This window comes from Salmo trutta, chromosome 34 (genome assembly GCF_901001165.1).
Source record: "Salmo trutta chromosome 34, fSalTru1.1, whole genome shotgun sequence".
Classification (NCBI taxonomy): Eukaryota; Metazoa; Chordata; class Actinopteri; order Salmoniformes; family Salmonidae; genus Salmo; species Salmo trutta.
Genome location: NC_042990.1, coordinates 24,221,819 through 24,365,997, shown reverse-complemented (window position 1 = coordinate 24,365,997; position 144,179 = coordinate 24,221,819). Strand labels below are relative to the sequence as shown.

The 144,179-nt window shown below is 45.9% G+C and overlaps 3 protein-coding genes across 23 annotated transcripts in view; 2 read left to right on the top strand and 1 right to left on the bottom strand.

Moving 5' to 3' along the window:
• Positions 1-15,716, bottom strand: part of susd5 (sushi domain containing 5) — a 37,617-nt gene extending 21,901 nt beyond the window's left edge. Inside the window, exons 1-2 of the mRNA XM_029731146.1 lie at positions 15,324-15,716; positions 13,084-13,261 (exon numbers count right to left, since the gene is read on the bottom strand). Coding sequence (XP_029587006.1) covers positions 13,084-13,261; positions 15,324-15,417 — 272 coding nt within the window. The 5' untranslated portion in view covers positions 15,418-15,716. The remainder of the gene's footprint in view (positions 1-13,083; positions 13,262-15,323) is intronic.
• Positions 15,717-20,723: 5,007 nt separating this feature from the next.
• On the top strand, positions 20,724-38,877 carry fbxl2 (F-box and leucine-rich repeat protein 2). 2 transcript variants are annotated; one of them, XM_029732349.1, is made up of 14 exons: positions 20,724-21,175; positions 23,686-23,747; positions 24,756-24,810; positions 28,811-28,885; positions 30,629-30,723; positions 30,885-31,049; positions 32,351-32,477; positions 35,958-36,032; positions 37,363-37,490; positions 37,599-37,659; positions 37,758-37,802; positions 37,926-37,982; positions 38,102-38,314; positions 38,607-38,877. In XM_029732349.1, the coding sequence occupies exons 1-14, from the start codon at positions 21,146-21,148 to the stop codon at positions 38,712-38,714; spliced, it is 1,296 nt and encodes a 431-aa protein (XP_029588209.1). In that variant the 5' UTR covers positions 20,724-21,145; the 3' UTR covers positions 38,715-38,877. The 2 variants fall into 2 exon arrangements, with proteins under 2 accessions (XP_029588209.1, XP_029588208.1); XM_029732348.1 differs by having other exon boundaries at positions 20,726-21,175; positions 37,360-37,490.
• Positions 38,878-47,335: 8,458 nt separating this feature from the next.
• clasp2 (cytoplasmic linker associated protein 2) lies at positions 47,336-141,974 on the top strand. 20 transcript variants are annotated; one of them, XM_029732327.1, is made up of 46 exons: positions 47,336-48,247; positions 52,903-52,981; positions 57,129-57,232; positions 58,142-58,233; positions 59,864-59,939; positions 64,222-64,319; positions 68,341-68,411; positions 74,030-74,101; positions 89,051-89,188; positions 92,074-92,150; positions 92,301-92,539; positions 92,834-92,969; positions 93,044-93,114; positions 93,224-93,283; positions 93,522-93,599; positions 93,762-93,929; positions 94,680-94,720; positions 95,508-95,657; positions 96,123-96,146; positions 96,561-96,578; positions 96,774-96,872; positions 97,100-97,126; positions 98,509-98,535; positions 99,705-99,869; positions 100,963-101,007; positions 101,836-101,943; positions 102,376-102,438; positions 104,512-104,618; positions 105,084-105,107; positions 106,935-107,090; positions 107,565-107,656; positions 107,788-107,851; positions 108,893-108,955; positions 111,716-111,718; positions 112,262-112,425; positions 116,325-116,403; positions 119,355-119,498; positions 119,587-119,730; positions 120,195-120,301; positions 121,306-121,447; positions 123,418-123,601; positions 127,362-127,558; positions 127,649-127,777; positions 128,773-128,979; positions 140,078-140,194; positions 140,367-141,974. In XM_029732327.1, the coding sequence occupies exons 1-46, from the start codon at positions 48,050-48,052 to the stop codon at positions 140,442-140,444; spliced, it is 4,725 nt and encodes a 1,574-aa protein (XP_029588187.1). In that variant the 5' UTR covers positions 47,336-48,049; the 3' UTR covers positions 140,445-141,974. The 20 variants fall into 20 exon arrangements, with proteins under 20 accessions (XP_029588187.1, XP_029588189.1, XP_029588192.1 ...); XM_029732329.1 differs by lacking the exon at positions 97,100-97,126; XM_029732332.1 differs by lacking the exon at positions 74,030-74,101 and having other exon boundaries at positions 47,337-48,247.
• Positions 141,975-144,179: the final 2,205 nt, after the last annotated feature.

Below are 144,179 nucleotides of genomic sequence, written 5' to 3'. Positions count from 1 at the left end.
GGTTAAGAAAATGCCAAGAGTGTGCATAGCTGTCATCAAGGCACAGGGTGGGTACTTTGAAGTCTCCCAAATATAAATATACTGCTCAAAAAAATAAAGGGAACACTAAAATAACACATCCTAGATCTGAATGAATGAAATAATCTTATTAAATACTTTTTTCTTTACATAGTTGAATGTGCTGACAACAAAATCACACAAAAATCATCAATGGAAATCTAATTTATCAACCCATGGAGGTCTGGATTTGGAGTCACACTCAAAATTAAAGTGGAAAACCACACTACAGGCTGATCCAACTTTGATGTAATGTCCTTAAAACAAGTCAAAATGAGGCTCAGTAGTGTGTGTGGCCTCCACATGCCTGTATGACCTCCCTACAACGCCTGGGCATGCTCCTGATGAGGTGGCGGATGGTCTCCTGAGGGATCTCCTCCCAGACCTGGACTAAAGCATCCGCCAACTCCTGGACAGTCTGTGGTGCAACGTGGCGTTGGTGGATGGAGCGAGACATGATGTCCCAGATGTGCTCAATTGGATTCAGGTCTGGGGAACGGGCGGGCCAGTCCATAGCATCAATGCCTTCCTCTTGCAGGAACTGCTGACACACTCCAGCCACATGAGGTCTGGCATTGTTTGCATTAGGAGGAACCCAGGGCCAACCGCACCAGCATATGGTCTCACAAGGGGTCTGAGGATCTCATCTCGGTACCTAATGGCAGTCAGGCTACCTCTGGCGAGCACATGGAGGGCTGTGCGGCCCCCCAAAGAAATGCCACCCCACACCATGACTGACCCACCGCCAAACCGGTCATGCTGGAGGATGTTGCAGGCAGCAGAACGTTCTCCACGGCGTCTCCAGACTCTGTCACGTCTGTCACGTGCTCAATGTGAACCTGCTTTCATCTGTGAAGAACACAGGGCGCCAGTGGCGAATTTGCCAATCTTGGTGTTCTCTGGCAAATGCCAAACGTCCTGCACGGTGTTGGGCTGTAAGCACAACCCCCACCTGTGGACGTTGGGCCCTCATACCACCCTCATGGAGTCTGTTTCTGACCGTTTGAGCAGACACATGCACATTTGTGGCCTGCTGGAGGTCATTTTGCAGGGCTCTGGCAGTGCTCCTCCTGCTCCTCCTTGCACAAAGGCGGAGGGAGCGGTCCTGCTGCTGGGTTGATGCCCTCCTATGGCCTCCTCCACGTCTCCTGATGTACTGGCCTGTCTCCTGGTAGCGCCTCCATGCTCTGGACACTACGCTGACAGACACAGCAAACCTTCTTGCCACAGCTCGCATTGATGTGCTATCCTGGATGAGCTGCACTACCTGAGCCACTTGTGTGGGTTGTAGACTCCGTCTCATGCTACCACTAGAGTGAAAGCACCGCCAGCATTCAAAAGTGACCAAAACATCAGCCAGGAAGCATAAGAACTGAGAAGTGGTCTGTGGTCACCACCTGCCGAACCACTCCTTTATTGGGGGATGTCTTGCTAATTGCCTATAATTTCCACCTGTTGTCTATTCCATTTGCACAACAGCATGTGAAATTTATTGTCAATCAGTGTTGCTTCCTAAGTGGACAGTTTGATTTCACAGAAGTGTGATTGACTTGGAGTTACATTGTGTTGTTTAAGTGTTCCCTTTATTTTTTTGAGCAGTGTATATTATGATTTGTTTAACACTTTTTCGGTTACTACATGTTTCCATGTCTATTATTTCATAGTTTTGATGTCTTCACTCTTATCCTACAATGTAGAATATAGTACAAAGAAAGAAAAATCCCAGACTTTTTATTTAACCTTTATTTACTAGGCAAGAACAAATTCTTATTTACAATGATGGCCTACCCTGGCCAAACCCTAACCCGGACGACGCTGGGCCAATTGCGCGCCGCCGTATGCGACTCCCAATCACAGCTGGTTGTGATACAGCATGGAATCGAACCAGGGTCTGTAGTGACTCTGATATGCAGTGCCTTAGACCGCTGCGCCACTCGGGAGCCCCCCGAATGAGTAGGTGTAAAAGATGAACGGAGCAAAGTACAGAGAGATCCTTGATGAAAACCTGCTCCACAGCGCTCAGGACCTCAGACTGGAGAAAAAGGTTCACCTTCCAACAGGACAACGACACTAAGCACACAGCCAAGACAACGCAGGAGTGGCTTCAGGACAAGTCTCTGAATATCCTGTGGCCCAGCCAGAACCCAATTGAACATCTCTGGAGAGACCTGAAAATAGCTGTGCAGCAATACTCCCTATTCAACCTGACAGAGCATGAGAGGATCTGCAGAGAAGAATGGGAGAAACTCCCCAAATACAGGTGTGCCAAGCTTGTAGTGTCATACCCAAGAAGACTTGTAATCGCTACCAAAGGTGCTTCATGAAAGTACTGAGTAAAGGGTCTGAATACTTATGTAAATGTGGCTGTAACATAACAAAATGTGGAAAAAGTCAAGGGGTCTGAATACTTTCTGAATGTACTGTATATCCTGCAATATCAGCAGCCCTGATAGAGGTATGGGACACTACATCTACACTGTATATCCTGCTATATCAGCAGCCCTGATAGAGGTATGGGACACTACATCTACACTGTATATCCTACTATATCAGCAGCCCTGATAGGGGTATGGGACACTACATCTACACTGTATATCCTGCTATATCAGCAGCCCTGATAGAGGTATGGGACACTACATCTACACTGTATATCCTGCTATATCAGCAGCCCTGATAGAGGTATGGGACACTACATCTACACTGTATATCCTGCTATATCAGCAGCCCTGATAGGGGTATGGGACACTACATCTACACTGTATATCCTGCTATATCAGCAGCCCTGATAGGGGTATGGGACACTACATCTACACTGTATATCCTGCTATATCAGCAGCCCTGATAGAGGTATGGGACACTACATCTACACTGTATATCCTGCTATATCAGCAGCCCTGATAGGGGTATGGGACACTACATCTACACTGTATATCCTGCTATATCAGCAGCCCTGATAGAGGTATGGGACACTACATCTACACTGTATATCCTGCTATATCAGCAGCCCTGATAGAGGTATGGGACACTACATCTACAGATGTCAGATCTTTATTTGACACATTCGGTCGCAGGAGTAAAATAATCCTGGAGCAGAAGGATTTGAATAGCTGAGGAAATATTTAGAATCGCCGCCAGAGGGCAGCGTACAGGCTACAGTTCGAATCTCAGCTCAATGAAATCGTCTTTGGATAGGCTCAAATGCATAAACACCTTGACAGCTTTATGAAATGAAATATTAAAGCCACACAATACAAGCATCAAGGCATCAAACTGCAAGTACTGCAGCCGGCCATCCTCACTAAAGGCCACAACTATACTGACAGACCCTAACTATAAAACGTGGGCGAGCATCCACACTGGAGGAAAATGTATCATTCTACAGTAGCCCTACATCTGTCAATCAACTGATGGCCGAACTCAGCCAGGGAAACGCAAACAGTCGCTTTCCACACTTTCCATTATGTGACAATGGATAGGCTAACGGATAGCCTACAGAATGTATTGGAATATAATAAAATAACAAGGAGCCTATTGCAACCATCGATGGCACTAGATTATCCCATCAATACGCGCTAAATTCACCCACACAGCTTATCTCAATTGCAACCATTATTGGTCACCTCATTACCTCATTATCGCTCCGGTGTTACCCTTAGTCCTGCTTGCAACCAAAGTCCTTCAAGTTTCGTTCGCCCTCTGGTTGGTATTGTCATCGGAACAACTTAGTCCTTTTTGAACAGACTGAGGGCGATTTATCTTTTTAACAAGCATAAAATAAATAAGTTTACCATGGCAACTCTACTGTGGCACTTTGTATGAATGGAAACTAATGTTGGTGTAGCCTACTGTTGTTATTTTATTTGTTTCCTATTTATCTCATCCATTAAATAAAACTGTCTTTAAAATAAAAGTAGCATTTCTTATCAGGATCGGGGGTAAACTATCCCTGGAATGTCCATATTTCAAATGTGTAACTAAATCAAGTCAATTGAGGGAATTTTGTTATTGGTGCCAGAAGCGCTTGGGCAATAATCATGTCATGCTGGCACGGTAGGCCTATATGTGGTCAATGTGCTCGCTGAAGTCAGGGGCTAGAACACTTAAGGTGTCCTCTTTCTTGATAATATAAACTGTAGATCGCAAAAATCATGGGCTGCATATTTTGGTTTCAAAATCAGAGTCGGTGTCTTTCATGCGCCATTGTGCTACCTAACTATTCTCAATGTCATCTTGTCTTTATATCTGATATTATAGGCCTGCGTGTGATTCATTTTGAGAGGCTACAGTAGGCTATAATTATGGTGTAGCCTACTGTACGGCTGCATTTCCGATATATTTGACACTTGTATGCGATAGTGGAGACCAATATCTAATTTGTGTTATCAAGCTGTATAAAACCCTGGTTGTTGATGTGTATGGATGCATTTCAGATACATCTTTGTACATTTGAATGTTGCAGTAATATGACCTACAGGCCAACAGTAGCAGTAGGACATTTATTCATATTCTGTCTGGTGCTTTTAGCGAGCGAGAGCTGGCACTAGTCTGGATGACTTGACTGCCCCTTCATGGAGAGAAGGAAAACTGCGGGTTTTCAATCTCATTTTAATTTCCCAAAGTGCAGGAAACATTTCCGCAAAAAAAGAGTGATTAAATAAAGATCCAACATCTGTAGACATAGGATATACATTAGTTGGGTGGGTTGGGATTGGGATTCACATCAGTGTAAAACGTTTCCTCACTGATAGTCAAATATCAACATATAGTTAAACATGAAGTCCTACCCTGCTGATGATACACAACAATCCAAATAGCGCAGAAAACAATATGGCTGCCAATTACCACAGAGACATGTTGGCCCCTCTCACCACATAACAATCACAAAATCAGCAGACGAAAATAATCTGGCGGTGGTGGTGGTGGTGTGTGTGTGTGTGTGTGTGTGTGTGTGTGAGAGAGAGAGAGTGAGAGTGAGAGTGTGTCTGACTCATACTCTACTACCATCTTACTTTGGTCTCTCTATCAGCTTATAAGGACAAATGACCCAAAAGAGAAACACCCAGTCAGACAGACAGAAAACACTGGGAGACTGTTTTCAGACTAAACTCAACAGGGTCTGTGAAAAGACAAGACTCAAGGCTGTGTGTGTGTGCGTGTTTTGTGAATCTGTGGGAGTCTGTGTCCCCTGTTGCTGTGTCTACAGTCCTTCACAAGCCACCTTCACCTTAAATTACATAACATTACTGGGAAGAGCCGCAGGATTGTGTGTGTGCTTTCACTGTTTGTGTGTGTGCAGTCTAAATTTGTCTCTGTGTTTTGGTTGGTCACCGTGGCAGCCAGATGTGTGAGTGACAGGTGGGAAGGAGGTGCAGAGGTAAGTGTGTGTGTGTGTGTGTGTGTGTGTGTGTGTGTGTGTGTGTGTGTGTGTGTGTGTGTGTGTGTGCGTGTGTGTGTGTGTGTGTGTGTGTGTGTGTGTGTGTGTGTGTGTGTGTGTGCGTGTGCGTGTGTGTGTGTGTGTGTGCGTGTGTAAGGAATGAGGTGGAGGAAGGTGATGTCTACCTTCTGATTCTGACACCTTCCTGTTGATGATGACTCACGGCACACACAACGTGTGTCTGAAAGTGACCTGTTTTGTCACCCTGTTGTGAAAAACCTTCTGGACTAAACATAGTAAACTGAGGTACACAGGGGGATTAAGTTCTAAAAGCTAACGTACTGTACATGTAATTTAAGTGATTTAAACAGTTTACAATAAAAAGTATTTTATTTGACCAGTTTGCAGTGTTCTCTTCCATAGTAAACCTTATCAGAAGAGGAGCACAATGAGATGTGTGCATTGGGTTAAACATACATCTAGTCCATAAATACAGTCTATACATCTAGTCCATACATAGTCCATACATCTAGTCCATACATACAGTCTATACATCTAGTCCATACATACAGTCTATACATCTAGCCCATACATACAGTCCATACACCTAGTCCATAAATACAGTCTATACATCTAGTCCATACATACGTCTATACATCTAGTCCATAAATACAGTCTATACATCTAGTCCATCAATACAGTCTATACATCTAGTCCATACATACAGTCTATACATCTAGTCCATACATACAGTCTATACATCTAGTCCATCAATACAGTCTATACATCTAGTCCATACATAGTCCATACATGTAGTCCATACATACAGTCTATACATCTAGCCCATACATACAGTCCATACATACAGTCTATACATCTCGTCCATCAATACAGTCTATACATCTAGTCCATACATACAGTCTATACATCTAGTCCATACATACAGTCTATACATCTAGTCCATAAATACAGTCTATACATCTAGTCCATACATACAGTCTATACATCTAGTCCATCAATACAGTCTATACATCTAGTCCATACATACAGTCCTTACATACAGTCCATCAATACATTCTATACATCTAGTCCATACATACAGTCCATACATCTAGTCCATACATACAGTCCATACATCTAGTCCATACATACAGTCCATACATCTAGTCCGAAAATACAGTCTATACATCTAGTCCATACATGCAGTCCATACATCTAGTCCATACATGCAGTCCATACATCTAGTCCATACATACAGTCCATACATGCAGTCCATACATCTAGTCCATACATACAGTTTGTATATACAGTCCATACATCTAGCCCATACATACAGTCCATACATGTAGTCCATACATACAGTCCATACATCCAGTTCATACATCTAGTCCATACATACAGTCCATACATACAGTTCGTACATACAGTCCATACATCTAGCCCATACATACAGTCCATACATCCAGTTCATACATACAGTCCATACATACAGTCCGTTCATCTAGTCCATACATCTAGTCCATACATACAGTCCGTACATCTAGTCCATAAACACAGTCCATACATACAGTCCATACATACAGTCTATTCATACAGTCTATACATCTAGTTCATACATACAGTCCATACATCCAGTCTGCACATCTAGTCCGTACATCTAGTCCGTACATCTAGTCCATACATCTAGTCCATACAGTCCATACATCTAGTCCATAAACACAGTCCATACATACAGTCCATACATCTAGTCCATACATACAGTCTATACATCTAGTTTATACATACAGTCCGTACATACAGTCTGTACATCTAGTCAATACATCTAGTCCATACATCTAGTCCATACGTAGAGTCTATACATCTAGTCCATACATACAGTCCATGAATCTAATAAATACATCTTGTCTATACATCTAGTCCATACATACAGTCCATACATACAGTCCATACATCTCGTCCATACATCTAGTTCATAATACAGTCATACATCTAGTCCATACATACTTTCCATACATCTAGTCCATACATACAGTCCATACATCTAGTCCATTCATCTAGTCCATACATACAGTCCATACATACAGTCCATACATATAGTCCGTACATACAGTCCATACATCTAGTCCATACATACAGTCTGTACATACAGTCCATTCATCTAGTCCATACATCTAGTCCATACATACAGTCCATAAATCTAGTCCATAAATCTAGTAAATACATCTCGTCCATACATCTAGTTCATAATACAGTCATACATCTAGTCCATACATACAGTCCATACATCTAGTCCATACATACAGTCCATACATACAGTCCATACATCTAGTCCATACATGTAGTCCATACATAGAGTCCATACATCTAGCCCATACACCTAGTCCATACATACAGTCCATACATCTAGTCCATACATACAGTCCATACATCTAGTCCATACATACAGTCCATACATACAGTCTATACATCTAGTCCATACGTACAGTCCATACATCTAGTTCATACATACAGTCCATACGTGCAGTCCATACATCTAGTCCATACATACAGTCCATACATCTAGTCCATACATACAGTCCATACATCTAGTCCATACATACAGTCCATACATCTAGTCCATACATACAGTCCATACATCTAGTCCATACATACAGTCCATACATCTAGTTCATACATACAGTTCGTACATACAGTCCATACATACAGTTTGTACATACAGTCCATACATCTAGCCCATACATACAGTCCATACATGTAGTCCATACATCCAGTCCATACATCCAGTTCATACATACAGTCCATACATCTAGTCCATACATCTAGTCCATACATACAGTCCATACATACAGTCCATACATACAGTTCGTACATACAGTCCATACATCTAGCCCATACATACAGTCCATACATCCAGTTCATACATACAGTCCATACATACAGTCCGTTCATCTAGTCCATACATCTAGTCCATACATACAGTCCGTACATCTAGTCCATAAACACAGTACATACATACAGTCAATACATCTAGTCCATACATACAGTCTATACATCTAGTTCATACATACAGTCCGTACATACAGTCTGTACATCTAGTCCGTACATCTAGTCCGTACATCTAGTCCATACATACAGTCCGAACATCTAGTCCATACATCGAGTCCATACATACAGTCATACATCTAGTCCATACATACAGTCTATACATCTAGTCCATACGTACAGTCCATACATCTAGTCCATACATACAGTCCATACATCTAGTCCATACATATAGTCCATACATCTAGTCCATACATCTAGTCCATACATACAGTCCATACATCTAGTCCGTACATCTAGTCCGTACATCTAGTCTGTACATCTGGTCCATAAATACAGTCCGTACATACAGTCTGTACATACAGTTCATACATCTAGTCCTTACATCTAGTCCATACATCTAGTCCATACATACAGTCCATACATCTAGTCCATACATACAGTCCATACATACAGTCCATACATCTCGTCCATACATAGAGTCCATACATTTTGTCCATACATACAGTCCATACATCTAGTCCATACATACAGTCCATACATACAGTCCATACATCTAGTCCATACATACAGTCCATACATACAGTCCATACATATAGTCCGTACATACAGTCCATACATCTAGTCCATACATACAGTCTGTACATACAGTCCATACATCTAGTCCATACATCTAGTCCATACATACAGTCCATACATCTAGTCCATACATACAGTCCATACATACAGTCTATACATCTAGTCCATACGTACAGTCCATACATCTAGTTCATACATACAGTCCATACGTGCAGTCCATACATCTAGTCCATACATACAGTCCATACATCTAGTCCATACATACAGTCCATACATCTAGTCCATACATACAGTCCATACATCTAGTCCATACATACAGTCCATACATCTAGTCCATACATACAGTCCATACATCTAGTTCATACATACAGTTCGTACATACAGTCCATACATACAGTTTGTACATACAGTCCATACATCTAGCCCATACATACAGTCCATACATGTAGTCCATACATCCAGTCCATACATCCAGTTCATACATACAGTCCATACATACAGTCCATACATCTAGTCCATACATCTAGTCCATACATACAGTCCATACATACAGTCCATACATACAGTTCGTACATACAGTCCATACATCTAGCCCATACATACAGTCCATACATCCAGTTCATACATACAGTCCATACATACAGTCCGTTCATCTAGTCCATACATCTAGTCCATACATACAGTCCGTACATCTAGTCCATAAACACAGTACATACATACAGTCAATACATCTAGTCCATACATACAGTCTATACATCTAGTTCATACATACAGTCCGTACATACAGTCTGTACATCTAGTCCGTACATCTAGTCCGTACATCTAGTCCATACATACAGTCCGAACATCTAGTCCATACATCGAGTCCATACATACAGTCATACATCTAGTCCATACATACAGTCTATACATCTAGTCCATACGTACAGTCCATACATCTAGTCCATACATACAGTCCATACATCTAGTCCATACATATAGTCCATACATCTAGTCCATACATCTAGTCCATACATACAGTCCATACATCTAGTCCGTACATCTAGTCCGTACATCTAGTCTGTACATCTGGTCCATAAATACAGTCCGTACATACAGTCTGTACATACAGTTCATACATCTAGTCCTTACATCTAGTCCATACATCTAGTCCATACATACAGTCCATACATCTAGTCCATACATACAGTCCATACATACAGTCCATACATCTCGTCCATACATAGAGTCCATACATTTAGTCCATACATACAGTCCATACATCTAGTCCATACATACAGTCCATACATACAGTCCATACATCTAGTCCATTCATCTAGTCCATACATACAGTCCATACATACAGTCCATACATATAGTCCGTACATACAGTCCATACATCTAGTCCATACATACAGTCTGTACATACAGTCCATACATCTAGTCCATACATCTAGTCCATACATACAGTCCTTAAATCTAGTCCATAAATCTAGTAAATACATCTTGTCTATACATCTAGTCCATACATACAGTCTATACATCTAGTCTGTACGTACAGTCCATACATCTAGTCCATCCATCCAGTCCATACACCTAGTCCATACATATGGTCCATACATCTAGTCCATACACCTAGTCCATACATACAGTCTATACATCTAGTCCATACATGTAGTCCATACATACAGTCCATACATCTAGTTCATACATACAGTCTATACATCTAGTCCATACGTACAGTCCATACATCTAGTCCATACATCTAGTCCATACATCTAGTCCATGCATACAGTCCATACATCTAGTCCATACACACAGTCTATACATACAGTCCATACGTACAGTCCATACATCTAGTCCATACATGTAGTCCATACATAGAGTCCATACATCTAGTCCATACACCTAGTCCATACATACAGTCCATACATCGTGTCCATACATACAGTCCATACATACAGTCCATACATCTAGTCCATACACCTAGTCCATACATACAGTCTATACATCTAGTCCATACATGTAGTCCATACATACAGTCGATACATCTAGTCCATACATCTAGTCCATACATACAGTCCATACATCTAGTCCATACACCTAGTCCATACATTCAGTCCATACATCTAGTCCATACATACAGTCCATAAATCTTGTCCATACATACAGTCCATACATCTAGTCCATACACCTAGTCCATACATACAGTCTATACATCTAGTCCATACATCTAGTCCATACATACAGACCATACATCTAATCCATACATCTGAGTGGTAGGCTACATTACATGATAGCCTGTACTGTACACTAGAGCTGGGTGGATATATGACATCACACAATGTAAGGGACAGTACATGAGTACTCACACATGCAAGTACATAGGCACACACACACACACACAAACACACACTTGAATTCGTCTCTCAAGACAGGGTGTTTCCCTTTCTGATATAAAGAAAATGTATCAAATTGTTTCCTACCTGCCTAGCTCTGTTGATAACTAGCCTTAGTCCATAGTCTGTATCCAAGTATATAGTCTGGTGTAAAGCGCTGTATTGGTGTGTTAGTGAGGAAAATGGTGGATAACAGTCAGTTCACTCAGGGGGAGAGAGGGATGAGAGAGAGAGGGAGAGGGAGAGGAGGAATAGGAGATGAATCCACATAAAGATGAAGAGAGAGATAGATGAGTGATAGATGATTGATAAGCTGTGAAACCTAGGAAGAGGGTGTGAACTGGTCAACACAGAGAGATAGAAAGAGCGAGAGAGAATTAGACCCAACCAAATCATGAGAAAACAATAAGAGAATTACTTGACTCATTGGATAGAATTTACAAAAAAACTGAGCAAACTAGAATGCTATTTGATGCTAAACAGAGAGTACACAGTGGCAGAATCCCGGACCATTGTGACTGAACCAAAATTAAGGAAATCTTTGACTATGTACAGACTCATTGAGCATAGCCTTGCTATTGAGAAAGGCCGCCAAAGGCAGACCTGGCTCTCAAGAGAAGACAGGCTATGTGCACACTGCCCACAAAATGAGGTGGAAACTGAGCTGCACTTCCTAACCTCCTGCCAAATGCATGACCATATTAGAGACACATATTTCCCTCAGATTACACAGATCCACAAAGAATACGAAAACAAATCCAATTTTGATAAACTCCCATATCTAATGGGTGAAATACCACAGTGTGCAAATCACAGCAGCAAGATTTGTGACCTGTTGCCACAAGAAAAGGGCAACCAGTGAAGAACAAACACCATTCTAAATGCAACCTATATTTATGTTTATTTATTTTCCCTTTTGTACTTTAACTTCTTGCACATCATTAAAACACTGTATATAGACATAATATGACATTTGAAATGTCTTTATTCTTTTGGAACTTTTGTGAGTGTAATGTTTACTGTTAATTTTGTATTGTTTATTTCACTTTAGTTTATTATCTATTTCACTTGCTTTGGCAATGCAAACATATGTTTCCCATGCCAATAAAGCCCCTTAAATTGAAATTGAATTGAGAGAGAGAGAGAGAGAGAGAGAGAGAGAGACGTCTTTCTCTCTCTCTCTAGACATCTCTCTCTCCCTCTCTCTCTCTCCCTCTCTCTCTCTCTCTCTAGACGTCTCTCTCTCTCTCTCCCTCTCTCTCTAGACATCTCTCTCCCTCTCTCTCTCTCCCTCTCTCTCTCTCTCTCGACGTCTCTCTCTCTCTCTCTCTCCCTCTCTCTGGGAGCTGTGTGTCATGTTGCTGTGGAGATAAATGTGTAAATGGAGGTGGCTGTCAGCATGACACCCTGGCTCAGAATTCCCTCCCCCTCTAAAGAACAGAGGAGGCTTTCTCTGCCCTCCCTCCTTCTCTCTCCTTCTTTCCCCTGAATCTTTCTCCTCCGTCGCTTTTTCTTCTCTAAACGTGTGTCGTGTTTCACACACACAACTGTTTAGCCCAACATGCAGCACACATACATATCTAACACGGCCTGACAGTCCGGATACAGGCCACACCCAGACCCACCTAAAACATGTCAGTGTGTGTGTCTTACCCCACGCTGCCCCCGTCCAGCCATCCTCGTGTGCAGGCAGAGAAGGAACACTCCACCACGGCGTGACGCAGCTCCTCGGCTGACGCCAGCCGGGCATCATGGGAAGCACACGCATGTTCAGCCTCAGCCAATCCCCTGGAGTCAGACGTGTTTCTCTGGTCCAATAAGAACACACGACCTGGGGAAAGAACACCTTTACAACAGGAACACAGCAGATACCATGGTAACACTGTCTTTAAAGGTCATTTATGGACTGTTAATCAGTGTAGGAGGTAACGCTGTCTTTAAAGGTCATTTATGGACTGTTAATCAGTGTAGGAGGTAACGATGTCTTTAAAGGTCATTTATGGACTGTTAATCAGTGTAGGAGGTAACGATGTCTTTAAAGGTCATTTATGAACTGTTAATCAGTGTAGGAGGTAACGCTGTCTTTAAAGGTCATTTATGGACTGTTAATCAGTGAAGGAGGTAACATCAAGCGTTACGTAATCAGATTACTTGTAGAGTAACGTGTTCATTATATTTCAGAATCATATCTCTACCAGGCACCTGTTTCCATGATCTGATCTCAAATTGTTTCGTAATTTAGTCTATAGAAATGTATAAAGGCCACACCTCCGATCTTTACAACTGATCGATTCTGTGATAGAATAGCCCATAGAGGGCTTTCCTGTTTAGTGGCAAGTGTGCCCTCTATACATCTCTATGGGTCTGTGTAAGTGTGGTCTATAACCAGAACTGGCTGCTTGAGAAAAATATTTTGAATGAAAAGATAGGAAATCTGTAAGATTACAGTATATATGACTAATTAAGCAGCCCATATGATAGCGTAGCACTTGTAGACTAGCAAAGGAAAGCATCACCACAGATCAAAGTAGATGATCAAACCTGAGTTAGTAAGTAGACTATCTTCGTTAGAGCACACAGGCTAGCATTGCTCCTTCCGACAGATTATTATTTTATCCCATGAAAGCAACACAAAGCAATATAACTAGTGTTATAAACTGGGTGCTGATTGGCTGACAGCCGTGGTATATCAGACCGTATACCACGGGTATGACAAAATATTTATTTTTACTGCTCTAATTACGTTGATAACCAGTTTATAATTGCAATAAGGCACATCAGGGGTTTGTGGTATATGGCCAATATACCACAGCTAAGGGCTGTGTCCAGGCACTCCGCGTTGCGTCGTACATAAAACAGCCCTAAGCCGTGGTATATTGGCCATGTAACACACCCCCTCGGGCCTTATTGCTTAAATATAACGTGTTACTTTCCACACAAAGTAATATTGTAAAGTAACTTTTATTAATTTTGTTCCCCCATCAAGATCTCTCCAAACTAAAGACTGATCATAACTACAGTACAGATTCAGGATCAGTTATCTGATTCCATTCCATTGGGAGGCAAACAGCAGGGCTGATCTTGGATCATACTGTACTATATCAGCAGCATATTAGGATCAGTGCCCCCTAGTGACATTATGGACAATAGAAGGAGGATTCACTATACACACCCTGCAGTGGTCATCCCTACACAGACCATCATCATCATCAACAGCTTCACTATGACAGTTAGGCTATGTTCAGATTTCAAAGAAATGCCATAGTTAAATAAATAGGGCTACTTTGGCATGACACACAAAACATATCAAATAAACTTTACAACTAAAACGTCTTGCGACTTTTTCATTTCATAGAGAAATCTTTACATCTTTACATCATTACATTTCATCTTTTAGAATTCATAAGGCCAAAGAAAGCTGTGTGTGTCTGTACGAGCGAGTGCAGATAGACACACAAATCCTTCATATTTCACTGCAGAGAAGAGAGAGAGAGAGAAACGAGAGAGAGGGAGAAACGAGAGAGAGAAACGAGAGAGAGAGAAACTGACTGCCAGCTCAACACCAAGTCAGAATCCTGTTCACAAATGTTTATCAAAGTAGCGTTCATGCGCAACAGGCTACCATACGTATAAGCTTTTGGTAGCGGCACTGTTCAATATTATGCCCCAGTTTTACTTTGAAAACCAGGTTGGAATAGTAGAATATATTTCTGAATGTTGGTTGAAAAGTTTATCCTTGACCCAAAATCCCAGCCTTAAAGGTAGAGGTTCCACTCCCTCTCTGCTGTCCAGTTGGGCGCAAGACCCCAGATGTTGACAGCTCCGCGCCACAGGTAACCACCCGACACCGTTACAACAGGACAGGGTGTCACAACTTATGTAGAAAAACTTACCGTCAGCGTGAACGACAGAAACCACAGTTAGCCAAACCAAGTATCCAAACATGGACAAGGAAACCAGGTTTCGGTCAATGCGGCGTGCCATCATTCTCTGCGTGCTCCGATTCAGGTTTTCACCGTTGTTTAAAAAAAATCAAAAGTTTAATGGAAATAAATCTCCTTTGGTGAGTTTGTGAAGCAGGAGAGAGCAGCGGTCCCGTTATTTCCCTCCCGGTGACAGACACAGACTGAGAGTCTGGAGGTGAACTTGTTGACGCAAAACGGTAAAACGGAAAGGAACGGGACGGTTGGTTCGGTTTATCTCCCCAAATAGTGCCTTCGCGAGCAAATAGAGCACCGGCGCGAAAACTCGCGTGTCCCTGTCAGTAAATACGTCACGGCTCCCAACCTGAAGGCTGGGCAGTGGCGCGAACTGAGCAACACCAACGGTCAAGGTTTGAGCAACAGCAACGGTCAAGCAAGCCGGCTGTGCGTCTTTACGCACGAATAGAGAGAGGGGGGGAGGAGGAGGAGAAAAACGTTTCTCAGAGGGGGGTGTCTGGTGTGCGTGTCGCGAGGCTATTTGGCATATATTTTTAATGATTCCATCCTCAAACACTCATGCCCAAAAGTGTGCATGTTTTTGTCCCCACATCCTTAGGAAAACCGTTATTTAACGCTCACCCGATAGCCTAACTGTTTTTATATGTTGGCATATAGGCATACTTGTCTTTATATTGACCCGTTTTATATCTACAACTTGAAGAAGTAGCTGCAGTATGCCTACACCGTTATGTTATGATGTGGGGAAATAGTAACCATGACACTGGCCATGTTTTCTTCACCACTGATATCCTCTGGCACTCTGGCACTGTTATAATGGAGGTCCCAGCTCTGGGCCCAGAGCTGTGTGTGTGTGTGTGTGTCCACTTTTACTGTGAGATAAAGATGGACGGCCATTTCCCTGAGAAACCAGCACCCTGCACCCAGAGCATTGTCATGGTCTGGGTAGGCATGGAGATAACAAACACAAGCACACAGTCCCATACAAGCACAAATACTTGTAAAGTTTAAGAAGTACCTAGAATCAAACACCCTGAGCCTAACAGAATGCCTCTAAGCCATACAGAGTGCTGTGAATAGGGGTTTGATATGAGATGGGGTTGTATTCCCCAGTGAAGAGTTTGGGTGTGGGCTGATAATTATATAATTTCTACCAGATTTTAACCTGTTTGTAATGACATGAATTCAACCAGATTTCAACCTGTTTGTAATTACATTATTTCAACTAGAGTTAAATCTTCGGTAATTAAGTTATTTCAACCAGATTGAAAATGTATAAAAATGATGTCTTTAATAGCTCTGGTCTCTCTCTACCGGGTCTCACAGTCACATGTCAGACATTTTGAAGGTTAAGGGTAAGTTCGGCATTAACTCTGAATGGTTAAGGTTAGGCATTAACTCTGAATGGTTAAGGTTCGGCATTAACTCTGAATGGTTAAGGTAAGGCATTAACTCTGAATGGTTAAGGTTCGGCATTAACTCTGAATGGTTAAGGTTCGGCATTAACTCTGAATGGTTAAGGTAAAGGTTAAGGTTTGGGGTAGACTTTAAACAAAAATATCAAAACAACTTGCGATTGCTAAATTCGAACATGCAACCATTGGAATCAGAGGCAGATGGTGAGGGTGGGCTGAGGTCTCTCCTGTTCTCTCTCCACACCTGAAGAAAACTGATCTTACTGCTCCCTAGGGGGGAGAAGAAAGAGAGGGGAGAGGAGGGTAGACAAATATCTCAGAAATTTCAGAGGCAGATGCTTACGTCCATCCTCCATCCCTGTCCACAACTCCCATCCCCGTCCACAACTCCCATCCCCGTCCACAACTCCCAAAATGCAAACTCCTTCCATTTGAGTTATGTTATAATCCCATCCCTGTCCACAACTCCCATCCCAGTCCACAACTCCCATCCCCGTCCACAACTCCCATCCCAGTCCACAACTCCCATCCCCGTCCACAACTCCCATCCCCGTCCACAACTCCCATCCTTGTCCACAACTCCCATCCCTGTCCACAACTCCCATCTCCGTCCACAACTCCCAAAACGCAAACTCCTTCCGTTTGAGTTATGTTATAATGTTATAATCCCATCCCCATCCACAACTCCCATCCCTGTCCACAACTCCCATCCCCGTCCACAACTCCCATCCCAGTCCACAACTCTCATCCCCGTCCACAACTCCCATCCTTGTCCACAACTCCCATCCCCGTCCACAACTCCCAAAATGCAAACTCCTTCCGTTTGAGTTATGTTATAATGTTATAATCCCATCCCTGTCCACAACTCCCATCCCAGTCCACAACTCCCATCCCCGTCCACAACTCCCATCCCCGTCCACAACTCCCATCCCCGTCCACAACTCCCATCCTTGTCCACAACTCCCATCCCCGTCCACAACTCCCATCCTTGTCCACAACTCTCAAAATGCAACCCCCTTCCATTTGAGTTATGTTATAATGTTATAATCCCATCCCCGTCCACAACTCCCATCCTTGTCCACAACTCCCATCCCCGTCCACAACTCCCATCCCCGTCCACAACTCCCAAAATGCAACCCCCTTCCATTTGAGTTATGTTATAATGTTATAATCCCATCCCCATCCACAACTCCCATCCCAGTCCACAACTCCCATCCCCGTCCACAACTCCCATCCTTGTCCACAACTCCCATCCCCGTCCACAACTCCCAAAATGCAAACTCCTTCCGTTTGAGTTAAGTTATAATGTTATAATCCCATCCCTGTCCACAACTCCCATCCCAGTCCACAACTCCCATCCCCGTCCACAACTCCCATCCCCGTCCACAACTCCCATCCCCGTCCACAACTCCCATCCTTGTCCACAACTCCCATCCTTGTCCACAACTCCCATCCCCGTCCACAACTCCCATCCTTGTCCACAACTCCCATCCCCGTCCACAACTCCCAAAATGCAAAATCAAAACTTACTAGAAGGTAACAGAGCTCACTGTTGCCCCTAGTGGCCAGTTTCTACTTCATCGCCCGACGTCCTCAGACATGGATGGATGTTGAGTACTGACTTGTATCATGGGTGACCTGGCTGCCCTCTCTACCTCTCCTGCCGTGAGGAGAATGAGAGGCAGGGAAGGAGGGAGGGGAAGGAGGGAAGGGGAGGGGAGGGGAGGGAGGGAGGGCTGAGGTCTCTCCTGTTCTCTCTCCACACCTGAAGAACTGATCTTGCCCCTCCCTAAGGGGGAGAAGAGAGGGGTGGGGGAGTAGGGAAGACAAATCTCTCTGAAATTTCTCATTGTCCTGAGAAATCACACCTATTCATCTCTCTCTCCCTCTCCCAGTTTCTTGTCCTTTCTCGTCCTCTCCCACACAATGTGGAGAGAAGGGAGGAGGTTAGTAAAACTTGTTACATTAAAATGTATTCCCTCCTGTCTCTCCAGTCAAATTCAAGTTTCTTTCTCTCTTCCCTTTCTCTCTTGTCCTCTCTGATAACTGTTTCTGTGCTATTCCCCACTTTTTCTCTTACTCTCGCCCTCTCCATCTTTCTCTTCCGTTCTATCTCTCTTTCACGCGTTTTCTGTTTGTCACCCATGGGACATTCTCTGAGGTCAGAGGTTAGATGAAGTGGGAGATAGGGAGGGAGTGGGAGAGAAGATTTACCACACTCAGAGTGGGACCCTCTGACACACACCTGGGCTATTTATGGAGAAAAAAGTGTTTGATGGAAAAGAGAAGGATGAGTGAGAGGTAGCATGGAGGAGAGAGACAATGATTCACACCTGTTATTTGACAAAAAGAGAGAGGGAGGGAGAGAAGGGGGAGGGAGAATGAGATGAGTGAGAAATAACAGGGAGTAGAGAGACAATGATTCACACCTGGGCTATCTGACAGAGGAGGGTGAGAATTACATTGCAAGTGTCCAGGGGCCAATACAGGACTGTTCCTATACCACAGCGATGTATGTTAAACTCTCTCATTCACACACATGTACATACATGTACACACATGGATTACTGATGTGTGTTTCCTACAGTGGACAGAGAAAGACTCCATCATAGTGCTGTAATTCTGTGTGTGTGTGTGTGTGTGTGTGTGTGTGTGTGTGTGTGTGTGTGTGTGTGTGTGTGTGTGTGTGTGTGTGTGTGTGTGTGTGTGTGTGTGTCTGTGTGTGTGTGTGTGTGTGTGTGTGTGTGAGAACAAGCCACACAATACCTCTCTCCAAACTTTAGATTTATACTCTAAGAAAAACCAACACATTTGCAAATATATAAAATATAAGGTCCTTGTTCTAAATGAGAGGAGTCACTCAGACTACCAGAAGATATTCTACACCAGGCTGCTAGGTTGGCCAGGATTGGAGGAGAAGAGTTCTATTTAAAGAATTCTGTTAATTAATTTGACTTTTACTGAGACATTCTTAATTATAATGGAATGCAGAGAGTGGACCAGGGCATACACCTGTATACGTGAACAGTGAACACACACACACACACACACACACACACACACACACACACACACACACACACACACACACACACACACACACACACACACACACACACACACACACACTGTCCCTATCAGTCCATGCATGGTGATAACCCCTCCTCCATGTTTGAGGGTGTGACTGTCATACACTAGCAACGAGGCAGAGGGACTGGTGTGCTTGTGTCGGCTGGAGTCACTCCTAGAATAATACACACAGTGCAATTACTGCTGCCTATTAGGCCGCCCAAGATGTCACAGTGCTTAGAAAGTAGACCACAGTAAAGTAAGTTTGTCGCAGTGTAAGTGCTCCCTCTAGTGAAGCTTTAGGAACAAGTGCCCAGTTTAATGCTTTTGTATGAGATATTCAACTCCCTCTTCCATCCACCTTCAACCGTTTGACATAGCAATTATAATAATCGTTGCTGTATACTCCTCATCCAAAGTCATCACGTCTCATTCGATTAAATACATTAGGCATACTATGCATGTAAATATGATGGGATAAAATCAGGTATTAAATGATATGGAATTCCCTCGAATGTGTGTTTTTGTGTAAACGAGACTAGACGAAAGGGATTAAGGAGTAGTATATCTGTGATCAACAGGGGTAACAGATTCGGGGTCCCTGTATTCCAATGTTTTCGGATCCAAAACCGGACCGCGCACGTTTGACATGTTCAGCGGCATACCTCACCGTTAACGGACCGGCGGATATTTTGATGTTACGTGGCTGAACATCTCTGATGCGAAGAGAACTCGCAATCAAAACAAGTCGGCCACGCGTGCTTTTCCCGCAGAAATGACGTCATCACCACGGCCCTCCCCTTCCTATGTCCACGGTCGGCAACAACTACTAGAATAACAGAATAAACAGTTAAATGACGGGTTGTTCTTCCATCTATAAACGGATAAAATATATTTGATAATTTCTTCCACATTTTTGACGTTTCAAACCGCTCGAGCAAGAGGGAGGGATATTGAGGCCAGCTGATTTGGTCTGAGAGCCGTCTGAGAGGCGGAAGTGAGGTCACCAGGAGCTCGTCCATGTTATTATTGTTATTTTGGTCGCTGGCAGTGTGATGAGACGGACTGGAGAGCCGTCGGGCTCCAAGACTAGGCTACTGCTCTTCCAGGCCGCCCCGGACTAAACCTCACAGCCACCCCCGAGAAAGGAGCACTGTCAACAGGGGAGAGCGCCCAGCCCAGCCTCTTCGACCGACACAGGCGACAAAAACAATACGGTATTCGGCAAACCCAACGCTAGCCCCAGACTTGTATGTGTGCGGTAACACACCGCGACGTGCCTCCGCAGATATGAACGGCATCACCAAGGGCAGGTTCGAGGTAAGAGCTGCGGAAACGGGCCGGAGAGTGTGTATGTAAACGGATATGAACGGTAGTAGGTTTTCCGTAGGGTGACACTGTGTGTGTGTGTGTGTGTGTGTGTGTGTGTGTGTGTGTGTGTGTGCGCGCGTGCGTGCGTGCGCGCGCGCGGAGGGTGTTTCGGACCGTGCACTGTTCTAATTTTATATGCTGGAGGGAGCTGGGGCTTTGTTGGTCAAGGGTAATCCGAAATCCTGTTATTGTCCAGACAGACGCCCCAGCTGACAGCGGCAACACCGAGCTCAGTCTGCGGGACAGGCTGGGGTGAAAGGCAGGGTTGGGTGATGGTTGGGGCTGGGCTGATGGATAGGGCTGGGATTGGGTATTAGAAAACTAGTTGGGGCTGACATGGCTAGGGCTGGCTGGGGCTTTTCTAAGGACAGGACTGGGGTAGCTGTTATCACAACCCAATCATTGTTTACTCAGCTACAGTCATTATAGTTCTCTGGGAGTGATTTGGAGTCAGGACTACAATGTATGTGTAAGCAAACAATATGGTGTATAGGTGGTGGGCTGGAGAGAGATGGGGACTAGATTGGACTGGTGCCGAGGTATAGGGCAGGAACTGGGACCAGGACTGGACCTTGACAAAGGGCTGGGGATTGGTTTGGGCTATAGGGCTGTGGCTGAGATGATTTAGCCAGATAGAGAAGCGCCTAGGGTCTCCCACCTCTCTGTCGGTAACAGACTCCTTGGGTTTGTCAAGCTATAGAACGGTCACGACAACATACATGTTATATAGGCAGCGGCACCAGGCTCCAATTTCCTCCCACCGGGAACCAACTAGCCTGGTTGAGTTCAGACAGGAGGGTGCAGAACATTTTGCAGACAGAAATGTCATGATGAAAGCTAACATAATTCCCCACTTAACAAAGGTAGGCTATGTCTGTTCTACATAATATATTTCTATGTGAAGGGATTGTGCCTTACTGAACACAGTAGGTAGGGTAGCATGTGGTCTGTAATGGTTATCTTGCTGTGTTGACATTTCCTCAGTATGTCATGAACCAGTGATGAATCTGATTGGTTAGCTTCCCCAGGCCTGTATGTGTGTGTCACTGTGTATAAATACCACATATTCCTCATTAAACATCTGGGGTTGATGTGACAGCACTTGACCTTCTCATATAGGAGGCTCTTTTCTGCATAATAATATTGGTGTGAGTGAGGTGAGTGAGGTGAGTGTGTGTGTGAGAGAGTGGCGGTGTGTGTTTCCATCAGTGGATTTCTGAGTTGTGCTGCACACTAACCATCTTAGAACCAGGCTGGAAACCATGCCTACGTGGTTCTGTGTGAGGAGCTGCCGTTTTGGGGAAAATATTACCCACAGACCCAGCAGCATTCCCCGTTCTTGCTGGACATTCCCGACGGGTATGTAGCCAGAGGTCTGGCAGTGCCTGGAGACTGATCTGGGAGAGAAACTCCCCAGGGTGGAATGCTGCTCTGCCGGCTGTAGGAAGCATAGAGCTGGGGAACACTGGAACATTGAGATTCAAAAAATGTCATGAAAGGAAAAAAGAGACGCAAATTCTAAAGGGGCACAACAAGTACAAATAAGCATTAGGCTCCAGGTTCCTCTGAGTCTAGGTTACTCCCTCTCCATAGCTAAAATGTTTTGTTGTGTGTTTTGTAGGGCTGAGCGATTAGTTCTTTTTGAGGTTGGTTTCGGTTCGATTATTTAAAAAATAATCATGGTTTTCGATTTCGGTTTCGCTAAAGAAAGTGGACATTAAATGCACTATGCATTGTTGGTTGAATGCTGTAACAGCACAGAATAAAAGAATTAAAGTCCCATGGTGGTAGTGACTGCCCATTACTGCTTATCACTTATTAATCATCATTTATTAACTTAAATAAAATGAGTTTTGATGACTTTATTTCATTCCAAGTCATCATCTCATCTCTATAGAGCTGCTGCCTGTGCTGTCTGACAAAATCACTATTTTAGTAGTTCTTCAATGTACATAAGGCATACTTTATGACTGCTGAATACCAACTATCAATCACTTAGATTGTGTTCGAGTAGAGATACCTCGCGAAGCAGCGGCTTTCTATCCCTCTTGCACAATCTCTCTTTCGAGGGCTCTGCATCTGCTCTACATAGACCGGACAAGTAAGCGGGCAATTATGGTCATTGTAGTTCATTACCACATTTTCAGAGCTAAACTATGTAGAATATTGGCCTGTTGGAAATTACAACTCCCTACTCCATCACACAGTTCGGGCTTGATCTGATTTATCTCTACAGAAACTGAGCATTGAGCTCACAGAAAAAAAATGAACAAAATGGAATTCAAATAATTGAACCGCTGTCGGTCAATTTATAAAAACAAAGTAAAATAACCTACATTTCCTTTAATCGCTCATCGCTAGTGTGTTGTGTGTGTGTGTGTGCAGGCCTGTGTGTGTGTGTTCTATCGGGTGCTTGTTACCATGGCGACAGTGGTTCTGATGTGGATGTCTCTCTCCAGGTGTTCTCCAACAGTGATGAAGCTCCCATTAACAAGAAGCTTCCCAAGGAGCTTCTGCTCAGGTGAGACACACACACCCACACACACCCACACACCTGAGTGCTCGCCCCAGGGCTTAAAGTGATGGTCATTTATTAAACAAGGACATTGTCTGGAGTCCCTTAGCAGACTGTTAACCCTGAGTGGTTAGGTGTGTGTGTGTGTGTGTGTGTGTGTGTGTGTGTGTGTGTGTGTGTGTGTGTGTGTGTGTCGGCTTGGAAATGTATGTCTGCTAGTTATGCGACCTACAGAGCATCATAACGTCCTACAGCGGCTGTGTGTAATCCTACTAATCTAACTGAGATCAATGTCTAACATACACATTTAATCATATCCTGCTAATATAACTTGTGTGTGTACAGTATGTGCTATAAATAGCCACTGTGTTGGTGAGGAATTCCGCAGTGCTCAGCTCCAGCTGTGTGAACTTCAGACAGACAGAACCCACCTACATACACCATTATACCAGTGTGTGTGTGTGTAATGGAACCCAGAGTGTGTGTGATTAAAGTAGACAGCCAATCAATGGCCTCCGCCGCGTTCATTAGCCAGTCATCAGAGAGACCATCGATCAGCGCTTGTCTGATTGGTCAGGTGCTCCATTAGCCACTGAGTGGGAGTGTGTGTATATGAGCTTGCATCAGTTATTTTCTGGACTCCTGACACATACATGTCAGACATACATGCCCCAACATGCCCTCGCTGACCACACAAACACACACACCGCCTTTGTCTCTGTCCATGAGAGGGAACAATGGACAGTGCTAGTTTCCTGAGGGTGGGAGTGTGTGGGGTTAAAGGGAAACTACTGGTATGAATAGGAGGAACTGTGTCTGTGTGTTTGACCTGACCCACTGGCTTACCCCTGTTGGCTAATAGCTTCAAGCTAATTCAATTGGCCTATTCCTCTGTAAGGCTACATGCTATTGCTAAATTCACTGGCCAGTCTCTCTGTAAGGCTACATGCTAACCCCACTGTCCTGTCCCTAAGTACAACTAAAAAAATGCTCTCTCTCTCTCTCTCTCTGTAGAATCTTCTCCTATCTTGATGTGATCACATTGTGCAGGTGTGCCCAGGTGTCCAAGGTAAGGCCCACCCCTACAGACATTGCAGTCGGTGGTTTTAGACTGACTGGTATCATGACTACTTAATGTAATTTGCAGATCATTCGGTCGTCAACGTTCCACAACATGCCCAATAGGGTTGGGCGATGTGCTTGACTTGGTCCGGATACGGCACTTCTAATTTTGGGGGAATTGCGTACTGGCTCCTGTAGCCTATCGCCTTCCCAGATTCACACAGAGGCAAACAAAGGTTGATCAAAGCGGAATGAAGGCATGATCTGCAATGGAGAGAGGGCATGCATTTCCTGATTCCGCTTTGTTCACGTTTATTTGTCGCTAGTCTGTGAAGCTGTGCGTGACAGTAGGCTGTTTGAGGTTGAAAATCAGTCGGCCTGAATGCGCATGATGCGCTGTTCCAAATTGTCAAATGAGGGTTTGTAAGGTCATGGAAATTAGTTGTATCATTTTTGTTAATGTAATTCATGAAGGCACACTTTTTAAAAAATATGATCAATCACTTAAATATACATATCAGCCATTATCGGAATCACCCTTCAGAGCCTGTCTGTTTGTGCCGCGTGTGTGCCAATGCAAGTGGCGGTTGTCAGAGGATCGAGAACGCGACATTTCAGCAGGTATAAAATAATGACAGACGACAGACTAACTAGGTTACTGCTACAAGTTGTTTTGAATTGGCTATCTCGCTAATTAACTATAGCTAAGCATTAATGTCTTTGCTTCCTTTCCACAGGCACTGCACGGGTGTAAAGCGGAGATTTCCCTCCATTAAACAGTAAACATATAATTGGGACAACATTCAAAATATTCTAAGAAAAGCCTCATTGACATAACTTGCTGTGCATAGATCTCTCCTGAAACATAAATATTTGAGCCTTTATATATAAACATGTCTAGTTAGATGCATTGCTTTGAAGACTTTATCAATTTGATCCCTGATTCTTTGAATGGGGGAATCATTTTATAAAGAAAAATGAAAATTTGGTGAAATATATGAACCCTTAACAGTGAATAATCAGAGGTCTGTATAGCATAATGTCGTATGTGCATTTCGGTGAACATAGTCTAATGCACCGACTTATCCCTAGTCAAGCACTGGCCATGTCTGGAATGGCACATCGTTCCGTCGACGGGCCAAATATCGTTGATATGATTTTATCATCCCCGGGGCTGGGGAGGAGCGCGCGTTGTGGCGTTGCCTAGAACAGCAGTAAACAATCTGCCACGCAGATTCTGTGTTATGCACAAATCACCCGATTAGAGTCTAATCATTAGACTACAATGTGAAAATCATCTTACCAATATTGTATTTTCTTGAGTGCAATTAAATACATATAAACCAATCATATGGTTAAATTTGGTACCCGATACCTTTGAATGGTGATTTGGAACCACACGTCGTAGGTCTACTGTGTTTTATTTGATTGAGTTTAACCTTTATTTAACTAGGCAAGTCACTTAAGAACAGATTCATATTTACAATGGCGGGTACTAGACCCTTTCAATGGTGATTTCGGACCATTTCAACAGAGACCGGGTGCACGTGTTCACCATAGAAGACATCACTGGGCAGTGTTCTTGGGAGTGCGAAGCAAACAGTCACACTCAGCGCGCCACAGCCGCCCAGCGCAGAGCTCACATCCTCCTTACTGAAGATGTCTTCTCTTCAGATGGTGAACCACTGGCATGGTGAAGAGGGTATAAGGGGCGCTTTGGCCAACGACGCCCGAAAATACTTCCGTATCTGTGCAACAAGCGTTCCGTCTGAACGTGTTTTCAGTGAAGCAGGCAATAGGCTATTGTTACCCAACTCCACAGTCTGAAAAGCCAGAAAAGGTGAACATGCTTGTGAAACCTTTATGTAAGGTGTGATGAAAAGAAAAAAAGCCTGAATGGTTCTTCATTGAACTTTGTATTTTTAAAATTTTCAAAGCCAATTCACAGATGCGTCTTATTAGAAAGAAATGTAGTTTAGGCCTAGATTAAAAATATGATGTTAATTGTGCCTAGTCTAAAAATATGATGTTAATTGTGCCTAGATTAAAAATATGATGTTAATTGTGCCTAGTCTAAAAATATCATGTTAATTGTGCCTAGTCTAAAAAATATCATGTTAATTGTGCCGGTGTGTCTTTGAATACTACTTTTTGGCACTGTAAGTTATTTGGTTAATTTCGTCCATTTTGTTTACTTTATTTATTTAGTCATTTGTAGCCTATCCAAATGTGGGTTATTCTTTTTCTAGGTGTATTTTTTTGCATGCTTATTCGATAGGCAAAAATGCACAAGTTCAATGTGTTGGTTTTTATATAAGGTTAATTCGTTATTCAGGTGTTATAAACACATGTTTTATGTGATTGTTGTTGGCTGTGAAATAAATACTCTATTCGTAATAGCTATTGTAAATAAAGTTGATTGTGAGACAACCCTGACACTTCATGCATTTATTTTGTTGTTCCGGCTTTTTAAAGCGCTGCTGTGAGAGCTTATGTAGGCTAATGCCCGTTGCGCAATTCAAGGATATGAATAAACACTTCGACAATAATAGAAATGTTAGTTTCAGTGCTTGACTTCGGCAGGAGCTCACCAGAGCTGAGTACCACCACCTCAAATGTTCTACTGCTTGAGCTCCTGCTTGAGTTCCTCTTATAGAATATTAGCTCAAAAGTATTGTGGAGCTCCTGCATCTAAATATAAACACTACGGGCAACCAAAATGAGTACCAGCACCTATTTCAGTCTAAGTCAAGCACTGGTTAGTTTCTAAGTTTTACTTGTACAATTAACGTTTACTGCAACTTTTATTGCCCGTAGTAGTCTAGTATAAGCCTATATTTTGGGCTGTTTGGTTTGCAAGGATGGATTTTCCAGGAGCACGCAATCGTTTTTTATTTTTTCCTAAAGCTTTGGTCAGGTGGAGGCCAGAAACTTATGGTTTGTTTAAACTTCCCATTCGATTATTCTCTCTCTCTCTCTGTCTCTCTCTGTCTCTCTCTGTCTCTCTCTGTCTCTCTCTGTCTCTCTCTGTCTCTCTCTGTGTCTCTCTCTCTCTCTCTCTCTCTCTCTGTCTCTGTCTCCGTCTCTGTCTCTGTCGCTCTGTCTCTGTCTCTGTGTCTCTGTGTCTCTCTCTTTCTTTGTCTCTCTCTCTCTCTCTCTCTCTTATTTATATATATATATTATGACCTTAGCATTGTTTTATTTAGGCCATTCAAATAACATAACACTTTCTGTGAATGCTGTTACAACCTCCTAAATTAATTTGATGGTTAATCATGAAAGAGTAGGCTATATGCTTAGGCCAACAAGTCACATTCAATTCGAATGGGGATAGGGAGAAAAAGGGAAATTAAGCTTTTAAAACAACAAGCCGGACACGTCCGCTGCAAAAGGACCATGACCATTCGACATTGGAGAAGTGAGAGAGAGCAGTGTTATCTGACATTTTGTGCAGCTTTTGGCGATCCCCACTTTGTCTACAATCTGTTCTTGCATTATGTTAATAGTAGGCTGTCTATCTTCCTACTTACCACATATTTATTTAATTAGGCTATAATAAATAGGAATATGTACGTCATTAGGCTATAATAAATAGGAATATGTAGGTCATTAGGCTATAATAAATAGGAATATGTAGGTCATTAGGCTATAATAATAATAGGAATATGTAGGTAATTTGGCATGTCTCCTGGCTGTGCGCTGCCCAACTCCGGCGGTGCCAGTCATTTAAAAAAACGAATACTCAAACTATTGTCTGTTACATCATAATGTTGTCTGTCTAACTTCATTGATCTTCAGTTATAAACTGGGTGGTTCGAGCCCTGAATGCTGATTGGCTGACAGACGTGGTATATCAGACCGTATACCGTATACAGGTTATTATACAGGTTATTACTGAACACAGCCCTGGTGTGTGTTGTAGGACTGATAATACCATCACTTTCTTCTCTGTCTCTCTCTCTTTCCTCTTTCTCACTCTCTCTTATTTCCTGTCTCCCTCCTCTCAGGCGTGGAATGTCCTGGCCTTGGATGGTAGTAACTGGCAGAAGATTGACCTCTTCAACTTCCAGACAGACATAGAGGTGAGAGGTCAGGGTGAAGGGTGAGGGAGGTGATCCTACATATACACATTCTGAAAGTGTATGCACTCACTGTACTGTAAGTCACTTTGGATAAAAGTGCCAACTAAGTGGCATATATTATTATGTTTAGCATTGTGTGTGAGTGAGTGTGAGCAGTATTATGAGGCTGCTCGCCCAGGGCTTAGTACTGTATCAGTAGGCTTTGGTGAATGTCTGGTGACGTCACTGATCCTCTCTCTGAGTCACGTAGGTCACACCAGTCTCTCTCCATCTCTCTCTTTCTCCATCTCCCTCTCTCTCTCTCTCTCTGTCTCGATCTCCCACTCTATCCATCTCTCTTTCACTCTCTCTGTCTCTATCTCTCTTGTAATGTGTGTGTGTGTGTGTGTGTGTGTGTGTGTGTGTGTGTGTGTAAGCTGAATTGTATCAATAAAGAATGGTGTAAAATTCTCCCCACTCTTCCCAGTAGCGGTGCATGGGTAAAATCACAGGGGAAGCCAAGCCAGGGGAAAAAAGCCATATTACATCCTATGTGTTGTGATAATTGCGTTGTTTGCTCTATAACCTATTGATTCGTATGTCATTTTGTCTGTCACAAACAGTTACATGACCTACATACGGCATGGTCAAGCAAGTGAATGTTTCTAAACAACCATTGATTTAGAACCACAGAGAGTTACTGCAAGTCGCAAAGAAAACATGAGCTGCCTCCTCTATTCCAGCACCATTTCAACTTCAACATCCTCAAATCACCTATGCTTAGTCTAATACAGTGACAACTAAAATAGTCCAATCAATGTAAGCTAAATATGATGTGGCTGTCCATGTTACTGGGGGGTCTATGACAGTCATAGACCGTTTCATGTTGCCACAACAGTCTATGACTGTCATACAGTACACTCTTTAAGGTTTTGTTATCCTAGGCTACCTGGCTAAAATGCTTGCTCGCTAGCCTAACTTCCTTTCATGGGCAACGATGCGCCAGGCCAGCTAGTTAACATTAGCCTTCTACATCTAGCTACATATTGAACTTCCATCCTCTCAGGCCAGGGGCACAATGTATGAATTTATGGCTAGATCATAATTAAGTAAAACCACAAGTCCAAATCCTTATCTCCATCCATGGCTAGTTTAGGAAAGGGACGATTTTAGCTAGCTAGCCACCAGAGGAAAATCATTTTTTTTCTCTAAATGACGTTCTGCTTTTGATGTGATGTGAATGGTGTGAAGCCAAATCCAAACTGGCTTCCCTTGACACTTTTTTTTGGTGCACCAGGACCATTCAAAGTTGAGCTCACTCAGTTTAGCTCAACGCTGATTGACAATTATTATAATATTTATTTTTATCAAGGGAGGCCAAACACTCACTGGCTTCGCAATGTTACGGGTGGCAACAATGTCATACTCTTTCTGACCAGACAGCATCAGATAGATGGTTACACATACAGAGACAGAGGGGGACTGTTTAAAAATACAAATAAATGAAATATTGGACAAAACACACTTTTTTGGTTACTACATGATTCCATATGTGTTATTTCATAGTTTTGTCTTCACTATTATTCTACAATGTAGAAAATAGTAAAAATAAAGACAAACCCTTGAATGAGTAGGTGTGTCCAAACTTTTGACTGGTACATATATACATTTTATTTTATTTAATGGTCCATTTCCTTGGCATCCATGAGTACACGCCACTGACTCCTCCTCCTCCTCCTCCTCCTCCTCCTCCTCTCTCTCCAGGGTAGAGTAGTGGAGAACATCTCCAAGCGATGTGGAGGCTTCCTGAGGCAGCTGAGCTTGAGGGGATGTCTCAGTGTGGGGGATGCATCCATGAAGTGAGTCCTTCTCCATAGGGCCTCTTTCACTCTCAGTACAACCAATGTTGCTTTCCGTTCACATTTTCGACTTGGAATGTTATTTAGCTCCCTGATTCAATTACTTCTCCGTGACTCTATGATTTGATTATCTATGATGACTGGTATTTGTCACCTGTCAGGACGTTTTCCCAGAACTGCCGTAACATTGAGGTGTTGAACCTGAATGGCTGCACTAAGATCACAGACAGCACCTGTCTCAGCCTCTCCAAGTTCTGCTGCAAACTCAAACAGCTGGACCTCACCTCCTGCGTGTCTGTTTCCAACCACTCCCTCAAAGCTCTCAGGTAAGTGTCTGAAATGGCTCCCTATTCCCTATAAAGTGCGCTACTTCTGGCCAAGTGTTGCAGTTTATTTTACGGTACAGAAATTGCAAAGTATTTACTGTAAAGGTAAAATGGTAATTGCATAATAATCACCAATAAATTACATGTTTGTTTCTTTGGAATTCATCACTACAAGCATAATTTAGTACCAGGTATCACAAATTACCCATTGTCACCATATCATTTTCTAGTAAGTCCCAGTAACGTGCAGTTTAATACATCCAAATATACTGAACAAAAATATAAATGCAACATCCAACAATTAACAATTTTATTCAGTTACAGTTCATATAAGGAAATCAGTCAATTGAAATAAATTCATTAGGCCCTAATCTATCGATTTCACATGACTGGGCAGCGGTGCAGCCATGGGTGGGCCTGGGAAGGCATTGGCCCACCCTCTTGGGAGCCAGGCCCACCTACTGGCTCTGCCTGGCTGCCCAATCAGAATTAGTTTTTCCCCACAAAAGGGCTTTTATTACAGACAGAAATACTCCACTGTTTCATCAGCTGTCCGAGTGGCTGGTCTCAGACGATCCCGCAGGTGAAGAAGCCGGATGTGGAGGTCCAGGACTGGCGTGGTTACACGTGGTCTGAGGTTGTGAGGCCGGTTGGATGTATTGTCAAATTCTCTAAAATGACATTGGAGGCGGGTTATGGTAGAGAAATTAATATTAAATTCTCTTGCAACAGCTCTGGTGGACATTCCTGCAGTCAGCATGCCAATTGGACTCTCCCTCAAAATTTGAGACATCTGTGGCATTGTGTTGTGTGACAAAACTGCACATTTTAGAGTGGCCTTTTATTGTCCCCAGCACAAGGTGCACCTATGTAATGATCATGTTATGATCAACTTCTGCATATGCCGCACTTGTCAGGTGGATGGATTATCTTTGGAAAGGAGAAACGCTCACTATCAGGGATGTAAACAAATGTGTGCACAAAATTGGAGAGAAATAAACATTTTGTGCATATGGAAAATGTCTGGGATCTTTTGTTTCAGCTCATGAAACATGGGACCAACACTTTACATGTTGCGTTTTATATTTTTGTTCAGTATAGTTAGAAAACAGGGTGTGAATCAGTGAAGGTTGCTGAGGGGAGGACAGCTCATAGTATTGGCTGGAATGGAGTCAATGGAATGGTATCAATCACATGGAGACCACGTTTGCTACTATTCCATTGCCTCCATTACAGCCATTTATAATGAGCCGTCCTCCCCTCAGCAGCCTCCACTGGTGAATATGTGTGTCTTCCTTTAGTGATGGCTGTCGTATGTTGGAGATGTTGAACCTGTCGTGGTGTGACCAGATCACCAGAGATGGCATCGAGGCTCTGGCCCGGGGCTGTAACAACCTACGAGCCCTGTTCCTACGCGGCTGCACACAGGTACACACACACACATATACAGTACACACGCTTTGTATTGATTACAGTGGCGATTTTAGCATGTAAATCTTGGTGGGGCAAAAAAAAAAAAGAAGTGGGATGCATGCCAGCAAAGCCACTACACATAGAAACATAGCTGATATGGCTGACTTGCTTAAACTAATGTGGTTTCTACTTCTAATTCAGATGTACAAACTATGACATAAGGGAACGACAAGCGGATAAGAGGCAATCTGTAATTTAGATTAAGACGTTAATGAGCGATGACGGACGTAGTCAATATAACTATTTGTTCAGCACTTTTGAAATGTACAGTGACAGAATTCAGAACATGGGCCGTTCTAACAGTCAGAGCCATATAAACAGAGAATATTCAATGATTGCGTTTCTCTAAAACAGGTTATAGGCTATTTGTGCACCACCAAGTTAGAATAGTAGGTGAAATGAAGAGGTGAAAATAGACCAAATGATTAGGGTGAGGCACATTGAACGCCGTTTGGGTCTCTGCGTGTCAAAAAAGATGCACATCATATAGGACTATTTGACGTGTTAAATAAGCTTTTAATTTGACACGTCAAATAACACAATTATATTATAGAATGTTGTGTGTGCTGAATTTGCACATGCAAGCCAAGCACCACAACTACTATCAGTAGCACTGTACAAAACAAAGTAGCCAAACAAGCACCCACCCGGCCATGAACGATGTGTTTACAATACCGCGTTGGTGAAAATACACCAAATTATTAGGGTGAGGCACATGGGCTACTAACAGCTTACTACACAACATACAGTTAATATTACTTTCTCAGCTATAGTATACATTTCTCCCTAGCATATTACATCATTTATGCAGCAGCATACAATAGTCTTTTTGGACTCATCTTGTGAAGTTGGCGCAGTGGTCCTTTGTTGACAAATTTTGTCATCAAAGTCTGGCATTCTCTGGATTTATGGTGGGAACTCAGGAAAAAACACAGCCACTCCATTGAATAGCAGGCTTACGTTAGTGGTTTCTTTGCAACGCTTAGCTATTGATTTCTTCCAAATGACTCATTGGTGAATTTGCGATTTCTAACTTGTTGTGTAATGTTTATGTACAATGGCCGATGAGCACCGATACGTTTTATCTATAATTTCTCTTCATATGACAAGGATTAAAAAGGATTTGCCAGTAGATTGTTGACAACTGTTGATGACTGTTAGCTAAGACTTTGAAAGTAAGATGTTGACATGTCCAATCATAGCTACTGTAAATATAACGTGATTTGATGTCATTCTATCTGTGGCCAATGATCTTGAGCCTTCTTGGATGGGCACTTCTAATATAACTCTATAGCAGAACCCAAGGGGCTAACATTTTTGAGCTCTAACCTTAGAATTGGGGATGACGTACTGTCCCATGAGTGACAGAAAACTGAGCCAACCATGACAGAAAACTGAGCCAATCAGGCACAACACTCTGTATTTTCTGCTGGGTTGCGCCACCACCACAGAAAGCACTGAGCTGGGCTGAAACACCTGCATTTTGGAGCAGCCTTACTCAAGAAAACAAAAAAGAGACCATGTTTGTATGTGGCTTTCTTAACTCAATTACTTTTATTTTTTATTTGACATTGTTTGCAAACTGATATGTAACACGTGCCAAAATAACAAGCAAAACAGGCAAGGCCCCACAAAGAAAAAATAAAAATAAAATATATATATATATATATATATATACACACACACACACACAAAAGTTTACATACACCTTAGCAAAATACATTTAAACTCAGTTTTTCACAATTCCTGACATTTAATCCAAGTAAAAATTCCCTGTTTTAGATCAGTTAGGATCACCACTTTATTTAAAGAATGTGAAATGGCAGAATAATAGTAGAGAGAATGATTAATTTCAGCTGTTATTTCTTTCATCACATTCCCAGTGGGTCAGAAGTTTACATACACTCAATTAGTATTTGGTAGCATTGCCTTTAAATTGTTTAACTTGGGTCAAATGTTTCAGGTGGCCTTCCACAAGCTTTCCACAATAAGTTGGTGAATTTTGGCCCATTCCTCCTGACAGAACTGGTGTAACTGAGTCAGGTTTGTAGACTTGCTTGCTCGCACACACTTTTTCAGTTCTGCCCACAAATTTTCTATGGGATTGAGGTCAGGGCTTTGTGATGGAAACTCCAATACCTTGACTTAGTTGTCCTTAAGCCATTTCGCCACAACTTTAGAAGTATCCTTGGGGTCATTGTCCATTTGGAAGACCCATTTGCAACCAAGCTTTAACTTCCTGACTGATGTCTTGAGATGTTCCTTCAATATATCCACATCATTTTCTTTCCTCATGATGCAATCTATTTTGTGAAGTGCACCAGTCCCTCCTGCAGCAAAGCACCCCCACAACATGATGCTGCCACCCCCGTGCTTCACAGTTGGGATGGTGTTCTTCGGCTTGCAAGTCTCCCCCTTTTTCCTCCAAACATAACGATGGTCATTGTGGCCAAACAGTGCTATTTTTGTTTCATCAGACCAGAGGACATTTCTCCAAAAAGTATGATCTTTGTCCCCATGTGCAGTTGCAAACTGTAGTCTGGCTTTTTTATGGCGGTTTTGGAGAGTGGCTTCTTCCTTGCTGAGCGGCCTTTCAGGTTATGTTGATATAGGACTCGTTTTACTGTGGATATAGATATTTTTGTACCTTTTTCCTCCAGCATCTTCACAAGGTCCTTTGCTGATGTTCTGGGATTGATTTGCACTTTTCGCACCGAAGTACGTTCATCTCTAAGAGCTGGAACGCGTCTCCTTCTTGAGCGGTATGATGGCTGTGTGGTCCCATGGTGTTTATACTTGCGTACTATTGTTTGTACAGATGAACGTGGTACCTTCAGGCGTTTGGAAACTGCTCCCAAGGATGAACCAGACCTGTGGAGGTCTACAATTTTTTTCCCTGAGATCTTGGCTGATTTCTTTTGATTTTCCCATGATGTCAAGCAAAGAGGCACTGAGTTTGAAGGTAGCCCTGAAATACATCCATATGTAAACCTCCAATTAACTCAAATTATGTCAATTAGCCTATCAGAAGCTTCTAAAATCATGTCATCATTTTCTGGAATCTTCCAAGCTGTTTAAAGGCACAGTCAACTTAGTGTATGTAAACTTCTGACCCACTGGAATTGTGATACAGTGAGTTATATGTGAAATAATCTGTCTGTAAACAATTGTTGGAAAAATTACTTGTGTCATGCACAAAGTAGATGTCCTAACCGACTTGCCAAAACTATAGTTTGTTAACAAGAAATTTGTGGAGTGGTTGAAAAACGAGTTTTAATGACTCCAACCTAAGTGTATGTAAACTTCTGATTTCAACTGTATATAGAATCTTAATTTTTTTTCCTTAAGTGTGGTGCTCAAAACAGGTGGGGATGATGGGTCGCCACTGATTGATTATCAGTAGTGATTGGTTTCTTTGTGTTGTGTTCTCTACAGTTGGAGGATGGAGCACTGAAACACCTCCAGAAACACTGTCCTGAACTAACCACTATCAACATGCAGTCCTGCTCAGTAAGACAGAGAGAAAGAGATGGAGAGAGTGTGTGTATTCATTAGTAGGGATTGAAAGACAGAAAATGTGCAACGTGTGTTATTTATAAGCAGGAGAGTAACACTCCCTTGACTTTTCTTTTAATTTAAAATGAATTAAATTGAGATAATGTCAAAGTGGAATTATGTTTTTAAAAATGATATGTCTTGAGTCAAGCATTCAACCCCTTTACTATGACAAGCCTAAATCAATTCCAGAGTAAAAATTTGCTTAACAAGTCACATAATAAGTTGCATGGACTCTGTGTGCAATAATAGTTTTAGCATTTTTGAATGACTACTTCATCTCTGTACTCCACACATACAATTATCTGTAAGGTCCCTCAGTCAAGCAATGAATTTCAAACCCAGATTCAACCACAAAGACCAGGGAGGTTTTCCATTGCCTCGCAAAAAAGGGCACCTATTGGTAGATAAAAACAGTCATTGAAAATCTCTTTGAGCATGATGAAGTTAATTACACTTTGGATGGTGTATCAATATACCCAGTCACAACAAAGATACAGGCCTCCTTCCTAACTCCGTTGCCGGAGAGGAAGGAAACCGTTCAGGGATATCACCATGAGTACAATGATGACTTTTAAACAGTTACAGAGTTTAATGGCAGTGATAGGAGAAAACGGAGGATGGATCAATAACAGTGTAGTTACTGATAGAAGGAAGCCTGTACAGGATAAAAATATTCCAAAACATGCATCTTGTTTGCAATAAGGCACTAAAGAAAAACTGCAAAGAAATTAACTTTATATTCTCAATACAAAGTGTTATGTTTGGGGCAAATACAACACATTGCTGAGTACCACTCTTCATATTTTCAAGCATGGTGGTGGCTGCATCATGTTATGGGTATGCTTGTCATCTGCAAGGACTAGGGAGTTTTTTTAGAATTTCGAATAAAAATAAACGGAATAGAGCGAAAGGAAAACCTGGTTCAGTCTGCTTTCCAACAGACACTGGGATAAAAATGACAATAACCTAAAACACAAGGCCAAATATACACTGGAGTTGCTTACCAAGATGACATTGAATGTTCCGGACTGGCCTAGTTACAGTTTTGACTTAAATCTGCTTGAAAATTTATGGCAAGACTTGAAAATGGCTGTCTAGCAATTAAATCAATTTTAGTCCCACCTTGTAACACAACAAAATGTGGAAGTCAAGGGGTGTGAATACTTTCTGAAGGCACTGTAAGTGATTACAGACAGACAGACAGACAGACAGACAGACAGACAGACAGACAGACAGACAGACAGACAGATATGCACGCGTAATGTGTGTTTGTTAACAGCAGATAACTGATGATGGCTTGGTCAGTCTGTGTCGGGGGTGCCACAAGCTGCAGGTCCTGTGTATCTCTGGCTGCAGTAACATTACAGACGCCTCTCTCACTGCTCTGGGTCTCAACTGTCCCCGACTGAAGTAAGAAATGGGAAATGTATCCCTTTCTTGTAATTGTGGATTAGGTCTACTGATAAACACCCCATACATACACTAAACCAATGCATAACCAATGCATGTGTGTGTCAGGATCTTGGAGGCTGCGCGATGTTCACAGGTTACAGACGCTGGGTTTACTGTACTGGCCAGGGTAAGTACTTCTCTGTCTCCTTCATCACTTTTATTCTGTCTTGATCTGTGTGTTTCGATCCCTGAAATGCTGACCTGATGTATCTTTTGTTTCAACAGAATTGTCATGAGATGGAAAAAATGGATTTAGAAGAATGTATTTTGGTAAGATTTCATGGGGTTCTTTTCTCAGACTCAATCTACAGTTGCATTCAATCAGAGATTGATTGAGCCTGTCTGATTATATGTACTGTATCTGTGTTTGATTGAGTCTGTCTCCTCTCACAGGTGACTGACAACACACTAGTCCAGCTCGCTATTCACTGCCCTCGCCTGCAAGCACTGGTACTTATTGGTGTGTGTGTGTGTGTGTGTGTCATTCATTCATAACTCCCCCCTAGCAAACTGTGTGTGTGTACATTACAGTATGTAATATAGTTTCTACTGTCTATCTTCTCCACCAGTCTCTCTCCCACTGTGAGTTGATAACAGACGATGGTATCAGGGCGCTGAGCAGCAGTGTGTGTGGACAGGAGCGCCTCACAGTGGTGGAGTTGGATAACTGCCCTCTGATCACAGACGTGACTCTGGAGCACCTGAAGAACTGCCATCGTCTAGAGAGGATAGAACTCTACGACTGCCAGCAGGTCACCAGGGCCGGCATCAAACGCATACGGGTCAGTCATCACCATGACTCTTTTACTGCACTACATCTCCCAAGCTGCATCACTGTGGCTGTAATGTCAAAGCTCCTGCATGGCCTGGTGGGAGTTGTAGTTTACTGAGGCTGATGTTGCTCCTATAGAAATAATAGAATAACCTGCACACTGTTGTATTATACGCTAATATAGTTTATTGCAACGTTGCAGATTGTCATATGAAATACATGGGAGAATATACAACAGTGTGAAATATTGTTGGATGTGTATGCTACATTGGGAATGATGTTGCTCCTCCGTATCCATACAGGCTCATCTCCCAGAGATAAAAGTCCACGCCTACTTTGCCCCGGTGACACCCCCTCCTTCGGTGCACGGCGGGGGCCAGAGGCTGTGTCGCTGCTGCATCATCCTCTGACAGTGGAGGGCCAGGGGGGGTCAGCTCTGCCTGCAGGTCCTACTGCTGTGACCCCCCCCAACAATAACCCACCTGATCCCCGCAAGATGATGAGACAGACGACTACAACACAACACCCTGAACCCTACCACGACTACACCACCACAAAACACCCTGAACTCCAACACAACACCCTGAACCCCACCACGACTACACCACAACACAACACCCTGAACCCCACCACGACTACACCACCACAAAACACCCTAAACTCCAACACAACACCCTGAACCCCACCACGACTACAACACAACACCCTGAACCCCACCACGACTACACCACAACACAACACCCTGAACCCCACCACGACTACAACACAACACCCTGAACCCCACCACGACTACAACACAACACCCTGAACCCCACCACGACTACACCACAACACAACACCCTGAACCCCACCACGACTACAACACAACACATCACCCTGAACCCCACCACGACTACACCACAACACAACACCCTGAACCCCACCACGACTACACCACAACACAACACCCTGAACCCCACCACGACTACACCACAACACAACACACTGGACCCCACCATGACTACAACACAACACCCTGAACCCAAACCCATGACTACACCACAACACAACACACTGGACCCCACCATGACTACACCCCAACACCCTGGACCCCACCATGACTACACCCCAACACCCTGAACCCCAACCTGACCACACCACAACACCCTGAACCCCACCATGACTACACCCCAACACCCTGGACCCCACCATGACTACACCCCAACACCCTGGACCCCACCACGACTACACCCCAACACCCTGGACCCCACCATGACTACACCCCAACACCCTGGACCCCACCATGACTACACCACAACACCCTGAACCCAAACCCATGACTACACCACAACACAACACACTGGACCCCACCATGACTACACCCCAACACCCTGGACCCCACCATGACTACACCCCAACACCCTGAACCCCAACCTGACCACACCACAACACCCTGAACACCACTTAGACTACAACACAACACATTGGATCCCACCACGACTACACCACCACACAACACCCTGAACCCCACCATGACTACAACACAACACCTTGAACCCCACCACGACTACAACACAACATCCCGAACCCCACCATGACTACACCCCCAACACACTGAACCCCACCATGACTACACCCCCAACACACTGAACCCCACCACGACTACAACACAACATCCCGAACCCCACCACGATTACACCACCACACCCTGGACCCCACCATGACTACACCCCAACACCCTGAGCCCCACCACGACTACACCCCAACACCCTGAACCCCACCACGACTACACCACCACACCCAGGACCCCACCACGACTACACCACAACACCCTGGACCCCACCATGACTACACCCCAACACCCTGAGCCCCACCACGACTACACCCCAACACCCTGAACCCCACCACGACTACACCACCACACCCTGGACCCCACCACGACTACACCACAACACCCTGGACCCCACCACGACTACACCACCACACCCTGGAACCCACCACGACTACACCACAACACCCTGGACCCCACCATGACTACACCCCAACACCCTGAGCCCCACCACGACTACACCCCAACACCCTGAACCCCACCACGACTACACCACTACACCCTGGACCCCACCACGACTACACCACTACACCCTGGACCCCATCACGACTACACCACCACACCCTGGACCCCACCACGACTACACCCCAATACCCTGAACCCCACCACGACTACACCACAACACCGTGAACCCTATAACCACACGGTCTTGTTCAGTAGGCAGTAAACAGAAGAAGGTTATTCAAAAATGAGAGGTTCTGAATTATTCCAATGATAAACAAAAAAATATATAATTCTGTGGTGAACTGTTTTTCTACAGTCTGACTTCCTGAACACGACCCTGGTAAACACCCTGGACCTACTGGTCACTACAGGTCTCTGATCAATACAGACTGATTGATCACTACTGATAAATGAACAATTGATCAGTTGGACTCTTGCTGATCTGCACCGCAGACTCCTACTCGGGTGGAGGGAGGGGAGTGTGAGGGGTCTTTTGTCTCTGACAGAACTCTGTGAGTCTAGCCTCTCTCCCCTTCCAGACCCCTCCAACACTATCCTCCCCTTCCAGACCCCTCCAACACTATCCTCCCCTTCCAGACCCCTCAAACACTATCCTCCCCTTCCAGACCCCTCCAACACTATCCTCCCCTTCCAGACCCCTCCAACACTATCCTCCCCTTCCAGACCCCTCCAACACTATCCTCCCCTTCCAGACCCCTCCAACACTATCCTCCCCTTCCAGACCCCTCCAACACTATCCTCCCCTTCCAGACCCCTCCAACACTATCCTCCCCTTCCAGACCCCTCCAACACTATCCTCCCCTTCCAGACCACTCCTCTCCAACATTATCCTCCCCTTCCAGACCACTCCTCTCCAACATTACCCTCCCCTTCCAGACCACTCCTCTCCAACATTACCCTCCCCTTCCAGACCACTCCTCTCCAACATTACCCTCCCCTTCCAGACCACTCCTCTCCAACATTACCCTCCCCTTCCAGACCACTCCTCTCCAACATTACCCTCCCCTTCCAGACCACTCCTCTACAACACTATCCTTCCCTTCCCTTCCAGACCCCTCCTCTCCAACACTATCCTTCCCTTCCCTTCCAGACCACTCCTCTCCAACATTACCCTTCCCTTCCAGACCCCTCCTCTCCAACACTATCCTTCCCTTCCCTTCCAGACCCCTCCTCTCCAACACTATCCTTCCCTTCCCTTCCAGACCCCTCCTCTCCAACACTATCCTTCCCTCCCCTTCCAGACCCCTCCTCTCCAACACTATCCTTCCCTTCCCTTCCAGACCCCTCCTCTCCAACACTATCCTTCCCTTCCAGACCCCTCCTCTCCAACACTATCCTTCCCTTCCCTTCCAGACCCCTCCTCTCCAACACTATCCTTCCCTTCCCTTCCAGACCCCTCCTCTCCAACACTATCCTTCCCTCCCCTTCCAGACCCCTCCTCTCCAACATTACCCTTCCCTTCCCTTCCAGACCCCTCCTCTCCAACATTACCCTTCCCTTCCCTTCCAGACCCCTCCTCTCCAACACTATCCTTCCCTTCCCTTCCAGACCCCTCCTCTCCAACACTATCCTTCCCTTCCCTTCCAGACCCCTCCTCTCCAACACTATCCTTCCCTCCCCTTCCAGACCCCTCCTCTCCAACACTATCCTTCCCTTCCAGACCCCTCCTCTCCAACACTATCCTTCCCTTCCCTTCCAGACCCCTCCTCTCCAACACTATCCTTCCCTTCCCTTCCAGACCCCTCCTCTCCAACACTATCCTTCCCTTCCCTTCCAGACCCCTCCTCTCCAACACTATCCTTCCCTTCCCTTCCAGACCCCTCCTCTCCAACACTATCCTTCCCTTCCCTTCCAGACCCCTCCTCTCCAACACTATCCTTCCCTTCCCTTCCAGACCCCTCCTCTCCAACACTATCCTTCCCTTCCCTTCCAGACCCCTCCTCTCCAACACTATCCTTCCCTTCCCTTCCAGACCCCTCCTCTCCAACACTATCCTTCCCTTCCCTTCCAGACCCCTCCTCTCCAACACTATCCTTCCCTTCCCTTCCAGACCCCTCCTCTCCAACACTATCCTTCCCTTCCCTTCCCTTCCAGACCCCTCCTCTCCAACACTATCCTTCCCTTCCCTTCCAGACCCCTCCTCTCCAACACTATCCTTCCCTTCCCTTCCAGACCCCTCCTCTCCAACACTATCCTTCCCTTCCCTTCCAGACCCCTCCTCTCCAACACTATCCTTCCCTTCCAGACCCCTCCTCTCCAACATTACCCTTCCCTTCCAGACCCCTCCTCTCCAACACTTGGACTAGAGGATGACGGGGGACGATCCTAAAGAGTCAGAAGTCAACAACCCACAAAATGGTGGACAGTGTTATTCAGGAAGGTGGAATGGTACAGAACGTGCACATAGGAGTACAGACGTGACAACGAGCATTGGTTATCATGTCAACTCCATACGTTACATTTCTATCTGCCAAGTTTTAACCGTCTTGCCCTTCTAACCACACCTCTGGACAACGCATTACTCTGGGTGGAACTTCATCTCAACCAATCACACGCCACCTCTGTGTGACCGTGCTGTAAATCAACCTGCTTTGACCAATGGACACCCAGCCTGTGAACGCCAAAAGGAGGATTCTGGCAAGTGTAGGGATTCTGGGTGTGAGCAGAGAGGATGCTGGGATAGCTCTCTGAGACTCGGATTTACGGAGGGGACACCACTAAACCCCGCCCATCCAGGTGCAAATGGAAAACCAGTACAAAACCGGAAGTACAAAACTGAACATTTGATGTTTTTTCTGAGAACTTGCCATTTGAGACTCAGTTTTTGTTTGTAAAGAGAATGTTTTGCAATGATGGCAAAAAAAGAATTACAATATGGCAACTCGCCTTCGGATTGGAGTTGGCCAGTAACACATTTTTTTTATTATTTTCCCTCTTTTTCCAGTGCTTATTGTAATTGTCCATGCTTGTCTATCCAGAGAGGGAGATTAGATCTGTGTATCTCTCCTTTTGAAAATAATGAAAGCAAACTGTTACTGTTGGACAGAAATGGACTGTCTCTGTCAGAAGCACAGCATCTGATGACATCAAGTTGTTTTTGTATGCTACATCACTGGAACATGTGTACTCAGGGCCTCTTGTGCACTGTGTGACTGTGGAGCACAGGCCTGGTTCCAAGCTGACCACTAGCCCCTTGACCACTGAGCAACTCCTGAGTCCCCCTCAAAGATATGAAACCGAGGGGTTTGAGCCTAAGTGACGATCATGTGTCTTAAAAAATAAATACATCTGGAGCAGTGGAAACCAGCAACATGGCAGATACTTCACACAGTCTACAAGATGGAGATCGAAGGTTACTGTTAATTACACTGTATTTTCAGATGTTCAAGGGAGAGTTAAGAAGTGGTTACCAGAAGTGAGCCTTGAGGTCTGGGGCTAATGGAAGAAGGTTTGTGCTAGAGATCAATTTGAGGGCAAGGTATAGCTATGTTACTGCTATGTTACCTACAATGAGCTGTCAGGTGTTCCCGGGGATAAGGGGTCAGGGCTAGGGGCCAGTGGTGGGTTTGGGATGAGGCCTGTCAGTGTGTAAAGTCTCAGACAGACAGAGGTGTATCGTATATAATATGGGTGTTTGACTCAGATGCTGCTGGTGCTGAGTTGTGAAGCTGACTGACCTCCAGGGTTGGGGTCAATTCCTTTTCAAAAATGGAATTGATCTCAACTCTGCTGACCTCACTACATGGCAGTGATACTAACAGCCTCTCTTTGACAGATGGTCTAACAGGAGTTTTATGTTGAAGAAAATAAATAATGAATAAATAAATATAACATAAATAAAGGTAACTGATAGTAAACGTGCTCTGACTATCTCTACAGTGGAATTTGTTCAAGTGTGTGTGTGTGTGTGTGTGTGTGTGTGTGTGTGTGTGTGTGTGTGTGTGTGTGTGTGTGAGAAATCCTCACCCTGACCAGCAGATGTCGCTGGCGAGCCGTGTAGGTTGATCAATGGTTGAGATGCTCGCCCAAATCTGGACCCCATCAACAATATCTTATATATTCTTCATTTGCAGGTCATTTTACTTTGAGAAAATGTTAGTATGATTATTTTCATCCAAGCTGCAATAAGGATCAAACCTCCAACTTCCAATTTATATTTCCTTTTAAAATTAGGATATGGTTTAATATCCTTTACAAGTAAGTGGAAAAATGACCAACTGTAAAATGATTACTTTAGGGATATACCTATGGGATAGACCACCACAATCTGACCATCTCTAGGAAATAGCCCTCAACAGCAGTGATATTACCGCAGCTTCCACATTCAGATAAAGTGATGGAGGGTTGTTATTTAGCTTGCCCTGGCATGGAGCATATTGAAAAGATGTTCTACTTCCCTCCTCAAATAAGATTCAACTTTTATAAAGCTATTCATATTTTTCGTTTCTGTCCAGATATTGCAGTTAATTCGTGATGTCTTCTCGCTTATGAATAAGTAACGGAGCTGGGGATTTTCCGTCAGGCAGTAAACTGGATAGTTGTGCGCAGTGCCGAAAAAGCAGGGTTGCCAGTTTGGAGAAAATGTACATATGGGGCAGAATGTGAGGGTCTTGGTATCCATGTGGGGGAATTTGATGAGATGGGAGATGTGTATATATAAAGGTTGGATGTGTTCGATAAAGTAACACAAGGGCTGAAAGGGGAAAAAGTGCTAGGACGGTTTAATTTAAATTGCCTCTGGTGCAACTCAAATCTGCATGATAGTTGCAGTTGATGTACTGTGTGTGTGGTGTGTATGTGCTCAAGTGTCTTTTGCATGACAAGACTATGTTAACCCGCTGATCTAAAGCCTAGGGAAATAAAACCAAATGCTGTTCAAATGCAATTTAAGCCAATGTATGCCCTTGATTTTTGAATAATATTTAATGAGCTTACAATTTATTTATTTATTTAAACTAAGCACCTATTGTTCCATTGGTAGCGTTTTTGTTGTCATATTAGACAATAAGCTACAACAAACAACATTTTTAAGTATTTAATTACAAAAGTAAAACTCCTTGACCACAACAGAATACTACTTCACATACACTATATATACAAAAGTATGTGGAGACCCCTTCAAATTAGTGGTTTTGGCTATTTCTGCCACACCCATTGCTGACAGGTGTATAAAATCGAGCACACAGCCATGCAATCTCCAGCGAAACATTGGCGGTAGAATGGCCTTACTGAAGAGCTCAGTGACTTTCAACATACGGTGGCACCGTCATAGGATGCCATCTTTCTAACAAGTCAGTTTGGCTAGAGCTGCCCCAGTCAACTGTAATTGCTGTTATTGTGAAGTGGAAACGTCTAGGAGCAACAATGCCTCAGCCGCAAAGTGGTAGGCCATACAAGCTCAAGTGCTGAAGTGCGTAGCACGTAAAAATCGCCTGGCCTCGGCTGCAACACTCACTACCGAGTTCCAAACTGTCTCTGGAAGCAAAGTCAACACAAGAACTGTTCGTAGGGAGCATCATGAAATGGGTTTCCATGGCCGAGCAGCCGCACACAAGCCTAAGATCACCATGCGCAATGCCAAGCGTTTGCTGGAGTGGCATAAAGCTCACCACTATGGAGCAGTGGAAGCATGTTCTCTGGAGTGATGAATCACTCTTCACCATCTGGCAGTCCGACGGATGAATCTGGGTTTGGTGGATGCCAGGAAAACGCTACCTGCCCCAATGCATAGTGCCAACTGTAAAGTTTGGTGGCGGAGGAATAATGGTCTGGAGCTGTTTTTCATGGTTCGGACTAGACCCCTTAGTTCCAGTGAAGGGAAATTTTAACGCTACAGCATACAATGATATTCTAGATGATTCTGTGCTTCCAACTTTGTGGCAACAGTTTGGTGAAGGCCCTTTCCTGTTTCAGCATGACAATGCCCCCGTGCACAAAGCGAGGTCCATACAGAAATGGTTTGTCGAGATAAGTGTGGAAGAACTTGACTGGCCTGCACAGAGCCCTTACCTTAACTCCATCGAAGACCTTTGGGATGAATTGGAACGCTGACTGTGAGCCAGGCCTAATCACCCAACATCAGTGCCCGACCTCACTAATGCTCGTGGCTGAATGGAAGCAAGTCCCTGAAGCAATGTTCCAACATCTAGTGGAAAGAATTCCCAGAAGAGTGGAGGCTGTTATAGCAGCAACTCCATATTAATCCTCATGACTTTGGAATGAGATGTTCATCATGTAGTGTAAGGTAGCTACTGCATGTGCACATTTTCCAGACTGCACCTGAGTTAGCCCTTGGTCATGACTCTCAGGTCCATCACATTACACATAAGAGTTGTTGGAAGAAGGCGGCTTCTGTAGGGGGGAGTTCTGTTAAGAGCCACAACGCTCGGTCTGAAAATTTATATTCATTGCTTGTGGTGCGGTTTTGGAAGCACAAGGAACTGTCATCAGTGAGAAATAATAATAATAATAAAAAGGTTAAATTGATCCACACCTTTTATAGTTTAACAGGCTCAAACAGTGTACAGTAAGTGTGTATTTTGCATCTTTGAAATTACTTTGATGTGATATAGTAAAGTAGAAGGGTTTATGTTTCTATAGCCGCATCACAATTGAGAATCAATTCACGTTTAGTTGGAATATTTGGCTGTTTTGGCTTCCAGAGCCAATTCGCCCTTTAAACAGAACATGTAAGGTCCTTGGACTAAGTACCATTATGCTCCATTAGTCCAGTATTGGGCTACACCTGAGTATGACATTTACATTTTATTGATGAGGAACATCTGAGAAAACAGCTTCAAATATTAATAATTTTCATGCAACACGTAGACAAAATTAAATATACAGCAGTTATTTTTTTGTGTCAAGAAAGAGACATGAGAAATATTTCAAAGTAAACAGTAATGTGCGGGATAATAAAATCTTGGCAACCCTGCGAAGGACCCATCGGCCTTCGTCGTCTGCGCCTACTAGTCAACTGCAGTCACCGGCTTGGCGCTGGCTTTCAGCGGGGGTGGGTTTAGCTAGACAGTTTAGCAGGGGCGATTATTCCCGGATTAAAAGTAGGCAGGAACTGTGGGTGGAAGGCTGAAACACTGCTCTCGAAGTTTTGGCGCAACTGTATTTTCAAGGGTTCGACAACACACCTCACTGGAGAAGTTTTTCAACTCATGGAATACATAAATGAGGCGAAACTAGGCGTCAGGCCTCTGACCAACTAGCTAACTGTTAGTTTAGCTAACGTTGCTTTCCACATATCTCGCTATCCACTAGGTGTTGCCACCGTGCGTGACTAACTTCGTTAGCTTAGCTACAAGTAGCTTTATTGTGTTGTGGATTGATACAGACCTGGTTAGTTTTACTGCAAATTTGTCTTATTTTTCAAAACTTTTAGAAAGTTATTGCTAACTAGTTATCCGAGAGTAACAATCTCTATCCTTCGCTGAAATCAAAGTTGAGCAGTGTGTGTTTTGGACAAAGTGATTGCGCTAGCCAAGCTAATTTGACAGGCGTTTGTTTTGTTGTTGATCAAACGTCAAATAGCGGTCACCCAAGCGTCCAGGCAACTGTCATCCGCTCAGAAGAAAGGGACCACCGACCGGAGCGAACCTTTTTCCACACCCAACCCGCCAAGACCCCCTGTAGTCTGCGGCTGGCCCCAGAAGGAGCTGGCCACACGGCACTGCCTGCCCAATGGAGGAACATGACAACATGGATTATTTTTACCAGCAGGTCCTGCAGAAAGACGTTACCCGCAGGCTGCAGGTCGGGCAGGACCTCATAGACTACCTGAACGACCCGCAGAGGTCCTCCGATGTGGAGCAAGACAAACCACGGTTGGATAAAACCGTAGACGAGCTGACGGGATGGGTCAACTCCAGCAACTACAAGGTGAGAGACCGCAGCGCATGGGAACGTTGCGGTGTACTTTGCAAAGGTCCATTGTCCCCTAATCTATCCTGTTTTTGGTCATTGTTGACTAACTAGTTACTTTGAGAGAAATGTTTGTGGTGATAGGATGTAGACAGGGAATATATACTGTAGGGATGCCTAGCCGCCAGGGTGATTATCAGTGTGGGGACAATTGCAAACTAGGAAGCGAGAAAGAAGTTACTCATTGGATAACGAACTGTCACCGCAGTCTTGTGAAACGGGGCTGTAACGGGTACAGGTAACTGCCAAAATAAAGGAAACGCCAACATAGTGTCTTAATAGGGCGTTGGGCACCACGAACCGCCGGAACAGCTTCAATGCGCCTTGGCACAGATTCTACACGTGTCTGGACCGCTATTGGAGCGATGCCACACCATTCTTCCGTGATCATGTCCGTCATTTGGTGTTTCATTGACTGAGGCACACACCCCCTATACTCCTTGGGATCTCTTCTCATCATGGTAGCAAAATAATGGGCAACTGGGCATTTTTCTACATGACCCTAAGCATGATGGAATGTTAATTGCTCAATTATCTTAGGAATTACACCTGCTTTCAATATAATTTGTATCCCTCATTTTCTCAAGTGTTTCCTCTATTTTGGCAGTTACCTGTACTTTCGAGCTGTAATTTTACCAAATTGAGCTGATCTGATTCAAACAGCCCACTAATGTCCTCCAAACTAGGCCTGAAGTTTAAAAGGGTTACAGTTTATCTTTTGAATGGAAAATAATAGCCACCGCTAGCTAACTGCTAACCAGCCACGATTGTTCAGCCAGTTAGCTAGAATAAACAGCTAATAATCTAGTACTAATAAATGTAATACAAGTGTTATGTTATCTTGTGACTCAATGTGATGGGATTGAGTTAGAGATCCTTCAGTTTTTGGTTGTTTTCCTAGCCAGAGAGACAGGTAGTAGTGGGCTGTGTGTATGCTTGGAGGAGGACCCCATTGTCAGAGGAGCACCCAGACTAGAGCAGAAAATGGGGGAGGGGTCAGGGCACCCATTGTGTGTGTCAATTGGCGAGTTCGTTTTGAATGGCCCAGTGACCCGGGTGGGCGGATTTTGATAGTTTTAGACCTTTCCATTGGTCCTTAAGTTAGATCTCCACCCACCCGGGGCACCGGTCCATGCGAAACGAACTGGCTCAGTATGTCATATCGGTATCTGTGGAAAATGCTGGAATGTGGCCCATGTTTCTTTGCTAAGTTATCTCCTGAACCCAGACAGTTCTGTCTGAACCATGGAATGAATCCCTGCAGCAGACACAGAACGTGATGTTTGTTACTTTCAACTGGAGGTGAAACTAGTTCAGTATAGATGGTTCTTTACCTTCCCTGATATAACACCAGAGTTTAAGCCCATGGAAAGTCTCAGGCTGGACCGGGCTGCAATGAAAAAGGTCACTAGACTTTCCAGAGGATTCAGTGAAATAAAACTGAAATCAGCTCAAAGTATCGTATTATTTCCCATAGGGTTATATATTATTAGAAGAAGATGACATAGTTTGACAGAAACACAGATGTGACATCAGCAGGATAGTCACTTTGACCAGGGTGTGATTGAGTTAGTTATATGAGCCTGGTCCAATTACAACTGAACTCCCTATCCTCTAGCGAGCTCCTTCGGTGTGTACAGTACATGTCTATATTCACACAGCATCTCAAAGGAACACATCTAGAGTCAGGTCCCACCTGTCCTTATATCTTTTATTCATCAGGATTTTACCCTGCTCTCCAAATTAGAGATCCTAATTGGCCGAGAGGCGAGAAGGGGGCCGGCTGGGGGCCGGCTGCTGTGAAGATGCTGAGTCAGCCCAGATGAGCTAGATGGAGGGAGGACAGAAGAGAGAGACCGAGATTGAGAGGGAGGGCGACTGCAGATAGGATTGGGATTCAGGAATAGCAAACGCGAGTGCAGGAGACAGGGAGATTTGATGCAGAGTAGGAAAGGAGGAGAGGTTGGAGAAAGGGCAAGAGTGATGGCGTCAGAGACAGGATGTGTATAGCCCCAGACAGACTGAGACTCACTCAGAGAGCTGCTGTACAGAGGAGAGTTGTAATGTTTTGTATTTAACTAGGCAAGTCAGTTAAGAAGACATTTTATTTACAATGACGGCCTCCTGCAGGGACGGGGGCTGGGATTAAAAATATAGGACCAAGAGAGACAACACTACATAAAGAGAGACCGAAGACAACAATACATAATGGCAGCAACACATGACAACAACACGGCAGCAGCACAAAACATGGTACAGACAACAGCACAAAGGGCAAGAAGGTAGAGACAATGTTGCTGGTTCCTCTTTTAATGATGGACTAAATATCTCTCTCTTCCTCTCCTCTCTCTCAAACATACTGCAGCAAATTCTCCTCATGCTCATTCACGTAACAGTAAGGCCGTTCCCTCTGCAACACGCTGCACGCTCCACAGCAGCCACATTAATATTGCAGACTGCCTTATCCGCGCTCTCTGAATGTTTTAGAGCTGCTGATCCACTGGGTTTGAATCCAGGTTATCTGCACTCTACTAAACTTACCCTGCTGAGCTAAAGCCTGGGATAGTGTTTAGGTCTCAGCCAATGGGTGAATCTCAACTGCATACTCCTGGCGTCCCCTCTCCTCGCCTCCTTCTCAAAACCCATTGGAGGAGGAGGTCAGCGGTCCCTCCCTCTGACCTTCTCCTCAGTGGGTTTTGAGAAGGAGAGAGGACAGTTGAGCTTCTCCCATTGTCAGATCCCATTCCCTTGAACATGGTCAGAAAGGGATTCCCCTTCTCAGATGGAGGCCGGGCTTTTCCTCTGGTTGGGACGGCTGGACTGCCAGTTGACCAGGCAGTTTTGGTAAAGACGCTACTTCATCTTTATTGTGTGTCATGAACACAGGCTGACAGCTGAGGTTTGGTGTGTTGTTTTCAGTGTGTTAGTATCAGAGGGGCCTGAGAATACCTGAGTGGACATATGGTCCACCCTTCCCCTCCTCTTCCTCCCTCTGGTCACAGTGTTCACTGCTCAGCTAGCCTGCAGACTTCCCCCACTGTCACCCCCAGGTAAACTCACACACATACACAGCCCCCTCAATCGCTCTCAACCCCTCCAGTGCAGCTGCCATATGGCTGGGAGGGAGGGAGGAGGGAGGAGGGAGGGGGGGTTCAATCTGTAATCAGCTCTCCCTTCTCTGTCCTCTCTTCTCTCTCTGTCCTCTCTTCTCTCTCTGTCCTCTCCCTTCTCTCTCCTCTGTCCTCTCCCTTCTCTCTCCTCTGTCCTCTCCCTTCTCTCTCTCCTCTGTCCTCCCTACTCTCTCCTCTGTCCTCCCTACTCTCTTCTCTGTCCTCCCTACTCTCTTCTCTGTCCTCCCTACTCTCTCCTCTGTCCTCCCTACTCTCTTCTCTGTCCTCCCTACTCTCTCCTCTGTCCTCCCTACTCTCTTCTCTGTCCTCCCTACTCTCTCCTCTGTCCTCCCTACTCTCTCCTCTGTCCTCCCTACTCTCTCCTCTGTCCTCCCTACTCTCTTCTCTGTCCTCCCTACTCTCTCCTCTGTCCTCCCTACTCTCTCCTCTGTCCTCCCTACTCTCTCCTCTGTCCTCCCTACTCTCTTCTCTCTTCTTTCGTCTCACTCCTTCCTTTCCTCTCTTCTGTCTTCTCTTCCCTCTTCTGTCTCCTTTGTCCTCCCTTCTCTCTTCCCTGTCTTCTCTTCTCTCTCTTCTGTCCTCTCTTCTCTGTCCTTTCTTCTCTCTCTTCTCTGTCCTCTCTTCTCTGGTGTCTTCTCTCTGTTCTCCCTTCTCTCTGTCCTCCCTTCTCTCTCTGTCCTCTGGCCTCCTTTCTCTCTCTCTCTCTCTCCTCTGGCCTCTCTTCTCTCTGTCATCTCTTCTCTCCTCTGTCCTGCCTTCTCCCCTGTCCTCTCTTTTCTCTGCCCTCTCTTCTCTGTCCTCCCTTCCCTATATTCTGCTTTCTGTTTTCTCCGTCATTTCTCTCTTTGCCTTGCCTCCTCTCATCCCTCTCTCATCCGTCTCCTTCCCCCCTCTCTCTCGGTGTGTACTCTGTCCTGTAAGCAGCCATCTTCTCTCCTTTCTTCTCTGTTCTCCTCCTCAGACCTCTGGACCTGGTCCAACATATGATGTCATGACGCCTTTGGTCTCAATACTCCACAAGAGCATAATCTAAGACATACGATAGAACTCCCTCTTTCTCTCTCTCCCTCATCCTCTCTCTCCCTTTTTCTCTACCTCCTTCTTTCTCTCTCTCCCTCCCTCTGTCTGTGGTTACCTGGCTCCTCTCAATCTGTTTGACTAAAATAGGGAATAACAGCAGTCGGGACCTCTCACTCTCTGGGACAGGGGAAATATTTTTACAGATTTTCTCTGGAATGTTGTGCTTCCATCGTGGTCTGCCAACATAAGCATTCCAGACGCACAGCTCCCTCTGCATGAGATCAGATCCTAATCTCTCTCCTCTCTCCTCTCTCTCTCACACACACACACACACACACACACACTGGAAAACTAGACTACAGAGAGAGACAGAACTCTAACTTTGATGCTGTGTGTGTTGAGGGTCTGTGTGTGTGTCTGTGTCACCCTGTGTTGACAGTATTGTGTTTGTCTGTCCTGTAGGTGGCGTTGTTGGGGATAGACATTGCCGGGGCGTTTGTCGATCGCTTGGGGGAGCGCTTCAGAGGATACCTGGGAACAGGTTAGATGCTTACATTCCTCTACCTCTTCTCTCTCTCTGGTTCTCTCACTCTTTCTCTCCCCTGATTCATCCTCTTTTCTATATTTAGGCTGCAAATCGTCTGGCTTACTGTAGGACCAACCCATCTAACCCCCTTACACACACACACACACACACACACACACACACCCTACAGCCCTCATGGACTGCTCCTGTATCTGCCTTTGGTGTGTGTGTGGTGTACTTATATAACTCTGTCCTGTCAGACCACTGCCGCAGGTGCCACCAGTTGTCATTGTCACCCAGGCTGGCCACACACACAGTCTAGCTGTAGGAGGAGACAGGCTGTCAGACTCCAAAGGGAAAACGACCCTCTGTGACTTCGCCTGAATCCAACTGTCTGGAAACACACACTCTCCTCTCTGTGGTGTGTAATGTCCTTCATGGAAAAGTTTAGTCTAATGTCTCTCTTGGCGTTCAGGGCAAATTTTATCCTCTAGACGGGCTCTGTCGTCCAGGGCTCTGTCGTCCAGGGCTCTGTCGTCCAGGGCTCTGTCGTCCACGGCTCTAGCCCTCTGGCTCTAGCCCTCTGGCTCTGGCCCTCTGGCTCTAGCCCTCTGGCCCTCTGGCTCTAGCCCTCTGGCCCTCTGGATCTAGCCCTCTGGCCCACTGGCTCTAGCCCTCTGGCTCTAGCCCTCTGGCCCTCTAGCTCTGGCCCTCTGGCTCTGGCCCTCTGGCTCTAGCCCTCTGGCCCTCTGGCTCTAGCCCTCTGGATCTAGCCCTCTGGCCCTCTGGCTCTAGTCCTCTAGCCCTCTAGCCCTCTGGCCCTCTGGCTCTAGCCCTCTGGATCTAGCCCTCTAGCCCTCTGGCTCTAGCCCTCTGGCTCTAGTCCTCTAGCCCTCTAGCCCTCTGGCTCTAGCCCTCTGGATCTAGCCCTCTAGCCCTCTGGCTCTAGCCCTCTGGCTCTAGCCCTCTGGCCCTCTGGGTCTAGCCCTCTAGCCCTCTGGCTCTAGCCCTCTGGCTCTAGTCCTCTGGATCTAGCCCTCTAGCCCTCTGGCTCTAGTCCTCTAGCCCTCTGGGTCTAGCCCTCTAGCCCTCTGGCTCTAGCCCTCTGGCTCTAGCCCTCTGGATCTAGCCCTCTAGCCCTCTGGCTCTAGCCCTCTGGCTCTAGTCCTCTAGCCCTCTGGCTCTAGTCCTCTAGCCCTCTGGCTCTAGTCCTCTAGCCCTCTAGCCCTCTAGCCCTCTGGCCCTCTGGCTCTAGCCCTCTGGCTCTAGCCCTCTAGCCCTCTGGATCTAGCCCTCTGGCCCTCTGGGTCTAGCCCTCTAGCCCTCTGGCTCTAGCCCTCTGGCTCTAGCCCTCTAGCCCTCTGGCTCTAGCCCTCTGGCCCTCTGGATCTAGCCCTCTGGCCCTCTGGCTCTAGTCCTCTGGCCCTCTGGCTCTAGCCCTCTGGCTCTAGCCCTCTAGCCCTCTGGGTCTAGCCCTCTAGCCCTCTGGGTCTAGCCCTCTGGCCCTCTGGCTCTAGTCCTCTAGCCCTCTGGCTCTGGCCCTCTGGCTCTAGCCCTCTGGCTCTAGCCCTCTAGCCCTCTGGATCTAGCCCTCTGGCCCTCTGGGTCTAGTCCTCTAGCCCTCTAGCCCTCTGGCTCTAGCCCTCTAGCCCTCTGGCTCTAGCCCTCTAGCCCTCTGGATCTAGCCCTCTGGCCCTCTGGGTCTAGTCCTCTAGCCCTCTGGGTCTAGCCCTCTGGCCCTCTGGCTCTAGTCCTCTAGCCCTCTGGCTCTAGCCCTCTGGCCCTCTGGGTCTAGTCCTCTGGCTCTAGTCCTCTAGCCCTCTGGCTCTGGCCCTCTGGCTCTAGCCCTCTAGCCCTCTGGCTCTAGCCCTCTGGCTCTAGCCCTCTAGCCCTCTGGATCTAGCCCTCTGGCCCTCTGGGTCTAGTCCTCTAGCCCTCTGGCTCTGGCCCTCTGAGTCTAGCCCTCTAGCCCTCTGGCTCTGGCCCTCTGGCTCTAGCCCTCTAGCCCTCTGGCTCTAGCCCTCTGGCTCTAGCCCTCTGGCTCTAGCCCTCTGGCTCTAGCCCTCTGGCTCTAGCCCTCTAGCCCTCTGGGTCTAGCCCTCTAGCCCTCTGGCTCTAGCCCTCTAGCCCTCTAGCCCTCTGGCTCTAGCCCTCTGGCCCTCTGGCTCTAGCCCTCTAGCCCTCTGGCTCTAGCCCTCTGGCCCTCTGGCTCTAGCCCTCTAGCCCTCTGGGTCTAGCCCTCTAGCCCTCTAGCCCTCTGGCTCTAGCCCTCTAGCCCTCTGGCTCTAGCCCTCTAGCCCTCTGGCTCTAGCCCTCTAGCCCTCTGGCTCTAGTCCTCTAGCCCTCTGGCTCTAGTCCTCTAGCCCTCTGGCTCTAGTCCTCTCTCTACAAACACAGAGGAGAGTGAGATGAGATCATAGTGATTAATGAGGGACATTAGTGATCTACACAGAACTGACTCACTCCTCACTCGCTGTGTGGTGTGTATTTCTGTTCCTCTCTCCTGTCTCTGGTTGATGATGGGCTGTGGCCATCTTGTCCAGCGTTGTGAGGAGTGTGTGTCCAGTGTTCAGAAGAAGAGAATCCTCAGTTTAAAGAGCTAAAAGGACAGTGGGTGTTCTGGTGAATGCCACATTGAACTCCAACATATATTCAGTATGTGTGTTTGTTGCTAACATCAGATGATGACGTGTGTCCGTCTCAGCAACAATGCCCCCTGACGCTGTGTGCTGGATCCGTATTGCCCCTGTTGCCTAGGAAACCAGCTGTGGTAGCAACAACCCACCACACACACACACACACACACACACACACACACACACACACACACACACACACACACACACACACACACACACACACAAACACAGAGGCATTCCTCCCAAAAAACATCAGTGGGGGAGTGACATGGTGATGTCATCCTACTGCAACCTTCCTCAGTTTGTGTGTGTTTGGGGTTTGAAGGGGGAATCTGAGGATTGCATAAAACAGTAGCAGAGAAACTAGAGCCTCTAAGGAAAATCTCAATTCCATCTGGTCCAAACTCTGTGTCTGTCTGGTCCAAACTCTGTTTCCTCTCTCAGTCTGTCTGGTCCAAACTCTGTTTCCTCTCTCTGTCTGTCTGGTCCAAACTCTGTTTCCTCTCTCTGTCTGTCTGGTCCAAACTCTGTTTCCTCTCTGTCTGTCTGGTCCAAACTCTGTTTCCTCTCTCTGTCTGTCTGGTCCAAACTCTGTTTCCTCTCTCAGCCTGTCTGGTCCAAACTCTGTTTCCTCTCTCAGTCTGTCTGGTCCAAACTCTGTTTCCTCTCTCAGCCTGTCTGGTCCAAACTCTGTTTCCTCTCTCTGTCTGTCTGGTCCAAACTCTGTTTCCTCTCTCTGTCTGTCTGGTCCAAACTCTGTTTCCTCTCTCTGTCTGTCTGGTCCAAACTCTGTTTCCTCTCTCAGTCTGTCTGGTCCAAACTCTGTTTCCTCTCTCAGTCTGTCTGGTCCAAACTCTGTTTCCTCTCTCAACCTGTCTGGTCCAAACTCTGTTTCCTCTCTCTGTCTGTCTGGTCCAAACTCTGTTTCCTCTCTCAGTCTGTCTGGTCCAAACTCTGTTTCCTCTCTCTGTCTGTCTGGTCCAAACTCTGTTTCCTCTCTCTGTCTGTCTGGTCCAATCTCTGTTTCCTCTGTCTGTCTGGTCCAAACTCTGTTTCCTCTCTCTGTCTGTCTGGTCCAAACTCTGTTTCCTCTCTCTGTCTGTCTGGTCCAAACTCTGTTTCCTCTCTCTGTCTGTCTGGTCCAAACTCTGTTTCCTCTCTCTGTCTGTCTGTCTGGTCCAAACTCTGTTTCCTCTCTCTGTCTGTCTGGTCCAAACTCTGTTTCCTCTCAGTGTCTCTGCTAGCAGACAGCTGTGTGAACTCGACAGTAACCCTGTCCCATAGAGACCCACTGTCTAATTAAGTCTGTCTAGTAGCCTCTGTACCCCCAATGTTTCATTATGGATTCAAGTCAAGTTTTCAAATATGACATTTGAATGTCTCTGTGTGAGTAAGTGTGATTGACCTGTGATTTGTGACGTTGTTGTTTTCTTAAACCAGTCCACTAGGGGGCACTGAGGTGGTGTGATTAATGTACATGGTTATGTATTACATGATGTGCTGTCACCTCTCTCTCTACACAGTGGTCCCTGCGTTAGTGGACAGGTTGGGGGACAGTAAGGACCAGGTCAGAGAACAGAGTCAAACTGTCATCCTCCGCTGTATGGAAGTCACAGCATCGCCTATGGTGAGACATGCACGTCATATACACACAGCATCGCCTATGGTGAGACATACACGTCATATACTCACAGCATCGCCTATGGTGAGACATACACGTCATATACACACAGCATCGCCTATGGTGAGACATACACGTCATATACACACAGCATCGCCTATGGTGAGACATACACGTCATATACTCACAGCATCGCCTATGGTGAGACATACACGTCATATACACACAGCATCGCCTATGGTGAGACATACACGTCATATACTCACAGCATCGCCTATGGTGAGACATACACGTCATATACACACAGCATCGCCTATGGTGAGACATACACGTCATATACACACAGCATCGCCTATGGTGAGACAAACACAAAAGTGAGAGAGAGGGGTAAAGACACACACTGTCACACGCCCGTGGTCAGACAGATCGTCGCCTCCCTGACTTCCTGTATTCCAGGAGCGTTACGTGTCAGGCCTGGAGGTCTGCAGCTACTGTAGATCACCTAGCAGAACATCATTACAGCCACATTATAACCTGATTACAACTAACTGGCTTTAATCAGGATATTTTACCCAGCTTGGCCTGCTGGGTAGAGGAGTTCAGGAGCAGAACTGTGAGAAGCTCACCTCAGAGAGCGAGCGTTTACAGCAACCAAAGCCCAGTCTCTCTCTCTCGCTCTCTCTCTCGGATTCTATCATTAATACATCATTCACCAAAGCTGCCTAGCTCTAGAATAACAGAGACGGTATCAGGACAGCAGCTCCCTCATCTGGACATAACCAGAACTGCATGGAAAATTACTTACACAGACAGACAGACTGTAACCTTCTTTATCAGTAATCTGCTGAGCCCCCTTCAGTTTGCCTCCCATAGACTCCTTCAATGTTAACTCTCTCTCTATCTCTCTCTCTGTAGTATGTGTGGGAGAGGTTGCTTCCTGGTTTTAAACATAAGAATTTCCGCAGCAGAGAGGGGGTGTGTCTGGTTCTCTGCGCCACCCTCAACACGTGAGTACTTCCTCTTTCACCATCAATCACTTCCTGAGGTCACAGGTCATGCGGAGAGGAAAGGAAAGAGAGGGTCATATACCACAGAACAATATGAATCCCCTACTGCAGCTTACATGGGACATAATCATATTTGTGTGAGAGAGAGATAGATAAACAAACACACACAACCCACTGTCTCTCCAGAATGACTCCTCTACCTGGGTGAGAGAGAGGGATAAACACACACAACCCACTGTCTCTCCAGAATGACTCCTCTACCTGGGTGAGGGAGAGAGAGAGGGATAAACACACACAACCCACTGTCTCTCCAGAATGACTCCTCTACCTGGGTGAGGGAGAGAGAGAGAGAGGGATAGACACACACAACCCACTGTCTCTCCAGAATGACTCCTCTACCTGGGTGAGGGAGGGAGAGAGAGAGAGGGATATAGACACACAACCCACTGTCTCTCCAGAATGACTCCTCTACCTGGGTGAGGGAGAGAGAGAGGGATATAGACACACAACCCACTGTCTCTCCAGAATGACTCCTCTACCTGGGTGAGGGAGAGAGAGAGGGATATAGACACACAACCCACTGTCTCTCCAGAATGACTCCTCTACCTGGGTGAGGGAGAGAGAGAGGGATATAGACACACAACCCACTGTCTCTCCAGAATGACTCCTCTACCTGGGTGAGGGAGAGAGAGAGAGAGGGATATAGACACACAACCCACTGTCTCACCAGAATGACTCCTCTACCTGGGTGAGGGAGAGAGAGAGAGAGGGATAAACACACACAACCCACTGTCTCTCCAGAATGACTCCTCTACCTGGGTGAGAGAGAGAGAGAGAGTGGGATATAGACACACAAGCCACTGTCTCTCCAGAATGACTCCTCTACCTGGGTGAGGGAGAGAGAGAGAGAGAGGGATAAAGACACACAACCCACTGTCTCTCCAGAATGACTCCTCTTACCTGGGTGAGGGAGAGAGAGAGGGATATAGACACACAAGCCACTGTCTCCAGAATGACTCCTCTTACCTGGGTGAGGGAGAGAGATTAGAGGTCATAGTTGGTGGCTCTATAGTGACCTACCCTGAGTCCCAATAATCTGTCCACTTCTCCACTCATATTTTTATTTAACCTTTATTTAACTAGGCAAGTCAGTTAATAAGAACTAATTCTTATTTACAATGACGGTCTAGGAACAGTGGGTTAACTGCCTTGTTCAGGGGCAGAATGACAGATTTTTACCTTGTCAGCTCAGGGATTCGATCTAGCAACCTTTCGGTTACTGGCCCAAGGCTCTAACCACTAGGCTACCTGCCTCCCATTTAGAAGTATTGGACTGGTGTTAGGATTTAAGGAAGTGAAGTTGCACACTTCTGGAGAAAGTACTTGACTTGCAGGGTTAGTTTATGCTGCTAACACTACTCTGAGGCATGCACCACTCTCTAAAGCTAAAGCCTTTAGCATCTCCTCTCTAATTGTAGCATCATCTCGCTAATAGCAACACTGTTGTGGTAAATTCTAAGCTGCTACGTAGCTAAAGGTCCCTCTCTATGGCCTACTGGTGAATGCTACTGAATGATGGTCGGTTACACAGCTAAACTCATACCATCTCTCTCTCTTCACCCCCCCTCAGGTATGGTGCTCAGCCTTTGAGTCTCAGTAAGATCGTTCCGTACCTCTGCAGTCTGACAGGAGATCAGAACCCACAGGTAAGAGACGCTGCTTGAGGGTGAACCTGAATTGCTTTTTGTCCCCAGTCTCTGTCCCTGTCTGTATTTAAAGCCTAACATGTAGAGTGTTAATGTAACATAGAGAGGAAGCCCTGTTACAGACCTGCTACAGGTTTGAGTTCCATTAAACACATTGTGGAGAACGTAGAAGTTCTAACCATTGTGTTTCTATGGTGGAGTATACGACAATACAGGAATGCCAGTGTGCTGGAGTTTCTTATTCTAATCCTTTACCCTGTTATTAGCCAGTCAATGGGAGACTGTTAAATAGCTGGGTGAGAGAGAACCCTGGCTTCACCACTGAAACATGAGGCCCCAACCCCGTCTCAGCCACAGAGTGATTAGTGTGGGTGTCTAATAAGGCAGGGAATTGCCAGGGACCTCACCATTCGTTATTATCACCATACTTAGGTGCTGATACCATATGTATTGCAATTCTCAAGATTCTATATAAATTGCGATTCGATAATGTGATTTTATTGGGATTCAATGTTCCAAACATATTTCTCAACATATGTCTGCTGCAGAGAGACAGGAGGGCCATTACAACGAGTTCTGATCACTCAGGAAAATAAAAGTGCTGAAAACATGTTGGCTCCCTATTTGTTGTTTGTTAAGATGGAGAATAATCTGCAGGTACAGCCAACTAGCGCAAAAATAATATTGCAGTATTGTCAAAACGATACGATTTATCATAAATGTATATCCTGATATGTAACTATTGATTTTTGTTGTAGATTTTTTTCGTCCCACCCCATCGTCTGGGTCTGTCCCAGGGTTGAAATCTGTGCCTGTCAGCTACCCAATCATTATCCTCCTACACTCTAGGGATGTGGCAAATTCATCATTCTGCTTAACTTTTAAACTGCCATTTCTTTTTTGGTTTTCCGTTAAAACGATTAAAAACAAATCCTAAAATTTCCCGTCTATTCACAATGCAGACAAATGGTTGTATTACGTGTGACCTCAAAGACTGAGGAATGAACTTTCTATCTGCCACAGTCATGTCCCCTTGAAGCACCTCGGCTACGGCATGTTTGTCTGTAAGGGTACACTGTGGCTTTTTAAATGCCCACACAAAACCTTCTCTGGAGATAGTTTCAAAGCGCCACTGAACGGGCATTTTACTTGTCCGTAAAGGAATGCTGCTTCCGAAGCGGGACAAACGTCCATCACTAGGCAACCAGAACTGTCAATCAAATAATCTGGAGCTGCCTGTGTGTAGACCGTTCTCTCCTAAAGAAGTACTTTAAAGTTCATTAAATACTGTGGCTTACCTAAACATTTAGTAGAAAGAACCCATCTTCCTCTAGGAATCGACTTAAGATTCAGTCTTTTTGGAATGGAGGAGACTGATTAGTTGCCGTACTTCCAAGAACACAAACACTTGCATCTTTTATAGCGAGCTAGCGAGGAACGGAGAGAGAGGGGAGGGGCACAGTCTAGGCGGGTCGGCCACCAGGCAGAAAGTCAGAACCGTGCACTAGGCCTATCTGCCGATCAAAAACTGTATCTCGCAATTTCTTGGCTTGCAACGTCTCACAACGTCAGTAAAGCAGGGCCTATCATCGATGAATAGGCTAGGATACTCTACTAGCAACAGACCGAAGACTAAACACACACTCGCATCATTAGTGAAGAGAAAGAGCAGGAGAGCCAGCTGCATTAGTATTTTTTCATTTACTGGGCAACGTGGCCGTTTATCTACTTCCACAGTGTCAGATGACCTCCTGGATATCATTTTTTTGTCTCTGTCCAGTATGAAGGAAGTTGGAGGTAGTTTTCGAGCCAATGCTGACTAGCGTTACCCATAGACTTCCAATTGCGCTGTCTGCTAGGATCCCAATTTCGTTAACTTTCACACCCCTACAACACGCTGTACCGACCAATTACCATGCCCCATATTCCTTGGCAGTCTCGCCCACACACAACACATTCTGCCTCTGCTCTCAGCCAATCAGAATTTAACACTTGCGGTATTCAGCCAATCACGTCTCAAGCGCATGGCTCATATGTGTGTGTTAATCTCACTCAAAGAGGAGTGGACCTAATCTGTGTGTTTATGGAAAATCCCCCTTCTTTTAGCACAGCGCTAACACACACACACTGGCACCATATGAATACACCCTGCCAAGTCCTGCAAGCCCAGTGAGAATGAAGGTTGTAAAGTCACATCTCACTGGGGGGTAAGAGGTGTGAGTGTGTGGGGGGTGAGTCGATGGAAAGTTCATGCATTATCCTCTGCCGATCAGTTATCTGAGGTCACTCATCCTGTCTGTCCTGACCACATTGCCAGAGGTCCGGACAACAGGCCCTGCACTCAGCCCATCAGAATTCCAACTTCCTTCACACACAGTTGCAATTCTGATGGGCTGAGCGCAGAGGCAGAATGGGCTGTGTGTGGGCGGGACTCTACAGCCTTGGTTTCTCTTATGACTGCCTCGCCTGGTTCACCAACTACTTCTCAGACAGAGTTCAGTGTGTCAAATCGGAGGGCCTGTTGTCCGGACCTCTGGCAATCTCTATGGGGGTGCCACAGGGTTCAATTCTCGGGCCAACTCTTTTCTCTGTATATATCAATGATATTGCTCTTGCTGCGGGTGATTCTCTGATCCACCTCTACGCCGACGACACCATTCTGTATACTTCTGGCCCTTCTTTGGACACTGTGCTAACAAACCTCCAAATGAGCTTCAATGCCATACAACTCTCCTTCCGTGGCCTCCAACTGTTCTTAAATGCTAGTAAAACTAAGTGCATGCTCTTCAACCGATCGCTGCCTGCACCCGCCCGCCCGATTAGCATCACTACTCTGGATGGTTCTGACTTAGAATATGTGGACAACTATAAATACCTAGGTGTCTGGTTAGACTGTAAACTCTCATTCCAGACTCATATTAAGCATCTCCAATCGAAAATTAAATCTAGAATCGGCTTCCTATTTCACAACAAAGCCTCCTTCACTCATCCTGCCAAACATACCCTCGTAAAACTGACTATCCTACCGATCCTTGACTTCGGCGATGTCATTTACAAAATAGCCTCCAACACTCTACTCAGCAAATTGGATGTAGTCTCACAGTGCCATCCATTTTGTCACCAAAGCCCCATAGACTACCCACCACTGCGACCTGTATGCTCTCATTGGCTGGTCCTCGCTACATATTCGTCGCCAAACCCACTGGCTCCAGGTCATCTATAAGTCTTTGCTAGGTAAGGCCCCGCCTTATCTCAGCTCACTGGTCACCATAACAACACCCACCCCGTAGCAGGCGCTCCAGCAAGTATATCTCACTGGTCACCCCCAAAGCCAACACCTACTTTGGCTGCCTTTCCTTCCAGTTCTCTGCTGCCAATGACTGGAACGAATTGCAAAAATCACTGAAGCTGGAGTCATATCTCCCTCACTAACTTTAAGCACCAGCTGTCAGAGCAGCTCACAGATCACTGCACCTGTACACAGCCCATCTGTAAATAGCCCATCCTACCAACTACCTACCTCATCCCCATATTTGTTTTTGTTTTCTGCTCTTTTGCACACCAGTATTTCTACTTGCACATCCTCATCTGCACGTCTATCACTCCAGTGTTAATTACTAAATTGTAATTACTTCGCCACTATGGCCTATTTATTGCCTTACCTCCTTACTTAATTTGCACACACTGTATACAGATTTCCTCTGTTGTGTTATTGACTGTACGTTTGTTTATTCCATGTGTAGCTCTGTGTTGTTTGTGTCGCACTGCTTTGCTTTATCTTGGCCAGGTCGCAGTTGTAAATGAGAACTTGTTCTCAACTAACCTACCTGGTTAAATAAAGGTGAAATAAAAAAAACAGTGACCTTACAGTTGGAGAACTCACTGACTCCCCTCTGAGTCCCTGGCTGTCTGTACTGTTGACTCCCCTCTGAGTCCCTGGCTGTCTGTACTGTTGACTCCTCTCTGAGTCCCTGGCTGTCTGTACTGTTGACTCCTCTCTGAGTCCCTGGCTGTCTGTACTGTTGACTCCTCTGGCTACTGTCCACAAGTTTGAGTTATGGTGCTCCTGTTTAGAGTCGAGCCAATAGGATGCTTATGTTTAGAGTTAAGGGCCAATAGATGTTTAATGCTACAGTAAATCTTATCTCCATCTGCTATTTGACTAAAATGTGAATAATATGAAATATGATATTAAGTATTTAGATAATAATGATACTAGATAAATAAAGATAAAATCCAAAGATGAGATAATATTGTGGGATGTTGTGTATCCTGTGTGCAGGTGCGTGAGGCTGCCACAGCATCGCTGGTGGATGTGTATCGCCACATAGGAGAGAGAGTCAGAGCCGACCTGGGAAAAAGAGGCCTGCCTGCCACACGGTGAGTGTTTGTCTCTCTGTGTGTGTGCTTGTGGTGTGTGTGTGTGTGTGTGTGCGTGCTTGTGGTGTGTGTATACTACAATTTATTTTGTATGTGCCATGTATGGGTTGTCACTATAGGTCGACCGATTATGATTTTTCAACACCGATACCGATTATTGGAGGCCCCCCCCCCACAAAAAAAAGGCCGGTGCCGATTAATCGGCCGATTTAAAATAAAACATTAAAAAAATATATATATTTATAAAAAAATAAAATAACAATAATTTTAAATATATATATTATTTATATCTATTTGTAATAATGACAATTACAACAATACTGAATGAACACTTTAACTTAATATAATACATAAATAAAATCTATTTAGTCTCAAAAAATAATGAAACGTGCTCAATGTGTTTTTGCATTATTTAAACCAAATTGTTGGAGAAGAAAGTAAAAGTGCAATATGTGCCATGTCAAAAAGCTAACGTTTAAGTTCCTTGCTCAGAACATATGAAAGCTGGTGGTTCAGTATTCCCAGTTCCTCAATATTCCCAGTTAAGAAGTTTTAGGTTGTAGTTATTATAGGAATTATGACACGTCGACTATTTCTCTCTATACCATTTGTATTTCATATACATTTGACTATTGGATGTTCTTATAGGCACTTTACTATTGCCAGCCTAATCTTAGGAGTAGATGGGCTTGAAGTCATAAACAGCGCTGTAAAGCAAGCATTGCTAAGAGCTGCTGGCAAACGCAGTAAAGTTTGAATGAATGCTTACGAGCCTGCTGCCGCCTACCACCGCTCAGACTGCTCTATCAAATCATAGACTTAATTATAATATAATAAACACAGAAATACAAGCTGTTGGTCATTAATATGGTCAAATCCAGAAACTATCATTTTGAAAATAAAACGTTTATTCTTTCAGTGAAATACGGAACCGTTCCATATTTTATCGAACGGGCGGCAAACCCTAAGTCTAAATATTGCTGTTACATTGCACAACCTTCAATGTTATGTCATAATTTTGAAAAATTCTGGCAAATTAGTTCGCAACGATCCAGGCGGCCCAAACTGTTGCATATACCCTGACTGCATGCAATAAACGCAAGTGAAGTGACACAATTTCCCTAGTTAATATTGCCTGCTAACATGAATTTCTTTTAACTAAATATGCAGGTTTAAAAAAATATATATACTTCTGTGTAGTGATTTTAGGAAAGGCATTGATGTTTATGGTTAGGTACGTGCAACGATTGTGCTTTTTTTCATGAATGCGCATTTGTTAAATCATCCCCCGTTTGGCGAATACCGATTTTGTTATGAAAACTTGAAATCATCCCTAATTAATCGGCCATGCCGATTATTCGGTCAATCTCTAGTTGTCACACCATTGTTGTTGACACTTTTTGGAGAAACCTGTCGAATGCTAGCCTGTTAAAAAAAATGGCAGTTCTGTCTGGCTAGTCTCCGTGGGTTCTGTTGCCATGTACTTTATTAGTGAATGACGAGTGTCAAAGTGGTTTTGACTGGGAATACTAAATGTGTTGGCTCGGTCTCTGTCCCAGTCCACACCATGCTCCACTCTGCCCCTCACACAGTCACACACAGAGACACTTTATACTGGACAATACAAAGGGGGAGGAAAGGAAGAGAGGGAGAAAGGGAAAGGGGAGGAGGGACAGAGAGAGTGGGAGAGGGCACTGGACAATACAGAGAAGGGGAGGAGTGTGCAGTCTCTGAAGAGCTCCATTGAGTGACTTGCTCTGGTCACCGTGGTTACCATAATAAGGAGCCTGGAGTGTTGTCATTCTGAGCACAGTCTCCCCTCTCTCTCTTCCTCGCTCTCCATCTCTCTTCCTCTCCTGTATGAATAAATAGTGTTTTGTCTGTCACATGCTGTGATGTTAACTGATACAGACAAACACTGTCTGGGAGAGAACATTCTATTCAGTGACAGCTTTGTCTGCTTAGGCCTGTTTTAAAGTGTGTGTGTGTGTGTGTGTAATGGGGGTGCAGCTAGAGGCCTAGATGACCAGATCACATATCAGGAAAAGGTGAAAGAGAAGTGGGACATGGACAGAGGGAGAGGCAGAGAGGAGGATGACATATGTAGAGCTGGGATAAGAAAGAGGTGGAAAGGGAAGGACTTTGAGAAAGAAAGATGATTGTGGGATCGGGTGAGAGAGCTTTGGCCAGGAGTGGAGAGGGAAGGAGAAGACGAAGGGCTATCTATGGTAAATGTGACAAACGAAAGGAGTGGGAAAAGGAAAGACTGGGAGGAAATGTAATGAGGGAGGGAGAGGGGCAGCCTTTCTCTCCCTGTGCTGGCAGTGCCAAAGCCCCTCCCCCTTTTGAAATCTGTGTGGGAGGTTATGTGAAGGGGAACAGCATGTCTGCGCTGTCACACAAACACTGCCTGGCTCCATGTCATACAAAACACACACAAAGCCGTTCCCAGAGATTGAACCTTTTCCAGGGGTGGATGTGTCTGAGAGATGATGGGTGGTGCTTCGTCGCGTGCGGCGTAATATGCGTTTGTCTCCTGCTGTTTATTTCCTCCCCCTCCTCCCTCCCTACCTCCCTTGTCCCCTCCCTCTTTAATTTTCTCCCTCTCTCCCTCCTTCCGTCTCTGAGTCACTGCACCATGTTAGATACAAAGAGCAGAAGACTCCAGCGTGACAGTAGCATGGGAGCTACGCTACGCTACGCAGCAACACGCTGACCCATTAATCATCCCATATGGAAATGATATCGCTATGCTCATTTGGATAACGGCTAGGGTACGCTACACTATGCTAATTCGGAGCATAAATCAATATGGAAATGCTAATGTCGGCTAATTGTTGAGCGGTGTGGAAATGCTACGCAGCTGAGGAGCCTATCGCTAATCGTCAGTAATCAGGAGAGCTAAGCTGTCTGGGGGTTTGACTGCTAGAAGGACGGTGTGTATGCACACACACACACACACGTTTGCTCTGGTCTTATCGTTATTAATCTCAACCTTATCCTTTGGGGGGGGGGGGGGGTGTGTAAGTAATAACGTGTGTGTTTTGTTACAGATGTACTGGTATGTGGTAGCTGACATGACCAGAGTGTGTGTGTGTGTGTGTGTGTGTGTGTGAGTGTGTAAGTAATAAGGTGTGTTTTGTTACAGATGTACTGGTATGTGGTAGCTGACGTGACCAGAGTGTGTGTGTGTGTGTGTGAGAGTGTGTAAGTAATAATGTGTGTTTTGTTACAGATGTACTGGTATGTGGTAGCTGATGTGACCAGAGTGTGTGTGTGTGTGTGTGTGAGAGTGTGTAAGTAATAATGTGTGTTTTGTTACAGATGTACTGGTATGTGGTAGCTGACGTGACCAGAGAGTGTGTGTGTGTGTGTGTGTGTGTAATAATGTGTGTTTTGTTACAGATGTACTGGTATGTGGTAGCTGACTTGACGTGTGTGTGTGTGTGTGTGTGTGTGTGTGTGTGTGTGTAATAATGTGTGTTTTGTTACAGATGTACTGGTATGTGGTAGCTGACGTCACCAGAGTGTGTGTAGCAGATGTTACAGAGGTTCTGTCTGTGACGTCGTAGACTTCGTTAGGATTCCTGCGGTGCTGTGTTATTGAGATAGTGACGCTCAGCCTGAAGCTCAGAACAGTCTTCTGTTCTGACTCCAACACTCTCATTAATGGCAATGAGAAGATGTCTGGATGATCAGCATGCTGTCACTATTAATGTCCTCAATAGGAGTAGAGCTCAAATCTGTTTCCCCACACTAATTCTAGTCATTTCAGTGTGTTTGTGAGTTTGGGTCAGAGGTACTGTAGTTTGGGTCAGAGGTACTGTAGTTTGGGTCAGAGGTTCTGTAGGTTCAGATGCTGGTGCTTCACCTTTGCTTGGGAGAGTCATGTTAGTAGCATGTGAGACACACCCACCTTCAGACAACACGTGTTGCTGTTTTCTCTCTCCTGTCACGCTATCCAGATTACTCATATGTTGCTGTGTGTATTCTGACGACCTTTCCCGTCTCTTGTCTCCAGGTTACAGACAATATACGGCCGTTTTGATGAAGCATTGAATTCTGGGAACATGGCGCTCAGCCCCAGTCACGGTGAGTCTCTCCCTCCCTCATTTTCATTGTTGCTTTTTTGTCTTTGTGCTGTTTGTCCCTCTTTGCCCCCCATGTGGGCTAGTGCTGTGGTCTGGCTGATCTTGTGGCTGTGTGTGTCTAGAAAGTCTGTCAGAGGGTCCAATAGGATTACTAGTCTAATCTCTCAGGAGTTTCGTCTCCAGACTTCAGATATCTGCTGTCTGGTTGGACCAAATCCCTGCCTAGCAACACAAGACCTGCTGCTGTTACCAGGCAGTTGGAATGATTTTTGGTTGTGAAGTTGTAGTTAGGTTTTAAGGTTGTAGTTTGGTCGTAAAGTTGTATATTTGTAGTTTGGTTATATATTTAAGTAATAAGGCCCGAGGAGGTGTGATATATGGCCAATATACCACGGCTTAGGGCTGTTCTTATGCACAACGCCACACAGAGTGTCTGGATACAGCCCTTAGCCGTGATATATTGGCCATATACCACAAACCCCTGAGGTGCCTTATTGCTATTATAAACTGGTTACCAACATAATTACATCAGTACAAATATTTGCTTTGCCATACCCATGGTATATGGTCTGATATAACAAGGCTGTCAGCCAATCAGCATTCAGGGCTCGAACCACCCAGTTTCTAATTGTAGTGTGGTTGTATAGTGGTAGTGTGGTTAATTTGGTTTTGACATTGGAATTTGGTTGCTTTTTTGTTTATAAAGATTTGCAGTTGTAGTCTATAATTTGTCTGGTTGTATTGTACAGTTTTTTGTGGAGTTGTAGTTTGGATGTAAAGTTATAGTTTTCAGTTGTCTACAGTTTGTATTGTATTTGTTGTACTGTAATTTATCTGCTCCTTAGTCAGTTTCTCTATAAGCAGTCTGTTGAGGTACTTTTATCCTGAGGGGATCACAGAGGGGGTTAAGACATGGGGGGGTAAGGTTGCTATGATACCGTGTCCAGTGGCAGCATGGGGTGGTTAGGTTTAACCCCTGCACTCCCATGGGGTTTCAGTTCGGATCCCTTCAGAGAGGGCAGTGGGCTTTGGCCTCCTCGTCCACCTGCAGAGACACTGGAAGGTCAGTCCTAGCTCTTGTTCTGTCCCATTCCGATGTGGACTCTGTTTACCCCCCCAAACAGTAAACCCAAAGCTCCAACCAGAGGACAGAACATACGATATCAGTCAAACACACACACACACCATCAGCCAAACGCAGCACACACATTTAGAACACGGTAAAGAAACAGGAAGCCAGACTGCATTGTCAGGGACGAAGAGCACACACACTGACTTATTATTCTGAAGGCTCAACACAGCTGTTGCTGGGAGCCACAGAGGGAAGGGGAAGAGGGAGGAGAGAGAGAGGGGGAGGGGGGAGGGAGGGGAAGGGGAAGAGGGAGGAGAGAGAGAGGGGGAGGGAGGGAAGGGGAAGAGGGAGGAGAGAGAGAGGGGGAGGGAGGGAAGGGAAAGAGGGAGGAGAGAGAGAGGGGGAGGGAGGGAAGGGGAAGAGGGAGGAGAGAGAGAGGGGGAGGGAGGGAGGGAAAGAGGGAGGAGAGAGAGAGAGGGAGGGAGGGACAGAGGGAGGAGAGAGAGAGGGGGAGGGAGGGAAGGGGAAAGAGGGAGGAGGAGAGAGAGGGAGGGAGGGAAGGGGAAAGAGGGAGGAGAGAGAGAGGGGGAGGGAGGGAAGGGGAAGAGAGAGATCTGCAGTTGTACCAGGGCCTCAGAGCTGTGCCTGCCACTGCTTTTCCCTGATTCATCATGACAGGGAATGAGAGAGAGCAAGCAAATGAAGGAAAACTGAAAAGAAAGGAGAGAATTTCTCTACACATTTATTATGGCTGTCGGAGGCGAGGGATATGGTGAGTGTGTGTGTGTGTAATCTTTGGCTCTGGAGTGAAATCGGTTTAGGGAGTTACTCTGAGTTAGTTAAAATGTCTGTTTGTCTGGGGATAGTTTGAGTGTATGTGACTGGGATTGAGTTCTCTTTCTCCCTCCCTACTCCCTCTTCTCTCCCAACTCTCTCCCTCCCTACTCCCTCTTCTCTCCCAACTCTCTCCCTCCCTACTCCCTCTTCTCTCCCAACTCTCTCCCTCCCTACTCCCTCTTCTCTCCCAACTCTCTCCCTCCCTACTCCCTCTTCTCTCCCACTCTCTCTCCCTCCCTACTCCCTCTTCTCTCCCAACTCTCTCCCTCCCTACTCCCTCTTCTCTCCCAACTCTCTCCCTCCCTACTCCCTCTTCTCTCCCAACTCTCTCTCACTCCCTTCCTTCTCTCTCTCTCCCTTCCTACTCTCTCTCTCCCTTCCTACTCTCTCTCTCCCTTCCTACTCTCTCTCCCTCCCTCTCTCCCTTCCTACTCTCTCTCTCCCTTCCTACCCTCTCTCTCTCCCTTCCTACTCTCTCTCTCTCCCTTCCTACTCTCTCTCTCTCCCTTCCTACTCTCTCTCTCTCCCTTCCTACTCTCTCTCTCTCCCTTCCTACTCTCTCTCTCTCTCCTTCCTACTCTCTCTCTCTCCCTTCCTACTCTCTCTCTCTCTCCCTTCCTACCTCTCTCTCTCCCTTCCTACTCTCTCTCTCTCCTTCCTACTCTCTTCTCTCCTCCCTTCCTACGCTTCTCTCTCTTTCCTTCTACTCTCCTCTTTCCTTCCTACTCTCTCTCTCCCTTCCTACTCTCTCTCTCCCTTCCTACTCTCTCCCTTCCTAATCCTCTCTCTCCCTTCCTACTCTCTCTCTCCCCGTCCTAACTCTCTCTCTCTCTCTCCCTGCCTACTCTCTCTCTACTCCTCTCTAACTCGCTCTCTCTCTCTACTCTCTCTCTCCCTTCCTACTCTCTCTCTCCCTTCCTACTCTCTCTCTCTCACTTCCTACTCTCTCTCTAACTTCCTACTCTCTCTCTAACTTCCTACTCTCTCTCTAACTTCCTACTCTCTCTCTCCCTTCCTACTCTCTCTCTCCCTTCCTACTCTCTCTCTCTCCCTTCCTACTCTCTCTCTCTCCCTTCCTACTCTCTCTCTAACTTCCTACTCTCTCTCTAACTTCCTACTCTCTCTCTAACTTCCTACTCTCTCTCTCTTCCCTTCCTACTCTCTCTCTCTAACTTCCTACTCTCTCTCTAACTTCCTACTCTCTCTCTAACTTCCTACTCTCTCTCTAACTTCCTACTCTCTCTCTCTTCCCTTCCTACTCTCTCTCCAACTTCCTACTCTCTCTCTCTTCCCTTCCTACTCTCTCTCCAACTTCCTACTCTCTCTCTCTCCCTTCCTACTCTCTCTCTCTTCCCTTCCTACTCTCTCTCCCTTCCTACTCTCTCTCTCTCCCTTCCTACTCTCTCTCTCTCCCTTCCTACTCTCTCTCTCTCCCTTCCTACTCTCTCTAACTTCCTACTCTCTCTCTCCCTTCCTACTCTCTCTCTCCCTTCCTACTCTCTCTCTCCCTTCCTACTCTCTCTCTCCCTTCCTACTCTCTCTCTCTTCCCTTCCTACTCTCTCTCTCTCCCTTCCTACTCTCTCTCTCTCCCTTCCTACTCTCTCTAACTTCCTACTCTCTCTCTCCCTTCCTACTCTCTCTCTCCCTTCCTACTCTCTCTCTCCCTTCCTACTCTCTCTCTCCCTTCCTACTCTCTCTCTCCCTTCCTACTCTCTCTCTCTTCCCTTCCTACTCTCTCTTTCTCCCTTCCTACTCTCTCTCTAACTTCCTACTCTCTCTCTAACTTCCTACTCTCTCTCTCTTCCCTTCCTACTCTCTCTCCAACTTCCTACTCTCTCTCTCTTCCCTTCCTACTCTCTCTCCAACTTCCTACTCTCTCTCTCTCCCTTCCTACTCTCTCTCTCCTCCATTCCTACTCTCTCTCCCTTCCTACTCTCTCTCTCTCCCTTCCTACTCTCTCTCTCTCCCTTCCTACTCTCTCTCTCTCCCTTCCTACTTTCTCTAACTTCCTACTCTCTCTCTCCCTTCCTACTCTCTCTCTCCCTTCCTACTCTCTCTCTCCCTTCCTACTCTCTCTCTCTCCCTTCCTACTCTCTCTCTCCCTTCCTACTCTCTCTCTCTTCCCTTCCTACTCTCTCTTTCTCCCTTCCTACTCTCTCTCTAACTTCCTACTCTCTCTCTAACTTCCTACTCTCTCTCTAACTTCCTACTCTCTCTCTCCCTTCCTACTCTCTCTCTCTCCCTTCCTACTCTCTCTCTCCCTTCCTACTCTCTCTTCCCTTCCTACTCTCTCTCTCTAACTTCCTACTCTCTCTCTCCCTTCCTACTCTCTCTTCCCTTCCTACTCTCTCTCTCTCTCCCTTCCTACTCTCTCTCTAACTTCCTACTCTCTCTCTCCCTTCCTACTCTCTCTCTCCCTTCCTACTCTCTCTCTCCCTTCCTACTCTCTCTCTCCCTTCCTACTCTCTCTCTCCCTTCCTACTCTCTCTCTCCCTTCCTACTCTCTCTCTCCTTTCCTACTCTCTCTCTCTCCCTTCCTACTCTCTCTCTAACTTCCTACTCTCTCCCTTCCTACTCTCTCTCTCTCCCTACTCTCTCTCTAACTTCCTACACTCTCTCTCTAACTTCCTACTCTCTCTCTCTAACTTCCTACTCTCTCTCTCTAACTTCCTACTCTCTCTCTCTTCCCTTCCTACTCTCTCTCCCTTCCTACTCTCTCTCTAACTTCCCTTCCTACTCTCTCTCTCTCTCTTCCCTTCCTACTCTCTCTCTCCCTTCCTACTCTCTCTCTCCCTTCCTACTCTCTCTCTAACTTCCTACTCTCTCTCTAACTTCCCTTCCTACTCTCTCTCTCTCTTCCCTTCCTACTCTCTCTCTAACTTCCTACTCTCTCTCTAACTTCCCTTCCTACTCTCTCTCTCTCTTCCCTTCCTACTCTCTCTCTCCCTTCCTACTCTCTCTCTCTCTTCCCTTCCTACTCTCTCCATACTCTTTCTCTCTCCAGTAGTTTGTAGGTCAGGTGTGGTGTAGGTAGGACACTGGGTGTCTTTGGTGAGAGAGAGGTTTTGTTTAAGACTGTTAGACTTTAAACTGAAACTCACATTTAAGGTGTGTGTGTGAGAGAGAGAGGGTAATGTGTGTCACTGCTGCTGGCTTCTCTCTGTGCCTCACTCAAATGTAAGAACACACACACTACGCAGTAGTCCTAGTAGCCCAGAGTAATTGAGTGCACTGCAAACTGACCCTCAGTAGCTTCATCGGCTGCTTAGTGGTGCATTGTTGACAGTGACACACACACACACACACACACACACACACACACACACACACACAGACAAGCTCATTCTGCATCAATGCCTCTCCGTCTCTGCAGAGGATAGCGTGACCCCGTTTCCAGGGTAGCCTGTTTCCACGGTTACGCTGCCATTTTATTATTATGGTCTATCCCTCTTCTTGACCTGAAAATGGAACGGTTCAGTGTCTGTGCTGCTCATCTCCTTGTTTCCTATCCTCATCTCCTTGTTTCCTATCCTCATCTTCTTGTTTCCTATCCTCATCTCCTTGTTCCATCACCTTGTCTCCTTGTTTCATCTACTTGTTCATTTTGCTTGTTTCCTCATCTCCTTGTTTCATATCATTGCATCCTTGTTTCCTCTCAACCTCCTTGTTTCATATCCTAGTCTCCTCTCCTCATCTCCTTGTCTCCTAGTCTCACAGATTTCTATCGTATTGCGTCCATCTCCAAAACGAAGACAACCAAGGAGAATCATCCTTCGTCATAGTACTGTATTTAAACATACTGTTATGGCATTTTAGGGCAGTATTGCTATCAAGGCATGTCCGGCTCCACATTGGGTATTTATTGATATCCTCGTCACATACTATGTATTGGCTGTTCATATGTGGAACTGTGTTGGCATGTTTAGTCAGTCGGCTTGTGTGGATTGGATCTGTGTCTGTGTCACACGGGCCTGACTCCTGCCCGGGCGTGAAAATATGTTTATAGCGTGTGCTTCTGCAGCTTAGAACAGATTACTATACACACACACACGTGATGTTGGTACAGAAGGGCCTTGATGTACTAATCCTGTTCCTGAGTGTGTTGTGTTCCTAGCTAGCTAATGTTCTAGTTTCCAAACGAAAGTTCGCTAGTTCAAAGCCCCGAGCTGACAGTGAAAAATCTGTCTGTGCCCTTGAGCATGGCACTCAACCCTAATTGCTCCAGGGGTATAAGTTGATGGCTGACCCTGGCCTTGACCCCCACTTTCCGAGGGACTCAGAGAGTTGGGATAGGCAAAAAAACATTTCCAATTTACAAGTGTGTACTACTACAATTAGTACATGAGGGAAATAGGACAAATATGAACATGCACACTGCCGGGTGCAGTCAGAGTGCTCTCTCTGTCTCTAGTTTAGTGTGAGTGATGTAGCAACTGTCAGTCTTCCTTCCAAGAGTCTTTGTTTTTGTTGTTTCACAGATAAAGGCTAGTGCTGCCCCCCTGTGGACACAAACACATTTCTGCAGAGCATTGACAAAATGCCTGTGTTTTGTATGTGTCTTTGAGATGGTTGTGTGTGTGGTTTTGTATTTCCATTCTAGTGGGTACCTAAAATCCCCCACACACACAAGGATTTTCGGTACACAAGGATAGTAAAACAATCTTCTCCCTCGTGACTACATTTCTCACTTCCCCATGAGGACAAAGGCTATTTTAAGCTTTAAAATTACAATTAGGGTTAGGTTTAGGGTTAGGTTAGTGAAAATAGGATTTTGAATGGAAATATATTTTATGTGTTTGCTCGCATGTCGTTATTTTACAATGCTCCACCAAATTTGTGTTGCTTGCTGGGTGGTTTTGTTACGGATGTATTTTTTGGCTGTGTGTGTGACGTTCTTAGAATGTGGATTATGTTTCCCCTCTTCCCTGCATGGGAATGACTCTGGGATCATTTTCACATGGATTGGGGATTGGAGAGTGTGTGTTTGCCTCTGCATGTTTGGTTTGTGTATCTGAAACCTAAAAGTTTATTTCGGATTGGGGACTGGGGAGTGCATGTATGCTTTCTCTTTAAATGGTTTTAGTTCTGCCTGTAGCAGCCAGTAGATAGGTGCATTATAACTGAGCATATCACCTCATATCATTCTACACTGAGTGTATAAAACATTAGGAACACCTGCTCTTTCCATGACAAATCAAATGTTATCAGTCAAATGCGCCAAATACAACAGGTGTAGACCTTAGAGTGAAATGCTTACTTACAAGCCCCTAACCAAGAATACAGTAAAAAAAAAAATATGAATAACAATAAGAAATAAAAGGAACAAGTAATTAAAGAGCAGCAGTAAAATAACAATAGCGAGACTATATACAGGGGTACAGAGTCAGTGTGCGGGGGCACCGGTTAGTCGAGGTAATTGAGGTAATATGTACATGTAGGTAGAGTTATTAAAGTGACTATGCATAGATAATAACAGAGTAGCAGCGGCGTAAAAGAGGGAAAGGTCAATGCAAATAGTCTGGGTAGCCATTTTATTAGGTGTTCAGGAGTCTTATGGCTTGGGGGTAGAAGCTGTTTAGAAGCCTCTTGGACCTACACTTGGCGCTCCGGTACCGCTTGCCGTGCGGTAGCAGAGAGAACAGCCTAAGACTAGGGTGGCTGGAGTCTTAAACAATTTTTAAGGCCTTCCTCTGACACCGCCTGGTATAGAGGTCCTGGATGGCAGGACGCTTGGCCCCAGTGATGTACTGGGCCGTACGCACTACCCTCTGTAGTGCCTTGCGGGCGGAGGCCGAGCAGTTGCCATACCAGGCGGTGATGCAACCAGTCAGGATGCTCTCTGGTGCAGCTGTAGAACCTTTTCAGCATCTGTGGACCCATGCGAAATCTTTTCAGTCTCCTGAGGGGGAATAGGTTTTGTTGAGCCCTCTTTGCGACTGTCTTGGTGTGCTTGGACCATGTTAGTTTGTTGGTGATGTGGACGCCAAGGAACTTGAAGTTCTCAACCTGCTCCACTACAGCCCCGTCGATAAGAATGGGGGCATGCTCGGTCCTCCTTTTCCTGTAGTCCACAATCATCTCCTTTGTCTTGATCACGCTGAAGGAGAGGTTGTTGTCCTGGCACCACACTGCCAGGTCTCTGACCTCCTTCCTATAGGCTGTCTCGTCATTGTCGGTGATCAGGCTTACCACTGTTGTCATCGGCAAACTTAATGATGGTGTTGGAGTTGTGCCTGGCCGTGCAGTCATGAGTGAACAGGGAGTACAGGAGGGGACTGAGCACGCACCCCTGAGGGGCCTCTGTTGAGGATCAGCGTGGCGGATGTGTTGTTACCTACACTTACCACCTGGGGGCGGCCCATCAGGAAGTCCAGGCTCCAGTTGCAGAGGGAGGTATTTTGTCCCAGGGTCCTTAGCTTATTGATGAGCTTTGAGGGCAATATGGTGTTGAACGCTGAGCTGTAGTCAATGAATAGCATTCTCACAAAGGTGTTCCTTTTGTCCAGGTGGGAAAGGGCAGTGTGGAGTGCCACAGAGATTGCATCATCTGTGGATCTGTTAGGGCGGTATGCAAATTGGAGTGTGTCTAGGGTTTCTGGGATAATGGTGTTGATGTGAGCCATGACCAGCCTTTCAAAGCACTTCGTGAGTGCTACGGGTCGGTAGTCATTTAGGCAGATTACCTTTGCTTCCTTGGGCACAAGGACTATGGTGGTCTGCTTAAAACATGTTGGTATTACAGACTCGAACAGGGAGAGGTTGAACATGTCAGTGAAGACACTTGCCAGTTGGTCAGCGCATGCTCGCAGTACACGTCCTGGTAATCCATCTGACCCTGTGGCCTTGTGAATGTTGACCTGTTTTAAGGTCTTACTCACATCGGCTGCGGAGAGTGTGATCACACAGTCGTCCGGAACAGCTGGTGCTCTCATGCTATTTGCATCGAAGCGAGCATAGAATTAGTTTAGCTCGTCTGGTAGGCTTGTGTCACTGTGCAGCTCTCGGCTGTGCTTCCCTTTGTAGTCTGTAATGGTTTGCAAGCCCTGCCACATCCGACGAGCGTCGGAGCCGGTGTAATACGAGTCGATCTTAGTCCTGTATTGACGCTTTGCCTGTTTGATGGTTCATTGGAGGGCATAGCGGGATTTCTTATAAGCTTCCGGGTTAGAGTTCCGCTCCTTGAAAGCGGCAGCTCTAGCCTTCAGCTCAGTGCGGATGTTGCCTGTAATCCATGGCTTCTGGTTGGGGTATGTACGTACGGTCACTGTGGGGACGAAGTCATCAATGCACTTATTGATGAAGCCATTGACTGATGTGGTGGACTCCCCAAAGCCATTGGTGGAATCCCAGAACATATTCCCATCTCTGCTGGCAAAACAGTCCCGTAGTTTAGCATCTGCTTTATCTGACCACTTTTTTATTGACCGAGTCACTGGTGCTTCTTGCTTTAATTTTTGCTTGTAAGCAGGAATCCGGAGGATAGAGGCAAAGTCAGATTTGCCAAATGGAGGGTGAGGGAGAGCTTTGTACGCGTCTCTGTGTGTGGAGTAAAGGTGGTTTAAAGTTCCCGGCCACTAGGAGCGCTGCCTCTGGATGAGTGTTCTCCTGTTTGCTTATGACGGAGTACAGCTCATTCAGTGCAGTCTTAGTGCCAGCATTCGGTCTGTGGTGGTATGTAGATGTAACCATAGACTGCCCAGGTGAATCCAGGTGAAGCTATGATCCCGTATGGATGTCACCTGTTAAACCCACTTTAATCAGTGTAGATGAAGGGGGGACAGGTTAAAGAAGGATTTTTAAGCCTTGAGACAATTGAGACATGGATTGTGTATGTTTACCATTCAGAGGGTGAATGGACAAGACAAACGATTTGAACGGGGTTTGAATGTCAGTTGTTCAGTTGGTAGAACATGATGCTTGTAATGCCAGAGTGGTGGGTTCTATTCCCACAAGGACCAGTATGAAAATGTATTCACTCTAAATTGTGGGGAATTATTGGAGTCAACATGGGCCAGCATCCCTGTGGAACACTTTGGACCGCTTGTAGAGTCCATGCCCTGGTGAATTCAGGCTGTTCTGAGGGCAGAAGGTGCAACTCAATATTAGGAAGGTGTTCTTAATGTTTTCTACACTGTCTATCAGGGGTCAAAATGTATTTGCTGCCCAGAAACATGTCAGTTATTTGAAAATATATAGGTCAATTATAATTTATACATACTTTTTATCAAGTTGTAGATGTTCAAGTGTGGCCTGGAGTATTAAAAAAAAAAATCAGATTTATTATTTTTTTTACCCCAAAAAGTAATTTATTTTGCGTGCCGGATGCGGCCTGTGGGTTGTAGTTGGCCTACCCCTCCCTGCTCTATAACATCCTTCTTGTCATTTCATTCTCTACTTTTCTGTCTCTTGGCCTCTGCCTTTCTTACCTTCTGTCTATTTGACTCAAAAATGGAGGGCATACCTTACAGCCGTATCCATGGCAACACTCCTCAGTGCACATGGAGTGTGTGCGTGCGCTCACCTTGTTGCATGCTATGGGGGGTTTTGTTGATGTGACAGAGCTGTGATTTAATTTGAACTGATTCTCACATTTAAAGAGATTCTCAGTTTTTTGTATACTTTTTAGGCAGTAGTTCTGAAAGTAGCACTCCCGAGCCAAAAGTGGTCCCCTAAAATTGCATACTACATCACCTATGTTCAGATACACTACATGGCCAAAATTATGTGGACACCTGTTCGTCGAACATCTCATTCCAAAATCATGGGCATTAATATGGAGTTGGTCCCCCCTTTTCTGCTATATCAGACTCCACTCTTCTGGGAAGGCTTTCCACTAGATGTTGGAACATTACTGAGGAGACTTGCTTCCATTCAGCCACGAGCATTAGTGAGGTTAGGCACTGATGTTGAGCGATTAGGCCTGGCTCGCAGTCGGCGTTCCAATTCATCCCAAAGGTGTTCTGTTGGGTTGAGGTCAGGGCTCTGTGCAGGCCAGTCAAGTTCTTCCACACCGATCTCAACAAACCATTTCTGTACGCTTTGTGCACAGGGGCATTTTGTATTTTTTTATTTCACCTTTATTTAACCAGGTAGGCTAGTTGAGAACAAGTTCTCATTTGCAACTGCGACCTAGCCAAGATAAAGCATAGCAATTTGACACATACAACAACACAGAGTTACACATGGAATAAACAAAACATACAGTCAATAATACAGTAGAAAAAAAGAAAACAAAAAGTTTATATACATTGAGTGCAAATGAGGTAAGATAAGGGAGTTAAGGCAATAAATAGGCCATGGTGGCGAAGTAATTACAATATAGCAATTAAACACTGGAATGGTAGATGTGCAGAAGATGAATGTGCAAGTAGAGATACTGAGGTGCAAAGGAGCAAGATAAATAAATGAATACACTATGGGGATGAGGTAGGTAGATGGGCTGTTTACAGATGGGCTATGTACAGGTGCAGTGATCTGTGAGCTTCTATGACAGCTGGTGCTTAAAGCTAGTGAGGGAGATATGAGTCTCCAGCTTCAGTGATTTTTGCAGTTCGTTCCAGTCATTGGCAGCAGAGAACTGGAAGGAAAGGCGACCAAAGGAGGAATTGGCTTCGGGGGTGACCAGTGAGATATACCTGCTGGAGCGCGTGCTACGAGTGGGTGCTGCTATGGTGACCAGTGAGCTGAGATAAGGCGGGGCTTTACCTAGCAGAGACTTGTAGATAACCTGTAGCCAGTGGGTTTGGCAACGAGTATGAAGCGAGGGCCAACCAACGAGAGCGTACAGGTTGCAGTGGTGGGTAGTGTATGAGGCTTTGGTGACAAAACGGATGGCACTGTGATAGACTGTCATGCTGAAACCGGAAAGGGCCTTCTCCAAACTGTTGCCACAAAATTGGAAGCACAGAATCATCTAGAATGTCATTGTCTGCTGTAGCGTTTACCAAACAGCCCCAGACCATTATTCCTCCTCCACCAAACTTTACAGTTGACACTTGAGCATTGGGGCAGGTAGCATTCTCCTGGCATCCACCAAACCCAGATGTATCCGTCAGACTGACTGATGTTAAAGCGTGATTCATCACTCCAGAGAACATGTTTCCACTGCTCCATAGTCCAATGAAGCTTCCAACAACCAGTTCTTGTGCTGACGTTGCTTCCAGAGGCAGTTTGGAACACGCTTCAGCATTCGGCAATCCCCTTCTCACGCTTGTGTGGCCTACCACCTCGTGGCTGAGCCGTTGTTGCTCCTAGAAGTTTCCACTTCACAGTAACAGCACTTACAGTTGACTGGGGCAGCTCTAGCAGGGCAGAAATTTGTTCGAAAAGTGGCATCCTATGACGGTGCCAAGTTGAAAAGCACTGAGCTCTTCAGTAAAGCCATTCTACTGCCAATGTTTGTCTATGGAGATTGCATGGCGGTGTGCTTGATTTTTATACACTTGTCAGCAACGAGTGTGGCAGAAAAAGCCGAATCCACTAATTTGAAGCTGTGTCAAAATACTTTTGGCCATGTAGTGCCACGTCATTGCTCACTCCCTCTCTTACTCTGCTGTGTCCACTGAGCCATTGGGCCCGCCCAGCAACTTCTTTGGTGAACGCTGGGCAGGCCCTTCTAGCTGTCACTCAACTGCGAGGGGAGGAAACTCATTGGCTTGAACTCAAATTGCTAGGGGGCTGGCTCACGTGAGGGGGAAATGTAGGGAAAATGGTGTGGCACAGCTTCAAGAAAAACAGTTGCTTCAAACTAGGGATTTCATGGCTAATTGAGGTAAAATAGTAATTCTGCTCATAGATTATGCATGTATGAAATACACATTCATACACTCGGCCCAAAGCGGGAGGTAAAAAAAAAAAAAAAAACTTTATCAGTTGCCAAAGTACCAGACCATGTCTTTAAGGTTTACATATTGACACCAAACCACTATTCCCATTCCCCTCTGCCCAGAGCTGATTCCCTGAAGTCTGCCCTTCCCCTCACTTTAAAAGCATTGGATTGGTGTAAGCAAGAGGGAGATTCCACCATAGCTACTGTAGCATGACTCAATCTACCCAGAGAGGATAGAGAAAGCTCTAATAGATAGACAGACCCATTGCATCACTGGGTCATTGGACCAGACTACCGCAAGGGGGAGTTAGACCGCTGATTTGGCTTTTGCATTTAGCGTCTGGGTACCAACACTTTACACCAATGTGTCTCTCCTCGCTGAATGAGTGACATCAATGAATGGACGATATAAACCAGATAGAAACTGATGATTGTGCTGATAATTCATGATTGAATTTGAATGAACTGAATGATGAGGATGAAGAAGAGGGTGATTGAGTTAAAAACAATAGTGTAAGAATTGTTCTTCCTCTGTCCCGCATGCACAACCAAACCTGAAAAAATGCCATCTTTTTTTTCCTACTTTGTCAGAAGAAGCTGTAACTGTTGCCTATTACTGGACTGTTTCCTATTACATCCATATCATAAAATCCAATTTATGGTTGATCTGAAAACAGGAGTCGGAGGCTCCGTATGGAGGGTGTGACACAATTGCAGAGCTTCCAGAGGCATGCAGACGCCAAATTGATCTCAGTACCGCATCGCCGTGCACCTCCCACATGTTTTAACAATGCGGAGGGCTCCGTATAGCTTCACATTGACATGATTGGTTGGCGATAGGTGGGAGAGGGAGGTCCTGTATAAACACAAGCTACTTTCCTTGACAAGTTCCTTAACAACAGCTCTGCTCAACAGCTCTGTGCTGCTCCACGAAGCACGAGAAGTATGAATGTCCTGACTTCTGCAGAGATTTCAATTTAAATGCTGCACGGCCAATGCAGACGTCGGATTTACCATGTAGCACCTTTAACTTCTGTTAAACTGTAATATTTTATTTTTGTAAGAGAAACAGAAATGTTCTGTTATATTCCATGATAATCTTACTGTAAAATATACACTTTGTGTTGACAGAATATACGAGACTGATGTCTGCTAAATGAACAAGTTGATGGCGTAACCATATACCCTCGGCTACTAAGCACAGATAAATTATAACAGAATAAAATAGGATAAATCCACTCAAGTTTCTTCAACTGTCTTCTGACCTTGATTAGAGCGATGTTGTGCCGTGATGCCAGCAGATTCTTGATGGCCTTTGCCGATCGCTCATCTTCTTCCATCAGTGAGTCTATTGCTTGAATAGTCTCACTGGAAATGGAATACAATGTAAAAATGTGCAGCAAACAGTAAAGACTAGCAATAGATTTAATCTTTACAGAGCAAGGCCACATTGGGGGAGTGCCAGGCTGCTTTGGCGGATAGTCATGTGTTGAAGGGGGCGAGGGACGAGGTGATGGAGGCACAATCCAGCCAGGCACACCTGTGACCTCTGGAACTCCACCTCCAACAGGCAGAGGCAACAACCGTGGCGGGTTTATTAGTCCTCGGTTCAAGCCTTTAAATTGGACAATAGCCAGCCCAAACTCTCGTAATAGCTGACTTACATGAGAAAATCCCCCAATTTCTGTTTCTTTCTGTCTACAAAAACAACATTTGTTAAATGTGCTGCATGGTCAATCTGAAGTCTGCACTGGCCCGTGATACGCCCTCTGCAGAAGTCAGAGCATTCACACTTCCTGCGCTTCACGTAGCTGTTGAGCAGACCTGTTGTGAACAAAGTTGTCAAGGAAGTGAGTTTGTGTTTATACAGGACCTCCCGCCCCCACCTACCATCAACCAATCATGTCAATACAGAGCTTTACGGAGCCCTACGCATTGTCACAACATTTGGGATGTGCACAGCGATGCGGTATGGAACTCGATTTTCCTTTTTTGGGGGTGGAACAGAAACACCATTAATTAAGCCAAAATATCAGGAATAAATTGTAAATATAAAGGCCAGGATCAGCTTATTTTCATAAAGAAAATGGAATAGCTTACATAATCTCAAACTGCTACAGTCAGTTATGTTATTGGGTTGGTTAGTGATGGTTTTGTCTCACTGCTCTTCTCCCCAGAGGATACGTCTCTCCAGGTTGTCATGGCAACAGCCTGAACAGTCTGCTCACCATGAATGATCCCTCCCTCTTTTCTTTTTCTCTCTCTCTCTCTATCCCTCCCTTTCTCTCTATTCCTCCATTTTCTCTCTCTACCAATCTTTCTCTGTCCTCTCCATCTTGCTCTCCCTCATTTTCACACTCTAAAGCTCCCTTTCCCCTTCTCTCTTCTCGCTCTCTCTCGCTCTCCTCTCGCTCTCCTCTCGCTCTCCTCTCGCTCTCCTCTCGCTCTCCTCTCGCTCTCCTCTCGCTCTCCTCTCGCTCTCCTCTCGCTCTCCTCTCGCTCTCCTCTCGCTCTCCTCTCGCTCTCCTCTCGCTCTCCTCTCGCTCTCTCTCTCGCTCTCTCTCTCTCGCTCTCCTCTCGCTCACTCTCTCTCGCTCTCCTCTCGCTCTCCTCTCGCTCACTCTCTCTCGCTCACTCTCTCTCGCTCACTCTCTCGCTCGCTCTTCTCTCGCTCTTCTCTCGCTCTTCTCTCGCTCTCTCTCGCTCTCGCTCTCTCTCGCTCTCTCTCGCTCTCTCTCTCCTCGCTCTCTCTCTCTCGCTCTCTCTCTCTCGCTCTCTCTCTCTCGCCATCTCTCTCTCTCTCGCTCTCTCTCTCTCTCGCTCTCATCTCTCGCTCTCTCTCTCGCTCTCGTCATCTCTCTCTCGCTCTCTCTCTCGCGCTCTCTCTCTCGCTCTCTCTCTCGCTCTCTCTCTCGCTCTCTCTCTCGCTCTCTCTCTCGCTCTCTCTCTCGCTCTCTCTCTCGCTCTTCTCTCTCTCGCTCTCTCTCTCTCTCTCTCTCGTGTCTTTGCTCCGTCCTTGACAGAGATTCATCCTCCTAAGGCGGCTGTGTCACTGTTAAAGCACCGCTGTAAGCGTCTTTAGCAAATGATTAGCATCATCAGGCAGATTTATTTATTTGAATTTACAAAAGAAATTGGGAGTAGATGAACTTTTAATATTGTCAGTTGTATCATTGTAATTGTTTGCGTGATTTCTAATCCAACTGTTTTTAGTTTATTTAAACATTTCCATCCCTACACTAATTGGAGTAAACAAATGGACAACATTACTTCTTCTAACAGATATTTCGCTCACATATATGGTACCTGTAGTTAAATAATTATACATTCCTAATTGGATTTTCATCCACATTGGCCAATCCACCATTCATTCTGATGTTAAGTCCAACCCTCCGATGTCCACAGATTAACCCATTTTTCCCAGTATAATGCCATTATGCTATTTCCTATTGCAATGCATCAAGCAGAAACTCAATGTGATGTATTAACTTTGAGTCTGTCTCCCAATCTAGAGTCATTAAACACCAGCTGACTGGTTGGAACCACTTATGATGAAAAAGAAATGGATAGCACTCTAAATTCTATAGCTGTGTGCATTTACAATGACTCCTGGCTGGGAGATTTCATCCACAATCCACCACTCAAACAATTTTGGAGACAAATACTTTTTTAAAGAAAGGGTTATAGAAAAGGGTTAATATAGTTGTCGTAGCGGTGTAATAAGGGTTAATGTAGTTGTCGTAGCGGTGTAATAAGGGTTAATGTAGTTGCCGTAGCGGTGTAATAAGGGTTAATGTAGTTGCCGTAGCGGTGTAATAAGGGTTAATGTAGTTGCCGTAGCGGTGTAATAAGGGTTAATGTAGTTGCCGTAGCGGTGTAATAAGGGTTAATGTAGTTGTCGTAGCGGTGTAATAAGGGTTAATGTAGTTGCCGTAGCGGTGTAATAAGGGTTAATGTAGTTGCCGTAGCGGTGTAATAAGGGTTAATGTAGTTGCCGTAGCGGTGTAATAAGGGTTAATGTAGTTGCCGTAGCGGTGTAATAAGGGTTAATGTAGTTGTCGTAGCGGTGTAATAAGGGTTAATGTAGTTGTCGTAGCGGTGTAATAAGGGTTAATGTAGTTGTCGTAGCGGTGTAATAAGGGTTAATGTAGTTGCCGTAGCGGTGTAATAAGGGTTAATGTAGTTGCCGTAGCGGTGTAATAAGGGTTAATGTAGTTGCCGTAGCGGTGTAATAAGGGTTAATGTAGTTGCCGTAGCGGTGTAATAAGGGTTAATGTAGTTGCCGTAGCGGTGTAATAAGGGTTAATGTAGTTGCCGTAGCGGTGTAATAAGGGTTAATGTAGTTGTCGTAGCGGTGTAATAAGGGTTAATGTAGTTGTCGTAGCGGTGTAATAAGGGTTGTTGCAGTGTCTCTGCAGCTTCTCTCATTAAGTGTTAGGTCACTGAACCCTGACATGACCCCAACACCCTAACACATTCCCACCTGAGATGGAACTGCGATTCAGGTTGTGTGTGTGTGTGTGGGTGGAGCCTCTCTACACACACTCAAAGAGCAGGTCTCAGCTGGAGGGACATGATCCTCCCTAGTCCTCCCCTCTGCCTTCCTCTCACCCCTGATCTGTCCATCTCTACACCTCCACAGCCACTATGGCCCACTCAGCCTTTGTTCTCGCTCTATCTCTGTGTGTGTGCGGTGTGTGTGTGTGTGTGTGTGTGTGTTATTGATATCAGAATATGTGAAGTATAATTAGACACTATAAAGCATGTGTGTTACGCTGTCATGCTGCGGTGTGTGTTACGCTGTCATGCTGCGGTGTGTGTTACGCTGTCATGCTGCGGTGTGTGTTACGCTGTCATGCTGCGGTGTGTGTTACGCTGTCATGCTGCGGTGTGTGTTACGCTGTCATGCTGCGGTGTGTGTTACGCTGTCATGCTGCGGTGTGTGTTACGCTGTCATGCTGCGGTGTGTGTTACGCTGTCAGGCTGCGGTGTGTGTTACGCTGTCATGCTGCGGTGTGTGTTACGCTGTCATGCTGCGGTGTGTGTTACGCTGTCATGCTGCGGTGTGTGTTACGCTGTCATGCTGCGGTGTGTGTTACGCTGTCATGCTGCGGTGTGTGTTACGCTGTCATGCTGCGGTGTGTGTTTGGGTGTGTATGTCGATGGTAATGAGCTTAGCTGCTGTGAGGGAGGCTAGAGAAACCATATTAATATTCTGGGGGCGTCACACACACTCTCCTTCCTCCTCACTGGCTGCTACACCATGATGTCATCTCTGCGCTGATTGGCTGCCTGGCCACGGAGGGAAGGAGGTGAGAAGAGCGATCGAGCGAATGAGAGATGAAGAGGGAGAGGGAGGAGAGAGAAAATGCCGTCAGTGGTGTGGGTGGAGGGTTTTTCGATGGCAGTTAAGGTGTGTGTATCTAGACCTGTTTTGAGGGATGTGTGTGTTGGGGTACGGGTCTGAGAAGAGGGGGGCGCCCTAAAACCACTCCCTCCTGGAGGCATGAGGCGCCTCATCTGCAAACGCATCTGTGACTGTGAGTGCAGGGCTGGGCCCACCGTGTGTGTGGTGTGTGTGTGTGTGTGTTTCTGCAGGAGCATAAATTAGAGCTGGTTTTAGCTGGTGTATCTTTGTGTGAATAAGGGCTGGGTTGGTTGTGTTTGTTGGTGTGTGTCCGTCTTTCTTGACATTGTGTGCGTCTGTGTGTAGGGTGGTGGCTTTGGCGCATTTCTCAGCCCTGTGCGGTGGTTGTCAAAGCGACTGAGTGTGTCTGCGTTTCTCTGCCAGCGCTTTCATCTCTGCTGCACGGCTGGAGGTGTGTTTGGAGGGGTCTCTAATAATACACAGGTTGATGCATGCTTTGAGGCACATGGAGGTATATCTCCCATGCTGTGGATTGCTGGTGTGTGTGCAGTGTGTTTTGGTGTAAATGTATCTGTTGTATGCCATCATGATCTCAGGGTCTATCAGCTAGAAAACATGTTCAGTTAGTGATTATTGTGTAGGCGGTCAGTGTGTGTTAGTGTATTGCCTGCATTAGCTGCTTTCCCTGCAGCCAGTGGCCTCTTTCTGTCATTACTATTGATCACTGATCAGCACTGACTTTGCTCTTTTCTTCAGCCAAGACCTTTCCTCCTCTCTCCTCTCCTCCTCTCTCCTCACCTCCTCTCTCCTCACCTCCTCTCTCCTCACCTCCTCTCTCCTCTCCTCCTCTCTTCTCTCCTCCTTCTCTCTCCTCCTCCCTCCCTCCTCTCTCCTCCTCTCCTTTCGCTAACCTCTTACATCTAGATGTTCCGCTAGCGGAACACCGCTCCAATATCCAATGATGGGGCGTGGCGCGAATTACAAACTCCTCAGAAATCCCAAAACTTCCATTTTTCAAACATATGACTATTTTACACCATTTTAAAGACAAGACTCTCCTTTATCTAACCACATTGTCCGATTTCAAAAAGGCTTTCCAACGAAAGCAAAACATTAGATTATGTCAGGAGAGTACTCAGCCAGAAATAATCAGACACCCATTTCTAGCATATAATGTCACAAAAACCAAAACCACAGCTAAATGCAGCACTAACCTTTGATCTTCATCAGATGACACTCCTAGGACATTATGTTATACAATACATGCATGTTTTGTTCAATCAAGTTCATATTTATATCAAAAAACAGCTTTTTACATTAGCATGTGACGTTCAGAACTAGCATACCCACCGAAACTTCCGGTGAATTTACTAAATTACTCACGACAAACGTTCACAAAAAACATAACAATTATTTTAAGAATTATAGATACAGAACTCCTTTATGCAATCGCTATGTCCGATTTTAAAATAGCTTTTCGGTGAAAGCACATTTTGCAATATTCTGAGTAGATAGCCCGGCCATCATGGCTAGCTATTTTGACACCCACCAAGTTTGGCACTCACCAAACTCAGATTTACTATAAGAAAAATTGGATTACCTTTGCTGTTCTTCGTCAGAATGCACTCCCAGGACTTCTACTTCAACAACAAATGTTGGTTTAGTTCCAAATAATCCATAGTTATATCCAAATAGCTGCGTTTGTTCTTGCGTTCAAGACACTATCCGAAGGGTGATGCGCCGGCGCGTATCGTGACAAAAAAATTCTAAATAATCCATTACCGTACTTCGGAGCATGTCAAACGCTGTTTAAAATCAATTTTTATGCGATTTTTCTCGTAAAATAGCGATAATATTCCGACCGGGCGACGTTGTTGTCGTTCAAAGACTGAAAATGTAAAATGGACTCTTCACGTGCACGTGCGCGCCCGTTTCATTGTTCTCAGATCGACCACTATCCAAATGCGCTACTGTTTTTCAGCCAGGGACTGCAGAGTCATCATTCAACGTTCTGGCGCCTTCTGAGAGCCTATGGGAGTCTTAGAAAATGTCACGTTACAGCAGAGATCCTCTGTTTTCGATAAAGAGGCTATAGAAGGCCAAGAAATGGGCAGAGGGCACTTCCTGTATAGAATCTTCTCAGGTTTTGGCCTGCCATATGAGTTCTGTTATACTCACAGACACCATTCAAACAGTTTTAGAAACTTTAGGGTGTTTTCTATCCAAATCAAACAATTATATGCATATTCTAGTTTCTGGGCAGGAGTAATAACCAGATTAAATCGGGTAAGTTTTTTATCCGGCCGTGAAAATACTGCCCCCTATCCTAAACAGGTTAATGACAGAAGGGTGAAATAATGAAATGTCATCAAAGATATGTATGATAAAAATGTTACTACAGTATTATGATGTATGATCACAATGATACTACAGTATTATGATGTATGATCACAATGATACTACAGTATTATGATGTATGATCACAATGTTACTACAGTATTATGAATGATTATCTCTCTCTCTCTCCCTCTCAGACCATAGTTTTGAGGATGATGTGGACAGTACGGATGGGAACCGTGCTCAGGCTGCCTTCAAAGTCCCCAAAATCCCCAAGAAGCCGGCAGAGTCCTCTACTGCACGCAGACCCAGCGCTACAGGACCCAAGATCGGAGGTAAGAGTCCAGCTCCTATTCAACTCCAATCTGGCCTGCTCACCTCTTAGAAGCATCTATTGATAATTCATTGGGCGTTATGTAACCCAGGAGTAATCACACTTGAATAAAAAGAGACATTTGCAAATTAAGTTCCTTCGATTGATTTCATATCATTAGTCTCATTGGCTTGATGGCCAGAACGGAAGTGCTGAGACGTCTGATATAAAATCCAAACGTTATTAATCACATTATATCTCCTGGGCTGGGTAAGGAGCCTCGGCTCATATAGGAGCAGGAGTCTATGTCCTGTTTCCGTAGCGTGAGGCAGTTTGTGTACAAGTACAACCCCTGGACAGGACCCTAGCCTAGTTTATCACAAGATCTTACCCCCAATCTATCTCCTTAATGCTGAGTGCCAAGCAGAGACTCATCGGGTCTCATTTTTACAGTCTTTGGTATGAATCGGTCGGGCATCGAACTCCTAACCTTCCAATCTCAGGGTGGACACTAGGCACAAGGCCATTGATTTGGGCTGGCTATTTAAGCAATAAGTTCCGAGGGGGTGTGATATATGGCCAATATACCATGACTAAGGGCTGTTCTTATGCACAACGCCACACAGAGTGCCTGGATACAGCCCTTAGCTGTGGTATATTGGCCATATACCACAAACCCCTGATGTGCCTTATTGCTGTTATAAACTGGTTACCAACGTAATTAGAGCAGTAAAAATAAATGTTTTGTCATACCCGTGGTCTGATATGCCACGGCTGTCAGCCAATCAGCATTCAGGGCTCAAACCACCCAGTTTATAATGGCCAGATAAACAAGGATGCAGACGTGGAGAGATGAACTAGCTTTCTAAGCAGGTCGGCTGGACCAGTAAACCCAACAGACTGATAGAGGGTTGATTTTCTGGCTTCTTCACAGGACCTTATCCTCTATCCTCACTCATCTCTGCTGTTTTTATCTGGGCTCCATAACTTATGTCTTTATATTCTTGCTGCTTCACCAGAAGTTCTATATGTCATCAGTCAAATCTCTGTGGCTCTATCTGGGCTTGATATCTCAGGCTTGATTAGTTATGCCTTTGATTACATCTATGATAGCGACGATAATATCCCCTGGCGATTACTCCTTCTCTCTATTTTCTGTTTTCACTCATCTTATTCTGCATTCTAAGTTTGACAGACGGGCACTTGTCTTTTCTGCCTATTTCCCTCTATTGATCCCCCTCTCTCCTCCTCTTCCTCTCTCTGTATGGGAGGAAGGTAGCAGTGCTCTCGAGGCCAAGGTTGATCGAGGCCAGGGTTGATCGAGGCCAGGGTTGATCGAGGCCAGGGTTGATCGAGGCCAGGGTTGATCTAGCTGGTATATGTCTGTAACAGTTCAGGGTGATGCTACAGCAACTCTGTCCTGGTCCTCTCGCTCTCTGTCTGTAACAGCAACCCTGTCTGTGTTCATTCAAGCAGATGGATCAGACATCAGGAGATATGAGCGACGTGTGTGAGTGAGGGTTCTGAAATGTGTGGAACATGCTAGTGTAACTTCTGGTGCTGCTAGCATATTAGCATGCTAGGCTAGCTCCCTGTGTGGCTAAATTAGCATTTAAATTACATTCCACCCACTCACTCTGCTCACACAGAGAGGATAGAACAGAAGAGAGGAGAGAACACAGAGAGACAAGACTGAGATAGAAGAAAGAAACCGAGAGAAAAGAATGGGAGAGAGGACAGAAAAAGAAACCGAGAGAGAGGGAAAATAAATGGAGCGAGGTGAAAGAACTGAGAGCTGTGGTATTAGAGGCCCTGTTCCCGTCTATCTCTGAGACACTATGGAACATGTGTATCTATGCAACATACAATCTGCTGCTATAGGATCATCCTCCTCAGCCCTAAACACGGCTAACACACCCAGCGTCCATTTACACACCATAGCTGGGAAGGCTAGCAGCTAGATGTTCGAGCAGGGCTGGAGCAAAAGCCTCCAGTACCATAGTTCTCAGAGTTAGCAAACACTGGCTTGGGCTCACAGTACAGCCATCTCCACGCTGCAGCTAGCCTGTTGCAGCTAGCCTGTTGCAGCTAGCCTGTTGCAGCTAGCCTGTTGCAGCTAGCCTGTGAAAATGGATTGTGTTGTAACAAAACTGCCCATCTACTGCAGTTGGAAATGGAAACTAGCCGCAGGGATTTTTGTCGCTCTCCCCTCCCGCCATCTATCATCTCTCCTTCCTTTCCCACTGCATTCACCCTCCATCTGGAGAGAGAGAATAGTGTCCATGCTGTAGCACTTCAATGGTACAGTTGAATCAGGTTATACACTGAGTATACCAAACATTAGGAACACCTTGCTAATATTGACTTGCACCCCCCCTTTTGCCCTCAGAACAGACTCAATTCATCAGGGCATGGACTGTACAAGGTGTTGAAAGCGTTCCACAGGGATGCTGGCCCATGTTGATTCAATGCTTCCCACAGTTGTGTCAAGTTGGCTGGATGTCCTTTGGGTGGTGGACCATTCTTGATACACACAGGAAACTGTTGAGCGTGAAAAACCCAGCAGCGTTGCAGTTCTTGACACAAACCGGTGCGCCTGTTACCTACTACCATACCCCATTCAAAGGAACTTTAATATTTTGTCTTGCCCATTCACCATCTTAATAGCACACATACACAATCCATGTCTCAATTGTCTCGAGGTTTAAAAATCAGTTTTTAACCTGTCTCCTCCCCTTCATCTACACTGATTGAAGTGGATTTAACATCAATAAGGGGACAACTTACTGTCACTCAGACTGGGATACACATGCTCTCTGACCTCTCTGTCCCCTCTGACCTCTCTGTCCCCTCTGACCTCTCTGACCTCTCTGTCCCCTCTGACCTCTCCGTCCCCTCTGTCTCTAGGTGCGTCTAAGGATGGAGCTGGGGGCATCGATGAGGAAGACTTCATCAAAGCCTTCACTGACGTCCCCACAGTACAGGTAACGCGCGCACACACACACACACACACACACACACACACACACGTTAGTACACATTAGTAGCAGGACTGCAAGCGATGTAGATAACACTAGTGTGAACTAATTATCTCTCTGTCCCCCTTTCTCTCTCTATCTCCATGTCTCTGTCAGATCTACTCATCTCGTGACCTGGAGGATAACCTGAATAAGATCAGGGAGATCTGTTCTGATGATAAACATGACTGGGACCAGAGAGCCGCAGCAATGAAGAAGATCCGCTCGCTGATTGTTGCCGGGGCAACGGAGTACGAGTGTTTCTTCCAACACCTGAGGCTGTTGGACGGAGCGTTCAAACTGTCAGCTAAAGACCTCCGATCACAGGTGGTACGAGAGGCCTGCATCACTGTGGCGTGAGTACTACACACACACACACACACACACACACACACACACACACACACACACACACACACACACACTTTTTCCACATTTCCTTTTTACGTTTCTTCTCTAAAATTGGTTTTGAAAATGGATGTAACACTTTCTCACTTCCTGTCTTTTTCTCCCTCTCTCCCTCCCTCTGTCTCTCCCTCCCTCTGTCTCTCTCTGTCTCTCTCTGTCTCTCTCTGTCTCTCTCTGTCTCTCTCTGTCTCTCTCTGTCTCTCTCTGTCTGTCTCTGTCTCTCTCTCTGTTTGTCTCTCTAGCCACCTGTCAACAGTGTTGGGTAATAAGTTTGACCATGGGGCCGAGGGCATTCTTCCTGTCCTGTTCAACCTCATCCCCAACTGTGCCAAGGTTATGGCCACTTCAGGGGTGTCTGCTATACGCTTCATCATAAGGGTGAGTTAGACACACACACACACAGGTAACACATATAATAAAATGACTGAGTTTGTATTTCCTTCTCTCTACAGCACACACACGTTCCCAGACTCATTCCCCTGATCACCAGTAACTGCACCTGCAAGTCTGTGGCCGTCAGAAGGTGGAGAGATGCATATGGTTACAAAAACAATCATTTATGATTGTAATGATGAAGATGAACATGAAGAGGATTGTAGTAATGATGAAGATGATGTTTCTTCCTCCCTCAGGAAATGTTTTGACTTCTTGGACCTGCTGCTGCAGGAGTGGCAGACCCAGACTCTAGAGAGGTGAGAGTTCAACACACAGACAAATATCGGGTCGTTTTAAAGCGAATGGAATCTTGGTTGAATGTTGTACACATGTTCACCTTCTCTGTCTGTCTGTCTGTCTCTCTCGCTCTCTCTCGCTCTCTCTCTCGCTCTCTCGCTCTCTCTCTCGCTCTCTCTCGCTCTCTCTCGCTCTCTCTCGCTCTCTCTCGCTCTCTCTCGCTCTCTCTCGCTCTCTCTCGCTCTCTCTCGCTCTCAGACATACAGCAGTGATGGTAGCGAGCATTAAGAAGGGGATTGCAGATGCCGACGCAGAGGCCAGAGTAGAGGCCCGCAAGTAAGACACACACACACATTTTCCTATACACATACTCACACTTTCTCTCTCTCTCCTTCTCTCCCCCTCCCTCTCTCAGGGCGTACTGGGGTCTGAGGAACCATTTTCCTATACACATACTCACACTTTCTCTCTCTCCTTCTCTCCACCTCCCTCTCTCAGGGCGTACTGGGGTCTGAGGAACCATTTTCCGGGAGAGGCGGACTCTCTGTTCAACTCGTTAGAACCGTCCTATCAGAGGAGCCTCCAGTCGTCTCTCAGGAATGCCGGGAGCGTGGCGTCTCTTCCTCAGAGCGACCGCTCCTCTTCTTCTTCACAGGAGAGCCTCAAGTAATGGCCCCTGACCTTTTAACCATGCAGTGTTTAACCAAACAGTTTCTTTGGGGGGGTGGAGCTCAGAAGTACCCAAAAAGTAATATTGTTCTCTCTCTCTCTACCTCTCTCTTCCTCCCGCTCTCGTTCTCTCTCTCTCTCTTCCTCCCGCTCTCGCTCTCTCTCGCTCTACCTCTTGCTCTCTCTCGCTCTACCTCCCGCTCTCTCTCGCTCTACCTCCCGCTCTCTCTCGCTCTACCTCCCGCTCTCTCTCGCTCTACCTCCCGCTCTCTCTCGCTCTACCTCCCGCTCTCTCTCGCTCTACCTCCCGCTCTCTCTCGCTCTACCTCCCGCTCTCTCTCGCTCTACCTCCCGCTCTCTCTCTCTCTACCTCCCGCTCTCTCTCTCTACCTCCCGCTCTCTCTCTCTACCTCCCGCTCTCTCTCTCTCTACCTCCCGCTCTCTCTCTCTCTACCTCCCGCTCTCTCTCTACCTCCCGCTCTCTCTCTCTCTACCTCCCGCTCTCTCTCTCTCTACCTCCCGCTCTCTCTCTCTCTACCTCCCGCTCTCTCTCTCTCTACCTCCCGCTCTCTCTCTCTCTACCTCCCGCTCTCTCTACCTCTCTACCTCTCTACCTCTCTACCTCTCTACCTCTCTACCTCTCTACCTCTCTACCTCTCTACCTCTCTACCTCTCTCTCTACCTCTCTACCTCTCTCTCTACCTCTCTACCTCTCTCTACCTCTCTACCTCTCTCTACCTCTCCCAGTCGTCCTCTGTCGTCTAAATGGTCAGCTGCTCCTGGTAGAGGTGAAACACACACACACACACACACACACACACACACACACACACACACACACACACACACACACACACACACACACACACACACACACACACAAATACCAGTATTGGTCATATCATTCCTGATCTTGTACAAGTGGTGTGTACGTTATTTGTGTATGTTTGTCTATTCACACATTTTATACTGAACAAAAATATAACTGCAACAATTTCTACGATTTTACTGAGCTACAGTTCATATAAGGAAATCAGTCAATTGACATTTTTCAGGCCCTAATCTATATATTTCACATGACCGGGTAGAGGCGCACCCACTGGGGAGCCAGGCCCAGCCAATCAGAATGAGGTTTTCCCCCCAAACGGGATTTATTACAGACAGAAATACTCCTCACATTTTAAAGTGGCCTTTTATTGTCCCCAGGACAAGGTGCACCTGTGTAATGATCATGTTGTTTAATCAGCTTCTTGATATGTCACACCTGTCAGGTGGATGGATTATCTTGGCAAAGGAGAAATGCTCACTAACAGGGATGTAAACAAATTTGTGCAAAACATTTGAGAGAAATAAGCTTTTTGTGCATATGGGACATTTCTGGTATCTTTTATTTCAGCTAATGAAACATGGGACCAACACTTTACATGTTGTGTTTATATTTTTGTTCGGTGTATAATGTGTGTATGTCCGTACATGTATGTGTTTATGTCCAGGCAAGTGATTGTATAGTACGTGTTGGTGTTTGTATAGTGATGTGGTGTTTGCGTGTGTATATATCCTCCCTCCCCCTCCCAGTCCCGGCTGGTCATAAGGGCGGGGCGTCGCCAGGCTCCCTGCAGCGTTCCCGTAGCGATGTGGATGTTAATGCAGCAACAGTTGCTAAGCAGCGGCACATCGGGCAGGTGGGGGCGGGGAGACTGACCCCCGGCTCCTACTCGTCATTGGGTAAGGCAGCTGTCAATCGAACCAGGCAGCGAACCAACCAATCAGACAGACAGTTTAGACATCTGTCTACATCAGTCAGCTGTCTGTCAGTCTATCAATGAATCATTCAATAACCGACATCCACACACTCACAGTCAACTTGCTGTGTTATAATGGTTTCCTGCTGCTTTCAAGACCTAGGCTGAACTCCTCTCCATCTCTCTCCTATCCTAGGTTTGTCTGTCTGAGGGGCTGTTAGCCTGTCTATGTCTGCTTGCTGCCTGGCTGTGTGTTATGGCTGTGTGTTTGTGTAGCTATGGTCTGTCTGTGTGTATTTGTTAGGTGTTTTAGTTGTTGTTCCTGCATGATTCTCTGTTTGAACTAACACAGACACTATACCACTCTCCTTCTCTCTTTCTCTCCTCTTTTCTTCACCTTCTCCCTCACCGTTATTGTTCTCTCCACTCTCGCTCTCTGCCACTAAAGATGATGCCTCTGATAAAATGGATGGTAAGAGCTTCTCCTCCTGCTTCACTCTCCTCTACTCAAAAACACCTCACGCTATTATTTTCCTTTTTTCCTCATTCTTCCCTTCATCCCTCCTTCCTGTGTATTCTGGGTGGTGGCCCTGGACAGCAACTCTGTAACCCCAGCCAGTCTAACCACGGTGCCCTCTGCTGTTTGTCTGTTCTCTCACGCTCACATTCTCATATTCCATTTATGAAATAAGGAAAGAACTTCTGATTTAATGTTATTTTGTTTATTAACAGTCACATATTTAGTCTGCATAGCTACATAATACTAAATAATAATACATGGGATTTAATGCGCCGTTCAAAAAACCCACTCACTTTAAACACCATACATCACTTTATATGACCTTTGACCCATGACACACCCCTCCCCCTCTCTGTCTGATTTTAGGGGCCAGGTCAGTCAATGGTAAGACAGTAGTAGGTACTGTAGTTCTAGACTGTAAGACTAGTTTCTGTGTAGCCTGTAGTTGGGTAGGTATATACCTGTATTTTGACTAAGTAGTATTCAGCAGTAGTGCTTCTTACCTCTAAACTATTGCTTAGTAGTGGAGGGTGTGTGTCTAGTCAGTGTCCAATCTAACAGTATGACCTCTGACCTCAGGTCGTCTGAGGACCAAGCAGCCTCTCACCACGGCAACCAGCGTCAGCCAGGTGGACTCCCGGGGACGCACCCGCACCAAGATGGTGTCCCAGTCACAACGTAAGAAGAAACACACACACACACACGCACAACACGTTCACACAGTTTTTGAGCCTCAAATACCACATCCCTCACATACACACAATCTTCCTCTGCCGTATTACTTTGAGTGTATTTGAGCGTGCGTGTTTTTGCAAGATGAGTTATACACACTCTCTTTCTATAGTCACTGCTGGTATCCCTCACAGAGACAATAAGCTCCTGCAAATGTTTTTTATACCTCTTAGGTTCCGACGAATCAGATTGCACGCCAGGTATTCTGTGTGTGTGTTGCAGTGGGGTAGATGGACCCATTATGTTGCTCTCATGGTCACCGTTGTTTGTTGAGAGTGTGTGTGTGTTTGAAAGCGTGTGTTCTCTGCATGCTCTGTTGTCTCATCACTGAGAGTGGTGTGTTGGTTGGTGTGAAAAGTCCAGTTCTGCCAATAGTTATTAGAAAATACCAAAACAGGAGCCAACTCAGCAAATCAAGTTGGTGCAGCACTCTCAAATCAAGTGTGTTGACTGGTTTGACCTCCTTTGTTATTACATAAACTGTAGTGACGATGAGGCCCCAAATCATAATCCAGATGATGGTTTTAATGTGAAAAATGGGATCTCTCCAAAAACACAACACATTCAAGAAACGAGAGGTTAACCTCAATGTCAAAGCCGTCATTTATTTTTATAAACATTTTTATTTGAGGAAATATTGAAATTGGCCTTCACCGCTATAGCCGTTAGTAACACATTGAATACACATTCATAAATGGCAAAAAAAAAAAAAACATTTAACCCCTTATTTTTTCTGCCAAAAAACTACCTCCGTACTTCCCTTCATTTGTATGGGTTACCTTCAGAAGAGTCCTGTGACACTTGTGTTCGTGAGGGTCTCCCCTTTCCACAGAGGGGTCTCATCTGTCCACATTAGATTGTAGGCAAAACCGTTCTGACACTACAGAAGTTTTTGTGAGATGTCTCATGGTCTGACTTCCACCGCTGCAGCTCGGCCACCTTCCACCGCAGATGTGGAAGGCCGACATGGGCGGATACGGCGGATTGAGACGCAGCCCATACCGAAAATCTATCTCTACAATAAAATAAAGGATGTTTATTTGTTTTATTTTTTATGTTACTTAGATTGACGTACTGGTGTGTCAATAGATTTACGGATTGAGAGCAAGAGACAATTAATAATGCTGGTGAGATATCTTTGGGACAGAGAGCTGTGGTTGGGCAGTGCAGGTTTTGGCAGTGTGAGAGAGAGAGTGTGTCTGTTTTAGAGCATTTGTACTTTGAGGTGTTTTTATTTCCTCCATTGTGAAGCTGCTTTGCTTCGTCAGTGATACTGCTGCGTTACACACCGGCTACCCATCATGCAGTGCTCTACCGTTCTTCCATCAAGCATCACAGCTGGCTCCTTGTGTCTCAGCATTCATAGTTTATTCTATATTTATTTATATTTAATTGATACATGTATTTCCGTGTTTGAAGCGTGGTCATTGTCGCTCTGTCTCTTGTCTCGGAACGCTCCCATGATACTCTCTATGTTCTAACTCCCATGGTGCTTTGTGCTCTAACACCCATAATTCATCTGGTTTAACTTCCTGTTCCTGTCCCCGCTCCCCTCTCCAATCCTGCCTTCTCATTGGTGCAGGATCTCAGTCTGCTACCCCCATTGGTGGTAAGAGTCTAACGTGTACTACCTGTTACCTTCACCCTCATCACCCCTTCTCTCACCCCTCACCTCTTCTCACCCTCCTCACCCCTCAACAAAGCTGGTCACCTAAAGCTCCACCCCCTCTGGCTGAAGCATGCTGGGACTTATAGTTTAAACTTAAACATGGCTGGCTGCCTGCCTTATGACTACTTGTGCTCTGAGCTGAGGCCTGTGTCTACCTGTTAGGAGGGAGCAGAGAGGATGAGGGGATAGATGCGGAAGAGAGATGCATTGGTATTCTGATGCATGGGAGGTAGAATGCCATGTGACCAGCATGCTTGACAGAACAGACCACTCTGAGGTGGGGTTGTGGGTACACTGGGGTAGTCCCATCTATACCTTGCTTAGTCACAAAGTGTTAGCTCCAATTCACTTGGTGTTAGCGGTTAGAGGTCATTCGTGGTGGTGTGTGTAGAAGACTGTGTGTAGTATGTACGTTTGTATTCTGCGTATGTGTGGTGAAATAGATTGATGTGAAACGTTTCCGTTGTGTGATAAACAGTGTTTGTCTCACTCATGTCACATGACCCTCGGTCCACATTTCACTTTCAGCACTTCTTCACGTCTCTGTCTTTTGAGTTAAAAGATCATAAAGGCATGTGTAGATCTGTGACATTCAACATAATGCATTATGGGCCGTGTGATTGGAGACTGGAATGAAAAACATATATTGTACTCCATGTAATTATTTGGGAATAAGCAAACAACCCACTGAAATGATGACCGTCCCAAGATGGCCGCCAAAGCTGGTCCCCTGAATCTGGTTGAAAACAATCCCAAACCCTGAAATCAAAATGGCTTCAGTTCCATTGAGCCCATTCACCATGTTCCTTCACATCTAGTTCCTTCTGATCTGCTAACCAGACCTGGGTCAATAATACAGTCAAATACTTTCAAAGACTTTAGTTGAGCTTGATTTACTATTGAACTAATGGGAATAATAGTCCCAAAACAAGCGCTCCTCATACTTTTAAGTGTTTGATATGTATTCTACCCAGGTCTGCTGCAGACACTGAAGGGGTAGGGGTTAGGGGTTGTTGATGTTACTATTCCTTAGACAATAGGGTCCCACGCATGACAAGTGTGTGGTCTGTGTGTACGTCTCTAACTCTCTTCCCTCCCGCTCTCTCTAGCCGGCAGTCGGAGTGGTTCCCCCGGCCGTGTCCTGACCAGCACAGCTCTGAGTACGCTGGGTTCTGGAGCCCAGAGGGTCCTAGCTGGGACGGGGGGAAGACGTAGCCGCATCCCCCGCAGCCAGGGCTGCTCACGAGACTCCTCCCCTACACGCCTGTCTGTCGGTAAGTACACACATCCAGTCATCATCATAGTGACCCATCCCAGCTCCTTGTCTTACCTGTCTGGTTTCATCTTGATGACCCATCCAGTCATCATCATAGTGACCCATCCCAGCTCCTTGTCTTACCTGTCTGGTTTCATCTTGATGACCCATCCAGTCATCATCATAGTGACCCATCCCAGCTCCTTGTCTTACCTGTCTGGTTTCATCTTGATGACCCATCCAGTCATCATCATAGTGACCCATCCCAGCTCCTTGTCTTACCTGTCTGGTTTCATCTTGATGACCCATCCAGTCATCATCATAGTGACCCATCCCAGCTCCTTGTCTTACCTGTCTGGTTTCATCTTGATGACCCATCCAGTCATCATCATAGTGACCCATCCCAGCTCCTTGTCTTACCTGTCTGGTTTCATCTTGATGACCCATCCAGTCATCATCATAGTGACCCATCCCAGCTCCTTGTCTTACCTGTCTGGTTTCATCTTGATGACCCATCCAGTCATCATCATAGTGACCCATCCCAGCTCCTTGTCTTACCTGTCTGGTTTCATCTTGATGACCCATCCAGTCATCATCATAGTGACCCATCCCAGCTCCTTGTCTTACCTGTCTGGTTTCATCTTGATGACCCATCCAGTCATCATCATAGTGACCCATCCCAGCTCCTTGTCTTACCTGTCTGGTTTCATCTTGATGACCCATCCAACCCAAGCAGTTCCCCAAGCCTCCTCCTTTCCCTCCATTGACAGGATGCATGGATTTTTATCGTTGTTTGTTATTGCTAAACCAATAAATAATTTCCCTCCTCCATTGGCCTGCTTCTGTTTGTTCCTGCTCACGTCTGATTGGCTAAGGCCCAGAGATTGACAGGTCTCACACACAGCGGTCTGCTTGCATCTCCCTTGACCACCAACAACTTGATCAATCTGCACCAATCACATGTCCCCTTACCACCGCATCTTTGTGTGACGTCATATATCAGTCCATTCCTTTCTCCAATAACTTTGAAAGCGAGAACTAATTTAAAGCTGACCTATTTTACTCCCTCTTTCTTTCTCCTTCCTCTCCTCCCTCCTTCCTCTGGTCTCTAGCTCCCTCCAGTATTAGTTCCGTCTACAACGGCGCAAGCAGAGGAGGTAAGAACTTTCCGACTCGTCCTTCTGACAACTCCATCCGCATCCCTCAATCTCTCTCTCTTTCTCTTCTCCGTCCCTCCATTTCACTCTCTCTATCCCTCTATCTTCATCTCTTTATCTCCCTCCATTTCTCTCGCTCAAACCATTTCAGCCTTCCGTCAGGCTGTCGCTCGCCGCCTCAAAATTCCAGAATCCTCCCCTCTAACCGCCGAACGCATGGCTGTGTGTTGTCATGGTGATGGGTTGCCATGGTAATCGTGGTGACAATTTGCATCTTCCCACTAACCAATTGGCCGCAGGTATGAATGAAGCGTCATAGGATCGGTGAAGCTTCATTGGTTCCCCTATAACAGTTCTCTGTGATTAACTCTGATTGGTGTGTGGATGCCGTCTCTGGCCAATGAACAGTCAGGATGAGCTTGATGCTTATTGGATGAAAACAGAGATCCTCCCCCCTCACCCCTGGTCTTTCATCTGCTTCTCATTTCCTCCTTCTGTCCTGGTGTGTGTGTGTGTGTGTGTGTGTGTGTGTGTGTGTGTGTGTGTGCTGAAATTGTTTATATACATGTTATTTCTGAGCCCTGCAGTCCTGAGCTCTCTAGGGCTGTGTGTCAATAGTCTACTGTGGCTTCCTTTCTAAACCACTGCAGACTATTGAGACTCACCCATGGAGCCAGTAGAGCTGTGCTCTTTTTCAGTCCTGTCTCTATCAGGGTGTCACTCTTATGACTCTCTCTCCTTTGTCCTCTCTCTGTTTATTTGTTGCTTTCTATCTTTCTTTCTTCCTTTCCTCTTCCCCGCCCGTCCCCTGGTAACATGGTACTGTAGCTCGGGGCAGTCGTATCCCCCGGCCCAGTATGAGTCAGGGCTGCAGCAGGGAGGCCAGCAGAGAGAGCAGCAGAGACACCAGCCCTGTACGCTCCTTTACACCCCTGGGTGAGTAACACACATCACGTCATAGATATCACACATGCACTTAGTTTGCGCGCGCGCACACAAACACACCACATCATACATACCACATAGTAAAACACAGACACAAGCCAACAATATGGAACAACAAAACTGACCACCTTGTGTACAGTTGATCTAACAACAACACGTGCTGTCATTTTGGGGATGACATTGGATCCACTGTCCCAGCCGTTTGGACTGGCTAGCTCAGGTGACTCTGGTCTTTGCCACAGAAATGGAATACTGTCAGCCTCTGTAGGGAAGCAGAACTGGAGTCTTCAGACTACTAATCACACACATTGACATGTTGTGTGGTTCTGGGTCTCTTTCTCTCACACTGTGAGTTCTAACGATGGGGGGGCCTGTTTTGTGTGTGTGTGGTTCTCTTTGTGTGTGTGGGGTTCATTGTTGCAGCGTCGCGGCACTACTCTCGCTCCACTGGAGCTCTCCATACCGCCGATGCTTTAGGGGCCGCAGGTGAACGATGAGTACCTCTATCCTCTTTTGCTCCCTCCTTCCTCTTGACTCCTATTTTACATTCTCCATCTTTTCTTTTTTTTCCTTTTCTAGATTTACTCTTTTTTTCTTTCTCTGTTATTCTTTTCCTTCGTTCTCTTCCTGGACCTGAAACTTCCGCCAGAAACGCATGCTTCCTCCACCCTGTTCAGTTGCCATGCCAACCATTCCATCTCCATTTGAGGATGCATTTGTAACTCTGTTCTCTCACTCATCTATTTCCTGATTTTAGTCCCGCCTCCCATCAACACGGACACGGCGTCCTCCATGTTTGTTTATTTACTCCCATCATGCTTTGGTCACAGCTCTTAGGGGTCAAGGGTCATTTGATCATATTTTTGTAATTTATTCATCATGCCATCTAGCCGTGGGGGAGGTTTTGAGGCATAGGGTGGGTAGGGAAGGGAGGAGGTCTGATGGGATGAGGGTGGGAGGAGATCTGATGGGATGAGGAAGGGAGGAGGTCTGATGGGATGAGGGTGGGAGGAAGGGAGGAGGTCTGATGGGAGGAGGGTGGGAGGAGATCTGATGGGATGAGGAAGGGAGGAGGTCTGATGGGATGAGGAAGGGAGGAGGTCTGATGGGATGAGGAAGGGAGGAGGTCTGATGGGATGAGGAAGGGAGGAGGTCTGATGGGATGAGGAAGGGAGGAGATCTGATGGGATGAGGAAGGGAGGAGGTCTGATGGGATGAGGAAGGGAGGAGATCTGATGGGATGAGGGTGGGAGGAAGGGAGGAGGTCTGATGGGATGAGGAAGGGAGGAGATCTGATGGGATGAGGGTGGGAGGAAGGAAGGAGGTCTGATGGGATGAGGAAGGGAGGAGGTCTGATGGGATGAGGAAGGGAGGAGGTCTGATGGGATGAGGGTGGGAGGAAGGGAGGAGGTCTGATGGGATGAGGGTGGGAGGAAGGGAGGAGGTTTGGTGGGAGGAGGGTGGAAGGGAGGCGGTCTGGTGGGATGAGGTCTGGTGGGAGGAACGGAGGAGGTCTGATGGGAGGAGGTCTGATGGGATGAGGGTGGAAGGAAGGGAGGAGGTCTGGTGGAAGGGAGGAGGTCTGGTGGATGGGAGGAGGTCTGGTGGATGGGAGGAGGTCTGGTGGATGGGAGGAGGTCTGGTGGGAGGAGGTCTGGTGGGAGGAGGGTGGAAGGGAGGCGGTCTGGTGGGATGAGGTCTGGTGGGAGGAACGGAGGAGGACTGATGGGATGAGGGTGGATGGGAGGAGGTCTGGTGGGAGGAGGGTGGAAGGAAGGGAGGAGGTCTGATGGGATGAGGAAGGGAGGAGGTCTGATGGGATGAGGAAGGGAGGAGGTCTGATGGGATGAGGAAGGGAGGAGGTCTGATGGGATGAGGAAGGGAGGAGATCTGATGGGATGAGGGTGGGAGGAAGGGAGGAGGTCTGATGGGATGAGGAAGGGAGGAGATCTGATGGGATGAGGGTGGGAGGAAGGAAGGAGGTCTGATGGGATGAGGAAGGGAGGAGGTCTGATGGGATGAGGAAGGGAGGAGGTCTGATGGGATGAGGGTGGGAGGAAGGGAGGAGGTCTGATGGGATGAGGGTGGGAGGAAGGGAGGAGGTTTGGTGGGAGGAGGGTGGAAGGGAGGCGGTCTGGTGGGATGAGGTCTGGTGGGAGGAACGGAGGAGGTCTGATGGGAGGAGGTCTGATGGGATGAGGGTGGAAGGAAGGGAGGAGGTCTGGTGGAAGGGAGGAGGTCTGGTGGATGGGAGGAGGTCTGGTGGATGGGAGGAGGTCTGGTGGATGGGAGGAGGTCTGGTGGGAGGAGGTCTGGTGGGAGGAGGGTGGAAGGGAGGCGGTCTGGTGGGATGAGGTCTGGTGGGAGGAACGGAGGAGGACTGATGGGATGAGGGTGGATGGGAGGAGGTCTGGTGGGAGGAGGGTGGAAGGAAGGGAGGAGGTCTGGTGGAAGGGAGGAGGTCTGATGGGAGGAGGGTGAAAGGGATTTCAGTTTTGTGTGTTTGACTGCATCTGTAATGTGTGCGTCTCTCGGGCTCTCTTTCTCTCATCTCTCCAGGGTCAGGGTACAGTATCAGTCAGTCCAGTCGTCTGTCCTCATCCGTCAGCGCCATGAGAATCCTCAACACAGGATCTGATGTAGAAGAGGCGCTCGCTGACGCCCTGGTACACACATATGCACATTACACACATCTCACACACACACACACACTGAGACAATATTTATGCCAACTCCTTTCTCCCCCTCTTTCACCTTCTCTATCTCTTACCTTCTCTCTCTCTCTTACCTTCTCTCTCTCTCTCTTACCTTCTCTTTCTCTCTTACCTTCTCTCTCTCTCTCTTACCTTCTCTCTCTCACCTTCTCACTCTCTCTCTCACCATCTCTCTCTCTCTTACCTTCTCTATCTCTTACCTTCTCTCTCTCTCTTACCTTCTCTCTCTCTCACCTTCTCACTCTCTCTCTCTCACCTTCTCACTCTCTCTCTCTCTCTCTCTTACCATCTCTCTATCGTAGCTCATATATACACATCCAAACACTTACACTGTACACACACACACACACACACTCTCGCACACTTACTGCTGTGTTGTGACTAACCCCTGGTTCCTCCTCTGTTTAACGCTCTCAGCTGTTGGGAGACATGAGATCCAAGGTCAGCGTCTCTACCTACTGCTGTGTGTGTGTGTGTGTGTGTGTGTGTGTGTGTGTGTGTGGGTGCGGTTGAAAGGTGTTATTTTAGGTGTACAAGTTACGTAAAGGGAAAGTATGTTTCTCACTTGCTCTTTCTTTTTCTGTCGTTCTCTCTCTCTGTCGCTCTCTGTCACTCGCTCGCCCTCTGTCGCTCGCTCGCTCGCCCTCTGTCGCTCTCTCTCTGTCGCTCGCCCTCTGTCGCTCGCCCTCTGTCGCTCTCTCTCTGTCGCTCTCTCTCTGTCGCTCGCCCTCTGTCGCTCGTTCGTTCGCCCTCTGTCGTTCGCCCTCTGTCGCTCTCTCTCTGTCGCTCTCTCTCTGTCGCTCTCTCTCTGTCGCTCGCTCTCTGTCGCTCGCTCTCTGTCGCTATCTCTCTGTCGCTCGCTCGCTATCTCTCTGTCGCTCGCTCGCTATCTCTCTGTCGCTCGCTCGCTATCTCTCTGTCGCTCGCTCGCTATCTCTCTGTCGCTCGCTCGCTATCTCTCTGTCGCTCGCTCTCTCTGTCGCTCGCTCTCTCTGTCGCTCGCTCTCTCTGTCGCTCGCTCTCTCTGTCGCTCGCTCTCTCGCTCTCTCGCTCGCTCTCTCGCTCTCGCTCGCTCGCTCTCTGTCGCTCGCTCGCTATCTCTCTGTCGCTCGCTATCTCTCTGTCGCTCGCTCGCTCGCTCTCTCTCTGTGTCGCTCGCTCTCTCTCTGTGTCGCTCGCTCTCTCTCTGTGTCGCTCGCTCTCTCTCTGTGTCGCTCGCTCTCTCTCTGTGTCGCTCGCTCTCTCTGTCGCTCGCTCGCTCTCTGTCGCTCGCTCGCTCTCTGTCGCTCGCTCGCTCTCTGTCGCTCGCTCGCTCTCTCTCTGTCGCTCGCTCTCTCTCTGTCCGCTCTCTCTCTGTCGCTCGCTCTCTCTCTGTCGCTCGCTCTCTCTCTGTCGCTCGCTCTCTGTCGCTCGCTCGCTCTCTCTGTCGCTCGCTCGCTCTCTCTGTCGCTCGCTCTCTCTCTGTTGCTCGCTCGCTCTCTCTCTGTCGCTCGCCCTCTGTCGCTCGCTCGCCCTCGCTCGCTCTCTCTCTGTCGCTCGCCCTCTGTCGCTCGCTCGCCCTCTGTCGCTCGCCCTCTGTCGCTCGCCCTCTGTCGCTCGCTCTCGCTCTGTCTCTCGCTCTCTCTCTGTCGCTCTCTCTGTCGCTCGCTCTCTCTCGCTGTCGCTCGCTCTCTCTCGCTGTCGCTCGCTCTCTCGCTGTCGCTCGCTATCTATCTCTCTGTCGCTCGCTCGCTCTCTCTCTGTCGCTCGCTATCTCTCTCTGTCGCTCGCTATCTCTCTCTCTGTCGCTCGCTCGCCCTCTCTCTGTCGCTCGCCCTCTGTCGCTCGCTCGCCCTCTGTCGCTCGCTCGCCCTCTGTCGCTCGCTCGCCCTCTGTCGCTCTCTCTCTGTCGCTCGCCCTCTGTCGCTCGCTCGCCCTCTGTCGCTCGCCCTCTGTCGCTCGCTCGCCCTCTGTCGCTCGCTCTCGCTCTGTCGCTCGCTCTCTCTTTGTCGCTCGCTCTGTCGCTCGCTCTCTCTCTGTCGCTCTCTCTGTCGCTCTCTCGCTCTCTGTCGCTCTCTGTCGCTCTCTGTCGCTCGCTCGCTCTCTGTCGCTCGCTCGCTCTCTGTCGCTCGCTCGCTCTCTGTCGCTCACTCTCTCTCTGTCGCTCTCTCTGTCGCTCGCTCTCTCTGTCGCTCGCTCTCTCTGTCGCTCTCTCTGTCGCTCGCTCTCTCTCTGTCGCTCTCTCTGTCGCTCGCTCTCTTTTTGTCTCTTTATCTCCTCCCCCCGTAGAAGAAGCCAGCGCGGCGGCGCTATGAGAACTATGGGATGTATTCGGATGATGATGCTAACAGTGATGCGTCCAGCGCCTGCTCAGAGCGCTCCTACAGCTCCAGGAACGGAGGAGCCATCCCTACGTACATGAGACAGACTGAGGACGTGGCCGAGGTCAGAAACAACACAGATTTTGGATTAGTCATTGATGACACCATATGCAAATAACACCAAGCGTTATTTCAATCACTTCAGTTCACATATTCCCCCATGCCTTGTGTGGGTTCCTGGCTGAAGATTCAATACTTCGTCATTTTAAGATTACAATTATTCATCAATTGTACACAGTCAAAATGTTACTGTTCTTTATCTGAACCCTCTGAAAGAGACATACAGGTTGGATCAGGGGCCTGCCACACTGGCCGCCTTAGAGCAGTTGTTGTGGGGGTTAAGTGCATTGCTCAAAGGCACAACAGCATCTAGGATTTGATACCAGCAACCCTCTGGTTGCCGGCTCACTTCCCGGCAGATTTTTTTACCATCAGACCCGGGATTTGAACTGGCAAACCTTTGGTTGCTGGCTTGCTTCTCTAACCGCTAAGCTACCTGCCGCCCAGTCTAAAAGTCCTTTAACCCTTTGTGTCCCAGGTGTTGAACCGCTGTGCCAGTGCCAACTGGTCGGAGAGGAAGGAGGGGCTTCTGGGTCTACAGGCTCTACTGAAGAACCAACGCACCCTCAGGTCAGCCTATCACAACGCTCCGTTTCACCTGGCAGCCTTTCAGGAACTATTCAAACAGAGACGCTGTTTATCTGATGCAGTGCATGCTACCATCGGTGTATTCACCTTTGTATAATTGTGTGTGTCTACAGTCGTGTGGAGTTGAAGAGGTTGTGTGAGATCTTCACCAGGATGTTTGCAGACCCCCACAGTAAGGTATGGATGCATGCACAGCTACCACACACCTGTGTGTACACACACACACACACACACACACAATCCACTGACACCTTAAACACATACAGTATATATACACACACACCTGTGTATACACACACACACACACACAATCCACTGACACCTTAAACACATACAGTATATATACACACACACCTGTGTATACACACACACACATACACACACACAATCCACTGACACCTTAAACACATACAGTATATATACACACACACCTGTGTATACACACACACACATACACACACACAATCCACTGACACCTTAAACACATACAGTATATATACACACACACATACACACACACAATCCACTGACACCTTAAACACATACAGTGTATATACACACACACACACACACACACAATCCACTGACACCTTAAACACATACAGTATATACACACACACCTGTGTTTATATTGGGTACCGGATTCTGCCGAAACGACACTTAGGAAACTAGGTTCTGCAAACACACATTTATTCTCACACACGGAAACATAAATACACAGACATACTGAGACTCATAATCAGATAAAACGTAATGCACAGACACACACACAGACACACACACAGGCATGTGCTGCGTTAGGTGGTATCTGACTGGTTTCTAACGGCATGCTACACCTGAGTCTGCGTGTGACCTCACACTCTCCGCTGGCCCATGGGATTGCTCTCTCACTGTTCGTTAGCCAATCTGCTGGTTGTGCTCACCGCGTTCACTGCAACTCCTTCCCTCTTCTTCCCCTGCGTGGTCTATATAAGATTACACTGACCACACACACACGCCATTTTTGCAGCACCCCCCCTTCCCCCGCCTCTTTCTTTCTTACTAACTCCGCCCGCTACGGTTCCCCCGCTCCCCTCTAACGCCACTCCCCATCCCCTCCTTCTGCCGGCATTTGGAGTGTCTCCCCCACCCGCTCCCTGTACACCACTTAGTGTGCTCCCCTGACGCCCCAACCCCTCGTCCCGCCCCTCGTCTGACGGTACCGGTTGTGACTTTCAGCGAGAATCCGGATCTAGGGTCTATGGAACGGCAGAATCCGGTATAAGCTCAGCCTCCTTCAAGGTACACCTCACTGTCACTCTCTCTTTCTCTTTCTCTCCTTCTCTGCTGTGTGTAGAGACAGAGGAACTCTTATAAGAACCACTCCTGGTTCGTATAAGAGGGCTGTAGTCCTTGTCTTCACAGTGTACCACATTGATATTAATGCACAATACCACCTGTTTCAGTTCAGAGGTACTCTGACTTCAGTCCAAGTCGGGAAGCACCTTGTGTGCACTGCACACACATCTGTGCGCGCATGTGATGAGAGGGTGGGTGGGTGGGTACGCATGAGTGTGTGTGTTAGGGTGACCACATTTAAAATACCCAAATGCAGGATGATTTTGCGGGACAGTGTAGACTACGTCATTTTGTTGCACTGAACGAGCTCATTTAAGCACACCATCCGTGCCAAGTCTTTCTCCTCACACTAACTTTGGTGATGCAGAAAGGAGAGACCACGTGTGGCTGTTTTATGAAAATCTGGGAATATTTGGCCAAGAATACATTTCTGGTTGGTCTCGGAATGTAAAACAGTTGGGAATTAAGACTTCTTTTTTTTTTAAACGGGATTGAGTGAAGAAGCAGCAAATATGTTTAATGAGAAACTAATGAGCATGGAGACCTTATCTTTCAGTCTAATACGGCTGTTTACTTATGGTTGTATCTCTTAATCAGAAGCGAGATTTTTGTAAGTAGTGAAGCGTAACTGTCCTCCAGGTTTAACTGGAATTTGGCCCGAAATGATTTGAAAAATGTCATTGATTTATGATTTTATTTTAATTTAACCTTTTAACTAGGCAAATAAGTAAAGAACAAATTCTTATTTACAATGACGGCCTAGCAAAAGGACTCTGCGGGGAAGGGGGATTAAAAAAAGTCGTTAGCTGTAGCGAACTGGAAAGAGGAGCGACCCTGGGATGTGTGTGCTTTGGGGACCTTTAACAGAATGTGACTGGCAGAACTGGTGTTGAATGTGCAGGATGAGGGCTGCAGTAGATATATCTCAGATGGGGGGAGTGAGGCCTAAGAGGGTTTTATAAATAAGTATCAACCAGTGGGTTTTGCGACGGGTATATAGAGATGACAACCAAGTCTAGATTTAACTTTAGCCTGCAGCTTTGATATGTGCTGAGAGAAGGACAGTGTACCGTCTAGCCATACTCCCAAGTACTTGTACGAGGTGACTACCTCAAGTTCTAAACCCTCAGAGGTCGTAATCACACCTGTGGGGAGAGGACCATTCTTCTTACCAAACCACATGACCTTTGTTTTGGAGGTGTTCAGAACAAGGTAAAGGGTAGAGAAAGCTTGCTGGACACTAAGAAAGCTTTGTAGAGCTTTTAACACAAAATCCCGGGAGGGGCCAGCTGAGTATTAGACTGTATCATCTGTAAATGGATGTGAGAGCTTCCTACTGTCTGAGCTATGTTGTTGATGTAAATTGAGAAGAACATGGGGCCTAGGATTGAGCCTTGGGGTACTCCCTTGGTGACAGGCAGTGGCTGAGACAGCAGATTTTCTGACTTTATACACTGCACTCTTTGAGAGGAGGTAGTTAGCAAACCAGGCCAAAGACCCCTCAGAGACACTTTTGATAAACAGGGCAAAATAGAAATAGGCCTATAACAATTAGGATCAGCTTGATCTCCCCCTTTAAATAAGGGACGAACCGTGGCTGCCTTCCAAGCAATGGGAAGAGAGGTTAAAAGGTCGGCCATAGGCTTGGCGATGCTGGGGGCAGCAACCTTAAAGAAGAAAGGGTCTAAATCATCTGACCCAGAGGGTTTTTTGGGGGTCAAGTTTCAGGAGCTCTTTTAGCACCTCGGACTCAGTGACTGCCTGCAGGGAGAAACTTTGTAACGGGGCAGGGCAAAAAGAGGGAGAAGCATCGAGGATAGTTGCATTAGAAGGGGTGGGAGATGAGGAAATGTTGGACGGGCAAGGAGGCATGGCTGAGACAAATAGGAATCCTGACTTAATGAAGTGGTGATTAAAGAGCTCAGCCATGTGCTTCTTGTCAGTAAAAACCACATCGTCAACATAAAGAAACAAACATAGGCAGCTGTGAGGAGGAGGATTTATTCTCCAGGTCTTTAACCGTTTTCCAGAACTTCTTGGGGTTAAACCCACAGAGAGAGAACTGCTCCTTAAAGTAACTAAGTTTGGCCTTCCGGATAGCCTGAGTGCACTTATTTCTCATTTGCCTGAACGATAGCCAGTCAGCCTGAGTATGTGTGTGCCGAGCCTTTCGCCAAATCCAATTCTTGAGATGGAGTAACTCTGCAAGATCACGGTTAAACCAGGGGCTGAACGCGTTTTTAATTCAAATTTTCTTTATGGGGGTGTGTTTGTTAACAATACCACTGAAAATATCAAATAATGACATTGGCATTGGCCTACGTCTCGTTTTGCACTGCACAGAATATCAGATCTCAACAACGATAGGAGAAGTGTTTAACATCACCAGTACCACATCCTTTTAATATATAGGCCTGTCTTTTCATAAGGACAACGTGACTGCAAGAGACCGGTTGGAATGTCTGACTGAAATACTGGACAAATCGAACATTTGTGGTGATTGAATTTGTTGATTAAATACGGGACGTGATTGTTTGGTTGAGGGACAAAGGGACAAAATGCGGGTCTGTCCCTCACAATCCGGGACATGTGGTCACCCTAGTGTGTGTGTGTGTGTGTGTGTGTGTGTGTGTGTGCTTCCCAGGATGCTAACTGTTGTATGTTTCTCTCTCCTCCATGCCTCTCCTCTGGAACTCTCTGTAGAGAGTAAGTCTAGACAACGTTTATTTTACGTTCAATTAACGTTTGATTAACGCTTGTGTGGTTGTGACACTAACCTGTTACTCTGATTGGAGACTAATCTTGAATTCATTGATTAATCTGGCGAGTGGTAATCTGACTGGGTGGCTAATTTAATGGTTTCCAAGGCAACCACAGACTCACTCACTAACCGACCCGGTGATGTCACAGCTCACAGCTGTGACATCACTATGACATCATGACGCCCTATGATTGGTGTCTGAGTCCCTGCTGTTTTGCAGGTGACAGCCAATCAGCATGTGTGTTTAGTGAATACTGAATATTGATTGTGTATTGGTAAAACATAATTCTGCTTGCTGCACGCTGATTAGAGTGAGTGGTTGATTGGTTAATTGATAAGTGAATGGAGTTGCTTCCCTCAGCCTATCCCATAGTATCCATAGTACCTGTGTGTCTCACTCATGTTTGTGTGCATGAACATGTTCCTCTGTCTCTTCTAAGTGTGTGTTTATACAATGTGTCTAACCCATGTCCCCTGTCTCTCCCAAGGTGTTCAGTATGTTCTTAGAGACCCTAGTGGACTTTGTCCTGGTGCATAGAGAAGACCTGCAGGACTGGCTGTTTGTCCTGCTCACCCAGCTGCTGAAGAAGATGGGAGCTGACCTACTGGGATCAGTACAGGCCAAGGTCCAGAGAGCACTGGACATCACACGGTCAGTGGGTGTGTGTGTGTGTGTGTGTGTGTGTGTGTGTGTGTGTGTGTGTGTGTGTGTGTGTGTGTGTGTGTAAATATTTGTATGAACATAACAGGCAGGATATAACCCCACCCACTTTGCCAAAGCACAGCCCCCACACCACTAGAGGGATATCTTTAACCACCAACTTAACATCCTGAGACAACGCCGAGAAAAGCCCACAAAGATCTCCCCCACTGCACAAACCCAAGGTGGGGCGCCAACCCAGACAGGAAGATCACGTCAGTGGCTCAACCCACTCAAGTGACGCACCCCTCCTAGGGACGGCATGGAAGAGCACCAGTAAGCCAGTGACTCAACCCCCGTAATAGGGTTAGAGGCAGAGAATCCCAGTGGAGAGAGAGGAACCAGCCAGGCAGAGACAGCAAAGGTGGTTCGTTGCTCCAGTGCCTTTCCATTCACCTTCACACTCCTGGTCCAGTCTTCAATAAAGACTTAAAGGTTGAGACCGAGTCTACGTCTCTCACATGGGTAGGCAGACCATTCCATAAAAATGGAGCTCTATAGGAGAAAGCCCTGCCTCCAGCTGTTTGCTTAGAAATTCTATGGACAGTAAGGAGGCCTGCGTCTTGTGTCGGTATGTACGGCAGGACCAAATCGGAAAGATAGGTAGGAGCAAGCCCATGTAATGCTTTGTAGGTTAGCAGTAAAACCTTGAAATCAGCCCTTGCCTTAACAGGAAGCCAGTGTAGGGAGGCTAGCACTGGAGTAATATGATCACATTTTTTGGTTCTAGTCAAGAATCTAGCAGCCGTGTTTAGCACTAACTGAAGTTTATTCAGTGCTTTATCCGGGTAGCCGGAGAGTAGAGCATTGCAGTAGTCTAACCTAGAAGTGACAAAAGCGTGGATACATTTTTCTGCATCATTTTTGGACAGAAGGTTTCTGATTTTTTGCAATGTTACGTAGAAGGAAAAAAGCTGTCCTTGAAACAGTCTTGATATGTTCTTCAAAAGAGAGATCAGGGTCCAGAGTAACGCCGAGGTCCTTCACAGTTTTATTTGAGACAACTATACAACCATCAATATATAACGTGTGTGTCTGTAGTATGTGTGTCTGTATAACGTGTGTGTCTGTAGTATGTGTGTATATATAACGTGTGTGTCTGTAGTATGTGTGTATATATAACGTGTGTGTCTGTAGTGTATGTGTGTATATATAACGTGTGTGTCTGTAGTATGTGTGTGTATATATAACGTGTGTGTCTGTAGTATGTGTGTGTATATATAACGTGTGTGTCTGTAGTATGTGTGTATATATAACGTGTGTGTCTGTAGTATGTGTGTGTGTCTGTAGTATGTGTGTATATATATATACAGTGTGTGTTCTGGTAGGATGTGTGTGTATATATAACGTGTGTGTCTGTAGTATGTGTGTATATATAACGTGTGTGTCTGTAGTATGTGTGTATATATAACATGTGTGTCTGTAGTATGTGTGTATATATATAACGTGTGTGTCTGTAGTATGTGTGTATATATATAACGTGTGTCTGTAGTATGTGTGTGTATATATAACGTGTGTCTGTAGTATGTGTGTGTATATATAACGTGTGTGTCTGTAGTATGTGCGTATATATAACGTGTGTGTCTGTAGTATGTGTGTGTATATATAACGTGTGTGTCTGTAGTATGTGTGTGTATATAACGTGTGTGTCTGTAGTATGTGTGTATGTATAACGTGTGTGTCTGTAGTGTATGTGTGTATATATAACGTGTGTGTCTGTAGTATGTGTGTGTATATATAACGTGTGTGTATATATAACGTGTGTGTCTGTAGTATGTGTGTGTGTATATATATAACGTGTGTGTCTGTAGTATGTATGTGTGTATATATATAACGTGTGTGTCTGTAGTATGTGTGTATATATATAACGTGTGTGTCTGTAGTAGGTGTGTGTGTCTGTAGTATGTGTGTATATATATAACGTGTGTGTCTGTAGTATGTGTGTGTATATATAACGTGTGTGTCTGTAGTATGTGTGTGTATATATAACGTGTGTGTCTGTAGTAGGTGTGTGTGTCTGTAGTATGTGTGTATATATATAACGTGTGTGTCTGTAGTATGTGTGTGTATATATAACGTGTGTGTCTGTAGTATGTGTGTGTATATATAATGTGTGTGTCTGTAGTATGTGTGTATATATAACGTGTGTGTCTGTAGTATGTGTGTGTATATATAACGTGTGTGTCTGTAGTATGTGTGTATATATAACGTGTGTGTCTGTAGTATGTGTGTCTGTATAACGTGTGTGTCTGTAGTATGTGTATATATAACGTGTGTGTCTGTAGTATGTGTGTGTGTATATAACGTGTGTTTATATAACATGTGTGCGTGTCTTTAATATGTGTACAGTGGCAAGAAAAAGTATGTGTACCCTTTGAAATTACCTGGATTTCTGCATAAATTAGTAATAGTAACATAAATTTGATCTGATCTTCATCTAAGTCACAACAATAGACAAACACAGTGTGCTTAAACTAATAACACACAAATGATTGTATTTTTCTGAGGTTGAGGTTAAGAAGAATCCTAGCGTGTCAGCTAAAGACTTACAGAAATCTCTGGAACATGCTAACATCTCTGTTGACGAGTACGATACGTAAAACACTAAACAACAATGGTGTTCATGGGAGGACACCACGGAAGAAGCCACTGCTGTCCCAAAAAAAACATTGCTGCACGTCTGAAGTTTGCAAAAGAGCACCTGGATGTTCCACAGCGCTACTGGCTAAATATTCTGTGGACAGATGAAACTAAAGGAACATACAACACTGTGTGGAGAAAAAAAGGCACAGCACACCAACGTCAAAACCTCATCCCAACTGTAAAGTATGGTGGAGGGAGCATCATGGTTTGGGCTGCTTTGCTGCCTCAGGGCCTGGATCGCTTGCTATCATCAACGGAAAAATGAATTCCCAAGTTTATCAAGACATTTTGCATGAGAATGTAAGGCTGTCTGTCTGCCAATAGAAGCTCAACAGAAGTTGGGTGATGCAACAGGACAACGACCCAAAACACAAGTAAATCGACAGCAGAATGGCTTCAACAGAAGAAAATACGCTTTCTGGAGTGGCCCAGTCAGAGTCCTGACCTCAACCTGATTTAAAATGCTGTGGCATGACCTCGAAAGCGGTTCACACCAGACATCCCAAGCATATTGCTGAACTGAAACAGTTTTGTAAAGAGGAATGGTCCAAAATTCCTCCTGACCGTTGTGCAGGTCTGATCCCCAACTACAGAAGGTAGTTATTGGAGGTTATTGCTGCCAAAAGAGGGTTTTCCCACCCTGCACTGTGAATGTTTACACGGTGTGTTCAATAAAGACATGAAAACATGTAATTGTGTGTTTTTAGTTTAAGCAGACTGTGTTTGACTTAGATGAAGAGCAGATCAGATTTTATGAACAATTTATGCAGAAATCCAGGTAATGTGGCTCAGTTAGTAGAGCATGGTGTTTGCAACGCCAGCATGGTGTGTGCAACGCCAGGGTTGTGGGTTCGATTCCCACGGGGGGGGAAAAATGCATGAAATGTATGCATTCACTACTGTAAGTCGCTCTGGATAAGAGCGTCTGCTAAATTACTCAAATGTAAATGTAAAAATGTAATTCCAAAGGGTTCACATACTTTTTCTTGCAACTGTATATATAACGTGTGTGTGTGTGTGTGTGTGTGTGTGTGTGTGTGTGTGTAATATGTGTGTATATATAACGTGTGGGTGTGTGTCTGTAATATATATGTGTGTATGTATGTGTGTATATATAACTTGTTTGTAATATGTGTGTATATATAACACATGTGTGTCTGTATTATGTGTATATATATATATACATGTGCATAATATCTCCCCTACAGAGAGTCTTTCCCCAACGACCTCCAGTTCACTATCCTCATGAGGTTCACTGTGGACCAGACTCAGACACCCAACCTCAAGGTACACAGCTGTCTGTCTGTCTGTCTGGGGGGGTAGATGTGTGTGTGTGTGTATGAAGAAAGAGATGGACGGAGTGGGGAGAGTAAAGGGATGTAGGGAGGGTTGAAAGGCAGGGACAGCCTCTCCGTCGCCAGACTCACCTACTGTCTCAGCAACCACGGTAACTATTGTATCAGTAACCATGGTAACCACTTTTCTGATATCATGGCTGTTTAACACTGGCTCCGCTCCCTACCCACCTGATCCCTGGACTCTGATTGGATAGCGACTGATATGCCTCCAATTAAACCCGCCAACCACTGGCTTTGCTCTCTGCAGTCTGAGCCCGCCTCACCTCCCCTTCCTCGCTGCCTCTCTCTATCCTCTCCCCTCCCCTTCCTCGCTGCCTCTGTCTATCCTCTCACCTCCCCTTCCTCGCTGCCTCTCTCTATCCTCTCCCCTCCCCTTCCTCGCTGCCTCTCTCTATCCTCTCCCCTCCCCTTCCTCGCTGCCTCTCTCTATCCTCTCCCCTCCCCTTCCTCGCTGCCTCTCTCTATCCTCTCCCCTCCCCTTCCTCGCTGCCTCTGTCTATCCTCTCACCTCCCCTTCCTCGCTGCCTCTGTCTATCCTCTCCCCTCCCCTTCCTCGCTGCCTCTCTCTATCCTCTCCCCTCCCCTTCCTCGCTGCCTCTCTCTATCCTCTCCCCTCCCCTTCCTCGCTGCCTCTCTCTATCCTCTCCCCTCCCCTTCCTCGCTGCCTCTCTCTCTCCTCTCCCCTCCCCTTCCTCGCTGCCTCTCTCTATCCTCTCCCCTCCCCTTCCTCGCTGCCTCTCTCTATCCTCTCCCCTCCCCTTCCTCGCTGCCTCTCTCTATCCTCTCCCCTCCCCTTCCTCGCTGCCTCTCTCTATCCTCTCCCCTCCCCTTCCTCGCTGCCTCTCTCTATCCTCTCCCCTCCCCTTCCTCGCTGCCTCTCTCTATCCTCTCACCTCCCTTTCCTCCATCTTCTCACTTTGTATTTCCCTTTATACACTTGTTCACTCGCTCCCTTTCCTCTCCCCTTCCCCCTCCCCTCCCCACCTCCCTCCTTCATTTTCATTACCTCACCTTCCCTTGCTATGCTTTTCCTTCTCATTTTCTTATGTCATTTTCACTCCTCTCATCCCTGTCCCCGTGTGTGTCCATCTGTCTGTCTTGCCTCCTCTCTCCCTCCCCTACATCCTCTTCCTCCCTCCCCATCTCCCCTTCCTCCCCTCACCTACCTTCTCCTCTAACCTCTCCTCTCTCTCCCCCTACCTTTCTCCCACTTCCCCTCTCCCCCTTCCTCTCTCCTCCCTCTCGCTCTCGCTCCCTCTCCCTCCGTCCTCTCTCTCTAAGCCTGTGGGGAGGAGGGGAACGTGTTGTGGGCGGCGCAACATTAAATTGATTCCCCCTGCTTCAAGAACCATGCGGCGCGATGTTAAATTGCTCCCCCCTGCCACGAGAGCCCCCAGGGGGCACCACGCCTGCTGCTCTCTGAACGAGCAGGTCTCAGCCTGGAACCAATCTTCCCAGGTCAGTGCGCTCAGGGGGGAGCATTTTTATGACGCGCACACTGATGAGCAGGCGGTCGGTCGATGAAGTGTTTTGAATAGAGGTAGAGAGACTGAGAGATGGAGGGACTTTTTTTAAAGGAATGAAAATATTGTAAAAGAGAAACTGTGAGAACGAAGAACGAATGTAAATGGTGGCTGTTTTTCCTTTAGTTTTCATTTGTCTTTTAGTTTCTCCCCCCCTCAGCCTCCCTCCATGATAGCTGCCTGACTACAAGTGTGAAGGAGACTAGCATCTTACTGCACCTTCTTTGTTGTTGCGGATGTTTACGTTGCAGAGTAGTCTCTAAATAGAACTAGTTTCAGCTCAGAGTTAGGAAACTCCTGGGATGATCCATGAACCACACAGACAGAAAATGTGTGTGTGTATGAGTGGGCTGTCTACCCTTTTATACTAAGAGTGTGTGTGTGTATGAGTGGGCTGTCTAACCTTTTATACTAAGAGTGTGTGTGTGTATGAGTGGGCTGTCTAACCTTTTATACTAAGAATGTGTGTGTGTATGAGTGGGCTGTCTAACCTTTTATACTAAGAATGTGTGTGTGTATGAGTGGGCTGTCTAACCTTTTATACTAAGAATGTGTGTGTGTATGAGTGGGCTGTCTAACCTTTTATACTAAGAATGTGTGTGTGTATGAGTGGGCTGTCTAACCTTTTATACTAAGAATGTGTGTGTGTATGAGTGGGCTGTCTAACCTTTTATACTAAGAATGTGTGTGTGTATGAGTGGGCTGTCTAACCTTTTATACTAAGAGTGTGTGTGTGTATGAGTGGGCTGTCTAACCTTTTATACTAAGAATGTGTGTGTGTATGAGTGGGCTGTCTAACCTTTTATACTAAGAATGTGTGTGTGTATGAGTGGGCTGTCTAACCTTTTATACTAAGAATGTGTGTGTGTATGAGTGGGCTGTCTAACCTTTTATACTAAGAATGTGTGTGTGTATGAGTGGGCTGTCTAACCTTTTATACTAAGAATGTGTGTGTGTATGAGTGGGCTGTCTAACCTTTTATACTAAGAATGTGTGTGTGTATGAGTGGGCTGTCTACCCTTTTATACTAAGAATGTGTGTGTGTATGAGTGGGCTGTCTAACCTTTTATACTAAGAATGTGTGTGTGTATGAGTGGGCTGTCTACCCTTTTATACTAAGAATGTGTGTGTGTATGAGTGGGCTGTCTAACCTTTTATACTAAGAATGTGTGTGTGTATGAGTGGGCTGTCTACCCTTTTATACTAAGAATGTGTGTGTGTATGAGTGGGCTGTCTAACCTTTTATACTAAGAATGTGTGTGTGTATGAGTGGGCTGTCTAACCTTTTATACTAAGAGTGTGTGTGTGTATGAGTGGGCTGTCTAACCTTTTATCCTACGACTGTGTGTGTTTCCAGGTGAAGGTGGCTGTTCTGAAGTACATTGAGACCTTGACCCTGCAGATGGAGCCTCAGGACTTTGTGAACTCCAGTGAGACACGCCTGGCTGTGTCTCGCATCATCACCTGGACCACAGAGCCCAAAAGCTCAGATGTCAGAAAGGTACCTTACAGACATTTCTGTATGCTGCAATTTGTTGATTTATGGTTGACGCGAACTTTGATTGGTTTCTGATGTGTGTGTGTTCCAGGCTGCCCAGTCGGTGTTGATCTCGTTGTTCCAGTTGAACACTCCAGAGTTCACCATGCTGCTGGCAGCTCTGCCCAAGACCTTCCAGGATGGCGCCACCAAACTGCTACAGAACCACCTGCGGAACACAGGCAATGCTGCACAGGTAACGACACCTGGCCTTGGCCGTACCCCTCCCAGCAGGTAACGACACCTGGCCTTGGCCGTACCCCTCCCAGCAGGTAACGACACCTGGCCTTGGCCGTACCCCTCCCAGCAGGTAACGACACCTGGCCTTGGCTGTACCCCTCCCAGCAGGTAACGACACCTGGCCTTGGCTGTACCCCTCCCAGCAGGTAACGACACCTGGCCTTGGCTGTACCCCTCCCAGCAGGTAACGATACCTGGCCTTGGCTGTACCCCTCCCAGCAGGTAACGACACCTGGCCTTGGCTGTACCCCTCCCAGCAGGTAACGACACCTGGCCTTGGCTGTACCCCTCCCAGCAGGTAACGACACCTGGCCTTGGCTGTACCCCTCCCAGCCTGGCCCGATGAAGGATCTTAGGAGTTGGGAAACTAAAAGGTCCTAGCATGTACTTGATGCTATTATGTGTTACTCTCTTCCCCAGGCCCCGGTGGGAAGCCCTCTGACACGCCACACCCCCCGCTCTCCTGCCAGCTGGTCCAGCCCCCTCACCTCTCCTACCAACACATCACAGAACACATCCTCACCCAGGTAACATACACACACCTCCCAATGTACACGCACAGACCTCAGAACACACCCAGGTTACATACACAGACCTCAGAACACACCCAGGTTACACGCACAGACCTCAGAACACACCCAGATTACATACACAGACCTCAGAACACACCCAGGTTACATGCACAGACCTCAGAACACACCCAGATTACATACACAGACCTCAGAACACACCCAGGTTACATGCACAGACCTCAGAACACACCCAGGTTACATGCACAGACCTCAGAACACACCCAGGTTACATACACACACCTCAGAACACACCCAGGTTACATACACACACCTCAGAACACACCCAGGTTACATGCACAGACCTCAGAACACACCCAGGTTACACGCACAGACCTCAGAACACACCCAGGTTACACGCACAGACCTCAGAACACACCCAGGTTACACACACAGACCTCAGAACACACCCAGGTTACACGCACAGACCTCAGAACACACCCAGGTTACACGCACAGACCTCAGAACACACCCAGGTTACACGCACAGACCTCAGAACACACCCAGGTTACACGCACAGACCTCAGAACACACCCAGGTTACACGCACAGACCTCAGAACACACCCAGGTTACACACACAGACCTCAGAACACACCCAGGTTACATACACAGACCTCAGAACACACCCAGGTTACATACACAGACCTCAGAACACACCCAGGTTACATACACAGACCTCAGAACACACCCAGGTTACACACACAGACCTCAGAACACACCCAGGTTACACACACAGACCTCAGAACACACCCAGGTTACATACACAGACCTCAGAACACACCCAGGTTACACGCACAGACCTCAGAACACACCCAGGTTACACACACAGACCTCAGAACACACCCAGGTTACATACACAGACCTCAGAACACACCCAGGTTACATACACAGACCTCAGAACACAGTCATATAATGTTGACCTATTGTGATGGTAATATGACTGATGTGTTGTTGTGTGCAGTGCATTTGACTACGACACAGAGAACATGAACTCAGAGGACATCTACAGTAGTCTGAGAGGAGTTACAGAGGCCATCCAGAACTTCTCCGTCCGTAGCCAGGAAGACATGAACGAACCAGTCAGACGGAGGGAAGGAGAGGAGGTGGGGAGAGAGTGTGTGTGTGTAGAACCGACATTATGGGATGTGTCTTAGAAATGATTATATATATAGTCAGGTGGATTCTGGGGGGTTGTCTTCACACACACACACAATGTTCCTGAGAACAGATATGTCCTGCCACTCCCCTTGTGTGTGTGTGTGAGACACTGAACCCCATAACCTTCTGACCCAAACTGTTATCGTACTGTCTGGGGTCAAAGCATCTCATCCCTATCTAACAAAATGGATTTCACCGGAAATAGCTTTTTTATCTGGTGGGTGTAAGCTAATATCAGGGAAAAAATACCACATTCAGTATTTTTACAGGTTAAAATACACTACATGACAAAAAGTATGTGGACACCTGCTCGTGGAACATCTCATTCCATAATCATGGGCATTAATATGGAGTTGGTCTCCTCTTTACTGCTATAACAGCCTCCACTCTTCTGGGAAGGCTTTCCACTAGATGTTGGAACATTGCTGCAGAGACTTGCTACCATTCAGCCATAAGAGCATTAGTGAGGTTGAGCACTGATGTTGGGCGATTAGGCCTGGCTCGCAGTCAGCGTTCCAATTCATCCCAAAGGTGTTCGATGGGGTTGAGGTCAGGGCTCTGAATAGGCCAGTCAAATTCTTCCACACTGATCTCAACAAATCATTTCTGTATGGACCTCGCTTTATGCACGGGGCATTGTCATACTGAAACAGGAAAGGGCCTTCACCAAACTGTTACCAGAAAGTTGGAAGCACCGAATCATCTAGAATTTCATTGTATGCTGTAGCGTTAAAATTTCCCTTCACTGGAACTAAGGGGCCTAGCCTGAACCATGAAAAACAGTCCCAGACCATTATTCCTCCTCCACCAAACTTTACAGTTGGCACTATGCATTGGGGCAGGAAGCATTCTCCTGGCATCCGCTAAACACAGATTTGTCCTCTGGACTGCCAGATGGTGAAGCGTGATTCATCACTCCAGAGAACGCATTTCCACTGCTCCAGAGTCCAATAGCAGCTTTACACCACTCCAGCTGACGCTTGGCATTGTGCATGGTGATCTTAGGCTGCTCGGCCATGGAAACCCATTTCATTAAGCTCCTGAAAAAACAGTTATTGGGCTGACGTTGGTTCTAGAGGCAGTTGGGAACTCAGGAGTGAATGTTGCAACCGAGGACAGATGATTTTTACGCACTTCAGCACTCGGCGGTCCCGTTCTGTGAGCTTGTGTGGCTTCCCACTTCGCGGCTGAGTCGTTGTTGCTCCTAGATGTTTCCACTTCACAATAACAACACTTACAGTTGACCGGGGCAGCTCTAGCAGGGCAGAAATCTGACGAACTGACTTGTTGGAAAGGTGGCATCCTATGACAGTGCCACGTTGAAAGTCACTGAGCTCTTAAGGCCATTCTACTGCCAATGTTTGTCTATGGAGATCGCATGACTGTGTGCTCGATTTTATATACCCGTCAGCAATGGGTGTGTTTGAAATAGCTGAATCCACTAAATTGAAGGGGTGTCCACATACTTGTGTATATATAGTGTAGGTTGTGATGGGAGTATCGTACGTGTGTGTCCGAGTGCGTACAGTATTTGAGATGTTATTCATTATGACACCTCTCTCCATGGTATGTTCCAAGGAAGGGCTATGTCCAAGCTGACATTTCCTCTAGAGGTCAGTCTGAAACCTGACCCGCCCACCCATCCTCAACCTGCCAATCAGAGCTCAACTGACTCCGTCACCTGCCTATCACCTGACCTGTCAGGGGGTTTTCTGGTTTGAGTGAAAATATTAACAGGAACTGTAACAGATCTCATATCTCTCCTCATTCCATCCACAGAATGATCAAAACCCTAACCTAACCCACACATACCACTGTGTGTGTGTGTGCATGCAATGACAGCACTTGACAGCGCTTACATTTCTGTCTGTCTGTCTGAATCCTACCACCGTGTGTGTGTCTCCCCCTCCCTCAGGGTGGTAGTGCTGGTGCTGACCAGGTGGATGGAGGTCGTACAGCTCTGGACAACAAGACGTCTCTCCTCAACACCCCCCTGCTCTCCTCTTCTCCCCGGGGGTCCCGTGACCCCTTCACTGACTCCCCCTTCAAACACAGCGTCATAGATACTTCACTAGACGAATCAGACCAGCAAACTGACGGTACACACAAACACACATACAATACCAGTCAAAAGTTTGGACACACCTACTCATTCCAGGGTTTTTCTTTATTTTACAATTTTGTACTTTGTAGAATAATAGTAAAGACATCAAAACTATGAAATAACACATGGAATCATCTAGTAACCAAACAAGTGTTTAACAAATCCAAATATATTTGAGATTCTTCAAAGTAGCCACCCTTTGCCTTGATGACAGCTTTGCAAACTCTTGGCATTCTCTCAACCAACTTCATGAGGAAGTCACCAGGAAGGCATTTCAATTAACGGGTGTGCCTTGTTAAAAGTTCATTTGTGGAATTTCTTTCCTTCTTAATACGTTTGAGCCAATCAGTTGTGTTGAGACAAGGTAGGGGTGGTATACAGAAGATAGCCCTATTTTGTAAAAGACCAAGTCCATATTATGGCAAGAACAGCTCAAATAAGCAAAGAAAAACGACAGTCCATCATTACTCTAAGACAGGAAGGTCAGTCAATCCGGAAAATGTCAAGAACTTTGAAAGTTTCTTCAAATGCAGTCGCAAAAACCATCAAGCGCTATGATGAAACTTGCTCTCATGAGGACCGTTATAGGAAAGGAAGACCCAGAATTACCTCTTTTGCAGAGGATAAGTTCATTAGAGTTATCAGCCTAAGCGAGGACTCTCAACATCAACTGTTAAGAGGAGACTGTGTGAATCAGACCTTAATGGTGGAATTCCTGCAAAGAAACCACTACTAAAGGACAGCAATAAGAAGAAGAGACTTGCTTGGGCCAAGAAACACGAGCAATGGACATTAGACCGGTGGAAATCTGTCCTTTGGTCTGATGAGTAGAAATTTGAGACATCCGTGTCTTTGTGAGACGCAGAGTAGGTGAACGGATGATCTCCGCATGGGAGGTTACCACTGTGAAGCATGGAGGAGGAGGTGTGATGGTGTTTTACTGGTGACACAGTCAGTGATTTATTTAGAATTCAAAGTACACTTAACCAGCGTGGCTACCACAGCATCCTGCAGCGATACACCATCCAATCTGATTAGTGGGACTTAGTGGGACTATCATTTCTTTTTCAACAGGACAGTGACCCAACACACCTCCAGACTGTGTAAGGGCTATTTGACCAAGGAGAGTGATGGAGTGCTGCATCAGATGACCTGGCCTCCACAATCACCCAACCTCAACCCAATTGAGATGGTTTGGGACGAGTTGAACCGCAGAGGGAAAGAAAAGCAGCCAACAAGTGCTCAGCATATGTGGGAACTCCTTCAAGACTGTTGGAAAAGCAATTCAGGTGAAGCTGGTTGAGAGAATGCCAAGAGTGTACAGCGCTGTCATCAAGGCAAAGAGTGGCTACTTTGAAGAATCTAAAATATATTTTGAGTTGTTTAACACTTTTTTGGCTACTACATGATTCCATATGTGTTATTTCATAGGTTTGATGTCTTCAGTATTATTCTACAATGTAAAAAAAATAGTAAAAATAAAGAAAAACCCTTGAATGAGTAGGTGTCAACTTTTGACTGGTACTCTATATTAATTTACACTAACACACATATGTATTCATATACACTGCTCAAAAAAATAAAGGGAACCCTAAAATAACACATCCTAGATCTGAATGAATGAAATAATCTTATTAAATACTTTTTTCTTTACATAGTTGAATGTGCTGACAACAAAATCACACAAAAATAATCAATGGAAATCCAATTTATCAACCCATGGAGGTCTGGATTTGGAGTCACACTCAACATTAAAGTGGAAAACCACACTACAGGCTGATCCAACTTTGATGTAATGTCCTTAAAACAAGTCAAAATGAAGCTCAGTAGTGTGTGTGGCCTCCACGTGCCTGTATGACCTCCCTACAACGCCTGGGCATGCTCCTGATGAGGTGGCGGATGGTCTCCTGAGGGATCTCCTCCCAGACCTGGACTAAAGCATCTGCCAACTCCTGGACAGTCTGTGGTGCAACGTGGCGTTGTTGGATGGAGCGAGACATGATGTCCCAGATGTGCTCAATTGGATTCAGGTCTGGGGAACGGGCGGGCCAGTCCATAGCATCAATGCCTTCCTCTTGCAGGAACTGCTGACACACTCCAGCCACATGAGGTCTAGCATTTTCTTGCATTAGGAGGAACCCAGGGCCACCAGCATATGGTCTCACAAGGGGTCTGAGGATCTCATCTCGTTACCTAATGGTAGTCAGGCTACCTCTAGCGAGCACATGGAGGGCTGTGCGGCCCCCCAAAGAAATGCCACCCTACACCATGACTGACCCACCGCCAAACCGGTCATGCTGGAGGATGTTGCAGGCAGCAGAACGTTCTCCACGGCGTCTCCAGACTCTGTCACGTCTGTCACATGTGCTCAGTGTGAACCTGCTTTCATCTGTGAAGAGCACAGTGCGCCAGTGACGAATTTGCCAATCTTGGTGTTCTCTGGCAAATGCCAAACGTCCTGCACGGTGTTGGGCTGTAAGCATAACCCCCACCTGTGGACGTCGGGCCCTCATACCACCCTCATGGAGTCTGTTTCTGACTGTTTGAGCAGACACATGCACATTTGTGGCCTGCTGGAGGTCATTTTGCAGGGCTCTGGCAGTGCTCCTCCTTGCACAAAGGCGGAGGTAGCGGTCCTGCTGCTGGGTTGTTGCCCTCCTACGGCCTCCTCCACGTCTCCTGATGTACTGGCCTGTCTCCTGGTAGCGCCTCCATGCTCTGGACACTACGCTGACAGACACCGCAAACCTTCTTGCCACAGCTTGCATTGATGTGCCATCCTGGATGAGCTGCACTACCTGAGCCACTTGTGTGGGTTGTAGACTCCGTCTCATGCTACCACTAGAGTGATAGCACCGCCAGCATTCAAAAGTGACCAAAACATCAGCCAGGAAGCATAGGAACTGAGAAGTGGTCTGTGGTCACCACCTGCAGAACCACTCCTTTTATTGGGGTGTCTTGCTAATTGCCAATAATTTCCACCTGTTGTCTATTCCATTTGCACAACAGCATGTGAAATTCATTGTCAATCAGTGTTGCTTCCTAAGTGGACAGTTTGATTTCACAGAAGTGTGATTGACTTGGAGTTACTGTCACGGTTGTCGTTGGTAATGGAGGACCAAAACGCAGCAGGTATGTGTAAGCTCATCTTGACGTTTATTAACTCAGAATGAACGTACAAAAATAACAAACAAGAGAACGAACGATCAACAAACAGTCTAGCAAGGCACAAGGCTAAACACAGAACAATCTCCCACAAACACACAGACAAACACACCCAACTAATATAGGACTTCCAATCAAAGGCAACACCACACAGCTGCCTTCAATTGGAAGTCCACCCCAATTAACTCAACATAGAAACAGACTACATAGACTAAACAGAATACATGAATCTCAAACAGTGCCCAAAAACCCCCGGAATACTAAATCAAATGCCCTTACTACAAAACCACCACCCTGAACCACATAAAACAAATACCCTCTGCCACGTCCTGACCAAACTACAATAACAATTAACCCTTATACTGGCCAGGACGTGACAGTTACATTGTGTTGTTTAAGTGTTCCCTTTATTTTTTTGAGCAGTGTGTGTGTGTATATATATATATATACACACACACACACACACACACACACACACACACACACACACACACACACACACACAAAATGTCTTGAAGTGTAATATGGGATAGATACTGATTGCCATCCATTTATCAATCTCCACCCCTTTTGGCTGTTGCCCCTGACAGACAGCAGCATTGACCAATCGGAGCTGGTGTCGGAGCTGCTGAAGGAGCTGTCCAATCACAATGAGCGTGTGGAGGAGAGGAAGGCAGCGCTTTGTGAGCTCTTGAAGCTGATTCGAGAAAACACCCTGCAGGTCTCCTGGGATGAACACTTCAAAACCATCCTCCTGTTACTACTGGAGACGCTGGGGGACAGAGAGGTACATGTACACACACACACACACACACTCAATATGTGCATCAATGCATATACAAACACACTTTGACCAAACTCTCTCTCCCCTCTGCAGCATGTGATCAGGGCGTTAGCTCTGCGTGTTCTGAGAGAGATTCTGAGCCGTCAGCCCTGGAGGTTTAAGAACTACGCTGAACTCACCATCATGAAGGCCCTGGAGGCGCACAAGGACCCACACAAAGAGGTACACACACGTACACACACACACTCCTTATAATAATACACACACTCCATATAATCTCTCGCACATGCACACATTTACACTGGTATAATCTCTCTCACATACACTCATACATTCATTCCAACTGTGTGTATATAGGAGCTATTATAAATCTGGTACTATAACCCTGTTCCTGTGTGTATATAAGAGCTATTATAAATCTGGTACTATAACCCTGTTCCTGTGTGTATATAGGAACTATTATAAATCTGGTACTATAACCCTGTTCCTGTGTGTATATAGGAGCTATTATAAATCTGGTACTATAACCCTGTTCCTGTGTGTATATAGGAGCTATTATAAATCTGGTACTATAACCCTGTTCCTGTGTGTATATAGGAGCTATTATAAATCTGGTACTATAACCCTGTTCCTGTGTGTATATAGGAACTATTATAAATCTGGTACTATAACCCTGTTCCTGTGTGTATATAGGAGCTATTATAAATCTGGTACTATAACCCTGTTCCTGTGTGTATATAGGAACTATTATAAATCTGGTACTATAACCCTGTTCCTGTGTGTATATAGGAACTATTATAAATCTGGTACTATAACCCTGTTCCTGTGTGTATATAGGAACTATTATAAATCTGGTACTATAACCCTGTTCCTGTGTGTATAGGAGCTATTATAAATCTGGTACTATAACCCTGTTCCTGTGTGTATATAGGAGCTATTATAAATCTGGTACTATAACCCTGTTCCTGTGTGTATATAGGAACTATTATAAATCTGGTACTATAACCCTGTTCCTGTGTGTATATAGGAGCTATTATAAATCTGGTACTATAACCCTGTTCCTGTGTGTATATAGGAACTATTATAAATCTGGTACTATAACCCTGTTCCTGTGTGTATATAGGAACTATTATAAATCTGGTACTATAACCCTGTTCCTGTGTGTATATAGGAACTATTATAAATCTGGTACTATAACCCTGTCCCTGTATGTGTAGGTGGTGCGAGCGGCAGAGGAGACTGCAGCCATGCTGGCGTCGTCCATCAGTCCAGACCAGTGCATCAAGGTGTTGTGTCCCATCATCCAGTCAGCTGACTACCCCATCAACCTGGCTGCCATCAAGATGCAGACTAAAGTTATAGAGAGGGTCCCCCATGAAGGACTAGTCAGCATGCTGCCTGAGATAGTCCCCGGACTCATACAGGTAACACACACATACAGGCTCAGTTGGTAGAGCATGGTGTTTGCAACGCCAGGGTTGTGGGTTCGATTCCCACGGGGGACCAGTACGGGGGAAAAATGTATGAAATGTATGCATTCACTACTGTAAGTCGCTCTGGATAAGAGCGTCTGCTAAATGACTAAAATGTAAATGTAGGTAACACACACACACACACACACACATGCATACAGGTAACACACACATGCATACAGGTAACACACACATGCATACAGGTAACACACACGCATACAGGTAACACACACGCATACAGGTAACACACACGCATACAGGTAACACACACACGCATACAGGTAACACACACACGCATACAGGTAACACACACACATACAGGTAACACACACACGCATACAGGTAACACACACACGCATACAGGTAACACACACACGCATACAGGTAACACACACACGCACACATACAGGTAACACACACACGCACACATACAGGTAACACACACACGCACACATACAGGTAACACACACACGCACACATACAGGTAACACACGCACACATACAGGTAACACACACACACACATACAGGTAACACACACACACACACATACAGGTAACACACACACACATACAGGTAACACACACACACACACACACATACAGGTAACACACACACATACAGGTAACACACACACACACACACATACAGGTAACACACACACATACAGGTAACAAACACACACACACATACATTTAACACACACACGCATACAGGTAACAAACACACACACACACATACATTTAACACACACACGCATACAGGTAACACACACACGCATACAGGTAACACACACACGCATACAGGTAACACACACACGCTTACAGGTAACACACACACGCTTACAGGTAACACACACACGCATACAGGTAACACACACACGCATACAGGTAACACACACACGCATACAGGTAACACACACACGCATACAGGTAACACACACACGCACACATACAGGTAACACGCACACATACAGGTAACACACACACGCACACATACAGGTAACACACGCACACATACAGGTAACACACACACGCATACAGGTAACACACACACGCATACAGGTAACACACACACGCATACAGGTAAACACACACACACACATACAGGTAACACACACACACACACATACAGGTAACACACACACGCATACAGGTAACACACACACACACATACAGGTAACACACACACACACATACAGGTAACACACACACACACACATACAGGTAACACGCATACAGGTAACACACACACACATACAGGTAACACACACACGCATACAGGTAACACACACACACACACATACAGGTAACACACACACGCATACAGGTAACACACACGCATACAGGTAACACACACACGCATACAGGTAACACACACACGCATACATACAGGTAACACACACACACACATACAGGTAACACACACACACACACACACACACATACAGGTAACACACACACACACATACAGGTAACACGCATACAGGTAACACACACACGCATACAGGTAACACACACACACACACACATACAGGTAACACACACACACACGCATACAGGTAACACACACACGCATACAGGTAACACACACACGCATACATACAGGTAACACACACACGCATACATACAGGTAACACACACACACACACATACAGGTAACACACACACACACATACAGGTAACACGCATACAGGTAACACACACACGCATACAGGTAACACACACACACACATACAGGTAACACACACACGCATACATACAGGTAACACACACACATACAGGTAACACACACACACACACATACAGGTAACACGCATACAGGTAACACACACACGCATACAGGTAACACACGCATACAGGTAACACACACACACATACAGGTAACACACACACACATACAGGTAACACACACACACATACAGGTAACACACACACACACACACACACATACAGGTAACACGCATACAGGTAACACACACACACACACACACATACAGGTAACACACACACATACAGGTAACACACACACATACAGGTAACACACACACATACAGGTAACACACACACATACAGGTAACACACACACACAGGTAACACACACACCAGACAGGTAACACACCAGACAGGTAACACACACCAGACAGGTAACACACACCAGACAGGTACACACACACATACAGGTACACACACACACACATACAGGTAACACACACACACACATACAGGTAACACACACACATACAGGTAACACACACACATACAGGTAACACACACACATACAGGTAACACACACACATACAGGTAACACACACACATACAGGTAACACACACACGCACACATACAGGTAACACACACACGCACACATACAGGTAACACACACACGCATACAGGTAACACACACACGCATACAGGTAACACACACACACACACATACAGGTAACACACACATACACACATACAGGTAACACACACACATACAGGTAACACACACACACACACACACACACATACAGGTAACACACACACATACAGGTAACACACACACACACATACATTTAACACACACACACACACATACTGGTAACACGCATACAGGTAACACACACACGCATACAGGTAACACACACACGCATACAGGTAACACACACACACGCATACAGGTAACACACACAACACACACACACACATACAGGTAACACACACACACACCACATACACACACACACACACAACACACCACATACAAGGTACAACACGCATACAGGTAACACACAACGCATACAGGTAACACAACACACGACATACAGGTAAACACACACACCCATACAGGTACAAACACATCACACACATACAGGTAACACACACACACATACAGGTAACAACCACACACGCAATACATACAGTAACACACACACACACACTACGCATACAGGTAACACACGCATACAGGTACACACGCATACAGGTACACACACACGTCATACATACAGGTAACACACAACACACGCATACAGGTAACACACACACGCATACAGGTAACACACACACACACACATACAGGTAACACACACAGATACAGGTAACACACACACATACAGGTAACACACACACATACAGGTAACACACACACACAGGTAACACACACACGCATACAGGTAACACACACACACACACGCATACAGGTAACACACACACACACATACAGGTAACACACACACACACGCATACAGGTAACACACACGCATACAGGTAACACACACACGCATACAGGTAACACACACACGCATACAGGTAACACACACACGCATACAGGTAACACACACACGCATACATACAGGTAACACACACACGCATACATACAGGTAACACACACACACATACAGGTAACACGCATACAGGTAACACACACACGCATACAGGTAACACACACACACACATACAGGTAACACGCATACAGGTAACACACACACGCATACAGGTAACACACACACATACAGGTAACACACACACACATACAGGTAACACACACACACACACACATACAGGTAACACGCATACAGGTAACACACACACGCATACAGGTAACACACACACACATACAGGTAACACACACACACATACAGGTAACACACACACACACACAGACAGGTAACACACACACACCACACACACATACAGGTAACACGCATACAGGTAACACACACACGCATACAGGTACACACACACACACACACATACAGGTAACCACCACACGCATACATACAGGTAACACACACACATACAGGTAACACACACACACACACACACACATACAGGTAACACGCATACAGGTAACACACACACGCATACAGGTAACACACACACGCATACAGGTAACACACACACACATACAGGTAACACACACACACATACAGGTAACACACACACGCATACATACAGGTAACACACACACACACACATACAGGTAACACACACACACATACAGGTAACACACACACACACACATACAGGTAACACGCATACAGGTAACACACACACATACAGGTAACACACACACATACAGGTAACACACACACATACAGGTAACACACACACATACAGGTAACACACACACACACAGGTAACACACACACACACAGGTAACACACACACATACAGGTAACACACACACATACAGGTAACACACACACATACAGGTAACACACACACATACAGGTAACACACACACATACAGGTAACACACACACATACAGGTAACACACACACATACAGGTAACACACACAGGTAACACACACACATACATTTAACACACACACACACACATACTGGTAACACGCATACAGGTAACACACACACGCATACAGGTAACACACACACGCATACAGGTAACACACACACACATACAGGTAACACACACACACGCATACAGGTAACACACACACACATACAGGTAACACACACACACACATACAGGTAACACACACACACACACACACACATACAGGTAACACACACACACACACATACAGGTAACACACACACACACACACGCATACAGGTAACACGCATACAGGTAACACACACGCATACAGGTAACACACACACACATACAGGTAACACACACACACATACAGGTAACACACACACGCATACATACAGGTAACACACACACACACACGCATACAGGTAACACACACACATACAGGTAACACACACACGCATACATACAGGTAACACACACACACACACACGCATACAGGTAACACACACACGCATACAGGTAACACACACACACACATACAGGTAACACACACACACACATACAGGTAACACACACACACACACATACAGGTAACACGCATACAGGTAACACACACACACATACAGGTAACACACACACGCATACAGGTAACACACACACACACACATACAGGTAACACACACACACGCATACAGGTAACACACACGCATACAGGTAACACACACACGCATACAGGTAACACACACACGCATACATACAGGTAACACACACACACACATACAGGTAACACACACACACACACACAAAGTAACACACACACACACATACAGGTAACACGCATACAGGTAACACACACACGCATACAGGTAACACACACACACACACACATACAGGTAACACACACACACACGCATACAGGTAACACACACACGCATACAGGTAACACACACACACGCATACATACAGGTAACACACACACGCATACATACAGGTAACACACACACACACACATACAGGTAACACACACACACATACAGGTAACACACACACGCATACAGGTAACACACACACGCATACAGGTAACACACACACACACATACAGGTAACACACACACGCATACATACAGGTAACACACACACATACAGGTAACACACACACACACACACACACATACAGGTAACACGCATACAGGTAACACACACACGCATACAGGTAACACACACACACATACAGGTAACACACACACACATACAGGTAACACACACACACATACAGGTAACACACACACACACACACACACATACATACAGGTACACCGCATACAGGTAACACACACACACACACACACACATACAGGTAACACACACACATACAGGTAACACACACACATACAGGTAACACACACACATACAGGTAACACACACACATACAGGTAACACACACACACACAGGTAACACACACACACACAGGTAACACACACACACACAGGTAACACACACACATACAGGTAACACACACACATACAGGTAACACACACACATACAGGTAACACACACACATACAGGTAACACACACACACACATACAGGTAACACACACACACACATACAGGTAACACACACACATACAGGTAACACACACACATACAGGTAACACACACACATACAGGTAACACACACACATACAGGTAACACACACACGCATACAGGTAACACACACACGCATACAGGTAACACACACACGCATACAGGTAACACACACACGCATACAGGTAACACACACATACAGGTAACACACACATACACACATACAGGTAACACACACACATACAGGTAACACACACACACACACACACACACATACAGGTAACACACACACATACAGGTAACACACACACACACACACACACATACATTTAACACACACACACACACATACTGGTAACACGCATACAGGTAACACACACACGCATACAGGTAACACACACACGCATACAGGTAACACACACACACGCATACAGGTAACACACACACACACACACACACACACATACAGGTAACACACACACACACACACATACAGGTAACACACACACACACACACACACACATACAGGTAACACGCATACAGGTAACACACACGCATACAGGTAACACACACACACATACAGGTAACACACACACACATACAGGTAACACACACACACATACAGGTAACACACACACACATACAGGTAACACACACACGCATACATACAGGTAACACACACACACACACGCATACAGGTAACACACGCATACAGGTAACACACGCATACAGGTAACACACACACGCATACATACAGGTAACACACACACACGCATACAGGTAACACACACACGCATACAGGTAACACACACACACACACATACAGGTAACACACACACATACAGGTAACACACACACATACAGGTAACACACACACATACAGGTAACACACACACACAGGTAACACACACACGCATACAGGTAACACACACACACACACACACATACAGGTAACACACACACACACATACAGGTAACACACACACACACGCATACAGGTAACACACACGCATACAGGTAACACACACACGCATACAGGTAACACACACACGCATACAGGTAACACACACACGCATACAGGTAACACACACACGCATACATACAGGTAACACACACACGCATACATACAGGTAACACACACACACACACACACATACAGGTAACACGCATACAGGTAACACACACACGCATACAGGTAACACACACACACACATACAGGTAACACACATACAGGTAACACACACACGCATACAGGTAACACACACACACACACATACAGGTAACACACACACACACACACATACAGGTAACACACACACACACACACATACAGGTAACACGCATACAGGTAACACACACACGCATACAGGTAACACACACACACATACAGGTAACACACACACACATACAGGTAACACACACACACACACATACAGGTAACACACACACACACACACACATACAGGTAACACGCATACAGGTAACACACACACGCATACAGGTAACACACACACACACACACATACAGGTAACACACACACGCATACATACAGGTAACACACACACATACAGGTAACACACACACACACACACACACATACAGGTAAACACGCATACAGGTAACACACACACGCATACAGGTAACACACACACGCATACAGGTAACACACACACATACAGGTAACACACACACACATACAGGTAACACACACACGCATACAGGTAACACACACACACACACATACAGGTAACACACACACACATACAGGTAACACACACACACACACATACAGGTAACACGCATACAGGTAACACACACACACATACAGGTAACACACACACATACAGGTAACACACACACCTACAGGTAACACACACACACATACAGGTAACACACACACACATACAGGTAACACACACACATACAGGTAACACACACACACACAGGTAACACACACACACACAGGTAACACACACACATACAGGTAACACACACACATACAGGTAACACACACACATACAGGTAACACACACACATACAGGTAACACACACACATACAGGTAACACACACACATACAGGTAAACACACACACCTACAGGTAACACACACACATACAGGTAACACACACAGGTAACACACACACATACAGGTAACACACACACATACAGGTAACACACACACATACAGGTAACACACACACATACAGGTAACACACACACACACACAGGTAACACACACACACACACACACACACTACAGGTAACACACACACATACAGGTAACACACACACATACAGGTAACACACACACACACAGGTAACACACACACATACAGGTAACACACACACATACAGGTAACACACACACATACAGGTAACACACACATACAGGTAACACACACACATACAGGTAACACACATACAGGTAACACACATACAGGTAACACGCACACATACAGGTAACACACACACATACAGGTAACACACACACATACAGGTAACACACACACACACAGGTAACACACACACACACACACACATACAGGTAACACACATACAGGTAACACACATACAGGTAACACACACACATACAGGTAACACACATACAGGTAACACACATACAGGTAACACACACGCATACAGGTAACACACACGCATACAGGTAACACACACGCATACAGGTAACACACACGCATACAGGTAACACACACGCATACAGGTAACACACACACATACAGGTAACACACACGCATACAGGTAACACACACACATACAGGTAACACACACACATACAGGTAACACACATACAGGTAACACAGACACATACAGGTAACACGCATACAGGTAACACCCATACAGGTAACACGCATACAGGTAACACGCATACAGGTAACACACACACACACATACAGGTAACACACATACAGGTAACACACACACACATACAGGTAACACACACACACATACAGGTAACACACACATACAGGTAACATACACACACACACATACAGGTAACACACACACACATACAGGTAACACACACACACATACAGGTAACACACACACATACATACATGTAACACACACACATACAGGTAACACACACGCATACAGGTAACACACACGCATACAGGTAACACACAAACATACAGGTAACACACACACACACACACACACATACAGGTAACACACACACACACATACATGTAACACACACACACACACACATACAGGTAACACGCATACAGGTAACACACACACGCATACAGGTAACACACACACGCATACAGGTAACACACACACATACAGGTAACACACACACGCATACAGGTAACACACACACGCATACAGGTAACACACGCATACAGGTAACACACGCATACAGGTAACACACGCATACAGGTAACACACATACAGGTAACACACATACAGGTAACACACATACAGGTAACACACGTACAGGTAACACACGTACAGGTAACACACGTACAGGTAACACACGTACAGGTAACACGCGTACAGGTAACACACATACAGGTAACACGCATACAGGTAACACACATACAGGTAACACACATACATACAGGTAACACACACACACATACATACATGTAACACACACACATACAGGTAACACACACGCATACAGGTAACACACACGCATACAGGTAACACACACAACATACAGGTAACACACACACACACACACACATACAGGTAACACACACACACACATACATGTAACACACACACACACACACACATACAGGTAACACGCATACAGGTAACACACACACGCATACAGGTAACACACACACGCATACAGGTAACACACACACATACAGGTAACACACACACGCATACAGGTAACACACACACGCATACAGGTAACACACGCATACAGGTAACACACGCATACAGGTAACACACGCATACAGGTAACACACATACAGGTAACACACATACAGGTAACACACATACAGGTAACACACATACAGGTAACACACGTACAGGTAACACACGTACAGGTAACACACGTACAGGTAACACGCGTACAGGTAACACACATACAGGTAACACGCATACAGGTAACACACATACAGGTAACACACATACATACAGGTAACACACACACACATACATACAGGTAACACACGTACAGGTAACACACGTACAGGTAACACACGTACAGGTAACACGCGTACAGGTAACACGCGTACAGGTAACACACATACAGGTAACACACATACATACAGGTAACACACATACAGGTAACACACGTACAGGTAACACACATACAGGTAACACACATACATACAGGTAACACACATACATACAGGTAACACGCATACAGGTAACACACACACATACAGGTAACACACACACATACAGGTAACACACATACATACAGGTAACACGCATACAGGTAACACACATACATACAGGTAACACACGTACAGGTAACACACATACATACAGGTAACACACGTACAGGTAACACACACACGTACAGGTAACACACGTACAGGTAACACACACATACAGGTAACACACATACATACAGGTAACACACATACATACAGGTAACACGCGTACAGGTAACACGCATACAGGTAACACGCATACAGGTAACACGCATACAGGTAACACGCATACAGGTAACACGCATACAGGTAACACGCATACAGGTAACACGCATACAGGTAACACGCATACAGGTAACACGCGTACAGGTAACACACGTACAGGTAACACACGTACAGGTAACACACGTACAGGTAACACACGTACAGGTAACACACACACACACATACAGGTAACACACACACACATACAGGTAACACACACACACACACATACAGGTAACACACATACAGGTAACACGCATACAAGTAACACACATACAGGTAACACACGTACAGGTAACACACATACAGGTAACACACACACACACATACAGGTAACATACACATACACACACACACACATACATACAGGTAACACACACATACATACAGATAACACACACACACACGTACGTACATGCATGCATGCATACATACATACATGTAACACACACACACATACAGGTAACACATCCTCTTTATTCAGGGTTATGACCCACTGTCATGTTATGGAGGGCTATAACCCTTCTGTCGTGTAATACAGGCTAATAACCCCTCTGTCATGTTATGCAGGGTTATGACAACTCTGAGAGCAGTGTCAGGAAGGCCTGTGTATTCTGTCTGGTGGCCCTCTACGCAGTCATAGGGGAGGAGCTAAAACCTCACCTCAACCAACTGTCTGGCAGCAAAGTGAGTGACCATGCCCACTTTCTACTAATCAGACCCATTATCTGTGTTCCAATACATCCACTCTAGCACACTGCATTCTTAAATTCATCAATACATTTTATATTACTGGATCAGGAGGATTCCAGAAACTGCTTCAGTTCTCCAACCCTAACTCTCTTCCCCCTCTCCCCAGTTGAAGTTGTTGAATCTGTACATCAAGCGTGCCCAGTCTGGCTCCAGTGGTGGTGAGCCCCCAGCAGACAGCCTATAGAACACATGAACAGCCCACGGGACAACTATGGAGCTGCACTCTCCCTCTGGAGACTTTTAACACAGACACACAAGGACACACTCTTACATGGATGCACAAACGCTTACATGAACACACACGTGCACTTACTTACACGCTTACATGAACACACATACGCTTATACGTACATCTGCTTACACGTAAACATGTTGATAAGAAGGCTCTCTGACACACACACTGTCCTGGACCCCCCCCCCCCCTCCTGTTACCTCCAAGTCGCCTACTGCAGGGCACTCTGCAATGCACTCTGGGACGAGAGCAGTGTTGTAGTTCCCCTCACTGACGTTGAAGATCCAACCTGCTCTCTGAGATTCACCCCTGACGTCGACACACCTCGCCCTCTGATCCCGAACTCACTCTGAAGCCTCAACGCTAACGGTTTCAACTTTGGTTTAACTTCCTGGTTTTAGTAGAATAGGGGAGGGGCCGGAACAGCAGCATGATGTAGCCACACCCCAGGCAGGACAAATAGATAGAGGGAGTGAAGCAGGTAGAGGAGCATGTATGTGTGTGAGAGGAGGGGGGTGTATATCTGTGGTCAGTCAGCCTGTCCGTCATAGTGGTTGGGTGGGTTTTAGCCCCTGAAACTGAAGGCAAATCTGAAATGGCACCCTATTCCCTTTGTAGTGGACTACTTTTGGCCAGAGCTACATGGTGCCACCACATACGGCTCTGGTCAAACTATAGGGAGTAGGGTGCCATTTCGCCTCAAAGCATTCTCTGTCCGTGGAATGGCGCTAGTTCCACCCTGTAGCAGTGGGAACATGGTACGACCACCCCTGCACAGCACTAATGCTCATAAGCGGGTCACAGTAGATCATAACTGCTCTTAGCAGCTACGTAGGCAGTGAGTGTGAGGTATAGGAGGCATAATGTGCTTGGCTATGCATGACGATGATTTTAACAAGATCTTTTTATCCGGAGCCTATTAACTGTCACAGTAGAAAGGAGGGGCGAAATTAAAGTTAATGATGTCTACCCCTTTCAGAGAAGTCCATGGTACCTTCCACTGCTCCCCGCCATGTCTTGGATGAGCTCATTTCAGACAGAAAGAGGGGGAGAGGCTTATATACATCAAACTATGACCAGACATGGCTTATTATTATTAATATTATTATTACCTAGTGGATATGTAACTATACATGATATTATAAAAAATGGAATAATATCCGATAACGACGTCATTTAGGAGAGTCCCTGAAGGACGTGTTCGCTCTACGTCCTGATCTGTTTTATTTTCTGTTGCGCGTTCCGTAGTCTCTCACGTTCGTTTTCCCACCGGGGAGACATGTATTATTTACTGATCAGAAACTGTCGAGTCACCTTTCGCCCCCTCCTTCTCTTTTTTCCTTTCCTCTCTTCTGCTTCCTCTTGTTGTCATTCTCTCCCTCTTCTTGTGACATTCTAGTCTTCACTGTGTTTCCCTCAGTGCATTTACAAAGCTGTGCTTACAATAAAATGAAAAATAAAGAAAACTTGTACAGACCATAAGCTTGGTTTCTGTCTGTTACTGTGAGGGACAACTGTTCTGCTAACACACACACACACACAAACACACACGTGTTCTACAATTAAACCAAGTCCTGTCCCTTGCGCACTGACTGGAATCAACTGGTAATTATTTACCAGAGGACAACACAAGGAAGATACTTCTGCTAGACAGTGTGTGTGAATGTGTCTAAATGTGAAAGCTGCAGAATAGATGGTCAACATGAAAGCTGAACTATAACCTCGTATTAGGCTCTGAATGTGTGGTGGGAGAGGTAACTTCAGTACTAGGCTGTTGTAGTAGTTGTTACTGGAACTGTCCTGGAAAGGACAATGTGAAGAAAATATCTAAGCCAGTAGAGAACAATTTGGGTTGTCCCTTTGTGAATCCGGCCCAAATGTATGGCATTTCACATTTCCTCTCAAACTTAATTGAATTCTCTTGTTTATTTTGATCCAGTACAATGATCATACAGTGCAGAATGGAAAGTATTCAGACCACTTCACTTTTTCCACGTTTTATTACGTTACAGCCTTGTTCTAAAATTGATTAAATGAAATGTTTTCCTCATCAATCTACACACAATACCCCATAATGACAAAGCGAAAAATGTTTTTTAGAAATGTTTATTTGCATAAGTATTCAGACCTTTTGCTATGAGACTTGAAATTGAGCTTGGGTGCATCCTGTTTCCATTGATCATCCTTGAGATGTTTCTACAACTTGATTGGAGTCCACCTGTGGTATATTCAATTGATTGGACATGATTTGGAAAGGCACACACCTGTCGATATAAGGTCCCACAGTTCACAGTGCATGTCAGAGCAAAAACCAAGCCATGAGGTCAAAGGAAGCAGGTAGAGCACTGAGACGGGATTATGTCGAGGCACAGATCTGGGGAAGGGTACCAAAAAATGTCTGCAGCATTGAAGGTTCCCAAGAACACAGTGGCCTCCATCATTCTTAAATGGAAGAAGTTTGGAACCACCAAGACTCTTCCTAGAGCTGGCCGCCCAGCCAAACGGAGCAATCTGGGGAGAAGGGCCGATGGTCACTCTGCCAGAGCTCCAGAGTTCCTCTGTGGAGATGGGAGAACCTTCCAGAAGGACAACCATCTCTGCAGCACTGCACCAATCAGGCTTTTATGGTAGAGTGACCAGACAGAAGCCACTCCTCAGTAAAAGTCACATGACTTCCCACTTGGAGTTTGCCAAAAGGCACCTAAAGGACTCTGACCCTGAGAAACAAGATTCTCTGGTTTGATGAAACCAAGGTTGAACTCTTTGGCCTGAATGCGAAGCATCACGTCTGGAGGAAACCTAGCACCATCCCTACGGTGAAGCATGGTGGTGGCCACATCATGCTGTAGGGATGTTTTTCAGCGGCAGGGACTGGGAGACTAGTCAGGATCGAGGGAAAGATGAACGGAGCAAAGTACAGAGAGATCCTTGATGAAAACCTGCTCCAGAGTGCTCAGGACCTCAGACTGGGGTGAAGGTTCACCTTCCAACAGGACAACAACCCTAAGCACACAGCCAAGACAACGGAGGAGTGGCTTCGGGACAAGTCTCTGAATGTCCTTGAGTGGCCCAGCCAGAGCCCGGACGTGAACCCAATCAAACATCTCTGGAGAGACCTGAAAATAACTGTGCAGCGACGCTCCCCATCCAACCTGACAGAGCTTGAGAGGATCTGCAGAGAAGAATGGGAGAATCTCCCCAAATACAGGTGTGCCAAGCTTGTAGCGTCATACCCAAGAAGACTAGGTAGAGGCTGTACTCGCTGCCAAAGATGCTTCAACAAAGTACTGAGTAAAGGGTCTGAATACTTTTGTGAATGTTATATTTCTGTTTTTGCTTTGTCATTATGGGGTATTGTGTGTAGATTGAGGGGGGGGGGACTAATTTAATCCATTTTAGAATAAGTCTAACAAAATGTGGATAAGGTTAATGGGTCTGAATACTTTACGAATGCACTGTTTGTGAGGCATGGGATATTGGAATAACACTATGTTGGTGACTAAAGTTCATAGCAGTTTCTATATTCACAGGTTAATATGTGACATCTGATTCTTAACTCAAGATAAGGGTGGGTAGTCCTGCTATTGCAGGAGTGAAGATTCATGACTGATTTATGTTCTTTATAAATGCACACTGACCTCTTACAGCATGAAATCCAGACACAGGGTTAGGGGTTAACATGTGTGT

Excerpts from the sequence above, each read along its gene's own strand:
- clasp2 (XM_029732327.1), top strand. The coding sequence starts at position 48,050 with ATGGAGGAACATGACAACATGGATTATTTTTACCAGCAGGTCCTGCAG. Across the intron at positions 92,970-93,043 it reads CTATACGCTTCATCATAAGG|CACACACACGTTCCCAGACT; the intron begins GTGAGTTAGACA and ends TTCTCTCTACAG. Across the intron at positions 93,115-93,223 it reads AAGTCTGTGGCCGTCAGAAG|GAAATGTTTTGACTTCTTGG; the intron begins GTGGAGAGATGC and ends TTCCTCCCTCAG.
- fbxl2 (XM_029732348.1), top strand. The coding sequence starts at position 21,146 with ATGAACGGCATCACCAAGGGCAGGTTCGAG. Across the intron at positions 23,748-24,755 it reads CCCAAGGAGCTTCTGCTCAG|AATCTTCTCCTATCTTGATG; the intron begins GTGAGACACACA and ends CTCTCTCTGTAG. Across the intron at positions 28,886-30,628 it reads ACTTCCAGACAGACATAGAG|GGTAGAGTAGTGGAGAACAT; the intron begins GTGAGAGGTCAG and ends CTCTCTCTCCAG.